Source organism: Spermophilus citellus (genome assembly GCF_964194105.1).
Source record: "Spermophilus citellus genome assembly, chromosome: X".
Lineage (NCBI taxonomy): Eukaryota > Metazoa > Chordata > Mammalia > Rodentia > Sciuridae > Spermophilus > Spermophilus citellus.
In genome coordinates, this window is record NC_138190.1 from 92,321,557 (window position 1) to 92,465,735 (window position 144,179).

Consider the following 144,179-nt stretch of genomic DNA (forward strand, 5'->3'; position numbering starts at 1 on the left):
GCTCTGGAACCTCGCCGCCGATCATCCAGGGCGCGTCCCAGACTTCATCTGCGGGGCGGCCGCCGACAGGCACTGCTTCTCTCCGTGCGGGGGAAATCGCCTGTGACCAAGCCCCTCGGAAAATATTTTTTTAGTAGGTAAGATTTTTAAGAGCCTCTCAAACTACAAAAAAGTATATAATACATACTTCTACTGCCATTATGGACAGCCTAGTTTTATGGCACTATCAGTACTTACTTACCAGATGCAAAGATCAGAAGAAATTGAATAGTTTTCGTGTTGCTTCAGACATGCTCACTTCTTCTATTCACTCTGTATTCATTACTACTATCTGAATTTCTGTAGAAAGGACATATTCCCACCATTTGTGGCACAACATGGACTAATTCTTGGCTCACTGGGTTGCCAGGTTTAGCACATATAATGTGACTCTAATGTAAATTTGAATTTTATATAATGAGTTTTGTTTTTTGAAATTCAAATTTGACTGAACATCTTATATTTTATAAGGTAACCACACTCAGGGTAGATTCTAATTGTTTCTAGACTAGAAATATTTCTAATTATGGGTGTATATAATAATCTAAGTATGAGATGGTAAGAATATGAAGGGAAGTGGTGGCTAAAGAGAAAGGATAAATCCATACAGGTGACAGAAGAATTGAAATATGGTGGTTCCCTGTGAAGGAGGTGATGGAGAGTGTCATTGAAAGAGATCTTAGGTGTCTTGCATAAAATTATAAGGAACAAAGAAAAAGTCATTATAAAAGACTAAGGGCAGGGCTGGGTTTTTGGTTTAGTGGTAGAGTGCTTGCTTCACATGTGTGAGGCTCAGGGTTTGATCCTCAGCACAACATAAAAATAAACAAATAAAATAAAGAAAGTTATTGTGCCCATCTATAACTAAAAATATTTTAAAAGACTAAGGATAGAAGCTCAGGGATATTTGATTCAGTTTGGGGACACCAACAGGTTGCGTAAGTTAATCAGTTGAGTCCAGAAAGTTAATCAGGTTAAGGGGATTGAGCAAAATTTAAACATTATTTTAGGCCATTGGCCCAGAAATCATAAGGTCAATCAGTTTGCTATTCAATGCCTAGTAATCACAAATACAATACTAAAAAGAAAGTGTTAACCTTCTGAAATCATATAATCATATTTACATGAATAAAGAATATTCCTTGCATTTAACGGTTTAGTTAAGATGATAGGAAAATCAATCCTGATAGTTTACAATCAAAACTAAAATCATGGGGCTGGGATTGTGGCTCAGCAGTAGATTGCTCTCTTAGCACATGTGAGGCACTGGGTTCGTTCCTCAGTACCACATGAAAATAAATAAATAAAATTAAGTTATTGTGTCTGACGACAACTAAAAAAATATTAAAAAAAACTGAAATTGCAAAATGCTATATCTATATTCGGCTCTGAAAAATGTTCTGATGTCACAAAATACTTTAAGCATACAAGATAATCCAGTTTTATTTCCTGTTGGGTTATGAGTTTGCTCCCCCCTCAGGAAATGATTCCTTAAAGATTAGATGACAACTAGTGGCTAAATTAGGAAATACAAGGGTTATAGAAATGGTTGTAGTGTGAATCTTATTTTCTGTTCTAGGAAGGATGCCCATTAGCTATTTCAATTTATATAATTTTAGTTGGATTTCAAAAATTAATAAATCATTCTTCATATTGTAAGGTGAATACTTAATCAGGCAGCTCTTGCAAGATGCTGATGCTGATAGTTAGAATACAATGTAAGAACAGCATTTTAAATGTAAAGACAGTATTGTAGGGCATATGCAGTAGGGAAAGAGCAGGGTTACCTTGGGAACCGTAATCCTGAATTTCATGACTTGTCTTGTATGATTACAAATTTAATGCTGTAGGAGGATTGTGTGACTTTTCCCTTTATTTTGAGGATGATTTATTTGTGAATAATCAGGAAAGGATCAGGCTTAGCTGTGACCTGAATCTGACCAAACAGGGAGTATCCTGCATCCTTTAGGAAGGTAGAAGGGAAAAAAAAGAACATACAGGAGGACAGTATCTTCAAAAGTACATGAGTTCAGCATACTTTTTCACTGTAGAAAAAGATAGAAAACAATTTTGCGCTTTGACTTCATTTGCAGCTGAGTGTTTCCAAAATGCTTTGAAATGGGCACAGGAGTTTTACTTTTCTTGAAGCTCCACAGGGGTTTGAATTCATCACAGTGAATGGATTCCAGGGAAAAGCACAGAACTGGCATGAGAAAGTAAGAGAAGCTAGAGAAACACACTATTATTGCATGGATTTAGTGAAGTACAACTTGCAACAATGAGGTATTGGTATAATTGTCTGAGAAATAACAGCATCAGATAGACAAAGTGTGTTAGCAGTCAATATATGAGTTGTGTTGTTTTTAGGAAATATCTGGTTGTACATTCTTTGTTGAAGGAACCGCCGAGTTAGAGCAAAATAAAAAAAATAATAAGAGAGCTCATGTATAATGGCATAATTTGGAGTTAACATACTTTATATACAGAGTTACGAAAAATGGTGTTGTGAATGGATAATTATGATTGTAATGCATTCCACTGTTGTCATGTATGTAAGAAATTTTTAAAAAAGGCTTTTTTAAAAAGGAAATATCTGGAGTCAAATATGAGTATGAGATTACTTGCATGCACAAACCTGTGTCATGCTGACCATGTCAGCTCAATACTTGTATCTATACAACATGCATTTTAATGAAAGGGAAAGTATATGATCTATTGATAGGGTGTATTTTTACTACAGTTCTGAACATATTAATATCTGTAAGAAGTTAGATATTTGTAATATTTTTAAAAGTATTAATTAGATTATTTTTCTTTGGATATTGCCAGAGAAAATAAATTTTGAGGTTATGCCGATTCTGGTAAGAGATATTCCAAATGCTAATCTTTTCTGTATTGAGTTGCTAAGGCACAAAGACCCATTACATACACTCACACAAAAATGGAGATCATATAAAAGTCAGAATCCCTTTGGGTCCTTTTGGAGAAGGATTTAATATAGAGGTCAAAGCCTAAACAAACAGCTGAAATTAATATGTTGATGATTAGAATTTATGCTAATATCAATTCTTTTTTTAATTTTTTTAAAAAAATTTTATTAGTTGCCCAAAACATTACAATGATCTTGACATATCATACATTTGATTCAAATGGGGTACGTAATCTTATTTTTCCACATGTACAGATTGCAGGATCACATTGGTTATACAGCCACATTTATACATAGGGCCATACTAGTGTCTATTGTATTCTGCTACCCTTCCCCTCTCCCCTCCCCTCCCCTCCCATCACCTCTTTCTACCCAATCTACTGTGACACTTTTCTCTCTCTCTCTCTCTTTTCTTCCCCCTCACACCATCTTATATGTAATTTTGCATAACAATGAGGGTCTCCTACCATCTTCCATGCAATTCCCCTTCTCTCTCCCATTCCCATGCACCTCTAGTCCCTATTTAATGCTAATCTTCTTCTCATGCTCTTCCTCCCTGCTCTGTTTTGAGTCGCCCCCCTTATATCAAAGAAGACATTCTGCATTTGGTTTTTAGGGATTGGCTAGCTTCACTTAGCACAATCTGCTCTAATGCCATCCATTTCCCTGCAAATGCCATGATTTTGTTATTTTTTTTTAGTGCTGAGTAGTAATGTCAATTCTAATACCCGTTGGTTGGTTCCAGTCTCTTTTTAGCTCAAGATGTAACATTACTAAAGTCAATCAATGTAAGCACCAGAGGCGTGGAGATGCAGTATGTGCTGTACCGAAAAAAAAATATTTAAATTGTTGCTATGGGTGATAAATAGGGGAGGAAATGGTGACTAGAATTTAGTTTTAAATAACAATGATAAAAAGAAGAATGAATGAATGAATGAATGAATGAATGAAATATATATTTCAAGACATTGAATATTAAGTATATCATCGGGAAAATTTTGGTTAATGGAGGGGAAAACTATTAAAAGTTTGAGAGAGTGCTTAGCATCAGTACAAAGAACTCAAGTATGATAAATGAGTCAAAATGTAGAATATCAGTCAAAAACAGGTACTGGTAAGAAAAACAATCTTCCTGGTTTTGATCAAATTATGATAAAAGTAAGTTATTTTAGAATGGACAGGCAAGCAAAAAGGAGCCTAGTTTGATGTTTTCACTGACTACCTATAGATTGAAATGAATAAGAAATGAAAGAAACAATTAAAGGAAGTAAGGCCTATGTATAATAAAATCAAAAACATTTTGAATGTAATCTTTTGCCTGAGTAGACTGTACTATCAATGAAATGCTAAAAGCATTTGCATGCAAAAAGAAATATTAGAGCCTCAGAATTTGACAAGCATTTGGAATAATACAGTATCTACTTTGAGCTCACATTGCTTTTTATCACCATTTTTCTCATGAAATGTCTTACCTTGTAATGGAGAAAGTGTTTTAATAAGATAGCTGTGAGTATTTTTATAATTGAAATCTTTTTTAAGATTGAATTCTGTTTCATCAGATTGATATAAACCTGCAGCTCTACTAAAAGAAAGAGGAAAAGGAAAATGATTTCTCAGAATAAGAATGATTTAGAAATAAGTACAGTATCAAAATTGATCAAAGGGGAAGAATTGGTTAAGTATAAGTTTGCATGAAAATGGTACAAACAGACGAAGGTAAAGGGAAGAGCACAATGAAACTGGAGGCATCTATAGATGTAGCAAATGAAAGGTATTCATAATAACAATGTACATCGATATCCAGATAATTCAAGTTATATTTATGTAGTTCCCTGAATCTCCTGATTTGCAGTAGGCTTTATAACTTATAAGTTCTAAATGCATGAACTATTTCTATCTACACAAAGGGAATTTTTATAACTTATCCATAATTAGAAGAAACCAATTTGACCCCTTTGGTTCCTTAAACTACACTTTCTATAGGAGCTCTATTATTTCACATCATTATTCACATTTGTAAGTAACAACAAAAACAATAGTAACAATAACAAACCTTTCACAATATATTTCTGAATTTTAATATATTTCTGAATTTTGAAAAGTCCTTTAGTTTTCTAAAAAATAGAACATCAGAGAATGTGAATGGCAGAATAATGTACACATGCTTATATTTATTTAAAAAGTAAAAATGAGATTTTATAAATAATTTTTGAATGATGTTAGAAGAAATCCCAAAAGTGAAGTCTAGCAAGGTTTCTTGTACTTTTCCACTCATTTTGTCTACTTGATGATTTTTCTTGGCTGTTAATATTGACATTATATTAGAAAACTAAAGCCTTTCATAATAAAGTATACTTAAATGACCATTTTCAAATAAATTATTTGACTCAATTTGAATAAACAGTTCATGCAACAGGGTCAGATTTGCTACCTGAAGAAATCTCTGCCTTTATAGACCTAGATCATTTCCTAAAATAGACTTATATCACAATCCCCTTCTGTGGTTGAGACGTAAGATGTCTCTTTAAAGCCTAGAGAATTCCAAACTTGTTTTGACATCACTTTTGCCCCTAAAGTGCCCTCTTTTCTTCTTCTAAGTTCCACATTTCAAGTGTTTCTGAGTATCCTTTTTATTACCTGAACAGCTCATTACCAAGCCTGTGCATTATCTAGTTGTTTGTCTTTTATTCCTCTGCCCTGATGACATTTTGTATTTTACCTCTTTAAAATTTGTTACATTTTATCTTTAACAATTGTTTAATTCTCAAAAGGATACAAGAATGAATATATATGCAAATAGGAATATTATAAATATTTATCTATTAACCTTATCTCTTTTTATATCTTTATTTATTTATTTATTTATTTATTTATTGTTATATGTTTCTGAGATCGAACCCAGTTCCTCACACATGTAAGGCAAGCACTCTCCCGCGGAGCTACAGCACCAGACCTAACCTTATCTCTTAACCCTCAAGTTAAGACACCCCTATACAGGCCAGGGATATTTCCTTCTGTTGGCAATGGAAAATGATAAATAAAGTCAATATACAGAATTTTAAATAAAGCTTAAAATTATATAATTTAAAATCATTCACACTTACCTTTTTTTATCCAATAGATATTTACGGGGCTTGGGGCTGTAGCATGCGTGAGGCACTGGGTTTGATCCTCAGCACCGCATAAAAATAAATGAAGTATTGTGTCCATCTACAACTAAAAAAATATTTTAAAATATAGATATTTACTGATATCTACTCTATGCCAAGCATTATTGTTTTATTATTTAATTTTTTAAACTACTGGAGAATGATATACATATTAAAAGTTGTAGATATTTAATGCATAAAACTTACTGAGTTTGCAGTTAAGTGTATACCCATGAAATTTCACAATCATTGAGACAATGAACAAATCCATTAACTCCTAAAGTTTCCTCCCACCCCATTTATTATTAATATTTTTGGAGTATGTGGTAAGAATACACCAAATACCTAGTAAATTTAAAGTATATAGCCCCATACTGTTGGATATAGGCACTATGCCGTATTGTAAATCTCTGTTAACTTATCTGTCTTGCATTACTAAAATTTTGTATACTTTAACCCTCATTCTCCTCTGAACAGCCCCTGACAGCCACCATTCTACTCTCTGTTTCTATGATTTTAACTATTTTAGATTCCACACATCAGTGAGATCAAGCAATATTTGTCTGCCTCTACCTGACATATTTCATTTAGCATAATGCCCTCCAGGTTTATCCAAGTTTTCCCAAATGGATAACAACTACAGTATAATACTCAAATAACAAATTATCTACAAGTATTTTGAAGTACGTGAAACACACACACACACATACACACACACAAATATGTGGCCCAAAGAAGCAATTAGTAGATACACTCTCTAAGGTATTAGATATTCTAGACTAACACTGTAAGTCACTGTTTTTGTCAGCTTTTTTACTGCTGTGACCAAAAGGCCTGACAAAACAATTAAAGGAGGAGTTTATTTGGGGGCTCATGGTTTCAGAGGTCTCCATCCATTGAAAGCCTGCTCCATTCCTCAGGGTTTTAGGTGTGGCAGGACATCATGGTGGAATAATGTGACAGAAGAAAGCAACTTGGGATATGGTACCAGGAAGGAGAGAGAGAGAGAGAGAGAGAGAGAGAGAGAGAGAGAGAGAGAGAGATAGTTCTTGCTGAACAAGGACAAAATATATACCCCAAAGCACACCCCCAAAGACCTATATCATTCAGCCACACCCTATCTACCTATAGTTACCACTCAGTTAGTCCCTATCAGCAGATTAATGCACTGATTAGGTTAAAGCTTTCATAAGCAAATCATTTCAGTGCTAAACTTTCTTGCATTGTCTCATGCATGAGCTTTTCGGGATACCTAATCTAACCCCTAACAGTCACCTATCTAAAATATGCTCAAAGAGCTAACATAAATTAAGAGAATGAACAAATGGGTGATATCAATAAAGAAAATGATAAAAGGAACCAAACAGAGATTCTATAGCTGAAATGTACAATAACTGAAATGAGAACTAACTACACAGTTTTAATAAGAGATTTGAGCACAAAGAGCAAAGAATAAACAAACCTGAAGATCAATTCTTTAAAATTACCCTGTCTGAGGAACAGAAAGAAAAAGAATGAAGAAAAATAAAAGAATCCAAGAGATTTGTGACACACCATTAGTGTACCAATGTATGAACAATAAGAATTTCAGAATGAGAGGAGAGAGGTTAGGGGCAGGAAAATATTTGAAGAAATAATGACCAAAAATCTCACAAATTTCATTGAAGACATGAATCTACATAGTGCACAATTTCAACAAACTCCAAGAAGGATGAACACTGAGATACATTATAATCAAAATTGTTGAAAGACCAAGAAAAAGAGACATTCTTGAAAGTAGCAAGAGAGAAGTGTAGCACCATGTATAAAATGTTCTTCTATAAGATCAAGAGCAGATTCCTCAGAAAAACCATGGAGGGAGTTAGTTAGATGATATATTCAAAATTCTGGAAGAAAAAATCAGTCAAGAGTTCAGTAATTTGGATATATACTGGCCCTTCAAAAGCTCAAGTGTGAGCACAACAATGTTCAGAAGTGCAATGATTAGATCATGAAAGCTCTAACATAATCAGTGGATTAATCCAATGATATGGATTAACTGAGTGGTAACTGTAGGCAGGTAGGGTGTCAGGGAGGAAGTAGGTGCCTGGGAGTGTGCCTTTGGGGTTTATATTTTGTCTTCGTTTGTGGAGCCCTCTCCCTACTTCTGACTGTCATGAATTGAGCTGCTTTTCCTGTACCACACCCTTCCACCAAGATGTTTGGTCTCATCTGAGACCTAGAGCTATGGAATTGACCAGTCATGGACTGAACCTCTGTTACTGTGAGGCAAAATAAACTTTTCTTCCTTTAAGTTGTTTTGTCAGGTCTTTTGGTCACAGTTATGACAAAGCTGATTAAGACATCTGGAAATACTATATTTAGAAAGTGAATGAATACTTAGGACAGTTCCAGGTTAAAAAAAAAAGCGCAATACTATGGGATTTCATAATTAGTAGACATTCCCTATAAGAATGCTGAAAGGAATGCTTCAGACGAAAGATACTAGATTAGAACTCTAATCTATACAAAGAAATAAAGGATTCTGGTAATTGCACAGGTAAATAAAAAAGCTTTAAATATTATATTTATCTTGACTTAGGGCACCTCTTTGATTTCTTATGTGACATAAAATATATTGAATATTAATTATAATCTATATTAATTGGCACAGGTATATAATGATGGATTTTTTGACAATTATTAGTACAAATAGGTTATATGACAAAATTCTATTGGAGCAAAGTTTTTCTATGTTATAGAAGCTAAATTGTTACCAATTCAAACTAGATTGTTATAAATTTAGGATGTTAATTGTAATCCCCATAGCAACCACTTAGAGAATGTCTAAGTACACAAAAGTAAATAAGAATGAATTTGAAATGATGTAATACAAATATCTATTAAACACACACATAAAAGACAATAACGGAGGAGAAGGATGAAAACATATATAGTCCTTACCTAGCATACATGAGGCCCTGGGCCTTATCTCTAGTGCTGGAAATTGATAGGTTGGTGAGTAAAGAAAAAAAGAAAAAGAAAAAGGCAGAGATTAACAGAATTATATAAATCTTTATCCAATTAGGTATCATCTAAAAGAAACTTAGTTTAGCTCTAAAGACACATAGATTTAAAGTGAAAGAATGGAAACAGATATTTCATATATCAAATGAAATGAAAAAGAAATATTTATAAACCATGAAACTGATAAAGATCTAGTATCCAGATATACAAAGAAAACTTAAAATCCAACAACAACAAAACCCACACAATTTTAAAATAGGAAAAGAACTGAATAGACTAAAAAAAGCAATGAATTGTACATTTTATTTTATTTATTTTTTATTTTTTATTGATTATTTAAAGCATTACATAGTTCATGATATATCATCTTTCATACATTTGACTCAAATTGTGTTTTGAACTCCCATTTTCACCCCAAATACAGATTGCAGAATCACATCTGTTACATATTCACATTTTTACATAATGCCATATTAGTGACTGTTGTATTCTGCTACCTTTCCTATCCCCTACTATCCCCCCTCCCCTCCCCTCCCCTCCCAACTTCCCTCTCTACCTCCCCTGCTGTTGTTCAATTCTCTCCCTCTTTTTCCTTCCCCCTTGCCCCTCATAACCTCTTATAATTTTATGTATCATTGAAGGTCTCCTACCATTTCCATGTGCTTTCCCTTCTCTCCCCGTTTCTCTCCCCCCATTCGTCTTTGTTTACTGTAGTCTTTTCCTCATGCTCTTCCTTCCTGTTCTGTTCTTAGTTGTTCTCATTATATCAAAGCAGACATTTGGCATTTGTTTTTTAGGGCTTGGCTAGCTTCACTTAGCATAATCTGTTCTAATGCCATCCATTTCCCTGCAAATTCTATGATTTTGTCATTTCTTAGTGCTGCATAATACTCCATTGTGTATATATGCCACATTTTTTTTATCCATTCATCTATTGAGGGGCATCTAGGTTGGTTCCACAGTCTAGCTATTGTGAATTGTGCCGCTATAATCATTGATGCAGCCGTATCCCTATAGAGCGCTCTTTTAAGGTCCTCAGGGAATAGTCCGAGAAGTGCGATAGCTGGGTCAAATGGTGGATCCATTCCCAGCTTTCCCAGGAATCTCCATACTGCTTTCCAAATTGGCCTCACCATTTTGCAGCCCCATCAGCAGTGTACAAGTGTGCCCTTTTCCCCACATCCCCGCCAACACTTATTGTTGTTTGACTTCATAATGGCTGCCAATCTTACTGGAGTGAGATGGTATCTTAGGGTGGTTTTGATTTGCATTTCTCTGATTGCTAGAGATGGTGAGCCAATCAAAATTCCAATGGCATATCTTGAAGAAATAGACAAAGCAATCATGAAATTCATATGGAAAAACAAAAGACCCAGAATAGCAAAAGCAATTCTAAGCAGGAAGTGTGAATCTGGAGGTATAGCGATACCGGAGGTCAAACTGTACTACAAAGCAATAGTAACAAAAACAACATGGTACTGGTACCAAAACAGGCAGGTGGACCAATGGTTCAGAATAGAAGACACAGAGACTAATCCACAAAGTTACAACTATCTTATATTTGATAAAGGGGCTAAAAGCATACAATGGAGGAAGGATAGCATCTTCAACAAATGGTGCTGGGAAAATTGGAAATCCATATGCAACAAAATGAAATTGAATCCCTTTCTCTCGCCATCCACAAAAATTAACTCAAAATGGATCAGGGAGCTAGATATCAAATCAGAGACACTGCGTCTGATAGAAGAAAAAGTTGGATACGATTTACATATTGTGGGGTCGGGCTCCAAATTCCTTAATAGGACACCCATAGCCCAAGAGTTAACAACAAGAATAAACAAATGGGACTTACTTAAACTAAAAAGTTTTTTCTCAGCAAGAGAAACAATAAAAGAGGTAAATAGAGAGCCTACATCCTGGGAACAAATTTTTACCCCCCACACCTCCGATAGAGCCCTAATATCCAGAATGTACAAAGAACTCAAAAAATTAAACAATAAGATAACAAATAACCCAATTAACAAATGGGCCAAGGACCTGAACAGACACTTCTCAGAGGAGGACATACAATCAATCAACAAGTACATGAATTGTACATTTTAAATTGTTATTTGTATGGTATGTGAATTATATCAACAAAGCTGTGATATTTCTGAAAAGCAAATTAATTAGGTGAAATGAGAGAGTGCTGTGACATTGAGTTAGGCAGTGGTTTCTTAGGTATGACACTTAAGCAGAGACAACAGAATCAAAAAATAGATAAATTAGACTTCATCAAAAGTAAAAACTCTGACACACACACACACACACACAAAACCATCAAGAGAGTAAAAAGACAACTCCCAGAATGGGAGAAAATATTTGTAAATTATATATCTGAAAGTGGTCTAGTATTTAGAATAGATAAAGACACTTTATAAGTAAGTGATACAACACATATATCCCAATTAAAAAATGGGCACAGTAACTGAGTGAAAATTTCTCTAAAGAAGATAAACAAATGGCAAAAAAAAACACCCCACAAAAAAGATGCTCAACATCAGGAGTCATCAAGAAAATGCAGTCAATTGCAAATCAAAATCACAATGTGATATCACTTTACACCCATTAGGATGGTCACAATTTAAGAAGGAAAAGAACAACAAATGTTGAAATGGATGTGAAAGGATTAGATCCCTCATAACACTGGTGGTGGGAATGTAAAAAGTTTCAGTCATTTTGGAAATCAGTTTGGTGGTTCTTCAAAGAGTTGAGATCAAATTATATGACCCAGCAATTCCCTATCTAGATATACACCTAATACAAATGAAAATTTATGACCACTCAACAATGTGCACACAGATGTTCATTGCTAATGGCTGCAAAGTAGAAAAACCCCAAATATCCATAAACTGATAAATGGATTAAAAATGTGATGTAGCCCTATAATGGAATGTTATTGAGTAGTAAAACAGAAATTAAATGGTGGTACATGAAACAACATAGAAAATCTTTGAAAACATATGCTATGTGAAAAAAAGAAGTAAAAAGGGGACACATATTGTATGATTTCATTTATATGAAATGCCCATATTAGCAAAGCTATACTGATAGTTATTAGATTGTTAGTTGCCTGGGGTTGGGTTCTGGGGTGCTATGAGGCAATGGAGATCATCTGCGTTTAATGGACATGGAGTTTTTTTGGGGGGGTGATGAAAATGTTCTAAAATTAGAATGTCATGATGATGTACAACTCCATGAATATAATCAAAATAACTGAATAGTATCATTTATAGTACATGTACTATATCTCAATGAATATTTTTAAAGTACATATATTTTATCTTGACAAACTTTTTTAAAACATGGGACTGTAAACTGTACACCGTGGTGCACACGTGTAATACCAGCAGCTTGGGAGACTGAGGCAGGAAGAGTGCAAGTTCAAAGCCAGCCTCAGCAACCTAGTGAGGCCCTAAGCAACTCAGCAAGATCCTGTCTCTAAATAAAATATAAAAAGGGTGGGAGATGTTGCTCAGTAGTTAAGCACCCCTGAGTTCAATTCCCAGTACCAAAAATAAACAAACCAAAATAGAAAACAAGGAAGTGTAATGATTACAGGGGTGTTTATCAGTAATAAAGTCAAATTTTGTGAATCCATGATTTTAATTTAAGGCTAATACTTATTGACAAAACTATACTTACTCAATAAAATTTAAAAAAATGAATAAAATCCCCAGCACCACACACAAACACCCACACAACACCCACCCCCCACACACAGACACACATACACACACACAAATAGAACTAATTATATCTGAAAAATGTATTGAGCTAAGAGTAGAAGCTCATTTTATGTCATTTCTAGCACACATTCCTAAGATATTCCTAAGATATTTCTAGCACATATTCCTAAGATATTCCTAAGATACCACTTAAGATATAATGGGAATTCTATAGCAACACCAGGGTTTCAGTCTTAATAAATACACAGGCCCATATAGACCAGTGCATTTTTCATGCATACAGTTGGATATATGAAAACACATCTGAATAACTTCTCTGCAAGATATACTTGGTTTATGTTATTTTTAATACAAACAGGATAGAGAGCTACAAAGTCATGTTGTATTCATATGACTATGTTCTTTTAAAATCTGTGGTGTTGGACAGAAATTGTTAGACCTGATGAATTACCTTGTGTCCTCATGTGTAGAATAATGTGAGTAGTGTCTTCAGCCTCTTTGTCCTACTGGTTATAATTCAGAGCTTTGAGTTCTCACCCCGAACAGGAGTTAGAGTAGTTCCCCTTATCTATGGGACACATGTTTCAAGATCCCAATGGATGCCTGAAACTACAGACACTACTGAATACTCTCTCCCTCCCTCCCTTTCTTTCTCTCTGTGTGAGTGTGTGTATGTGTGTGTGTGTGAGTGTATACATGTATATATACATATATATATATATATATATATATATATATATATATATATATATACATACATACACACACACAATATGTTTAGTCCTACACAAAATACATACAATGAAGTTTAATTTATAAATCATGTACAGTAAGTGATTAGTGACAATCACCACTAATAAAGTAGAATAATGATAAAAATACTCTGAATTAAAAGTTATTTAAAAACTTATGAATTACTTATTTCCAGAATTTTTAGTTGATACTTTGGACAATAGTTGACTGCAGATAATTGAAGTCATGGAAAGTGAAACCTTAGCTAAGGGGACTGCTATACTCTTTCAGGCTTTGGGGGAATCCCTATCTTTGTATAATATATTACCATTTTTGAAGTACTTTTACATATACTTTCTCACTGAATTCTCATAATGTTGGGTTATTACACAACTTTCATAGCCAGAGAAAACAAATGCTCATCTAAGATTATATTATTCATGACATTGATGGTTGGATATTAAATGTACTTTCTCTAGTTTACAAGCTTTGTCAAAGTGGTTTGTACCCAGAAGCATCTGTTGAAATGAGATTCCTATATGGAGAACAAAGAGGAGGTGAGGAATAAACATGGTATCCTAGTGCTACCAGAAAATTGTAAAATGAATTACTTTCTCAGACTCACTAGTTGTCATCCAGGATAGAGCAAAGACCTGAGTTCTGGAAGCTTTTGTAAATGAGGAAACCGAATTTAAGGAGTAGATTGAAATAACAGAAAAAGTATTGACTCAGAGTAGCATATAGTAAAGAAATACATGTTGATTAAATATAGTTAGTATCCTAGGATATTTTGCTAACATACAAAATAACTTTTTGGGTTATGGATGTAGTTCAGTGGTAAAACACTTGCCTGGCGTGTGTGAGGGCCTCAGTTAGATCCCTAGAACTGCAAACCAAACTTTTATTAGAAATATATATTTTATTTTGATCTGTTTCAGTCATTTGAATGAGCTCCTGCTGTTGCATAAACATGTTAGAAAGATGTATTCCATAGGCATGTGTGGGTCTTGGATTTATATGTTTCCTTTTTTGTAGTGCTAGGGATCAAACCTAGGGACTTCAAATACTGGCAAGTGCCCTACCACTGAGCCAAACCCCCAGCCCATCTGTTTCATTTTTGGAATTACATTTAGAACATCAGAGAGGTTAGAGGATTTACATGTGCTCTCTTGTTGGTTAGAACTCTAAATTTCTCTGTACTATTCTTACCATAAAGAATTTAGGCATTTGAATTCTTTGCTTTTGATTTTCTTTTGATAAAACATTGCTTTTCATTGTGTTTCCTTTGTTCCCTTCTAAATAAGCCTGTAATGGTTCTCTATGTCATCTTTATCCATTTCTGCAAATGAAATTAGTTTGCCTTAGGTCCCACATAAATAAGTCAAATGTAATTATTTAATTATGAATTGTAACTCTTCCTTGTCTCAGATACTTACTTAGCCTGTTGCTTGGAATATCTTTCTTTTTCTTTTTTGATGTATTGTTCAGGCGTTTTTCTTTGTTCTTCTTTTTTAATGTATTGTTCAATGTTCAAAGTCTAATACTCAACCTACAACTGAAGAACTACAGTGCCCTCCTGCTTATCTGGTCTTATTTTCTTTTCTTTGGAGATGATATATGTTAGCAAATAACCTGCTGTATTTTTCACAGTTGCAGATAAACTAACCCTGATTTTCAATGTATCGCATGTTGTCATTTATTTTCTTCCAGAAAGAGATGAAGTTTGGTGCTGTTGTTAAAAGGACCAAAGATCAGTCTGTGACTGAATTCTGATTCTACTTCTATTTCCAATTTCAAGTGGTCATTTCTATCAAATACTCCAGGGTGAGTCACTAGATTTTTTTTTAAAAAAACCTCCTTTATTTCTCCACTTGGAAAGTAGATAGAATAATGTTACTATATATGTACCTCAGGGAGAATATGAAAAATGGTGGGGATTAACATTATTTAGCATAACTAAATTTTCATAAGTGCTAGAGGAGGTCCATATTGTTTATACAATTATACATCATTTAATGACAGGAATATCTTCTGAGAAATCACCTCAATTTCATTGTTATGTGAAGAAAGTTACTTGCACAAACCTATATAGTATCACCTGCTACACACCATGGCATATATATGGTCTAGCCTATTGATCCTTGTGTCATGATGAACAAAACAACATGGGGGGAGATTAAGTCAAACATGAGAAAATGATGTAATCAAGAGACATGGTAAACAAAATGTCTGAGGCTGCTGCTGGCATACACTAAGCTTTTTTAAAATAAATAGGAGAATACTCTAAGATAACAATAAAAAGTAGTAATAGCATATATAAAAACCAGGAACATAGTCATTTATCATTATAATCATGTATTATGTACTGTACCCCATTGTATGTGCTATACTTCAATAAGGCTGGCAGTGATTAATGCATTTTGCTATGACATTCTGATGGCTATGATGTCACTAAACAATAGATTCATTATAATTTTATTGGAATGCTATCACATGGGCAGTATGACATTGACCAAAATGTCATCATATGACTTGTGACTATTTTATTTATAATTAGAATTAAGAGTTTATATATCTCTGCAAAAATCAAGTTAATAAATAAGTTCATTTAAATACTTTGTAAAGTTAAATATAACATTTTTAAATTAAGAAATTACTTTCATATGTCTTCTTTCTCCCCCATTTTGTATAGGTGCTTAATAGTTGTACATAATGATGGGATTTGTTGTTACATATTCATACATGCACACAATACTTTTCATTTATGTTAGGTTTTTCTCAAATGGAGCCTATATAAGCTTAGATGACTCTGGTGCCTTATAGTAGTTTACCTTCCACTTTTAACTTTAATTTTTTTTTTATGGAAACTTCCAGCCACTGAGATACCCAGTATTCCATAGTGAGTTCCTTCCCAAGACTTCAGTTAGTAGTGTAATTATTGGTCATGATGCCTTCAGTTCATCAAGTAACAGAAAACTTTATGTAATAGAAAACAACAATGAAGAAATATATTTATCTCATTAGAAGAAACTCAGAGTGGGCATATCCTTGGTAGGGCATTTTAGTTGGCTCAGTAATATAATTCAAGGACCTAGGTTCTTTTCATTTTTCCGCTATGATATTGTTACTATGACAACTTTGGGCTTGGTCTGTTTTCACTCAGAGTTACAAAATGGCTACCCAGAAAGAAAGAAGGGCATAATAGCTATTAGGTAAAAAATCGACAGTGTCTCCTCTATTTCTGGCAGCCTCTTCATTTAATCTTAGCCAATGGAATGTCTTTTGAGAATTTCCTACATTGCTTTTGAAGGTAAGCCTCAAGTTTTGTCTTTATTTCACTCATATTACTTCACTTTCAATAGCTCATATGCATTTAATTTGAAAAAGTTATTGAGGCACATATAACTTTTATACAAGAAGGTGTGCCCATTTTATAACAATTCATTGAATTTTCACATATGTATGCCTGAGTAACTGTCACAATAATAAAAGTATACAATAATTCTATAACTCAAAATGTTCTCTCATGCTCTTTTTCTAGTCAGTTCTCTCCAACTCTGGTTGCAGGAGACCAAACTCTTTTCCAAAGTTAACCCAGTTTGCATTCACAGCAATAGACAAGAGTTTGCAATTGTCCATATCTTCCCCAGCACTTGGAATTGCCAATCTTTTAAAAATTTTATCCACAAAAATTTGATTGTCATACATTTATTTTTCATATCCTAAATAATATCTGTGTTAGCATTTTGTTGGAGTAAGCAAATACCTGACAAGAACAGCTTAAAGGAGGAGTTTGTTTGGGGCTCATTGTTTCAGAGGTTTTAGAACATGGTTGACCAACTCATTGCTCTGGAACAAAGATGAAGCAGAACATCATGGTGAAAGGGTGTGGTGGAGGAAAGCTGTTCAGCTCTTGGCAGCCAGAAAGCAGAACTTTTCTGTAAAGGCCGGATGGCAAATATTTTAGGCTGTGAGGGTTATGGTTTCTATTGCATATTTTCCTCTATCCTTTAAACATGTTAAAAAATATCCTTAGACATTGTGCTGTGCCAAAATAGACTGTAGGACACAGATGATCCATAGACCATATTTATTTTGTCTGTTTCTATTCTCAAAAAATTATAGCTTTAGCTGTTATATTTAGGCTTACGAGCTATTTCAGTTAATTTTTGTATATGGTTTGTAGTGAATTCACGTTCATGTTGTTTTTTTATCTGTATGTCTAATTGTTTCAGCACCTGTACTGAAAAAACTCAGGGTTTCTTAGGGAATTATCTTGTGGCTGTTAAACAAACAAACAAACAAAACACCAAATTGATCTTATTAGTGTAGATCTATTTTTTTTTTGGTCTAAGAGCTATTTAATTGATTTATATGTTCAGTCTTAGATGTACACACAAAGTGCTGACTGACATCTTAAAAATATTGAATCTTTCAATCCATACACTTATCACATCTTTTAATGTAGGTTTTCTTTATTTTCTTTCGACAATGTTTTGTGATAATAGTTGATATTCTTACCCTATTTCTCATCTTAGAGGAAAGGAATTCATATATTAGCTATAGATTTTTCATATGTATACTTCATCAGGTTGAGAAAATTCCCTTCTTATTTTACAGAAAATTTTAAAAATCATAAATAGATATTGGGATTTTTTATTGCATTTGTTTTGTTTTGGTTTTGCCTGCTCTCAATCTGCAAATTTGGTCTTACCCACAGTATACAATGACTGATATCTCTGTTCTATTCTTTTATTTTTTAAATAAGAGGTCTTATTTGTTTTAACCAATAGTTAAAAACATAAAAATTGTACATATTAATGGGGTACCATTCTGTTCCATTCTTAAGGACTTCCATGATTGTTCCTTTTTTAGCTTGTCCTGTCCAAATTATTTCCTCTGCATGGATAATTTTGCAGTCATTTCATGGCTTGGGCAGAGTTTTAACTCAGTCTTCGTGATTTCCTTGCTTTTAGGGATTAATCTTAATTTCTAGTTACTCTTCTGGCCTCCAGCTCTGTCCTTTGACACTTGAAGCTCATAAAGGTTTAAATTTCAGCTGCTGGAGCTATGCATGACTATGAATATATTTCTGTTATTGATCTAAATTTTAATTCTTCTGTGGTTAGAGAACATTGTCTTTATGATTTTACTACTTTGTTATTAATTGAAATTTTTATTACTCAATTTATGGCTCTTTCATGCAAACTTGAAACAAATGTATGTTTGCCTATTGGACAGCTATTCTATAAAATTTTAATTTAGTAAAGTTGAATTGTTTTGTTGTCCAAGAATTCTATATCCTTCCTAATTTTCTGTCTACTTGTTCAAATGATTATAAAGAAAGGAATTTTGAAATTTCCAACTGCAATTGGGAATTGGCCTATTTATTTATGCAGTTCTATTAGTCCTTCTTTGTATATTTTAAAGCTCTATAACATAATTAAGTGCTTGCACATTTAGGATTGCTATATCCTCTGGTCACTTGGCTTATTATTATGAGGAAATATTCTTTTTGCTCCTGGCAATCTTTTTTGTCCTGAAGCTACTTTGATATTAATATGACTATTGCATTTATTTTATGAATAGTGTTTGCATGGTATTATCTTTCTTCCTCTTTTACAAAGAGACTGTATTTTTATCTTTAAAATCCATGTACTGGTCATTTTATTTTTGGTTGGCTCTTTAAAAAAATCTATTTTGACTGCCTTTTAATTGGAGTATTTAGACTATTTATCTTTAATATGATTATACTCATATAGTTGAGTTTAGAACTACCATGATGTTTGTCTCCAACATGCTCCACATATTTTGGTATAGAGTCTATGATATGTACATTTACATTTTCACTGTCTACCTTTAAATACTGTCATAATATGACAAATCATGTTATGATATAATTATGAGATTTCTTTCCATTTCAACATATGTTATAAACTGAACAATAGTTTGATATAATTTTTACCTTTGTTGTGTGTAGTGCTAGGGATTGAACCCAGGGCCTTATACATGCAAGGCAAGCACTCTACCTACTGAGCTATATCCCCAGCCCCTAATTTTTACTTCAGACAATCAGTTATAAGGAAATTAAAAATGGGAAAATAGTCTTCTAAATTTGCCCACACATTTACCATTTCTACAGCTCTATATTACTAACTGTAGAAGTTTCTTCTGGTATCACTTCCTTCTGGTCAAAGACGTACTTTTAACATTTTTGTAGTGGAGATTTGACAACTACAAATTCTCTCAGCATATTTTTTTTTTTTTGCCTGGAAAAGTATTTTTGCTTTCATTTTTAAGGGTTATTTTCACTTAATATAGAATTCTTTTTGGATAGTTTTCCATCTTTCAGCCCTGTATTGATGTTATTAACTCTCTTCTGGATTGCAAATATTCTGATCAAAAGTCTGACATTGTTCTTATCTTTGTCCCTCTGTACTGGTCTTCACACAAAAATGTCAAAGTAAGTTTCAATTACACATATATTAATTTGCTGGATATTTTTTCATGTGCCATGAGGATTCAATTAAGATTTTTTGTCAGATTTTTTTTCTTATGCTTCAATTTGGATAATTTCTATTGGTATGTCTCCAGATTCACTGAGTTTTTCTTTTGTGGTGTCCTTCCTGATTTAAGCTCAGATAGCTTATCTTCATTTCAAATATTGTATCAATAAACATCCATCTTGGGCCTGGCACTTTGGAGCACACATGTAACTCCAGCAACTAGAAAGGCTGAGGCAGGAGCATGGCAAGTTCAAAAGCCAGCCTCAGCAACTTAGTGAGGCCCTGAGCAACTTAGCAAGACCTTGTTTCTAAATAAAATATAAAAAAGGGCTGATGTGGCAAAGTGGTTATCTATGCCTGAGTTCAATCCCTGGAACCAATAAATAAATAAATAAATAAAAAAGTCCCTCTTGGTTCTTTATTTTTTCTTTCATTTCTCTCATAATTGTGTGTATGTTTTTCTTTAATCTTTGAAGATATTTATAATAACTATTTTAAAATTCCTGTTTATTATTCAATCATGTCTGTTTCCAGTTTCTATTATAAATCAATCTTTCTGTGCTTATGGGTCACATTTTCTTCTTCATAGGTTTTTTAATTTTGATGGAATGTTGGACATTGCAATTTCACTTTGTTGAATGCTTGTTTTATCTTCAAAACATTTCCTTTTTTATGAGAAGCAGTTCAGTTACTTGTGCAACAGCTTGATCCTTTTTCTAGAAATGGTTCTAGTATAGTCTTCACTGCTAATTTAGGCCCTCATTCTAGAATATGATATTCCCTTGGTCTTTACTGAATGTCCTGTCTCTATTCACCTAGCGCTCTCATCTCTGTTTGACTTCCTTTAATCTCTTTTGTTTCCTTTGTCTCTTGGATCCTAGTCTTATGCTACCCTTTTCTAGTTTCTAAAAATCATAGTTTCACATATTTTATTCAGCTTGTTAAGTGCTTATTTTAGGAGATCAAGTGTGGTTCTGATTACTTCATCATGACTCAAAGCAGATTTTTCTTACATGTTGGTTTGTGTGGGAACTACTTGCTATAGAGAAAAATACCATTTTTTCTTTTTTTAAAATTAATTAATTTTATTGGTACTTTTAGTTATATAGGACAGTAGAACCCATTTTGACATCATTATAAAAGCATGGAATATATCTTATTCTAATTCATTCCCAAGTACTTCTTCTTCCCCTTCCCTCCCTGTTCCCTTCCTTCTATTCTACTGATCTTTCTGCCATTTACCCATAGTTATTTTTTAATTAATTCATTATAAAATGACTATACAACATTTGCTGGTAAATGGATGGATGTCGAGACTATCATGGTAAGTGAAATAAACCCAATCCTCAAAAACCAAAGGTCAAATGTTTTCTCTGATATGTGGAATCTACAACACCATTTTCAAAGCAGAAGCTCAAGCCTGCTTTTTTTCAAAACTATTATAAGACCACCTGGAAATGAAAATTGCCTTTAAGAAATATTAACTTTATAACTGAAAGCAAATTAAAGAGAAAGAAAAAGAAATGGAGATAGACCTCAATGGACCAATGATGTTTTATTAAGCATTGGAGGGGCACATTTTAAAGAGGAAAATGGCAACTGGTTACAATAGGGGTCTGAGTTTCATAGGGCTCAGTGAGATTGAGTCATAGCAGAATGTGTCAGTTGGGCAGTCAGGAGAACAGTTATAGATGAAGGAAATTGTAAAAGTCTAGAGCCCATTGTTTTCCTTTTCTCTCTGGAGTTGTTATTTTCTATATCCTTCAATAATTATAGTCAACAATGAAAGTAAAAAAAAGAAAGTATTTTTGAAATTTGAATTAAAAAGTAGAGAGACCAAAGTGTACACACGTTTTCAAACAAAATACCATAATTTCCAACAGTGGGTGAAAACTGATTCTGTGATATGAGGTAGAATTCAATTTATTAGTGTTTCTGTGTTCATGAGTATATTTGTAAAGCTGGTTTTATTCTTATCTTTCATAGAATCATAATTGTGTTCCTTGAATTATTATTATGGAATTTAAAATAATAACTTTAATAACTTAATATTTAGTAATTTGATTAATATTTAATATAAATGTTTAATTAATACCTAAGGATTTGATAATGTTAATAATTTTTATTATAATGGCATTTTCTATTTCTAATATTTTAGAATTATATGAAATATCCTAATTATCCATCATATCTAGATGACACTGGCTAGATGATTTGTAGGATAGAAAAAAATGATCATTCTGTGCCTTTCACATCTATAGAAAGAGAAAATTATAATGAACCAATTAAAAAAATAAATAGAATGGATACTAATAGAGGAAGTGTTTCCAAAGGAGGGGAGGGAAACAGGGATGCTAGGGAATGAAAGAGAACAAATTATGTTATATGCATGTATGAATATGTCACAGTGAACCCCACTATTATGTATAATTATAATGCACTAATAAGACATGATAAAGAAAAAGAGGCATATATTATAAGTGAGTAAAATATGGGAAATAGAAGGGCCATGAGAATTTACAGAGATGACATTTATGTGAAAGAATCTGGAAAGGTTTTAATGAGAAATTGACTTTTGATTTGGAACTTGAAGATTATGTGAACTTTTTTTAGGATAGGCATAAACAGGCATTCCTGATAGAACAACTTTGTCAAAGCTTTTGATGCTATAGTGTTTTGTGAATATATGGCAAAGTTTATGGTTATATCTGATATCTTTATTTATACATTTTTAATAAAGGGATATTAAAAATCACATGCCTTTATAGGTGAAATTGAACCATTAAAATGTGTTCTAAGGAATATATTAATAATATATTAGAATAGGGCAAATGGCAGTGCTCTTGTTCTTGTTTGATATTGTTTTTTGTTCATTCTCTTTCTACTTATTAAACTTTATCTGGAAGACTTTCCATAGAAATTATTCTCTATAAGTTACACACTTTAAAAAGAAATGTTAACAGTTTGATTGATTTATCACAATGAGTGGTTTTTTTTTTTTTTTTTTGTTTTTTTTTTTTTTTTTTTGGTTCTGGGATTGAACCCAGGGCATTTAAATACTGAGCCACATTCCCCCAGTGCTTTCTTTCTTTCTTTTACTTTTTATTTTGATACAGGATCTCACTAAGTTGCTTAGGGCCTTACTAAGTTGCTGAGGCTGGCTTTGAACTTGTGATTCTCCTGCCTCAGCCTCCTGAGTTGCTGGAATTATAGAAGAACGCCACCATGCCCAGCACAATGAGTGTTTTTCCATGTTATTTGGCTATGCAGGGTTTGAAAGATACTCAGAATTTTAAGAAGTATAGAATAAGAAATTAATGTGTGTTTACCATGTCCTGCCACTATGCTAAACAGTTTACATGATTTATTTCATTTGAATCTTCTCAGCAATACTATGTAAGAATCAATGTTATTAATTCTATTTTATACATGAAGAAGCTAAAGCACAGGGCTGGGGATGAGAGGTTAAACAATTTAGCCAAGTTCACAGCATTCACAGAGTCAGGTAGTGCTAGAACAAGATTAAAAATCAGATTAGTCTCATTTGAAGACTAGTGTTCTTAAGCACTTTTATTCATTGCTTCATGTACAATTATTTTGATTGATTTAAATGTAATTTATAATGGTGTGTAAATCTTTCCTGTGTGTATGAAAATATAAATAAACCAGCGTAGGGCAGAAGAAAAATTTTCCCTTTGCCCTCTGAAATTTTTCTCGAATAAACTGACAAAGATTAAATAGGAGAAAAGGCATACAAATTTATTAACAGACAGAAGGGGGGTAAAAAACAAGCAGGGGAAAATCACAGGTAAGTGATTATTCATTAGTCCCAAATTATTCAGAAGTGTATATACCCTTCTTTGTCTACAGGGTAAGGGGAGAATAGGGAATGTCAGGGAAATAGCAAATTATTTTTAGGGAAAACACAATGCTTTTGGAGAACACTCAGTAGCTTTGGACAAAGTCTTTGTTTCTTTCTTTCTTTTTTTTTTTTGTACCTGGGATTGAACTCAAGGGTACTTAAGTACTGAGCATATCTCCACCCCTTTTTATTTTTTATTTTGAGACAGTATATAATTAAGTTGCTTAGGGCCTCACTAAGTTGCTGAAGCTGGCGCTGAATTTGCAGTCCTACTGCCTCAGACCCCCAAGTTACTGTGATTACAGGTTGGACCACCATACCCAGTGGGACAAAGTCTTTAAGCCATAGAATGAACAATGATTTAAAATGATTCTCTATGGGACTGAAATAGAAGACATTGGTGTGTGATAAGTCTGTCCAAGTGTGCTTATCAATAGATTTCAGTGTTTCTTCCTTCAATAATGGTTTTGTTAATGAAAGTTCATGGAAGAAACCAGAGATAATTGTTTGCTTCCTTGGAGGTTAATATCAGAGGAAAGTCTGTTCTAGTCTATACTTTCTAAATTTCTTTAATTTAAAGTAATCAGGATACCAGGGTGCTGGATTTTGGAGTGACTGTCCCTGGACTACTTTACCAGTATCTGTGGAATATGGATACAAGGAATAGCTTTTGATATTTCCATTATTACATTCTACCTTGTAGGAAGTCTGGGCATGTCAGACTCCTGCTGATTGAGTTAGGATATAATTATTGTAAGAATAACTCTGAAAACCTTCAAGTCCAGCCTTGGTGAACAAATAAGGGTCACTCATAGAAGTCATTTTAGCCTTTTGCATTCTTGTACCAGAAATAGTACTAAAATTAATTGCATTTACCAAAGTTAATAAATTGATTAACCTTATTTTTACACCAATGTTTTCAAGACTAGGCTTCTGAGTATAAATAATATTTCTTGCAAAAATTCCATAACAAAAAATAAACAAAGACACAATTGAATTAGTAATCACTAGGAATCAAAGGCCCTAATTTTAAAGATGTGCTAGAACACAATATTCTTCAACTGTCTCATCAATTATGTAGGACTTTGGTGCTTAAATTTCATTCAGATGTAAATTGATCTAGTATTTGCAGAACATTATGAGAATTTCGTGTAAAATGAAAATACCCGGATGCAAATATACTGAGGAGAATCTCACAGATTTCAAAAGGTTTTGAACAAACATAGCTTTATGTATAAGTTTTGTTATATTATATGAAAGAATTTTTATTTTTGAATATTTATTTTATCTTTTAGGCTAATTATTACAAAAATTAAAAGGACTTTTACAGGTTTAAATGTAACCACAGCAAGGATGAATTTTAGCATTAAGCACAGCTCTTTCTTGAATATGCACATCTTTTCTATTTGAAAAATGTGAATTTAATGTATATCAGACGAGATATAATTATGAATAAAAATTTTAGTGTGCCTTATATGGATGATATTTAACCCATAAGTAAGATAAATACTTATTGCACTTTTAATAAGTTCTTTTGATATGCCAACTGTTTGAGACCTAAAACAAATAATTTATTTACATTGAAAAATTAATATGCCAGTCCAATTTTAATGCAACCATTTTAATAATAATATAAAATTCAAAATATAACCAGATAAATATATGTCAGAATTCTAGCACATGTGAAGAAGTTTTCTCCAAATAAGTTTTAAAAAAGAAAAGTTGAATTTTACAGTTCCCTTCTTATTTCTCTGTGCTTTTTATATGGTGAAAAATGTGGTTATTTAAAATGATAATCACAAAGTTATATAAAAGCTTTGCATCCCCAGATACTTTCCTTTGAGTAGATATCTTTATGAAGGAACACATTGACTCTCTTTTCAGCATCATAACTTATGTAAAGATCATCAATGAAAATATAGGAAAGGATCAGAATCCTTACTTTATGGTTTTAAAATACATAAGATTCCTTATTTGCTCCTTATACAATGTCAATAGTTCCAGAGCTAAAGAATTAGCACTAAAGGGGGGGTGGGCAGGAAGGGGAGGGTGCAATGAATTTGTATTAAATTTGCATTTAGGCTGAGAATATTTTAAAGCCTGAGACAGTTAGTGTTATGAAATGGTAATGTATGATCAGTCGGTTATCTTTACACATTCTAGCAAGACACCTTAAGTCTGATTGATGAGAACATGCTTAAGAAAACCTTTGAAAAATTAAGGGATAGAAGCAATAGTAATAATGATATATTTGACTGCTTGGAATAAACTTTGTGATGACCTAGAGTACACCATTTGGTGTATAGGGTATTATTACTGTGACTGGCAGATAGCCAGTTTCACAGAGGAAGTTGACAGTGCATCATTTTAAAACTCATTAATGTCCTTATATTAATATATTTTTTTTCAGATTCTTTACTTCTCTCCATCATTTAATCTGGCATTTTTTTTTTTGTAAATGAATATTGCTTTATTCAGCAAAGTTTGTATGTTTATTTTGATTAAGAGATATACAGATTGAATATTAGCTTCATGATAAATCACTAAATACAATATTAGCATCTTTTGGATTGGCATATGTTGAGTTGCAACCTGGTATATAAAAGGTGGTGCATAAAGCCTGACCAGTGACTTCCAGACAGTGGAAAAAGTCATTTGAGTAGTGTTTTTTCAGTTCCTCGATTCCTACAACTATCTGTGGAAATTGAACCATGTTTATTCCTACAAAAGACTGTGTTTTCTATCTCAGGAAACTATTTGCTTTCTTCATATATAGCTTGTTTTGTTCGTATAAATTAATGGAATTTAGCATTCTTTAGTGACTTTTCTTACAGGTTTTTTGTGTATCTCAACCATGGACTATAAATTTCATAAGAACAGAGATCTCTCTTGTTCACTTTTATATTCTTAGCACCTAACCCAATGCTGACACATGATAAGCCTTGCAGAGATTGTATATTGAATGAATGAATCATGGATAGAAGCCACACTAGTAAAAAAGACAATGTGGTTTCCAAAAGTAGCTAGTCTGTAAATATGGCTAAATGGTTACATGGGATTCTGCCTTAATAAAATTTATGGTCCAAATGTAGAGAGACTTATCTTTGTTTCTTTTCAGGAGTATGAAATTAGACCTACATACACAAGATAACATAACACATCTGTCAACTTGGTTACCTTTCCCTTTATCTTGAGATGTCAGTCAGTTTTCAATGAACTAACTAGTAGTCATAATCAGTACTTGGCAGGCCCTACAATAACATAGTTCTCCTATGAGTAGATAACTAGGAATTGATTTTTTTTGAAAAATCTTTATTGGTTTTTGCTGAACATATTTTTTTCTCCCCTTCTTCCAAATACTTCATTGAAAATGTCAGTAAAGGAAGACAGATTGGAGTAAATTTATAACACCACCAAAGATGAGAAGAATAGGCCTTAACACATTTGAAATGTATGTACCTTTATGCCTGATTGAAGTTTATATTAACATGTATTTTCTTTTAAAGGTACATCAAAGTCTTCTTGTGCTTTGAAACACCACAAAGTATTTAAGTGCTATTCTTGGAGGTCAACTAATCCATTATGTCCCATCATCCCATTTCTGGTACACCTAGAATACTTAAATTGAGGAACAAATGTACTACTTATGGTAACTTTGAAATAAACATTCACGTTTGCAAAGTTCTATTCTTTCGAGAAAAGTAATTGGTGAAGGATTTGTGATAATATCCATTAATATTATTAATAGTATTCTTAATATTGTTAATGACATTATTAATATTATTAATTATAATAAATTATAAATTCTAGATTATGATTTCCAACCTATTTTAATGCAACTTTGTCAATATCATTGCAATATTTGCATATTTGAAAATTTGGGACTTAATGGATTCAACAATGAAATCACCAAGAAAAAGCATAAAAATACGAAAACGTGGCTTTCATAGCACTCAAAGGACACTTGTTTACAGTATGAAAGCTGAAACAAGAAGGGAGGGCACCCTGGGGGTGTGCATGTCCAGTGATGTAAATTTTTCACTGTTCTGCACATATCTATCAGTTACATCAAATGTTCTCTAAATATTGATTTGGGTATTATAAGCTTTAGTGAATAGGAAAATGTGCAAAAATATAATCTCAGAATAATTAGGTTCTACGGTACTCCTTTTAGATATTTACATCTATACTCAGAAGTGATATTGTCTCTTTCACTGGTTTTGTTAAAAGGGTTGCACTAGATTCACAAAATGAATTGAACCAATATTTCTTCTTTTTCTATTTTCTAAAAAATTTTATATAATATTATTATTATGTGATTCTAGAATTTTGATATAATTGACTTGTAAAAATGTCTGCCTAAGAAAAACATTTTTGTGTAGGGGAAAAGGGGAAGAAGAGGTTAATATAAGCTTTATTTATTTATTTATGTTTTTAGGTAGTAGGGTACTCTATTAACTGGATGCTCTACCACCTATGTGACCTATATATCTAGCCCTTTATTTTTTAAAAATTAAATGCTTGTATTTTTTTTGATGGACACCATACGTTTAGTTAATTAATTGATTAATTAATTAAATTTTGTATGGTGCTGAGAATTGAACCCATTGTCTCACCTGTGCTAGGCAAGTGCTCTACCCCTGAGCTACAACCCCAGCTTAAGCCCTTTTCTTTTTTATTTTGAGGCAAGGTCTTCCTAAATTGCCCAGGCTGAGCTTGAACTTGGAATTCTCCTGCCTCAGCCTCTGAAGTAGCTGGGACTACAGGAATGTGCCACTGTGACTAACTATAAATTTTAAAATCAATAGATTTTCTTTTTCATCAGTTTTGGAAATTACATTTTTCTAAAAATTATTCATCTGTTTATTAAAAGTTTTACAAAAAGTTGTTTGTACATTTACACTTAGATTTCATTTTTCTCATTTTTATTAAATTTGATTTTTCCTTTTCATTTCTTTTTTTGGCCAATTTTGACGTTTGCCTGTTTTATTCATTTTGTTTTTTTCAAACAACCAACTTTTGGCTTTTAAAAAAAACTGTATTACATATTTAGCTTCTATATCACTGTTTTCTGCTCTTATATTTACATTTTTCTTTTTTTAAATGTTAAGCTGGAAATTGGTTTCTTACTTTTAGCCCTTTTCTAATGCAAACATTTAATGCTACAGATGTTCCTTTAAATACATCTTTCATTACATAAGACAAATTTTGACATTTATTTTTATGTATCTTTAAGTTTTACTTTTTATTATTATCTTGTTTTATATTCTTTTCTTTGACCTATGATTTATCTGAAAGTATGTGCTCTACTTTTTAAACATATATAGCACATATGGTTACCTTTTTGATTTTGTTTCCTAATTTAAATGAATTTATCGTCAGAGAATGGTCTTTTGTGTCACTGTCTCTTCAATAATTGATGATACTAACTTTATTCTATGTGTCAACTTTTTTAAATGTTCTATGTGTTCCTGAGAATGTATATTCTTTATTTAATGGGTGTTTAGTTGGATTATTATTTATTAGGTTATTATTTATTAGGTTATTAGTTATTTATTAGGTTATTAGTTTGTTGTTAATTCTTCACATACTTAATTTGTATCTGTGAATTCTAGGAGTTATTGAGTTATTAAGTTATCTCTTATATCATCAGTTTTGGGCCTTTATTTTCTAATAGAAGCATCTAATGCCATACACTTCCTTTTTTAAAAAAATTCTACATGTATTTCTTCCAATAGTTACAGTCTTTGGATGTGCGATTCTATTTATTTGTTCTAGAATTTTTTTTTCTTGGTAGTTAGTTTGTTCCCTTATATATTTTTTTAAAATAGGGTTCCAATCCTATTACAGGTTTAGGTCTTTCCTTCTAATGGAACTAAAAAAAAAACATAAACAATTCTGGATTTGAACAGCATATTATTTCCTTATTTTCCTGTTTCTCTAGTGCATATAATCTCATTTTTGGCTGTATAGAAGCTCTTCTACTTCTCTTATAATTTTTAGGATTTAAATTGACTCAATGTTTAGTATAAATGTATTAAATTTAAGCCTGTCAGAAATAATAAATAAGGCTATAGTACATTCACAAATTTCCAATATACATTTTTCTGGATTGTAACACTATAAAACACTGCATAAAATTTGTTTTCTCTGCTTGAAAATGTACACAGCACCTATAGCAAAAGGACTATGAACTACTTAAAAATTATGTATTTTAAAAACTATTTTCTCTTTATGGTCACATGTCACAAACATAAAAGAAGTTATCCTTTAATCTAGAAAGTGGTTTAAGTAAATACAAAATAATTCAAGTTTTTTTTATACTCAAGTAGGCATTTATAAGTTACATATGGCCTATGATGTTTCTCATTGTTTTGTAGATCAAGAAAAAGTGAGTTTATCATTTCCAGGATGCAGAGGGAAGGTAAAGGAAGATTTGTCTCCTTATTTCACACATTTAGAATGAATTTTGAAAAACACTTTAGTAAATGCACAAAAAATATAAGGCAGTATTTTGTAGTGTTTGAGAATATAAAATCAAACCAGACAACCTGTGTTATATTCTTGGCTAGGCTACTCCTTAGCTATTTTTCTAGCATAAGTTACTTAATTGGATATTCATTCTGCATAAGTAGGGATAATAGTAACTTGCTAGGGTTATTGTGGTCATCCAATTATATAATCCACATACGGTGTTCAAAAGAGTCCCTGACACAAAGTAAACATTATATAAAAGTGATTTTATTTTTTAATGGGAAATTTTGTCAAGGTTAAATATTATTCCTATTTAAGATCAAATCACACTATAAAAATTAATCATTAAGAAAATCATTTTTATTTTATCATAAAATTACTATCTAGGAATCAGTGTACTATGGTGATGCTGCGTTCTTATTTTTCTGGTGTGTTTGTAGGTATTCTTGATGGATGTGTGGGTTAAGTATGTTGAATGTGTATGGAGGGTTTTATGGAGATAAGAGCTGCTGCTTTATATTTTATTACTGATCTTTTTAATTTTCTTTCGTTATATTTATGATTCACATTCATCAGATTGTTTCTTTATGGAAATATATCCTTGCATATGTATTTGTTATTTTAATAAAATAATTGATACATTTATAATCTGTGATTTCATACCTAATATTTTTTAATATGACACTTTTTAGAAATAATGTTTTCTTGTTTAATTTTGAATCAGGTATTAAGCTGTATATAGTTAAGAAACCATAAATTTTGTAATTAGCTGTATTGAAATCTACACTATTTATTTCATTTGCAAATTATATTTATTTTTCAAATATCATACAGAATCCTTTGACTACCAAATGTAATCTATGAAAGCACCAAGAGAAGGTAATTAATATTCCAGGCAAAACTACAATATTAAACTTTCTATGAATTTTAATAATTGATTCTAATTCATTCTTTCTGTAAAGAAAAAAATTTATATAAATTTGGTTGCAAATATTACACTAATTTTTTTTTCCTATTGATTCCCTGAAAAGTGCTGTTGTTGAAAGAGGACTGGGAATGGACAACTTGCTATTTAAGTAAATCAATTTAATGTCAAGTGTATGAATGCCTTTAAATGTTTCCATCATATATATTTCTATTCTGCATGTAGAAGAAGTAAACTATTAGTGAGGATTACCAGTTTATACTTTCTTTTAAGAGGAGATACAGATGGCAGATAGGAGAAAGACACTGAAGAAATCAAATCAAACAGTGAGATAATGCCAAAATATCAAATGAATCTGTTACATTCTAAAGGGGTTTTATTTTGTAATGGGAAAATTGTGTCAATATGTTTTAACTACATTTGGTCAATTTAGTAACAAAAGTTTAAAAATGACCTAGTTGTAAAGAAACCACTTATTGAATTGGAAGAGCTGGGTAATAAACTGCAAGCTTATACTGTTGGGCAGAATTCCAAAGCAGGATCTAAGTAGACCTAAGATATAAGGCCATCATGTCATTCAAAAATCCAGATTAAAAAGTCTGTAATAGAAAAGTTAAAAAGTATTTTGCACTTTTTCTTAACCATTGAGTAAGCCCTTTTTATTTTGAGGCAGTCTCACTAAATTGTTGAGAGCCTCTCTAACTTGCTGAGGCTGGCTTTGGACTTTGGATCCACTGGGATTACAGGTGTGCACCAACTTGCCCAGTGCATTTCTTATTCTTCACAAAGGGTCGGTATAATTTTTAATCTTGTGAACTTCAGTAAAATAAGCTTAAAAATTGGTGTCTAATGTTTCTTGGAACCTGGCACATTTATTTCAATAGCATATTACCTGGGCATCAGTTAAATATCCAATCAATACAGAAGAGTATTAAGAAGAAAATGTAAACATTTTGTGCAAAACCCCATCATCTACAAGTGATTGTCATTAGTAATTGGTGAGAAATATCCCAGACACACACTTCATCTATGTAAACATACAGATTGAAAAATAAATAAGAAGATAGAAATCTACACAGAGGGCTAGATGTTGAAGGATCAACAAGTGGATGAATCCATCTCTATATAGGGAAATGGAGAGATGTAACAGTTTTCGAAAAAGGTATCTCATAGATATAGCTTTAATGTAAAAGGTTTTAAGCTCCTTTTGCTTGTGTTTAACAAAGAACAGAAATGCAACTGAAGAAATTAATTTTTTTTAGATAAATACTTCTTTATCACATGCGGGAATAGTACTTAAAACATCTACTAAAGTATAATAAAAATTATTTTGAAAGTCTTTTAGTTGGAGTTTTGTCTTTAAAAAACTTGGATTAGTTTCAATCTCAGGACACTTTTATTGATCTCTAAACTTGCCTCCTTGTATGTGTTAATTTGTTATGTTATTTAAATGATTATTATTTGTTAAAGTTTATGCCATTTACATTCTGTTCTGGGACTATAATTGCAACAAGTCTTAGATGTACTTTAAAATAGCTTTAATGACCATTCCATACAGATAGTCTCCTAAGCAAAGACTTTCCTTTTCCACAGCTGCTGATTCCAAAGTGGACAGAAGGATATGGGAGTAATGAAGAAAAGAGAGATGAGAAAGAACAGGCCACATGTCCTCAAAAAAATCCTTCATCCTTAAGCTGAGACTAATGCAGTTTTAGAGAGGTATGAGCATATAAAAGAAGGAGAAATTGAAGTAGATAGGAATAGATGAGAATACCTAAATTTACTGAACCTAAAAGTAGACTTGTTTAATAATCAAAAGGGTTGGGGAGTTATTAAACTAGAATAAGTCACATTGCTCAAGAGGAAAGTATGTTGCCACAGGCAAAACTAGGTAGTAGTTGTTGGAAATAAAAGTTTCACAAGTTTTTCCATATTTATTTCTGAATTTTGTTAATTATAGGCTTTTGTAACTTTTTATTTTTGAAAGTTTTAAATATAGACAAAGTAGAGAGCAACAAAATGATCCACATGAAGCAATCAGCCATTGTCAACTAATATAAGTATTGCAGTATTTTAATTTCATATCTTCTCCCATTTTCTATTACTACTACTACTACTACTACTACTACTACTACTACTACCACTACCACTACTAGGGGTTGAACCCAGAGGTGCTCAACCACTGAGCCACATCCCTACCTCTTTTTTTCATGTTTTATTTTGAGACAGGGTCCTGGTAAATTGCTGAATGCCTCACTGAATTGCTGAGGCTGGCCTTGAAATTCTAATCCTTGTGCCTCAGCTTCTAGAGTTGCTAGGATTATAGGTGTATGCCACCACACCCAGCTATTCTCCCATTTTCAATAAAATGTTTTTCCTTTTTCACTTTTAATTTTGAAATCATTTCATATTTATAGAGAATCTGCAGAATTGTAACAAAGATTGCCTGAATATTATTCACCCAAATTTCCAAATGTTTACATATTACCAACCTTCTTTGTCATTATCTATATTGATAGATATTATATTTTCTGAATTTTTGAAGAATATATTATTGACAGGCATCCCCTGATGATTGAATACTATTTGTTCTTGTGTGCTGTTTTTTTTTTTTTTTAAGACAGGGACATATACTTACAATGTTATGGTGAGATTGAAATAAATCACCAAGTCGATCTTATAGCAGGAGATGGAAACTTTATTTACCAGTTGGTGGTCCAGATCCACCAGCTGGTGGGCCAAGGGGCAGGCTGCAAGTCTACACCCTTCAACCCCCTCCTGGGGTTTGAATACAACTTTTATAGTCCCAAACCATATTAATCATAAATAGCTGTTGCTGTGATTCAAAGCCATAAACTAACATCATGAGATCTAAAATCCTAAGCAGAAGGGGGAGTGGGTCAAAATGTCCCTACTTGAGTACAAGTTAAAAAATGGTTACTGATGTCCAGACAGTCAATCTCTGACAGGGTCCATTGTCCAAGACAAATAGGAACCAAAAAGAGCACAACTTTACATGGTATATGAATTGCCATTTTGCGTTGCCAGACATGCTATGCTAAGCAACTATTGATGAGTACAGAGGTGGGGTGTCCCATTGAGAAGCATTTCTTACATGATATGGAGTCTCAGGGTAAAATGGAGTCTGTTTGGTCATTGCTTATATAGCTTGACCCATAACAACAAAACCACAATAGAATTTTCCAAACCAGGAGATTAATAATGATAAAATTATGGTATATAATCTATAGATTGGTTTTACATTTGCCTAATAATGCTTTTTACAGTAGGAAAAAACAAAAGCCCTCCTACTATAGCATCTTTTTTTCCAGCATCACATCCTGCATTCAGTTTTTTTTTAATTATCTTTTATTATAAAACTGTTTTTCAATCATGTTGAAGATCTTTTATCTTTAGATTTTCATGGTCCCTCCCTTTCTTTTTTTGTGATACTGGGGATTGAACCCAGGGGCCCTTAACCACTGAGTCACATCCCCAGCACTTTTTAAAAAATTTTATTTTTTACTTTGAGACAGGGTCTCACTAAGTTGCTTAGGGCCTCACTAAATTGCTGAAGCTGGCCTTGAACTTGCTATCCTCCTGTTTCAACGTACTAAATTGATGGGATTATAGGTGTGTGCCACCATGCTCATCTTGTCATTTTTTTGATATTCAAATCATCCTAGATTTGTCCACTGGCAACCCAATCAACTGCTTTCTTTGTCCCTGTAGCAATATCTCATCATTATTTCTGATACAATAATGTCCAGGGTCATTTTTTCCTTTCCATCAATCAATGGCAGAATTAGTTTTATCTCTGAAGAGACCTGGTTACTTTTAGTGGAAATTAATATGTAGGTTCTCATTGCTTTTAGAATATCATTGTGTTAGATTCTCATGGTAAACAGAGCTGGAAAGTGTGTGTGTATGCGTGTGTGTGTGTGTGTGTGTGTGTGTGTGTGTGTATGAAATCAATCAATCAATGTATTTACCTACCTACATATTTATCTGGAAAACTATGAGCTCATAGTTTTAACTCCAATTTGAAATTTAACTAGAAAAATTATGCTAACATCTACTCTTTCCAGATTTTTGTCTTCTCCAAGATTAAGAAATCTCTCTCCCTTTCTCTAAAATATATTTTAATCATTGCTCATTACTAGAAGACACACACACATAGTTTCATAATTGAGAATACACACACACACACAAACACACACAGACAGACACATTTTTGGTATCAGGGATTGAATGGAGGGATGCTTAACCACCGAGTCACATCCACAGACCTTTTTATTTTTTATTTAGAGACAGGGTCTCACTTAGTTGCTTAGGGCCTTGCTAAGTTGCTGAGGCTGCCCTGAGCTTATGATCCTCCTCCCGAGTTGGTGGGATTATAGACATGTACCATTGTGCTCAGCTCATCTCCAGATGTTTATCTTTTGTATTTCAAGAGAGGGTCTCTCTAAGTTGCTTAGGTCCTTGCTGAGTTGCTGAGGGTGTCTTCAAAACTACAATCATCTTGCTTCAGCCTCAGTCACTGGGATCACAAGTGTGCACCACCAAGCCTGGCTGAGAAAACAAATCTTTGAACTGGAGTTTAGTGTTTAGTATGTTCTTATTTTTTTTCTCTGAGGCCCAAGTCTTCATAGTCAAAATACTATGTAAATAAGTTAGTTGGATTTGTTATTTTCCGTCCTCTCCTTCAGTGTGAGAATGTTATTTATTTGTAATACCTTAAAGTTATTTGTGGTTTTATTTTTTCTCTTTATATTCCACTGAAGTTTTTCTTTTCCCTCTCTGGATTGGTTCTACTTTTTAAATATGTGAAATATTGACATGGCTACAGAATTATAAACAGAACTGTGTAATAAGAAAAGTGTCACCTCAAACCTTTTGTACAAATTTCAACCCTTATCTTTTCATGTTATACCCATGCACCATCTGGAGACAAAAAATCTTGGTTGTTTCTGATTTATCCTTCCTGTTTCCTTTTTGTGTAACTGAGTGTGTGTGTGTGTAGTCTTGTTTCCTTTTTATGTAGATATATATTCATGTAAATATATATTCATGTAAATATATATAGTAATATATATATATATATATATATATATACATAGAGAGAGAGAGAGAGAGAGAGAGAGAGAGAGAGAGAGAGAGAAAGTCCTATTTCCCTTTTTACCTTAAATGGAACTTAGCATACTATAGATACCCTTTGTAATTTACATAGCACTCAGGCTTGGATGTTGTTTGTCTCCCCTAAGGATTCATGTATTGAAAGCTTGTTCCTCAGGTTGACTGAGTTGGGAGATAATATGGAACCTTTAAGAGATGGGTCCTAGTTAGTTGTTCTTAGGTCACTGGGGAATGCTATGGTTTAGATATTAGGTGTCCCCCAAAAGCTTATGTGTCAGACAGTGCAAGAAGGTTTAGAGGTGATGTGATTGAGTTATGAGAGCCTTAACCTAATCAGTATGTTAATCCCCTGATAGGGATTAACTGAGTGGTGATTATAGACTGGTAGGGTAGGTTGTATCTGCAGGAGGTAGGTCTTTAGGGTTTTGCTTTGGGGTATTTATTTTGTTCTTGATGAGGAGACTCGCTCTCTCTCTCTGTCTGTCTGTCTATCTATCTATCTATCTCTGCTTCCTGGAGTGATGTCTTGAGCCACTTTCCTCCATCACACCCTTCTGCCATGATGTTGTGCCTCACCTTGAGCCCTGAATTATGGAATCAGCCATCTATGGACTGAGACCTCTGAAACTGTGAGCCCCAAAATAAACTTTTCCAATGAAAATTGTTCTTGTCAAGTCTTTGATTTCCTGTTTTGCAATGTCATTTCTCTCTTCTGCATGAACTTGTGCCATGGTGCCATTAAGTTTGAACCAATGACCCTAAATCTCTGATTTTAAATCTCCATATCTGTGAGCTAAATAATCCTCTTTACTTCATAAAGTTAGCTTGCTTCAGGTATTTTGTTATAGTAACAGAATATGGGTTTATATATATAGTATTCTAAGTGTGGCAAAACCACAGTTTTCTATGTATAGGTGTATAGATTGCTTATTGCTCCCAATATTATTATATATTCTATAGGCATTTAGATAGCTTCTAGTGTTTTGCAATTACATACAACAATTCAATGAATAACCTTGTGCACATGTATTATCTTATTGTTGGAATTGTACCTTTAGGATAGAGTCCTAAGAGATGGAGTTGTTAGGATCAAAAGATAAATGCTTAATAGTGTGTGTTTGATATTATCAAATTTCCTTTTGTAAGTGTTGCACACATATGCATTATTGCCCATGATATATGAGATCTCTGGTTTTCCTGTTGTTTCGCCAACAGAATTAACTATCATAATTTGTGGTTTTTGCAATTCAGATAGGTAAAATATATCAATGTACTTTTAATTTGCATTTATACTATGATGTATGAGGTTGAATATATTTTCACGTTTAAAGGATATATATGTGTGTTGTGTATCTTGTATATACATATATAATGAATTGTGTGTTCAGGATTTTTGCCCATTTTCTATTGGGGTTTTGCTCTTTTCAACTTTTACGAGTTATAAAAATAAAATTGTTAGCCCTTTAATTGTGATATATGTAAAAAAAATTCCCCTAGTTTCTGAGATGTCTTTTGAGTTTGCTTTTGGAGTTTTTATGGTGCCATTTAAATTTTTTATATAGACAAATTTATCAATCTTTTATTGAATCTGGATTTTGGATCATGTAGAAGTTGAAGTTTTTTTTTGTTTGTTTTTTGTTTTGTTTGGTTTTGCTACATCCTACATTCTAGCACTTGTATGGTATATGTTAGTGTTTGCATGGTTTCAGTTGTTTTTTTACATTTAGACTCCTGATCCATTTGAAGTCTATCCTTGTGTATGGTAATTCATAGTCTCACTTTTATCTTTTTTAAAACGTCTAATTGGTTGTTCTAGAATCATTTAAAATATTAGTCTGTCTTTGTCACAGAGTTTTGAGATGATACCATTGCATACTAAATTTTCATATGTACCGAAATTTCAATTTGGACTCTATTCCATTCATCTGTAAGTACTGTACTATTTTAATAATAAAAGTCCATAGCATTTTTAATGTATGATAAGTTAATCCTACCTTGTAAGTTAAGTTTTTCTTTTCACTGTTTACTATTTTCAAATTTTGTTTTTCCGTATGAATATTAATATTAATTTGTTTGGCTGATTTTTTTACTTGGGTTGTTCAGAATTTATAAAGTACCTTAGAGAGAATTGACACCTTCATGTTATAGCAACAGGGATCTTTCTCCATTTGCTTCAGTATACTTTATTGTAACTTTCAGGAGTGTTTTTCAATTTTCCTTGTATCAGCTTTGTATGTTTCTTTTTTTTTTTCTCTTTCTTTTTCCTTTTTTCCATTTAGGCAGTAGTGGAGATTGAGCCCAGGAGTACTCTACCACTGAACTACAACCCCAGATTATTTATTTATTTATTTGTTTGTTTGTTTTGAGGTAGGGTCTTGCTAAATTGCCTAGGATAGTCTCAAACTTGCAATCTTATTCCCTCTCTTGAGTAGCTGAGATTATGGGTATGCTCGACTGAGCAGTGGTTGGCTTTGCACATTTCTTTTTAATTTTGTTAAGTATTTCACCTTTTGGTTTTGCTTGTGAGCAGAGATTTCTATTCCATTGTAATTTTTTAGCTATTGTTTGTTTGAAAAGGCTATTGATTTCTTTATGACGATTTTATGTCTTTATACTTTACTGAATTATTTTGAGTTAGTTTTAAATTTGAACCTTTGGTATTTCCAGGTATACTATATCATTTATAAATTCAGATACTTTCCCTTCTTACATTTTTTATTATCTTTAATTATTCCTTTCTAATCACATTGAATAATACCTCTGTAAGAGGCTGAATAGAAGAGGAAATTGTAGGTATCTTTGCATTATTCTTGATTTTAGTCAAAAGGATTTACGGTTTTCCTGTTATATAAGATGCTGGTTTTCAGACTGAGAAGACAATGGTGAAAGCAAGGAAACTAGTTATAAGGATATGGCAGGAGACCAGATAGAGATCACCTGATCAGAGTGATATTAGTGGCAGTATATAGAAGGAGAAAGATTTGAGATATATTTTCTAGGTATCAGCAACTGTGCTTGGAGGTGAATATGCCATAGGAAAGAAAAAGAAAACCTTAACTTTAAGGCTTTTAGTTTAGGTGATGAATTGTGTAAATATATTGCTATCCTATCTATATGTTAGAGTCCATGATAGTAATTGATGGTAAAAAATATTATACTTTAAAATCAGATATCCTTGATTTAAATGCAGGCTTCAGCAATTATTATATGGCCATGAACAATTTGCTTGATTATTTAAGTCCTTCCATATGTCTATAAGAGGCAATAATAATAATACCTACATTATAAGGTGTTTGTGAAGGTTAAATAATACGAAACAAGAATAAAAGCAACAACAACAACAACCCCCTTATCACAGGGCTATTATGTAGACTCAATATTACTACTACTAATTATAATATCCAATACTACTATAATAATTATGATGGTTTTGATGATGATAGTTCTGTGCCATTAATACTGCCTGGTATCTATTAAGTACTCCAGAAATACTTTTCAATTAATGATCATGTCTTCAAGTACCACTTGACATAAGACATCCATTTAAATTTCTTTTCTCCCATCACAACTTCTTCAGAGTGTTCTGCTTTATGCAGTATAAAAGGTCAGTTTTTAAGACAATGGAAATTTTAAAGACATAGTAAACTAAAGGTATTCCCCAAAATTGCAGACAATTTTTCTTGTGCTCTAAGATATTTGATGAATATACCTGGCAAAGCTGTACTGGTAGAACATAGGCTGGTTCATTAATTCAAAAGCTTTATTTGTGTTAATGAATAGCATTTTGCCTGAAGCAGACATCATTTGTACATGAAAAATGGCAGAATTTTCTCTGGCACCAAATCAACAAGGTGACCACCTTCTAATGGATTCTTATTTATGTGAGTGACTGAGGTAAGGGTAGAAATTATCATTATGTACTTTTTGTGAACTTGAATAACAATCCCATTTTGAGCAATGCAGCATATTTTGTCATTATTTACTTGGTTAAATTCCCATTAAGTAAAGAAAAATATACTGAATATTACTCAGGATGTTTTGGTAGGAAGAATTTTAATTAAAGAATACCATGGAAGTATCTTTATTGCTAGAAATAGCTCATTACTTATCAAGAAAAAAAGATGATGTAAGTTGATGATATTTGTGTTATTTTGAATTCTCTTAAAGGCTAGTTCTACTGAAGGCTTGTAGCTATAGAAAATAAATTCATTCACAGTTTTATTTACTGTGAGTTTAAAAGTATCTGCATATTCTAATGCAGACATTATAAGAAAAGATATGAATTCATTTTAAAATCAGCATATCTTTATAAATTGTTTGTATTAAACAGCTACATAAAAGTGTGATTATTTATTGCCTTTGAGTTGACAGTCATTAAATTTAGTATCAAGAGGGGGAAAAAAAGAATGAGGATAATCCCGTTATGGTTTATTCTGTGATGATTCTGATTAAAGTCAGTTCATTTTGGGTGCATGAAGTGATGACAGTCTCTAAACTTTCATAATTTGCTTCAATTCAACTAGGACACTTAATTTTGTCTTTTGAAGTACGTACCACGAGTGATATGTGAGGAAATTTTTGAGTAAAGAACTGCATTTTAGAAAATATATTTTACCTTGTACATGCTTGTAAAAAGATTATTACTTAATCATTTTCCTTTGATCAATCAGAAGTCTATTAGTAATGAACATTGTTTTACTTTTGCTTCTCATATCATGCATAGATATTGCATTTCATTCTGCTTGTAATATAAATATTCTTGTATTCACCATTTAAAGTATTATATATCTGAGTTCAGAGTGGTTATCGCTAGCAAACAGCAGCTATTTCCCTAGCTATGATTATGCTTAATGGTTCATAAATGTCTGCATAATAATGCTCTTGTTTACGTATCCTTCTTGTTTATTTTCATCCCTACTAGTTATTCTTTAAGGCCCCTTGTATGATGCAAATTAATTATCCTATATCCCTAAACCAGAGTGTTGAATTTATATTTGGTTATCTTGCTGCCTATACTGTATTCACTTTTCAGATACTTTAGAAAAAATTGATCAGTTTTCAAATTAGTTCTAATATTTCAGTTAAAAGGAGCAGTATAGATGCATGTTATCCATTTACATAATTTTGATCCTAAAAAATGTATCTGTTGTTAAAATTGAATTAAAACCAACAAATGTTATTTTTTAAAAATAGAAAGGGCAATAGATTTATAAAGCACTTTCAGAAAGCTATGTTCCATGCCATTTTTAAAATACCCATTAAAAAATGTAGCTACCTTGCAGTCACAAACTTTATTTATTTATTTAGGTGATTACTATGGCAGAAAATCATTTTTAGAACAAAAATTGAACTTTTGATTTTGGTTTCTCTTTTGGGTGTAGGAGAATTTTTGGTTCTTAAGACAGGTCATTACAACAGAAGATATATCTTAGTACAGAACAAAATAGGTCAAGACTTGGATAGAAATGAAATCATGAAGAGAATCTTACATGAAACAAGAATCTTAGTTCAGAATGACTTTAATCCCATATAGTTTGAAATGAGTGTGTGTGTGTGTGTGTGTGTGTGTGTGTGTGTATATATGAATGAAATACAGACACTTAAATTGAATTAGTAAAACAAGATTTAGAATCCAGATTTCGGGGCCCAAACTTCTCCTTGCTTTCACTAAAGCAGATCTCATCTCCAGTTTAAGCCACTCAAAATTTGTGTAAATTCTATTCCCTGAAGACCTTAAAAGAGCATGCTACAGGGATACTGCCACATCGATGTTCATAGCAGCACAATTCACAATAGCTAGACTGTGGAACCAACCCAGATGCCCGTCAATAGATGAATGGATAAAAAAAAATGTGGCATCTATACACAATGGAGTACTATGCAGCAATAAAAAAATGACAAAATCATAGAATTTGCAGGGAAATGGATGGCACTAGAGCAGATTATGCTTAGTGAAGCTAGCCAATCCCTAAAAAACAAATACCAAATGTCTTCTTTGATATAATGAGAGCAACTATGAACAGAGCAGGGAGGAAGAGCAGGAAGAAAAGATTAACATTAAACAGAGACATGAGATGGGAGGGAAAGGGAGAGAAAAGGGAAATTGCATGGAAATGAAGGGAGACCCTCATTGCTATACAATAATACATATAAGAGGTTGTAAGGGGAATGGGAAAATAAACAAGGAGAGAAATGAATTACAGTAGATGGGGTAGAGAGATAAGAAGGGAGGGGAGGGGAGGGGGGATAGTAGGGGATAGGAAAGGTAGCAGAATACAACAATTACTAATAGGGCATTATGTAAAATTGTGGATGTGTAACCGACGTGATTCTGCAATCTGCATTTGGGGTAAAATTGGGGGTTCATAACCCACTTCAATCTAATGTATGAAATATGATATGTCAAGAGCTTTGTAATGTTGTGAACAACCAATAAAAAAAAATTCTGTTGAACATTCTTGGTTCAGGGCACATAATCTAAACTAGCTCAATCAGGGTAAAATGCAGTTAACAGGAGAGTTTTGTTGTGTTTTGTTTATTTGTTTTGATGTGGAAAACATGGTATGTCTCATGAAGCCTGGACTTAAAGTAGCTTTTTTACTATCACTAAGAAAGCCAATCCAAGGATATAGGCAGCACATAAAAAGGCACAGCTGAGAGATTTGCTGACAAAATTACACCTGAGGTTCATTCTACCTTTGGGCATGGAAATACATGCACCAATAAAATCTTTTTGTGTAAAGAGTTTGAATTTTATGTTCTCTGAACAGAATGTCCTAACTGATTCAGAAGGTATATCCATCATGAAGTTGGTGAATGACAGTTTTCCTGATGATTGGAATCAGGAAAAACTAAATATAACAAAGTCTATTTTTGCCAGACATGGTGGCATATGTCTATAATCCTAGCAATTTAGGAGGCTGAGACAGGAGGATCACAATTTCAAGGCCAGCCTCAGCAACTTATTGATACCTTGTCTCAATGGAAAAAAAGCAACAAAATACTAGAAATGCTTCTGAATCTTGGAATCAAGTTTTAAAGTGAGAATCCCTCCCTGTACCCCAGTACAAAGTGTTCACACTTCCTGAAACCTGCTATGGTTGCCACAGATACTGCAAAATACTTTGCCTGGATCTCTCTTCCAGTCCTTTGATTTTTACCCTTTATGAGATTGAATAGCAATAAATGATTATAAGCTTGGTCAACAAACATATGAAAAAATGTCCATCATCTCTAGTGATTAGAGAAATGCAAATCAAAACTACTCTAAGATTTCATCTCATGCCAGTCAGAATGTCAATTATCAAGACAAGCAACAATAAACTTTGGCAAAGATGTGGGGGGAAAGGTACACTCATACATAGCTAGTGGCACTGCAAATTGGTTCAACCACTATGAAAAACAGTATGAAGATTCCTCAGAAAACGTGGAATGGAACTACCATTTTACCCAGTTATGCTACGCCTCAGTTTATATCTAAAGGACTTAAAATCAAATCCACATACTACAGTGACACAGCCACACCAATGTGAAGCTCAATTCACAATAGCTTAACTATGGAACCAACATAGATGTCCTTCAACAGATGAATGGATAAAGAAAATGTGGTACCTATACACAATAGAATATTATTCAGCCTTAAAGAAGAATGAAAGTATGATATTTGCAGGTAAATGGATGGAGCTGGAGAATATCATGCTAAGTGAAATAAGCCAAACCCAAAAAACCAAAGGCTAAATGTTTTCTCTGGTAAGGGGGATGGGGAAGAATGAATGAATTTTGGATTCTGCAGAGGGGAATGATGGGAGGGGTGGAGGCAATGGGATGGGAAGGACGGTGGAATGAGAGGGACATTATTACCCTATATTCCTGTATAATTACACTGGTGTGACTCTGCATTATGTTCAGCTAGAGGAAGGAGAAGTTGTGTTCTATTTGTATACAGTGTGTCAAAATGTATTCTTCTGCCATGTATAACTAATTAGAACAAATTTAAAAATTAAATGATTAAAATCTATTTTAACAAAAAATTTAAGGCACTTTGAAATAGTATTTAAGCAGCTGAATATAGAAGTTCTGAGCAAAGATTTTCAAATTTTAGTATGAATGAGAATGACCTATGGAGCTTTTAAAATTCAAGGCCTCACATTCAGACTTAACTGATGCAAGTGGTCATTCCACATTTGGTAAAACTGATTTTAGTCAGATAATATTATTACCTAATTTCATGGATGTAGATCCCTAAAACCCAAAAGTCACTGTAATGATCTAGTTTTTAAAATTATATTATAATAAGAAATTGTCACTTACAGTTTCTTTTAAATCAGTTGTACAGCTGACTATAGTATGTCTAGTGTCCATCAGTATGGCTTATGCTACTATAAACAGACAACAGTTTAATATAGTAACATGTATTGAAAAGGACAAATTTAATTTAATATAGACATAGATTCTAATTCCAATTACTTAAGTAACCATTTAAAATGAGTTTATCTTAATTTCCTTACATATATAGTATAAATAATTATGCCATCTTCAGAGTATTGTTTGAGAAATTAATAACATAATGAAGTCATATGAAACATTTAGCACTGAATTTTGAATAAAGTAGAAACTAGTAAATTATAGCTATTACTATTTGAATGCCCTGATTATTCAGTTCATATATATATATATATATATATATATATATATATATATATATATATATATATATATTTTTTTTTTTAAGCTTAGTATTGATTTGCATTGGGGTGGTTGTGGAAAATGATCAGTTTGCGTGACTTGGTATAGCAATGACACACCAATCAGTTTAGTTCTTTGAGCCCCACACAGGTTGCATATTGGAAGAAAACTAAAAGTTCAGTGTCTCAACTTCCTAAGAGCAACAGAGTCATCTTTAAAAATCCATGGTCTGCTATGATTTGTATTTATTCTGAAATAGAAATATAAAGAAGAAAGTAAGGGAAAAAGTCAGAACTGTATATTATGTGTAGTTTTGATAATGTACAACATTACTTTTAATGAAGTGATAAAACTAGATAGTGAAATAATCAATTAAATAACAGTGTTATTTTAGCATCAGCACAAGAGTCTAAAGATTTCAGATAAAGTTATACATTCAGATTTGTTCTCACCTATCGCATAGTATAACTATCATTCACCATAAATTATACCTCTGAGAACCTTAATTACAAAATTAAATGATTAAATAGAAATGTGGTGTTAGAGAAAATAAATATTATGCTACAATAACTTTTTATCTCTACCTGGTAATTTGAAAACTCCTTTAATGAGAATTAAAGAATATTATGCTTAATTAAATGCTTCTGAATTATTTTTAACTTTTTTCAATGCCACTACTAACTGTCCAGTATCCTTCAAGCACCCCGAAGGTTGATGAGCTTTCTTAACATTGAGAAATAAAGAACTTGGGACCCAAGAGGACTATGTACAGGTTCATAATATGAATTCAAATGCAGCAATGGAAGGAAGAAACTCATATATTAAAGACATTGGTTGTACATGGTCATTATATGGCTCTGAGAAATCCACAGTGGATAAAGTAGATTTTCTTGGTACTGACTCTTTTTCACTTATGAGGTTATTATGGAACCAAAAAGTTCTATCATAATTTAATTGACTATTTTCACCAAAAATATGTTTTAATCTCTGCTACTTTCATCATTCACTTTTCATTAGGTTAGTGACATTGATAGTGTCAGACTGGCTGTTATTTTGTGCCTTCTTGTTGATAAATCCATAAACAATCTATTAAGATGTTACATTATATTTTCTTAAAATGTGTTTTCAACATCTATTTGTAATGTGTTATTTTGTTTAACTCTTACTTGTTCCAAAAATAGGGGGGCTTGAAATTATAATTAGTCTGGATTCAGTCTGGAAAACAGAAAATCATACTACTTATTTCAAGCAGAAAGATTTAATAAAGGTAATTTAAGTACTTACAAACTTATTGGAAGGGTGGAGTAGTGAGTATGAGTATCAGGGATGGCTCCACTGACTTTCAGGCCTATTCCTCCAGAGAATAAGAGTTGCTACTAAGAAGAATTGGGAAATGGAAGGAATCTTCTGCTGATTTCACAGCTCCTCTTCAGTCCCACAGATGGGTGAATAGCAGGAGAACATAGAAATGTCTTCCCAAAATTCAGACCTGGGAAGCCCAATTATCTGCCTGCACAACTTTCAGATAAAAGAGATAGCTTTTGCTTCTCTTTTTCCAAAATTTAAGTGAAAACCTCTCACTTATAAAATACGTACATAAAATGGTAGAGATTTGGTAATCTGAGGAATGTAGTTCCAGCGTTTCTATGGTTTACAGTGGAGTGGAGGCCATAGAAGGTAAGGCAGGAGTTGGCAAAAGTCAGCATGCCATATTCATCAATCTTCTCCATTGGCAAGAAGAATTCATATACTCACTTCAAGTACTCACTTCAGAGGAGATGCCAAGATCACATGCATACTTCTGCAACAATAGTGAAAATCTATTGTGGCTATCTGTTATCAAAATAAATGGAGACTCCAAATCCTATCAGTCACTATCTATCTCTGGAGGATGTTAATTCCTCTTCTAGTTTAACCATGTGCCACTTTTTATACCCTGTAGCCTAAAGACTAAACTCTAAGATTAACAACCACTAACACTTCCTCATATAAGAGGAAAAGGAAAGAGCTCCCCGGCAAAAGTTATTTGCCTGTTATATAAATATATACAAAGAAAGCAAGGATGAGAATATATCTACTGCATTCCTCATTTCTGCAATTCCTAGTTGTAATTTAGAACTCCCTTTCTTTACAATTTCGTGTTCATTTGCCATGGTTATTTTGCTGGTGTGGTAAGCAACAACTTTATTCCTGAAGAGTCTCAGTTCTGAGTAGTGGTGTTAATAACTGGGTTTTATTCATCTTCTATGAACTTCAATCACTGGGCATGGAGGTACAAAGAGGAACGATAAAAAAAATCTCCTGGTTTCCAGGTACTTTCTCTGATTTGAGGAATAGTAGATCTATTTCTGATTGATGCTCAGGATCAACCACCTAGCCAGCACAGTATTTCAATGTGGTGATTCTAATTTTCAACAATGGTTTTTATAGTTCTTTTATTTTCTTTTCATTGTAGTTTGAATGATGTCAATATATTTGTTTTGGGTGTTGAGGTTTTCTGTTTTAATATCGGTACAAATCATATTTTAGGTTGCTTTTATTTAAAAATAGCTTTGTAGAAATTTTCTACTTGAACAGATGGGCTAGCAAAATCAACTCCCCCAAATTTCAAACTGTCTGAGATAGATGTCTAACCTTCACTGAGCCCATGAAGGGGAAAAAAAATCACTTGTTAATATGGTATTATTTTTCCACCCCCCCCCCAAAAAAAAAAAGTTTGTGATAAAAAAAATACCCTAGAGGTGGATATTTACTTTTTGGGTAGAACTTTGTATTATTCTCTACATTATTATTTTGTAGATGCACTAACATGAAATATTCTGTAATTCAGTTTTTCACATTGAGGTTTTTTTTTTGGGGGGGGAGGGGTACTGTGAATTGACTCAGGGCACTTAATCACTGAGCCACATCTCCAGCCCTTTTTTATGTTTTATTTAGAGACAGGATCTCACTGAGTTGCTTAGTGACTAAGTTGCTGAGGCTGCCTTTGAACTCATAATCCTCCTGCTTCAGCCTCAGCTGCTGGGATTACACTCATGGTCCACTGTATACAAGATGACAGGTTATTTAGGTTGATATTTTTTTTCTTTGACTTTAGTACTATGAGAACCTGTCCTTTGAGTGGAGTTTGGGACATGAGTAAATGAGCATTAGCAATGAGTGCATGTTTTTGAATAGTCTCCATTTTCTCTGAAATTTTTACTTATCAATCCCTCATGCACATAAAATGATTACAAATTTTGGCTTTTCCTCTAGTAGTTTTAAAATATAAAATATGTAGCTATTAACACATATGTAAAAACTTAACATGAAGAATAAGTACATTCACCATAAAAATAGGGATGGGGATGCAGGACGGCATTAACAAGGCTTGCTCCCCTATCCAAAGGGCACATATTGCCCAGGAAACTCTAGCAGTGGTTTCCAAATGGGCTGAATCAGAATAATTTTTTATGGTGCCATCTATTGAAAAATACAGATTTTTTGATACTGTATTTTGAATTGACATCACTTGTGTGAGGCCCAGGTACCTGTATTTTAAACAAGTAGCCCAGATATTCATGATAGATTTGTGACCCATGGCAGTGAATTCTATATTGACCCTGGACTTCTATTAATCCATTTACTATGTGCCTGAAAAAGGGAGGCAGGAAAATGTACTAGCTGGTGAACTTGCAAAGGGTGCTGACTCAATTTCAATGATTTTCTTCTCCAATCAAGAGTGGAGAGATGGGATAAAGTGGTTTCTTTTCCTTATGGCTTTGCTTTGTATGGCTGAGGGGAGAATCTAGCAAAACCAAAAAAAGAGGATAGATCTAAAGTTGTGGCCTGATTTATAATTTTCCCTTATAGCATCTCAACTCTTCTTATTTTCCATAACTTATTCTCAATACTACTAGCTGACTCACCATGAAATACTTTATGTTTGGTAATAATTGTATAATTAAATAATGTATAATTGCTTATGGTAAGTAAAGTAAAAGAGGGAACCTTTTGAAGAAGTTTGGAACCTGACTATTTTGTTCATAGGGATTATGTTTATCAGCTACTTTAGTTATGTGTGTTATTTATTATGATCAGTGCTCATATTTAATTAATTATCAATGCAGCTCATTCTTTGTTTTAGTTATTAATTAAAGTCACCTAAGGTGATAATAAAGTATATTTAATGCATAACATTTCTTTTTCAATGTGTAAAATTTGCTAATTGTTGAAATAATTCTTACAACATTATTATCACCCTGTGCTGAACATTATCATTTCATTAGTTACAGAAATTGGTCTTCTTTGCAGTCTCTTCTACCAATTTCCTCCACTCCTTGAAATTATAAATGATATTTGCTGATTGTAGGATGGGCGTGAATTACAGCTGAGAATAAAGTGAGAAATAAGCTTGGGGAAGTAAATGTATATTGAATGAAATGCAGCAGGAGTAAGGCTTTTATCAGTGAGGTGTTTGTCTTGACTTTTGAAGATTATCGTCTATACACTAGCATATACCAATCTGTTATAAGTGTGAAACTAAAACTGTGTTCTTGTCATTCTTGTCATAATATAATTTTAAATACTAGGATTTTCCTTTGACTATCTAAAATAATATAGAACACTTCAAGTTGGAAAACACAAGTAAATTTTGGCTATTATCAATGTGTCCTAATAGTGTGAAAAAATTTATATTTATGTGTTAGCATGAATCTCTTCCTTATCCAGTTGTCATACAATCTGTTATTCTCTTAAAATTTAGCTTTTCATATTTATATCTACCGTCTATCTGTAATTAATGTTCACGCATTTTGCAGTCTTAGTTTTCTGCTAGTATAACAGAATACTGGGAAGTTTGTGAGCAATAGACGTTTATTTGGTTTATAATTTTGGAAGTTAGAAGTCCAAAGCGTGGCTCAGGTGTGTGATGATGGCCATGGTGCTGTATCCTGACATGTTAGGAGGACAATGTAGCTGTGCAAGAGAGAGAAGGTACTAGGAGCCAGGCTTGCTTTATAACAGTTTCTTCTAATAACTAAACCATTCCCAATGTAACGACATTTGTGCATTTCCAAGGCCTCCACCCTCACAACCCCATCACCTGTCATTAGAGTAGGACTTGCAATACAGCTTCATTGAGGATCAAGCTTGTAATATATGAATTTAAGGGACCATCCAAACCATAGCAAATGGAGTAGCAGTGTCATACTAGAATTAGCTTGCTAGAGATGATTGGGTACCTATCTTCCCAACTCTGCATTCTGTGACATCGTATATGTAGCTCAATTCCCTGTGGTGGAATTGAGTCTTTACACCACAGAAATGGGCAAGTGCTACAAATAAGGCTTTCATTCCCCCTACTCCAGAGAGGTGGTTATTAAACACTTCTACTACCCCACTTGAAGTAGGAATCTAATTTTGAATTATTTCCCATATGGAGAACCAATCATCAGAGCATTATTTGGTGAATAATTCATTCTTTATTCACAGAGTTGTAATACCACTTGGTTACACAGCAAAATATGTGTTATATATGGACCTAGTCTTGTCAGGACTTCTGCTGGAACCGAAGCTGAGCTGGAGAGAACTAAGTTGCTAGGTGTTGAAGTAGCCAATTAAAACACCAAACCAAAATGAAATATAACAATCAAGACTTATAATAAATTACTTGATAAGTATTAAAGAGAGGTTAAACCAGAGGCATCTGTTCTGTTTTTCCTCTTGGGTTGGCATGCTGGTCAAAGATCAGTCCGATGGTTAAGACATAGGGCTCCTCTCACTCTCAAGGAAGTCCTGAACAAAAGGCACCTGCAGTTTTCTAGGGCAAGAGGAAAGGGGCTAAGGAGTGGAAAATACTGAAGATTAAGTCAGAGTGAAGAAAAGCCATGACCACCACCATAAGGAAGTGTTGGTAAAGGCTCCTGTAGAATGTCTCAGCTGAAAATCTTAATAAAGAGGTTTCCAAATGCATGTATCCAGGCTAAGAATATAGTATATATAAGATTGTGGCCAGCCGGTGGGGTCCTGAATCCTTGATTGCAACTTCCTTCAGAGACTGCAATGCTTGGCTGTGCATCAAGTCTGGTTTAGAGAGGGCAGCTTTTGCGTGTGAGGCTATCAGGTTAATCCTTTAGAACCCCTGATGGCCAGGCCTGAAAAATCACACATAGGAATTTTGGCCAAGAACCAGAATTCTTAGATCTGTTTCTTGGCTTATTCGGATGCCACTTTGTTCTAGTTTTCCTGTCCCAGGGCCAATGCTAAAAAATACAAATTTTTATACAAATACCTTTATAAGTTTGGATATTCAATGAAGCAATTCTCTTATTCTTCATCATTTAATTATGAATGCATTGTTATTTGGGCTCATTTTCTTCTGTAGAAACACCATGGGAAAAGTCCCTCAGAGAGCTATATGCATTTATAACTACCATGTATCATTATCTGCCACATATTACTCCAGACCAAGGTTATGTTGATTTCTCAGCTGATATGTCCCTGGGCCATACAGGAAATATAAATTGAGACTGTACATTCTTGTTAGGTAAAGTCCTAGTGGGGTTTGATTTATCAGTAGAGACTTTTTTTGTGTGTGTGTAATTATACCCAAAGTCCAGGATTCCTATTACCTCTCTCTGTTTATGGGTAGGGTTTTTTCTAGCATACCTGTTCTTTGAGGATGCAGCCTTTAAAGCATCCTGACTTTGTATAGCTATTTCACTTTTGCCTCCCTGTCTGGCATGAAGCCCAAGCCCTATCCCGTGCTTCTAAAGGGATCCCATAACATGAATCTTTCTCTGTATAATATTATGTCCCATGTTCTATTTTAGTTTTCTGATTTTATATGTGTTTTAGATTATGTAATCTAAAAGTAGATTCCCAAAAAGGGATTTGTTGTGATTTATTGAGCAAAAATTATTGAGGAATAACCCAAATAAAGAAGGAGAAGCTGGTTAGGGAAGTGGGGTAGATGGAGCAAAGATATGGCCTTGGATAAAGTGTATCTTTTACTTGATCCTCCTCAGTAGGAGATCTTGGGGGTTGGGTTGGGTGGAAGAGTAAAGTTCCAGAGCATAAATAACATAATAGAATTATCTTTCTTTGAAACAAGGAGGCTAGCCTTTTATATTTCTGTATCAGTGACTGGAATATTTGAATAAGACACATAACCTCCCAGATGAAACAGTTCCTGGCACTTAAGGGCAGTTCTCCCAAGAACAGAACAGACACAGCTATGAGTTGTTAGAGTCAACACTCACAGCATGTAGGGGGATGGGTCCACTGGCCAGGTATCTGAATGGGGCTGTAACAACATATGCAATGATGTATACCTCACTAGCATGTAGTAGCAACTACAGTATCTCTCATATCTTTCCTTTTTATAATTATTTGTTCACCTGTCTTCATTTGTAAAAAGTTTATTATTTACTTCCAGAGGTCTCATTTTCAGGTTGAATCATCTAAAGATAACACACACACACATATATATATATATATAATAACTTTTGGAAAACACTATATATATGTTATATCTCTTGGAATATGACTATATATATGTGTGTGTGTATGTGTGTGTGTGTGTGTGTGTGTGTGTGTGTGTGTATATATATATATATATATATATATATATATGATGGAATTCCAATGTAGCAGCATGGAATATTCAGCCTACTGAACTACCTACTACCTTTATATGTATATGACTAAAGGAGGCAGCTCAATTGAATTTTCACTTAAGAAGAATATGATCCTGGGGCTGGGGTTGTAGCTCAGTGGTAAAGCACTTGCCTAGCACATGTGAGACACTGGGTAACTAAATGAAATAAAAGTATTATGTCCATCTACAACTAAAACAAAATTTTTTAAAAAAGAATATGATCCTAATGTAATTTTCTGTGTAGATGCAGGTTTTCAGCTTTAGCACTATTGACACTGTGAGATGGATAGGTCTTCGATGGAGAAAGAGGGGAGGCTGTCCTGTGCATTATAGAGTATTCAACAGCATCCCTAGTGTTTACACACTGCTTTCTAGCAGCACTGCCCACCAATTGTGACAACCAAAAATGTACCCATATATTGTCAAATGTGTCCCTACCCTACCTGCCAGGATCAAAACTGACTCTGGTTGAGAATCAGTGCTCCAGACATGGAGGAGGCTGCATACATGTAAAACTCCTTCATCAGCTTCCATCCCACTATACATTAGTTACTTTTCAATTAATTATGTAGCCACTTGGAGGTAAGTAGCTATGTGTCCCTCATGGTACTCAGCATAGTACCTTCTAGATACTGGTTGATTACGTCTTTGCATATATTAATCAGCTTTCTATTATTGCTTATTCTTAACATAAAATCAATTCACTTGATTTTAAAATTCATAAAACATGTGCTTCTTAATGAATTGAATGCCAAGTTCAATCCAAAGAGAATCTTTTATTCAAATATTCCAATCCAAACTTCTAAAATGTAATATGGTGTATATTTCTTAATTTCCTGGCACATGGGTAAATTTAACATGATTAACTATTTTTAACCCCAAAGCTTATTTAATTTCTATATTGTTTTCCTTTTATGTGATGAAAATATGGTTGGGGGGGGTTCGTCTATATAAAGTAACAATAAGGCATTTATTCTTTATTGGTTTTGTTCAGCTGATCAGTGTGTAATAAGGGAATATTTGAAGTTATGGTCTTTGTCGATAATTATTCTGGCATCACTTTCTTGGCAATATAAGGGAAAGGCCAACTTCTTGTTGATCATAAATTAGGTGAGGGGAGTGTTTATTGAAAGTGGTGAAATCAAGAGGAATGAATTTAAAAGTGGGAAATGAGTAAATGAAAGGAGAATAGGTAAGGTGTATGCGGTGTATGTTCCATTTATAAAATGACATAATTTGCTCTGAATCAAAATCTAAATTATTGGGGCATCATCTTCTTCAGGTAAAGAATGCTTATATCAGAATAGCTAGTATCACTAATGAATGTTTTGGATAGGAAATAGAACATGATTGCAAAAGTATCAGGGCAATTAGAAATAATGAATAGAGAAATGAAAATTCCCTATTCACAATTCCTTTAAAAAATGGTAGTACTCAGAATGAAGGAAAGGCTTGACATACAAAATATGGGTGTTTTCTCAGATATTTTAAAATTTTATCAATTCTATATTAAATATTGGAGCATTTTCTATAATTATAATTTATATAATTATAAATTATAATTATAATTTTCTGTATGTAGTCCTCTGTAACAAGTTCAGGATGAATCTATGATAGATTTTAATCATTAAACTTTTCCAAGGGGAACTCTCATAAAATTATAACAAAAGATGTTTAATAGATGGCCAAGTTAAGGTAATTTACAGACTATTCTATCCAAACGCACCAACATTTGATTGTGCCTGATAAGTGATAGAATTTTTAGCAATACTCATGAATTAATGAAATATTTGGACAGTGTGCATTGGAATTCTGACATTGCCACTAGGACTTTTAAAGTGTGGTAATAAGAGTGTTCCATTAGGACGGTAGTTTCTAGTTTTATATTTGACTCAGCTCACTAATAATATGGCAGTAGAAAAAATATTTCACTCTTCCATGTCTTGGTTTTCCCATCTATAAGGTGAAATATGCACCCATTCTATCAAACCATGTTTGCTAAGAATAAAATGTTTATAGACTGTACTCTGCTTTTCATGATTTGAGTAATCAACATTTATTTAGAGCCTCCTATGTGATGATTCATTCCATAACCTGTTAGAAATCATGATAGTGCTCCCAAGCCTGGTTGCATATCAGAGTCATTAGTGGACTGTTTTTAAAATGCAGATTTTTGAGCATCCCTGTAAAACTTCTGAATCACAAAACATGGGTGTTATTCTGTGAGATCTATGGTTTAAACAAGCATACATCACCCTCTGTGCTTCTTTCTGATCTGTAGCTGGTGGAAGACAACTTCTGTAAGGTATGAATAAATTATGTAAAAAAATCTAACCTCCTTGATGATATGACATCAATACTTCATATAAAGAAAATACTCAAATACATGCAAATATAAATGTAAAGTGGAGATTAACATCATCAAGTGGAGTAAAATGAGATGGCAGTTGGATTGGGGTCAAAGCTGGAAAAGGTAGAGATGGCAAAATTTGGAAGGATAGGGAATTGATGATTTCTAGGCAAGGAAAAACATAAGAATAGTGATATCATAAAGGTGAAATGAGCACTGGGCTTTTATTGCAGTGAAGTCTGACCAGATTAGAATAGAGAATGAGATTGAAAAAAAAAAAAACTTGGAAATCTACTTCCTGGATCCTTACTTCTTTGATTGTTTTAACTTTTTTTTTTACAAACAATATTTAATTCATTAACTTGCTTATGCATAATTGTCTAAATGACATATTTTTTAAATAACATATTGATGTGCTTCTTTTTCTATATCATGAAATAATGTTATTGCAATTTTTCATGTTCATCTTTGATTTTGGTCTTTACTATCATTATGCCACTTTTTAATTCATTTAACAAAATTCCCCAGAGCACTTCTATTTTGGTAGTTTGAGTTACTGTTTTCTGAACCTATGTATATTGCTGTTAGTTTTTTCATAACACAATTACCATTTGTATAACATTAACTCAATTAAAAATAGTCTTGCAGATATATATTTATAATCTAAATAGTTTTTCTACTTACTGAATTGCCTTGTACTTTTTAAAGCAACTTACCATGAAATGTGATATACTTATTAAAAGGGCATAAAACATACATGCACAGTTAGATGAATAACATTAGGGTGGATTTCAATGTAACTACCACCAAATTCAGGAAATAAAATATTGTCAGACCCCCAGAAAATTCCTGTGTGTCCCGCTCTGATTATAACTTCCTCCCCTTCCAAGAAATAATTGTAATTATGTTTTTTTCTGACAGTTATTTATTTGCTATTTTTAGAGCTTTTTTCCACTAATATGCACCTTTAAATTTATAGTTTAGATTTACCTATATTAAACTTTGTATGCATGCTTTCATATTGTATGTTCTCATTTACTCAAAAAAATTTTTTTTGCTCAACATTATGTTTATGAGACTCATCCATGTCATTGAAAATAGCTTTAGTTAGTTCATTTTCAACACTAAGTAGCATTGAATTGGAAGAATATTCCCCAGATTATCCATTTTATGGTTCATAGATGTTTGGATTATTTTCAATCTTCAGTTCTTTCAAACAATGCTGTTCTTAACTTTATTTACACGCTCCTGGTCCATGAGTGGAATCGATGGGTCACAGGGTACATGTATCTTCAACTTTAATAGATTATGCAAATATAGATTCTAAAATGGTTTTTACACTCCTACCAGCAGTGTGTAAAAATTCTGCAGTAACACCTGGAGTCATTTTGGAGTCTTTACATGTTTTGCCAGTCAAGTGTGTTAGTTACGGCTTGAATTTGTGGTTTCAATATGCAATTCCCTGATGATGGATAAGGTTCAGCACATTTTCTAATGTTGATTGGCCATGTGAATATCCTCTTTTGAAAAGCACCTATTTAGGAGTCTTACCTGTTTTGCAGTTGTTTCTTTTTCTTATTTGTTGGTGTTCTAATACATCTTGGATATGTATTGCCAATATCTTTTCCCACTCTTGGTTTACCATTTTTCTTTCTTAATGGTGTGTTTTGTTGAGGGCATTTCTGAATTGTAGAATAGTTTAGTTTATCCTTCTTACCATGTATGCTTAATGCTTTATGATTCTTGCTTAAGTGATTTTCTCCTACCCTAGGGTCCTGTAGATAAGCTCATATGTTTATCTTTGACAAGCTGTATGATTTTACTTCTTATATTTAGTGTATAGTTACTTCCTCAATTCTTGTTGTTATTCTTCTTTATCTAGCTATAGTTTCTCCTCTAATTTTTCTGAATACTTAGTATTCTAGGAATTCTTCTGGTTTTCTTGTATTATCTCCTTGCCTTCTCAATTTTCACCATTTTCCCATCATTATAAAGAATTCAATATAAAAATCACTTTTCTTACTTCCTTGGATTGGCCACCCAATTCAAGTGAAAGTTGTTTGATTTGGTATTAGCCATTCATGCAAGACTTGGATAGAATTTTATATACTGGCTAAAAATTTGTAAAATAAGGAACTTCCATTTCCTGATCATTAGGTACTTTCTTTAATTTAATGAAAGGAATAGTATTACCAAGTGAAAATGATATATTTTAAATTCTACACAAGAGGAAATTTTCCTCTGGTGCCAGAGGAGAATGACTAATAGTATTTCAGATTGTTAGTAAGTCTAAACTATCACACGACTACATATGTGAATTTAAACAAAATTATTCTCTCAGCATTGTTATGGAGCTACCATCCTGAAGGCTTGTGAATTTTTTGAATGCTTTTAATGGATAAATTACAGTGTAGAGACCCTTTCTACTTGCCTAGTCATTTAACCAGTGCTTATTATAATACTAGAGACTTTACCTTTGGCATGGTCTTAGACAGAATTTATGAGTATATGGTAATATTGGAACTTTTATGAATTAGGTGCAAATATGCGTTTTCAATTGCATATTTGGAGAGTATTGGCTTGATTATGTTTTTTGCTTTGGCTGTTTTGTTTTGATTCTGTAAAACTACCATCATCCAAATATCTATTCCATTCCATGAAGGGGCAGAGATTCCCTGTAGCATCCTCCATGCCATTTGTGCATCCAATTGATTGCAGCTGTATCCAGAAGAAAGGAAACAAATGTTTTGCTGATTCTACTGCCAAGAAGTAGATTAAATTTGGAAACATATCGTTGATGGCCAATTAAAACTCAGAAACATGAGATATGCTAACTTAAAGCCAGGAAGCAAAGATAAGAGACTTTACTGTTTTCAGCCATAGTTCTTGTTGAGGTGGCTGGGGTCTGAGCATTTAGATTTAACATTTAATGAAAAGGATTTATTTTTATATCATTTTTGTTTATGTTCTAAAGATTCAGTTCCTTCCTGTAGTAGTATTTTAAATGCCCTGCTTTGTCAAAGCCATAATTTATACACTTTAAAAGCAAGAACCATCTGTTTGAAAAAGACTTACATCTGAAACTTACATTCACATACACAATGTTGAGTTGTATGTTCAAGCTTGCTTTGTGAAATGACAGCTGAAAAGGAGATTTTCAGAATCCAGTTTTGTGAATAAGGATGAAAATCCATTTTATTTGAAATCCATTTATCAGAATATTTCCCAAAAGTAAACAGAAAACATTGTTTTGTTTACTTATTTTCTGTCTAACTTGAAAACTTTGAGTATCGTTCATTTTAGGATAACTAGGTCTCAGACACAGGAAGGGTCCCCATGGCCTCTTTGCACATTATGCTCTTACCTTGATTCTCTTGCTTTATTTTTACTTTTGCCTAGTTCAACAAAATGCCTTGATTATCTCTATTTGAGGAGTTTCTTTTCCAGTCAGAACAAATCTGCAATGGATCATTGTGCTGTCAGAAGTCCATGACCCTTCAAGTTGATGAAGGCACTAGCAACATGGCTACCTTGGATGTCAATTGAGGCTAGATGGATATCCTGTAGGTTTCTCACAGAAATCTGACAAATACTTGGCAGAGTAGTCACCATTTCTAACAGATTTCATCAGTACCACTCTGTCAGATGGAGGAGAGTATAAACACCAACCGGGTATATTGAACACCAGAGCTGCAAAGCTGGCAGCGTCACACACATTTGTGAGAGAACATTGAGATGAACTTGTAACAATCATCAAACAGCTGCAATCAACACTGGTGTCATGGGAACACATTTTTCTACAGACTGCAACATGTCAAAATAAAAACCCATTGCTAGAGGCCAATGGGAAAACTATATGAATGCCAGAATTCATATAATTGGGTAAAGTTTTAAGAGTCCATATGAAAAAGAAAAAAAAGTAAAAAAAAAAAGTATTGAGTGTTGCACACGTGCATGCCTACAGTGATTCTCCTCTTCCACATTAGAGTTAGTGAATAGCTTTTCAGTAAATGCCTGCTTTTGTTCTCTTAACAGCTTACTTCTGACCTTTGCCTTCTTTCCCAGTACTCCAGCTATTTTTCAAGGCCAGGTTGGCATAACAGAAAATAATTATATCCTTTCCCTGAAATCTGTGTTGTAATTCGACTTTTGTGGATTGACCCCGGTGTCAGGGTCAAAGAATAGTACTATAGGCCTCTGAAGACAACAGGGCTGGCTTCAGATAATAGTTCAATTCTGGAGTGAGCTTCTTATACCTGATCTATCATCCTTTAAAAATGTTATATAAAAATAAGGTGGGTAATTTAAGTGAATATTAAGATAATTAGATAATAATTCTAAACAACCTTCTTCTGCCTGAACTACTTGAACAGGTAAATCAAGGAAAACTTATTTTTATCTCAATTGTGTAAGTGCTTCAAATCTATATCTACTTTATTTTTACCTCCAACAAAGATTACTGTGCTCTCTTTTCCCTTCCTTTTCACTCCTACTTATTTCCTTGTTGTTGTACACTTTTACTTTCCCAGTAACTCAGACAAAAAACACAGATTGCAAATATTTAATTGTTAAAAGCTTGGTTTTTCTTCATTTACATTGAGGTAGTAGTTTTTAAAAATTAACTTCTCTATTAACTCAATTTTTATTTCTGAGGAAGCTTGTATAACTTTGGATAAATATTAGATCTCATGTGTGGTGCTTTTACTCTTACATATTAAAGATGTTTATTTGAAATATAATGCAATGTGTTCTAGTATGTTATAGCTCCATTTAAACACTGAAACAGTAGTAACCAAGCATAAGAATGTAGATTCACTAAACTTTCCTACTTTTAAATAATCATGAAGTTTTGTTACCAAAGGGAATTATATCATATATCAATGATCATATTTTCCAAATTTCATGGCAGTAACATAGAAGGCAATTAGGATAAACACTCTAGAAAATTTGAAGCACTGTAAGAATGAGAAACATACACTTGTTTGAACACACAAACCTCAAAGAAAATGAGTATATTCACACACTAAACAGCTCAGGAAAACTTATTCAAGAAATTATGACACTGCCTTTTAGAATAGGTAGAAAATAGATACTGAATATATTAATCAGAATAGATAATTTGCATTTGTGATGATGAGAATTCACATAAAATATTAAAATGATATATGGTAATGAAATCCACTGAAAGTCTTATCTGGATGTGTACACAACTGTATACACTACAAAGAAAGTAGGACTTAGGTAAGACTTAGGTGAAAGTCCTGTAACATTTAGAGAGCATTGCACTATCAAACTTAGTTAATAATAATCAATTAGTGGTAATGACTTTTACAGAATTTGTTTTAATAGAAATTCCTATGGTATTTACAATTGGAAATAATTTCCAGATATAGACCATGACAATGAGATCTACTGTTGAGTTAGATGAAGATCTGCTGTAGACTTCTTCATTTTAAAGGAGCCACTTAGTGCTTCTTTATTTAGAATTTAATAAACTGAAATTATTCAAATAATTGTATCTTTTGTATATAAAAACAGATTTATTAAATATTTAGTGAAATAATTAAAACAAGCCTAAACTTTGTAGTCAATGACCTTAGAGTGCTGGTTAATGATCTAAAATAATAGCATGGCCAATGGCAAGTAATAAGCAATAAAATCTAGGAATGATGCCCCCTCAAAATTAGCACTTAAAAATAGATCATCAACTGAAATAAAAGCTCTTTCTGAGAAGTGAGCTATTCTACATTATTTCCAAATATGTAGAAGAAAGTATTTGCTTGCAGATAATCTCAAGATGAGACAAAATTTAGAACTTGCTAAATCAGTGGATAAAATGATTGGATTTCTTCATGCCATCTTTCCAATGTTTTCTGAAGGTCATAATATGTACTTCAAGAATTTAAATATATATATATATATATATATATATATATATATATATATATATATATATATATAAAGGATACATGGGAGTTGTTAGAAAATTTCATGTGCACATGTATAGTCAAATAATGTCATAGAATTTCAGAAATGGAGGAGATCTTAGTGGTTATTTCAACAATTAGTTTTATAGACAAGAAAACGGAGGGCCAGATAAGTTAAGTAGCATTTGAGTCAGTTTGCCCCATGCTCAGCAGAATGTACATTGGTAATAGTGACTCTTTTATTTATCACACATACTACATACAGCAACAACAAAAAATATCACTCTGTGTAAGAGCTATGAAACAGTTCCAAAGTGCATTTGAACAGAAGTTTCATGCATAGAGTATTGTACCCAGTGGTGATGCTTGTCCTAATTCTCACATAGTGCACTGAGAATAGAGAGTAGTTTTCACTCCCAACTCCTGGGCATGTTCATATGCAAGCACTATTACTCACCTTGGCTAATTTGTGTGTATAGATTTTCAATTAAGCATGAGGTCTTAGGGATCTAGATTTAAGAAATGAAGAGTATAGGGTAAATAAACATCTGTGCATTTAGGATATCATAGTAGTTAAATTGTATGTATAGAGAGAAAATATAAAATGATGTTTTATGCGAGTAGAAACTGGGAAGTCATTAGTTTGGGAACTCTGAGGATATCCAATAAACAATTAATTGAGCTGGTAATCAACTATCTAGGTCAGAGTCATAGTGGAAAGTGCCGATTCCACTAGACAAACAAATAAGAAAACTCTGCCCACTTTTCTAGGTGCTCCCAATCAGTTAAGTCAAGCTTTAAGTTTTTTCCAATATTTGGTTGGGACTTACTTACAATAAATAAAATGCTATTCCTTCCTAATTTCACTCATTTGTTAACTTCGACAACTAAAGCTACTCTGGAGTTGCTATATATCCACCCCATGTATGTGTTCATAAATATTTTTATTGTGGTAAAAAACAAAATAAAACTTATCATATTTATATACATATTTCAATAGTGCTAAATATATTCACATTAGTGTCAAACAAGTCATGACTTTTTCATATTGCAAATCTGAAATTTTGTACTCATTAAGCAAACACTCCACCCTTTCCTCGTTGCCCGGCTCCTGGTAACTACCATTCTACTTTCTATGAATTTGGCTTTTCTTCCTATAAGTGGAATAGCACAGTATTTGTGACTGGCTTATTTTTGTGTGACTGGCTTATTTCACTTCTAATATCTTTAATGTTCATTCAAGTGGTATAATGTGACAGAATTTCTTTCCTTTTAAGAATGAATAATATTCAATTATACATATATATCACATTTTGTTTATCTACTCATCCCTGTATGGAAATTGTGTTGTTTTCACTTCTTGGCTACTATGCATAATGCTGGTTATGTATATATCTCTTTGAGACCCCTTTTCACTTCTTTTGGGTATATACATAGAAATAGGATTTGGGGGTCATATGTTATTTCTATTTATAATTTTCTGAGGAACTGCCACACTATTTCCCATTGCAGTTGCACCATTTTTCAATCCTGCCATCAATGCAAAAGGGTATCAATTTCTCCACAGCCTCATTGACACCTAGTAACCATTCTAACAGGTGTGAGGTGATAGCTCAGTGTGCTTTTTTGTTTTGTTTTTGTATTTGGCTCTGACAAGAATCAAACCTAGCTCACATATGGTAAGCAGGTGCTCTACTTCTGAGCTACATTCCCAGGCTTCATTCTGGTTTCGATTTGCATTTCTCTGATGGTTAGTGATCTTAAACATATTTTCATATACTTGTTGGCCAGTTGTATATCTTGTTTGGAGAAATAGGCATTCAGGTCCTTTGATTATCTTTTAATTAGGTTGTATTTATGTTGTTGAGTTGTAGGAATTCTTTGTGTATTCTGAATATTAACCCTGCAAATATCTTCATGCACTCTGAAGGTTACTTTCTCATATTGTAGATTATGTCCTTACAAAAGTCTGATATAGTACTATTAATTGATTTTTTTGCTTTATTGCCTGTGCTTTCAGTATCTATGAAATCATTGCCAAATCTGATACTATGAGATTTCCCCCCCCCCATGCTTTCTTTCAGGAATTTTATAGTTTTAGGCATTAAATTTATGCCTTTAATACATTTTGAGTTAATTTTTTTGTACATGATATAAAATAAGGGTTCAACTTCATTCTTTTGATGTGGGTATCAGCAACATTTGTTGAGGAGCCTGTTCTTTTCATATTTAGTGGTTTTGCTGTCCTTGTAAAAGATCATTTGACCATACATGCAAAGGTTTATTTCTGGGATGGCTGTTCTATTCCATTGGTCTATTTGTCTGTTTTTATACCGGTACCACACTATTTTAGTTATTGTATCATTTTATTATGTTTTGAAATCAGAAAGTGTGAGCCCTCCAATTTTGTTAATCTTTTAAAAAATATTTAGTTTTTAGTTTTAGGTGGACACAATATCTTTATTTTTATTTTTATGTGGTACTGAGGATAGAGCACAGTGCCTCATTCATGCTAGGCAAGCACTCTACCACTGAGCCACAACCCCAGCCCCTTGTTCTTTGTTTTAAAAATGGTTTTGGTTACTTGATGTCCCTTGAGATATTATATGAATTTGAGGGAGAATTTCTCTGTTTCAAATGGACAAACAAAAATGCTGGTGGGATTTTTGATAGAGATTGTGCTGAATCTGTATACTACTTATTCACATCTTAACAATAGTAAGTCCTTCAATCAGTGAACATGGGTTTGTTCATGTGTTTTCATTTCATTTATTTGTGTTTTTTTTTATACCAGGGATTGAACTTCACAACTGAGCCATAATCCATATATATATATATATATAGATAGATAGATAGATAGATAGATATAGATATAGATATAGATATAGATATATATTTTGAGACAGGGTCTCTGTAGTTTACTTAGGGCCTCTCTAAATTACTGAGGCTTGCTTTGAACTTTTGAACCTCTTACAGCCTCCTAAGCCACTAGGATTACAGGTGTTCATTATCGTGCCAATCAATTCGTGTTTTCTTTAGTTTCTTTCAACAATGTTTTATATTTGCAGTATATAAGTCTTTCATCCCCTTCTGGTTAATTTTGTTCCTCAGTTATTTTATTCTTTTTGATGCTACTGTAAATGGAATTGTTTTATGAGCTTTCTTCTCATTTTATTTATTGTGATTATATAGATATATACAACTACCAGCAGAACAGGTCCAGCGGCCTGCTGAGGGGCAGGCCCGCCCCCTCCCCCTGTGCCTGCAAGGTAGGTGGAACAGTGACCACCAGCAGATCAGGCCCAGTGGCCTGCTGAGGGGCGGAGCCGCCCCCTCCCTCCGCACCTGCAAGGTAGGCGGACCTGCGACCCACCGGCAGGTCAGGCACAGCAACCTGCGGAGTGGCAGAGCTGACCCACGTTCCTGCAGGGTAGGCGGACCTGCGACCCACCAGCAGAACAGGCCCAGGGGCCTGCTGAGGAGCAGGCCCGCCCCCTCCCCCATGCCTGCAAGGTAGGCTGAACTGTGACCACCTGCAGATCAGGCCCAGTGGCCTGCTGAGGGGCGGAGCTGCCCCCTCCCCCCGCACCTGCAAGGTAGGTGCAGTTGCGACCCACCGGCAGGTCAGGCACAGCAACCTGCGGAGTGGCAGAGCTGACCCACGCGCCTGCAGGGTAGGCGGACCTGAGACCCACCAGCAGAACAGGTCCAGTGGGGGAACCAGAGGAGACTGCTTCTTGGAGCCTGCTCCTAGCAGAGCGTGCACCGAGCTCGAACCGGCCGGGGTCAGGCTCCCAGAGCTGCTTTGGCCCAGGGCTGGGGATCCGCGGAAACTGCTTCTCGGTCCGGTCCTGCTGGGTGCTGTGGGGGCCAGTGGGGCTGAGTGGAGCTGCCGCCTACGCCCAGAACAGGCCAAGCGACCCGCCGGCTTGGTATCACGTCACCCCAACTGCAGCTGGGGCCGAAGAGAGCAGCCGCCCACGCTTGAAACAGGACCAGTGACCCGACGGCGTGGTAGTCAAGTCACCCCATTTTGAGTAGGGGCCGAGCAGAGCCACCGCCCGAGCCTGCAAGGTAGGCAGACCTGCGACCCACCCACGGGACACGCCTGGTGGCCTGCCAGCGTGGTGGACACGTCGCACCGATTGGAGTGGGGGCTGAGCGGGGCCGCTGGGCCCAGCGGCTGGCTGGCGAAGATGGGAATTCTGGCAATGATACTAAAGAGACATTATTTGTATGAGCTCAAAAATAAAATAGAACTTTATGATGTGGGGAAAAATGCAATAATAAAATAGATATTGAAAAAAACACCTTGGTTAATCACTGTCACAGATGTAAGAATAGCCAAGCTGGAGCTCTGGGTATCAGCTGTTATGGATTTGAGTCAAATCATCTTCTTTTTCTGTAGAAATTGCTTTAGTTAATCTCTCTGGAATCCAAATCAGCTGCTGTTCTCCCTGTGGAAAAACACAGACAGAGCTCTGACTCCAGACAATAACTGGATCAGGACCTTTCCATTGTTCTGTTAGAATATCTTTCCAAAGTACCTTAGGCTTATGTACATTTTTCGGATATATATGTCTTTCCGCAGCACTAAGTCCTGATGAATCCAAATTTAGAAAGTTTAGAGTAAAAAGGGTTATTTTAAGTTTATCTTTGGGAGTTGCTTATTTTCCTCCTAGTTTTCTTTTGTTTCCTATTTTGTGGGTTTAAAATTCTTGTCTTCCTACATCTTTTTTATCTTTGTACATCTTCTCTCTTTTTTTTTCACCTTTCTGTACTTATGTCTTAAAGTTTTCCACTTCAAATTTTTAATCTTCTTTATCTAAATAACTTTTATCCTATTATCTTCCCATTTTCATGTTTTTTTTTTCTCCATCATGAAGGCATCTTAACCACCTTCAATTCAACCTTTTAAAGCCTTTTGCAACTTATTTAGACATTTTACAGCTTTTTACATTACCACACAAAGATTATCTCATCTCCCTCTTTTTGGTTTAATAAGTACATTTTAATAGTTTGATGAGTAAAGCAATCTTTTTTCCGCCATGAAGGTATCTCGACCACCTTCAATTTAACCTTTTAAAGCCTTCGATTATCATCTATACTGTACTTTTAAATGTACTTTTTCACCACCTACAGCTTCACTCTTTTAAACGAGGCTTCGATTCTGTTTAAATTGCTTAAATGTTAGTTTACATGGCTGCCCTTCAACCAAAGGCTTTTTTTTCTCTTCATTAAGAAGCTTTGTCTCAATCTGCCATGTACACATACCTTTTTCTTATTTCTTCCCTTCTCAAGCTTTTAAATTAAGTCTAGTTTTCTCAAAATCTTTTTAAATGGCATTTTACAACTTTTTACTTTACCACACAGAGATTATCTCATCTAGAAACATTTCTCTTTCCTTTAACCTTTTATATTAAAATATATTTCCACATCTTGAATACTTTTATATCTTTTTTAACCATTAACCCTTTTTATAAATTCACATTCTGAAACAACCCTTATAAAATTTTTGAATTTAGACAAATTACTCCACTTTAATAAGATGAAATACTTTCGTGTTTGTAAGGTACTATAATATTGTAATTGAAACCCAACTGAAACTTCTTATACTCTTTGTATATAAATTACACATGATAGAATCTTAAGACTTAGTAACCTTGTTTCAGCAAAGACACAGACCAAAGCAATATTAAACTTTTTTCCATTTACCAATTTATGAAAGCACACATAATGTTTAAATATATTACCTTATGGAACTTAATAAGTAAAGAGTACTTGATTTCATATTTAGTGGTTGATATTTTAACATGTTAGCTTTGTAAATTAATCAGATGTCTGTAAAAACCAAGATCTTAGACAAGTATAGTAAACAGAACTAGGCATCTCTTTCTTGTTGAAGAAAAATCCTTCTACAGGATACCATGATGGTGCCATTGATAGACTTAATAACTCGTCTTTTAAAAGTCATGGGCTACATTTTTGTATTGTATCAACATATGCCCTAACTGTTCTTGATCTTACTGGGGTGCCTCCTTCCTCTAACAATTTCTCTTCCTCGGAGGCGAACAACTTCAAACCTCGAGTCAACCATTTTCCCCAGTTTGCCTGAGAAAGTTCTAGGAACAGGCAACTTGAAATAAAAACAAAATAAATCAAAACAAGAACACATTGTTTTTTGAAATGGTCACCCATTTTTTTTGCTCTCCTTCAGGAGGGAGCAAATTCACTTACCCCCAAGCTTCAGACATCCCGCGTACGGACCACCAAATGCCAATGTCTTGGCTGGGCACAGAATCACCAGCCACTCACACCTTGTAGATTCAAACAGCAATCTTTATTCCCGAACTCACACCGGCCTCTACACACACGTTCTGGGGAAATCCCAGTTCTGTTGCCGCCCAATTCACCTACTCCACGAGGCTTTTTTTCCAATATCCTTTCTGAATCTCTGGAGAACTCAACGGGAGCTCAGGCAGCAGGAACACCCTAATCCCAGCAGCAATAATCCTCAACCTCCAACTTCCCTAAAACCCCTATTGTCTTAAACCGGGAACACCTTAAACTCAAGGAGCGGGATACTTCCTCAAACCTGATCAGCTCTAAACCTGGATCCGCCCTGGTCCTTGAGCAAGGTCACCTTACATGCAATGTCAACAGTGAAATTCTAAGGCAAGTCCATATAACATGGGGTACGCTGGCAAGGAAATTTGGCAATGGCCCTCATCATCTCACTCCAGTAAGATTGGCAGCCATTATGAAGTCAAACAACAACAAGTGCTGGCGAGGATGTGGGGAAAAGGGTACACTTGTACATTGTTGGTGGGACTGCAAATTGGTGCAGCCAATTTGGAAAGCAGTATGGAGATTTCTTGGAAAGCTGGGAATGGAACCACCATTTGACCCAGCTATTTCCCTTCTCAGTCTATTCCCTAAAGACCTAAAAAGAGCATGCTACAGGGACACTGCTAAATCGATGTTCATAGCAGCACAATTCACAATAGCAAGACTGTGGAACCAACCTAAATGCCCTTCAATAGACGAATGGATAAAAAAAAAATGTGGCACTTATACACAATGGAGTATTACTCTGCATTAAAAAATGACAAAATCATAGAATTTGGAGGGAAATGGATGGCATTAGAGCAGATTATGCTAAGCCCTAAAAAACAAATGCCAAATGTCTTCTTTGATATAAGGAGAGTAACTAAGAACAGACTAGGGAAGAAGAGCACAAGAAGAAGACCAACATTAAACAAGGATGAGAGGTGGGAGGGAAAGGGAGAGAGAAGGGAAATTGCATGGAAATGTAAGGAGACCCTCAGGGTTATACAAAATTACATACAAGAGGAAGTGAGGGGAAAGGGAAAAATAATACAAGGGGGAGGAATGAATTACAGTAGAGGGGGTAGAGAGAGAAGAGGGGAGGGGAGGGGAAGGGAGGGGGGATAGTAGAGGATAGGAAAGGCAGCAGAATACAACAGACATGAGTATGTCAATATGTAAATCAATGGAAGTGTAACTGATGTGATTCTGTAATCTGTATATGGGGTAAAAATGGGAGTTCATAACCCACTTGAATCAAAGTGTGAAATATGATATATCAAGAACTATGTAATGTTTTGAACAACCAACAATAAAAAATTTAAAAAAAATAGATATATACAACTGATTCTTTTCATGTTGATTTTGTATCCTGACATTTTGCTGAATTCATTTATTGGCTTTAACATTTTTTTTGTTTGTAATCTTTAGAATTTTGTACATATAACATGATGGTATCTGTGAAAAGAGATACTTTCATGTCTTCCTTTCTGACTTGGATGTCTTTTATTTCTTATTGTTGGCTAATTGATCTGGCTAGAATGTCCATACTGTGTTACATGGAACTGGCTTTAGCAATAATCTTGCTTTGGGATCTTAGAGGAGAAACTTTCAGCCTTCACCACTGAGTATGATTCAGAATACTCCAAAAAGCTGTAGGCTTTTTTTTTTTTTATAAATGACCTTTATTATGTTGAAGTCGTTTCCTTCTAGTTTTAGTTTGTTAAGTATTTTCATCATGAAGGGTGTTGAAATTTGTTAAACACATTCTCTACATCAACTGAGATGATAATGTGGGTTTTGTCTTGCATTCCATTAATTTCATATGCTGCATAGATTCATTTTTTATTTTACATCCTTGATTTTAGGAATATATCTTACTTGGTTATGGTGGATAAGGCTTTTAATGTACTATTGAATTTATTTTTACAGTATTTTTTGAGGATTTTTAAGAGGCATGTGAAACTTCATTTTTCTTTTTTAGTGTTTTTGTCTGACTTTGGTACTGAATAATGCTGGACTTATAGAATGAGTTTGTAAGTGTTCCCTTTTCTTCCATTTTTTTTCTATTTTGGAAAAGTTTCAGGAGGATTGGTGTTAATTCTTCTTTAAATATTTGGCAGATATCTCCAGTGAAACTATATTGTCCTGGGCTTTTCTTTGTTGGGTGGTATGTTTGTGTGTGTGTGCATGCTAAACATTATAAGAGCACTTACCATGGAATCTAGCCTCAACAAAATTTTAAATGCACAACAAATTCATAGCTATATGCACATCATAATATAGCATATTTCTAGAAATTATTCTTCTTGTATAATTGAATCTTTATGCTCATTTAATAGCAACTTTGCATTACCCCCTTTTCCCAGCCAGCAACCACCATACTACTATTTACATATATTGTTGTGGAAAACTCAGTCCTTGTCCCTAATAACAATCCCATAATGAGAACACATTTGTTTAATATTTATTGTTTAGTTGTAGTTAGACACAGTATTTTTATTGCAAGTGCTCTATCACTGAGCCACAACCCCAGCCCATGAGAATACAATTTTAAGAAAAAAGAAAAAGGTGTTTTATTGCTTTGCTAGCAAAGGAGAAACACTGGGAACTCCTGTCCCAAAGACTGATTCTGCCAATCAGCAGGAGCAGGGGCTTTTAAACAGGTGATTCAAAGGCTACATTTCACCTGTTCTCTCTCCAGAGTTGTAATTCACTTGTTAATTTAAGAGATAATCATTTTTGAGATCTTCTGGTGCCATCCCCAAAGTCTGAATTATTTCATTCCCGTGGTGGAGGTGTGCTCAAAGATAGATAACTCTGCCTAGGATGGGGAAGAAAGGTAATCTTGTTTGTACTGGGATTAGTGAGAAGGAGAGATTTGGGATGAGCAGGGAGAGAGGAAGAGAAAGAAACATGTACATTTTAAAAATAAGTTGCAGTGGCAGAGCAGCAAGGGCTAATTCAAAGCATAAAGTAGACCACTGTTACATTCTTAGGTTGACTATTTCAAATATCTTAGTTAAGTGGGATTTTGCAGTGGTAACTTTTTTTTATGATTTGCTATTTCACTTAGCATAATGTACTCTAGGTTCATCCATATATTATTGCACAGAGCAGGATTTCCTTCTTTTTTATTTTTTTAAGGCTAAGTAGTATTTTTCATTTGAATGCACTTGAGTGCATGTGCCACATTTATTTTCTTTCTTTATTTCTTTTTTAATTTTTTGGTACTAGGGATTGAACCCAGGAGAGCTTAACCACTTAGCCACATCCCTAGTCCTTTTGATTTTTCATTTTGAGATGACAGAGTCTTGCGAAGTCACTGAGGCTGGTCTCAAATTTGTGATCCTTCTGCCTCAGCCTTTTGAGCTACTGGGATTACAGGCTCATGCTACCATACCAGTCCACATTTTCTTTATTCATTAGTCTGTTTATGGATATTTAAGTTATTTCCTTATCTTGGCTACTGTGCAAAAATCCTCCAGTCAATATGTGAATGCAGATATCTCTTTGAGATCTTGATTTCAATCTCTTTGTGTGCATACCCAGAAGTGAAATTTCTGGATTATAAGGTACTTCTATTTATAATTTTGTGAGGAATACTATTTTCCATAGTAACTGAACCATTTAAAAAGTTTCCATCAACAGCACCCATGGGTACCAGTGAATAAGAATAGTCAATGGTCAGCAATCAGAATGATGAGCCCAATTGAGGTCTTGTTCAAATGCAAAGGCTACACTCAGATTCTAACTTGTTGGAAATATTAATGAGCACCATTGTTGAGAGTCACAGCCAGTAGGGATGGCGCCTGGCACTTTGCCAGAAGGAGTGGTTGAGAGGTGACACCAGGGAGCCATTAAGATGATGATAATTAAGTTAAGCTGTGTATAACTGCTGTGACTGGATGATGCTGGATTGAAAAAGGCTGTGTATTCAGTTGTATATAGACCCCTGCTGTCTGGCAATAGGGCCGCTCCTACTGCCTTGGGTGCTACTTTTGAGTTCCCTTTGAGGAGCCCCATTGAGACTCCTCAATGAGAGAGTTCCCAGGAGTGCCCGTGGAGTGCTGGTGGAGTTCCAGCAATAAAGGAGTTCCTGTTTGAACCTACAAGTGGCTTGTGACCTCCTGATTTGGTGCCCAGCCAGACTGCAGCACACCATCAAGGCTCACCTGTGGGAACAACTCCTTTGTTCCAGAAGTAAGAAGGATTAAGATTCAAAGGCCTTGGTGCTGGTTTCAATGTGTATTTAACATAGATTTTGCTCCTCTCTCTGCCCAGAATCATATTAGCCCCTAAGCATGCACACCAAAATGGGGTTTTCTGCTATCTGGCTTCCTCCTGCATGTCAGGAGTTCTATCTCTTCTTGCTTAAATAAATCCTACTTCATTTACTCTTACCTTCCATTATTGTCCATGGATTTTATTTTTCAAATTTGCGAGACAAGAACCCAGAAAGAAATTTGACAAAGCGGAAGCGGGGATTCTAGTTTCACTCAAAACTCTGGTTTCACAGGATCTCTGCATTCTTGCCGATACTTGTCTTTTTTCTTTCTTTTTTTTTTTAATAGTATCCATCCTATCAGATATGGGATGACATCTACTGTGGTTTTCATTATAGCATCTTTTCATTTACCTCCTGATCATTTGTATGTTTTCTTTGTAGAAATATAATACAAATTCTTTGTCATTTTTTTTAAAAAGTTGGGCTATGTGTGTATGTGTGCTTGCACATGTTTTGGCTACTAATTTGTAGGAATTCTTTATATATTTTGGATAATAGCCCCTCATATATTCTCCCTTTGTGTATGTGTGCTGAAATAGAACCCAGTAATTTGCATATGCTAGGCAAGTACTCTACCACTGACCCCCACCCCATTTTTTCCCATTCTTGTAGGTTGTTTTTTCACTCTTATAGAAAATTTGTCTCATAGAAAATTTTAAGTGTGGTATAATCACTCTTGTCTATTTTTGCTTTATTTTTTTGTGGTCCCAGGGAGGGAACCCAGGGGTGCTTAACCACTGAGCAACATTCCCACCCCAATTTTATATTTTATTTAGAAACAGGGTCTCGCTGAGTTGCCTAAGGCCTTCCTAAGTTGCTGAGGCTGGCTTTGAACTTGCAATCCTCCTGCCTCAGCCTCCTGAGAGGCAGGGATTACAGGTGTGGTCCACCATGCCCAACTTCTATTTTTGCTTTTGTTTAACAGTGCTTTGGTAGCATATCAAAGAGTCATTGCCAGAAAATTTTCTTTATGTTTTCCTCTTTAAAAAATTTATTATTTCAGTAATTTTTAAAAATCTTTAATTCATTTTGAGTTTTTTTTTCATGTTGATATCCAGTTTTTCCAACATTGTTTAAGAGACTATCATTTCCCTATTGTGTAGTCTAGATATCCTTATTTATCTTTTTTTCCATCCTTTGTTTTTAGCTGATGTGTAGTCATTTAAGTCTCTTAGAGGCAGCTGATAGTTTTCATTTTTCCTTTTAAAAATCCATTCATTCATTCATTATACATCTTTTGATTAACGAGTTTAACTCATATATATTTAAAGTGATTATTGATAGGGAAGGACTTACTATTTCAAATGAGTTGTTTTCTGACTATCATGTAATTCTTGTCCCTCTTTTACTCACTTGCTGTCTTCCTTTGTGTTTTGACTATGTTTTGGTATTGATATGGTTTGATTCATTTCTCTTTTTCTCTTGTGTGTCTTTTATACGTATTTTCTCTTTTGTTACTATGGCACTTAAATACAATACTTCATTCTTATTATTATCTATTTGAAACTGATAAAAACTTAAATTGCTTATGAAAACTCTATATATTTTTACTTTTCCTTCTTTGTTCTTTGTTATTGATGTCACAGTTTACATATTTTTATCTTTTAATTTGTATTGATTAACATATTTTTATATTCATAGTCATTTTCAGTGCCTTAACATTTATGCTAGAATTAAAAAGTGATTTACCTACCAACATTAAAATTTATGTTATTATGTACTTCTCTATTCACTTTTACTAGTAAGTTTTATACATTCATATGCTTCTTGTTTTGTTTTGTAGTACGGGTGATTGGAACATAAGGCCTTGCACATGCTAGGCAAATACTCTACTGAGCTACAATCCCCAGCCGTTTTTAAAATTTTATTGAGACAGGATGTTGCTAAGTTGCTCATGCTGGCCTTAAACTTGTGATCTTCCTGTCTTAGCCACCCAAGTAGCTGAGTTTCATTTGCTTTGTAATAATTTTCTGCCATTCACGTTGAAGATCTTTAACAGTTTTTTTGTAAGGCAGGTCTCTGGTGTCTTGGATTTTGTTTGAGAAAATTTTACATTTTTATTTTTTATTTTTCAAGTCTGAGGGATGGTTTTGCCCAGCATAATATTATTGATTTGCAGGGGGTTTGTTTGTTTGTTTTTTTAAGGACTTTGAATATAACATATTATTCAATTCTGGCCTGTAATGTTTGTTCTAAGAAATGTGCTGACCATTTTATGGAGGCTCCCTTGCATGTGATAAATTATTTTCTTTTGCTTCTTCCATAATTTTCGTTTTGTCTTTGACATTAGACCATTTGAGTATAATGTGTCTTGCTGTGGTTCTTTTTGGTTTTATTCTAGTTGGAGTTTTTTGAGCTTGTTGAATCTGTATGTACATTTCTTTCCTCAAATTTGGGAGTTTGGGGGCTATTATTCCTTGTAGTAATCTCTAGGTTTCTTTTTCTTTCTCTTTTATATTTCTGTTACCATAATAATATACATATGGGTGTGTTAAATAGTTTCCATATGTCCTTTAAAGCTCTCTTCATTTTTATTCATTCTATTTGCTTTTTGTTGCTGGTGAATTCTGTTGTGAAACCCTTGTAATTAATTTTTCAGCTCACTTATATATTTCAACTCCAAAGTTTCTGTTTGGTTCTTTTTTTATAGTTTATATCTCTTTGTTGATGTTCTCATTTTGCTCATAATACTCCTGATTTCATTTCTCTGTTGTCTTTCACCTCATCAAACACATTGACAATTTTTAAAAATTCTTTCTGAGATAACTCATATATCTGCATGTCTTTATGGTCCATTTCTAGAGTTTTATTTCTTTAGATTGGGTCATGTTTCTCTGTATGATTTCTTATTTTATGGTGGGATTTGAGCATGTGAAAAACAACCACTCTCTCAGTCATTGTCTACTGGCTTTATGCAGGAAAAGACTTCACCAATTGGCATGACTAGAGGTTCAAGGGTTTCTTATACTTTTTCTGATTTTTTAGATTCTCTGATGTTTAACTACAGAACTACAGCTCTAATGCGATATTTACCTCATTAAACATTATTAGCACATATCAATTGAACAAAATATTGGGATTTATTGTGATAATTTCATACATGCCTATAATTTACTTTGATCTTAACAACCCTTCATGTGTCCTTCATTCTTGACTCCCCTTGGTTCCCTTCCTCATCCCTTTATACTCCCTGTCCTATTTTTCACCCCCCCTAGATTCTTGTCTTTCCGAGTCTGGTTTATTTTTCTAAACATGATAACATCTATTTACTGGCAAATGCCATAATATCAATCTTCTTCATGTCTGAGTAATATGCCATTGTGTATATATACCACATTTTCTTGATCCATTCATCATTATATAGGCAACTTAGGCTGATTCCATAACTTGGCTATTGTGAATAGTGCTTCTGTAAACATGGGAATGCAGGTATCTCTATTGTATACTGACTTTGAATCCTTTTATACACCCAAGATTGATATAGCTAGATTATGTGGTAGATCTACTTTTAGTTTATTAAGGGACCTCCATGTTGTTTTCCATAGTAGCTGGGCTAATTTACATTCCCACTAATAGTATATAAGGTGAAAAGATAAAAAAAATTGAAGTTAAAATGTAAAGGACCGGGTATTGTAAAGTTTCTAACCTGCAAAGCCTGAGTTAAAATGTAAAGGACCAGGTATTGTTAAGTTTCTATGCTACACTCAAAGCCTGAAATTCCTGTAGCTGTTAGGACAATTCCCGGGACTGCCCATTAAATAATCCCCCCTGACCCCTCAGTTGTTTAACAACTTGGACCCTGTACAGCTAGGCACGTAGGCACCTCAGGGCTCAAACCAATCAGTTTGAATGTATCCCCCTCCTTAGGAATGACCTATCACTCCAGCCCAACCTGTTCCCGCCAATGAATGTACTAATCATGTTTGAGAGTTGTTGTTTGATTTTCCCGTGGTGTATGGTGATTTGTTAAAGGGGACTGTGATGTATGTAAAGTCCCTGCCCTCCCTAAAGAAGTGCACTTAAGCACTGCTCAACTCCTGCTCGGGGCTCTTGGCCGCTCTCCCTTCTTGAGTGAGCCTGGAGCCCCAGTGCACTGGATCCTCAATAAACCCCCTTTTGCTGTTGCATGAGTCGGTCTCTTGGTGGTCTCTTCCTCCGTTTTTCGCCGGTCCCTTACAAAGGTTCCTTTTCCCCTGCACCTTTGCCAGCATTTCTTATTTTTTTTCTTTTTTTTTTTTTTTTGGTGATAATCATTTTCACTGGGATGAGATGGAATCTCAATGTAGTTTTGGTTTTCATGTCTCTGATGTTGAACATTTTTTCATATATTTATCAGCCATTTTTACCTCTTATTTTGAAAAGTATCTGCTTAACTCTTTTGCTCAATTGTTAATTGGATTATTTGGCTTTTTGCTGTTACAATTTTGACTTATTTATATATTGTGGATATTAATTCTTGTTCAGATGTCTTGGTCAAATGAATAGCTGGTAAAGATTTTATCACATTTTGTGGGCTGTCTCTTCACTCTATTGATTATTTCCTTTGCTATGCAGAAGCCTTTTAATTTTATGTAATCCCATTTGTCAATTATTTCTATTATTTCATACACTGTTGGAGTCCTGTTCAGGAAATTACTGCCTATCCTTATTTCTTGAAGTGTTTTAGTAGGTTTGAAGTTTCGGGTCTTATGTTAAGGTCTTTGATCCATTTTGAGTTAATTACTAGGAACTATATCCATTCTACAAAAATCAATCTCAGAAAAAATCTGTTGACCAAAAGAATTTAAATATATTGAGTGTATTAAAGTTGCATTCTTTTTAACTGAAAATATATTTTCATTCTACTGAATAAGAATCTCTGGGATGGGACTTGCCAATATATAGTTTTATAGCCTTTTCAGCATCATCTGGAGTTAGTTGGAAATGGAGACTTTTAGATCTCACACTCCTAACCCACTGAATCAGAGGCTATATTTAAATAATATCCCCAGGTGAGTAGTATGCATTTTAAAATTTGGGCAATTCTAGTTCATGCAATTCTGATGTTCTTCCAGATGTAAAACCAGTGCTTTTAAACATAGTATTCATCCGAATTTGGATCATAGGTCCATCTGCAGCAGAATCATTTATTGAATTGATAGAAGTTGAGGCCCTAGAATCTACATTTTATTAAGCCCTCTCCCAAAGTGATTGTTATGCCAACCAAGGTTTGAGAAGGACTTTTCTAAGCAGCAGGAATTATTGCATCACTCTTAACCATTGTTCTCAGTGTGAATGTCATAGCATCAACATTAGTATCACCTGATGTTATGGTTTGGCCCGTATGTGAAAGGCTTGATTGCTAGCCAGTGGTGTTACACTGGTTGGTGGTTGACCCTTTAGGAGGCAGGACATAGTTGGAGGAAGTTAGGTCACTGGGGGTGTGCCCTTGAAGGGGCTATCGGGACTGTAGCCCCTTCCTCCTGTTCTCTTTGTTTACTGACATGAAGTGAGCAGTGTTGCCCCACCAAATACTCCCACCCTGATATTCTGTCTTGCCAAAGGTGCAAAAACAATGGGACCAACTGATCATGGACTGAAACCTCTGGAATTGGGGGCCAAATGAATTTTTCCTACTTTTAAGTTGTTTATTTCAGGCATTTTGTCACAGCTACATAAAGTTAACATGCCTTGGAACTTAAAAATGCACATTCTCAGGTGTTACTTTAGACCTACTGAATCAGAAACCCTAGGTATAGGGCCTGGCAATCTATGTATTAGCAAGTCTTTCTTATTGTGATGCACATTAATGTTGGAGAATGACAGTGTTAAGGTTTAGGCAGTGGACCTAGAAATAGCCAATACAAGATTATTAGCTTACCAGATGCATTGGTTCTGTTAGTGACATGAATGGATGTCACTTGGTTTTCCAAATGTTCTTCATTAGTTGAGCTAATTATTATATTTTAAAATATTTTTCAACTTATCAGTGTTTTTATAGGAAAATACACTTATTGCCATGTTTATATTTCTGCAGAATAATTATATTTAAATTTCAAGTAAACATCCTCATTTATCTAATCAATGCTCCAATATTAAATAATATAGCATATTGCACTTAACTAATTTCTATTCTACTGTTTTACCATCATGGATGAGTGACAAGTGTAGCTCTTTCAAATCATATGCAAGTGACTGGTAGCCCACCTGTACCTGTTGTCTACCAACTGTTTAGTTGTCACAGGCATAACTGCCTGACAGCCTGAATTGATGTGGTGTTAATGAAAAGGATCACCTGGGCAGAACAGAGTATCAGACTCTTGCCCCATCAGTTGAAACAGCTGTGGTCTACAGCCTGCCAAGAAAAGGTCAAGAAGGGCAAGCAAGCTTTGCAGAGAGAAAAAAGTAAAAACAGCACAAAACTTATGTTTCTCTAAGTAAGCTGACCCCACTTGATGTAAGAGAATTGTCTGTAAAAGGGCCCAAGAGATGTCTCTGGAGATCTGGTTTAGAAAGAAATGCAGTGCTTTAAAGAAATGAAATATGTTTCTGAGGAGAATAGGTCTTTATCTATGTTCCCTCTATGTAGGCAGCTATGACATCATAATGATACATATGCTGTACCACTTCAAAAGTTTTATAGAATTCTTGCTCTTAAGCATTGGTGCATAGATGAAGAGCTGAGAGTTTGCTTTGTTGAATTATGTGGCTGATAGTTAGGATTGTATTCATTATTCTGAATGATGGATATACCTGTGAGGAAATACATTATTTGGAAATTTGATAGAAAACTGAATATGCAGCAGTGTGAAGTGGGCTAAATATGGCTGTTAAATGAAAATGGAATGTATGGTAAGATATTCTGTGTTGTAAAACTTGATGTATGTGCACTGAGAAAAAAATTAAAAGGAAATAAGGGTAGATGATAATAATAGTTTTGTTTGGGTGGGGTGATTGTTTATTTAGTATTTCTCCCATTACAGTTTTCCAAGTTTCCTTTATTGACATGTATGACTGAGTATTACTTTCATAATTTAAAAGATGACTTAGTTTTGTTTGAAAAAGAGGAACAAAAATATAGACATTTCACTATTGCTAAACGAAGTCCAATGCCTTTGCTAATATAGTCTGATCTTGGAACAGTAGAATTGGCATCACCCGGGATCTTAGAAATGCATCCAAGAGCTACTAAATCAGAATCTTCAGCATTACTAGATTCCTGGGTGATGTCAAAGCACAAAACTTTGGAGAAACACTCAGGGCATTAGTCACACATGCTAATATGTTAAATTCCTATATCAGACTTTACATTCAACAGATTTCAGCATGTTCAAGATTGGTCCTATTTGAAAATTCTATTTTCATTCCAATCTATTTAATTTAAATGTCACCTACACATTGTGATGCAAAAGTAAAGGAAATTAAGAATCCATGCTAGATAAAAATTTATTGAGGGAAAATGAGAACAAATGCAGATTCTTATTTCAGTTTTCTTTCTCATTAACATCACATTGGATTGCAGAGGTGTAGCACCTGGAAATAGTTTTCTGGCAACCAAAAATGATGGTGAATGTACATAAATGGCAGGAATTCCCACGGTGCCATCCTTTCCGCAGTTGCAAGGAAAATAGCTCCATGAAAGCTTAGATTGTAATTATTACAGCTGGCGGGTTTTCTAAAGACACAGCCATTCAAAAGCCATTTGTAATTGCTAGTATACTTATTATCAAAGTGTGAACCACAGCAAGCTCAGACTCCTGTTTTTTTTTATATAATCCATGCTTCTATTCTTTCCCATTTTTTTGCTTTTCTATAAACTGCTATAAAATAGAATGTTTCATTTTTATCCAAAATTATTTTATTCAGTAATAACTTCAGACTAATAAATGATTTACCATAATAAATGGTATACCATATATTACTGGGGATTGAACCCAGGGGCACTTTGCCACTGAGCTACATCCCCAGCCCTTTTTATTTTATTTTCTTATTTTGAGATAGGGTCTTGCTAAGTTGCTGAGGACCTCACTAAATTGCTGAGGCTAGCCTTGAATTTGTGATCCATCTGCTTCAGCCTCCCAAATCACTGGGATTACAGACGTGCACCATGGTGCTGGGTTTATGTGCTGTTTTAAAGATCCCAATTAACAGATGAATTAAAAATTCCCATAGGTTGTTCCCAAAGAAGGTGCATTGATATTTCTTTTTTCCTAAATGATTTACACCACATCCTCTCCCCCATCCCCCTAGTCTGTGTGTGTGAGAGAGAGATGAGAGAAACAGAAGGAAAGCAGCATGATGTATAGTTTCTCCAATTTGCATGTGAACCACCTGGAATCTTGTTAAAATGCAGATTCTGAATATTTAGCAAGATTGAAGTAAAAAGAACCCAGCTTAGGAGGCAAAAATACACCTAGCTCAGTCAATTGATTTTGACTAAATTATTTTAATTCTATAGATACTTCAATTTGTTAATTTCTTCATCTATATAATGGGGCTAAATATTGTGTGGATTCAAAAAACAAAATGTTTGCAAAGCACTTGGCACCAGGAGAAACTCAATAAACAGTACTCATTGTATTATTGCCATGGAGTAGATGGGCTTTCGTATACAGTACATTGAAGGAAAAGAAGTGTCAAATAAAAAGGCTGACATATGTCACAATGTGAAATCTCAAGCTTGCTTATGTCTGCCCCTTTTCAACTCCTTTGATGCAGGGATTGCCCCCCTGGGTCAAGAACTGACAGAGAACAATGGGATGCTAATATCATTTGAGCATTCCCAACTTCAGGCCAGAATAACTTGCCTGGATTGCATCACTGTCAGTTTTTATCATTTTTTCTGTTTCCTCATAGCAATGGATAGTAGTACCTACCTTTTTGGACTTCACTGTTTCTCACATTCTTTTTTAAGATTTTTTTTAAATATTTTTTTTAAGGAGAGAGAGAGAGACAGAGAGACAGAGAATTTTTTTAATATTTATTATTTTTTAGTTCTTGGCGGACACAACATCTTTGTTGGTATGTGGTGCTGAGGATCGAACCCGGGCCGCACGCATGCCAGGCCAGCCCGCTACCGCTTGAGCCACATCCCCAGCCCCCTTTTTTAAGATTTTTATAAGAATTGAAATTCTCCCTCCAGCTATGTGACCCAAATCTGCCTTGTAGTTCCAACAGTGCCCCAAGAACCTTTGAAGGTTCTTGGGTTTATCCTAGTCACTGGAGAAATCCTTGGTGTTTCAGACCTACCAATAAAAATACTGGCATAATTTTAACAGATTTCTTAGTTAAATATTTCCAGTCACTGATTGCACATACAGGTCCCCATGGAAAATCCTCTGCACATATACAAAATAATTCATTCATGAACCCTCTGTTTATATTATTATACTGGAATGATACATGAATGATATTATTATACTAGAATGATCCTAGACAGGAAAGGTTGGAAAGCGAATTTCAGCCTTGAGTATAGATGGTTTGTCTCATTTTCCATAGTCACTTGTACCTAACCCTAACCCTAACTGTAACTCACTCAGTTTCTTGTAATTTCTGATTGATTTACTTGTGTGACATTTTTAATCCAGTGTGTGATTATTATAGTATATTCATTCAAAATTTATAAAGACTTAATAGTCAATATAAACATCACTAATAATATTAATAATAATAATTTTAATAGTAATAGATTGTTATTGTTTTCTAACTGATCATGAATATTATTAATAATAATTGCATGATACCTCATCTATGAAATATTCAAAGTTAGTATATTTTTTAATGATATTGTTGATGTAGTTATTGTTTTCCAAAAAATATTCTCAATTGTTAATAATTTTCCTATAATATTTTATTATTATATGGTCTGAATTGATCAAAAAATATTCAATAAGCATCTGCTACATTTAAGATCCAGACTAGATACTATATACTAAGGATTCAAAGTGTTATGAAAGTTTGCTTCTTTGAGGAATTTATGATCATGGTTTTAATTTTTTAACATCTTGCATGCTGGCCTTTCAACACAGATAACATGTTAAATAACAACCTGATATTGTTTTTATTCAGTGTCTAACAAGTAATACAGGTAAAGAGAATTATTGGAGTTCAGAGAGGGAAATATTAATTGAGTTCCAAGTGATTGGGCAGGGCTTGGTGGATGAATCCATAATTGTACTGGTCTTAGATACTTGAAGAAGATTAAAAAAAAGTGTAAAAAAGTTGTATTACCTGTGGATATTCAGGTCAGTTTATTTCAATCACAAATAAACTATAGGCATTCAGCTACTCCACTGAATTCTATTTAAAAATACTGGTACCATGTGTGAGACCATGGGTTTGATCTCCAATGCCTAAATAAATAAATAAAAATACATATAGCAAATACTGATTAACTTTCACCCCATATTCTCCCAGGTTTAGCCAAGATTGATCTCACAGGCTTGTAATCCCAGCAACTCAAGAGATTGAGTCAGGATGGTTACAAGTTTAAGACCAGCCTCAGCAACTTTGCCAGAACTTGTCTCAAAATAAAAAGGGCTGGGGATGTGGTTCAGTGGCAAAGAGCCCTTGGGTTCAATCCCCAGTACCAAAATAATAATAAGCCAGTTTTTATGCATTTGCATGTAAAGCAAGTGGCATATGTATGAATAAGAATACACCGTGAAAGTTTTAGATATATTATTTTGAATGAGTTGATTTCATTTTTTTATGATTTTCTAGGGACAGACCTCTCTTGCCATAGATTGGAAGGTTCTGGAGCAGGCGTTTTTCCTTACTGAAAACCCCAAATTAAAGTTGGATTTCATTGGGGTCTAGTCAATCCAAGACCCAAGGAAACATAACATTTCCTTGAAGCCTTCCCTGACCCTTTCAGGCTGGGAGAGCAAGGGGGTGAAAAAGAAAGGAGGACATGAGGACACGGTAAGGTCATGTTCATGTACTTATGAGGCATAAGTAGACACAGCTGTGGGACAAGTACTTGGATTGTACTGGGATAGGTGATACTCAAAAGATAGTTGTGTTGCTTGTAGGGATAGAGTGTACTGTGCTCATGATAAATGTGTCATGAGATTTTGGGTGTGGTGGTATGTCAGTTTTATCTGCTTAGGTCAGAGAATGGCTGTCTATGTTAAGATGAGTGAAGTATTTAAAAGAAAACTCAAGAGGAAGCTTCTCAAAGGGCCAAGTGATAGATACTGATACTGTAGTGAAGGTTCCTATAATCAGTCTCTCCCCATAGCTTAAAAGTGTTTATTTCTTTATTCATTATTCACCAAAGAATAACTGACCATCTATTGTATGCCAAGCACTATAATAATCTCAGGGGATGTGAACAAAACCAGACAAGTCCCTTTCTTTGAGATCTTCATAGTCTTATCAGGGAAATAGACATTAATGAAATAGTCACAAGCATAACTGTCTGTTGACATAAGTGTTCCAAAGGAAAAGGTCAAGGTACTATGAGAGAATAGCATGGTCTATTATGTCCTTTATGTGTTTTGTATATTTTCCACTATACCCAGAGACACCAGCCAGTCACTGCTATTAGGCCTCAGTGGCATAACCTTTAAGAGTTTGCTTTTTCCTGTGGGCCCTAACAGTGCTCAAGTCATACATAATTCATGACACTTAATGAATGTCAGTGTGATTAGCCATTTATACATCTCTCTCCCTAAGTAGCCTGTGCGGTCCTGGTGAGCAGAAACCCATTTAATTCATCTCTGTACCTCTAGTCCAGGGCTTGGTATTCAGTGAAGTTTCAATAAATGTTAGCTGAATGACTGAATAAATCCTATTGCAACATAATACAGGTTAAAATTATATCCTGATTCAATATTTTTTTAACAACAGTGTGGGACAAGAACTTTTTAAATACATTCTAACTTTCCTGCATATCAGATGACAGTAGTTTATTACAGAATGAGAATTTGTATGTTCTATTCTTTTTAACTATATGCTCATTTTCAAAGTATTCATTTCAAATTCAACTAGAGATCTATAAATCAAAGTTTTTTTTTTTTTTTATAAAGACACTATTTAGAAAATTAGCAAATTCTGCATTAGAGTCAAGTCCAACTAGTTATTGGTTGGGGAGAAAAGTTTAAAAATGCCAAACAAATTCCAAAGTGCATTCAATGACTCTATTAAGCAGATTGTGATGTTGCTCAATATAAACTTGATTGAGACCATGGTGAGGGGTTTGGAAATTGTCTGTCGTTATTATCTATAATTTGGGGGGTGGAGTTAACTGTTTTTAATATGTACTCACTTTACTGCTTCATCAGCCCTTTTGTTTCTCAGTTTTACCACTAACTCTTTCTGCTAAAACTCTTTACAGAGGCTAAAGTATGTCTGCATACATTCAGCATATTTAACTTATACCCCAGAATGAGATAGAGATATTATAGAATCAGGACTGTGAATAGAATTTAGAAAGGTAATTTTTTTCTGGTTGGCCTACCATAATAAATATGGATAATTCTGTAGATGATTATAGAGCAATAAGTATGCTAAAAGAAAACTCTGAGTCAGACAGTGAGTACAGCCTTTGAGATGCTCCTGACCCTGGTAGTGGAAACCTCAATTCATTAGCCAGCTTAAATCTGTCAAGGAAAGGACAGTCTCCCACAAAAGTGAAATTCTCCTTAATGAGCTGTTAATTGTTTACTTGCAGACTGAAGTTACCTGATAATATTTCTTCTAATTTTACTAATGTATTCCTGGCCCTGCCACTACGATGGCCTCAGGCAAACTATCATAAAAATGCAGGTGTGCTTAGCAGGTATAATAAAAGTATAATAAAAGTGCAGATGTGCATAGCAGGTTTGTCAGTTGATCTGCTCGTATCAGCTTAAAAGAACTTCATTTCTATAAATTAAGAAATGAATCACTAGTGTACTGATTCTCTGATTGCCCTGTCTTCCTCATTTTCTCCCCAGGCCCAGACTGACTAGGCTATTTTACAAAAGTTGGAGATGACTCATTACCCCATATTACTTTGTCTCACATGGCATCATTTTATCTTATGCACAAAGAGAATGACAAGTGACACTGTTGCATTGATTTTATTGTATTAGGTTATACAGAACACTGGCTGTGATGAATATATAATCTGGAACAAGAGACTGTCTTTGGGACTTAGGGCTTTGGAAGGATAGACAGGGAGATAGAAAGGGGGATTTTGAAAAGGCATATAAAGGATGGAGAGAAAGAAATATTAAGAGAGATTATACTTGCTATATAAGCAAGATTTTATTTTCTATACATCAGAGAGTATTGAAAACCCATAGATGGTTCTTAGGCTAATCTAGTAAATTGGCATTGAAAAGTAGTTTTTAAACTGTGCTAAAACTGTTGACCCAAGGCTTTTCAATTCCTGCCCATAGTTACAGACTTGCTGGTAATTATCATTTACCAAGGAACCTAGGGATGTTGTAGGACTGAGCAAGTGATTGGTTTCTTGCCAATGCTAAAATGGCAGGGCAGCAATTTCCCCCATTAAGTTAAGTATGGAAGATAAGATTCCTCTGACATACACGTGCATGTATGTTTGTGCATGTGCATGTCTGTGTGCTTTCCATTAATAGTGGCCACTGAATGCAAATGTGATGGAAATAGGAATATGAGGAAATTCACTACAGACACAGGTTTCATCTCAACATGCAGGTTGAGTCAAGGATAATTTTTTAGTTTATTTTAACATATTCAAGAAGAAAAGAACCCTGTCAACTGGGTAGAATTCTATTTCTTCTGTCAGAAAGCTACATGTTTTGTTATAGGTATCTGCCATTGTGAGAATGGAATTATTAAAGCTTGTTGTCATACAAAAAAGGCTCATTACACTCAGCAAAGCATGCAAATACCAGTATAGTTCTCTATCATAGTTAAATAATACTATTCCTTCTTAAGGTGCTTGATAGTGTTACAGGGCTGGTGCCTTCTGGGAAACTGAGACATTGCTTAGAACTCCCCACCCCCTGTCTTCTTTCAAACACTGAATCTTGTAATCAAGTCAGAAAGATTACAGACCTATCACTCAGAGTAACAGGAATGAGTCTATTGAAGGGATAGAAAAAGGAAAGGGGACACTCTCAAGGGAGAGTGGATCCTCTCCGAGAAGAAAGGGACCCAGTTTCATTGGGGATCCCAGAGAAGTTTCCAGAAAGTTCCACCCAAGTCCACTTCTTGACTTTTTACTGATAACAAGATGACATCACGCTTTCAAGTCCCCAATGCCATAACAACTCTAAGTCACTTTGACCCATGCTGACTGGTTCTAATTGGTTTTCTCTTCATAAATTCTGACAGATTCTATGGTTAGGAGGGATTATCCTTATCTCTCTGAGTTTTGGGATCTGGTCTATGAAAAGGGTTACAACAGTCTCCCACTTCAGCATAACTTGGGTTCCTCTCATTCCTGCATTTCTCCCGCAGATAACAGGTAGTTTATTGAGAAATGTAACATCCTGTCCACTTAAGCCAGGCAGGTATGCTGGTAAATTCTTCTTGGAAAAGAAAGCATGTGGGGGTTCAGCACAGTGGGCCCAATTTATAGAATTATTCCCTATCCTCATGTTTTGACAACTCATATCTGTCTGATAAGAATAACATCTGGTTTCCTAGATCAAAGCCAGAAACACATTTTTGCTAGTGTATACCATATTAATTTTACCCCATCATAAACTCCAAATATGAGAAATATCCCATTATGTTCTAAACCAAGTTAAATCAGGTCTCCCCTTATGGGAGACATGTGGACAATCTAATATCAGTCATTATTGGGTTTCCTTTTGTCCTTCTCCAGAGTTGTAAGAAGGCTTTGTGGATTTATGTAATCCAGAATTTCAAATGTCCCTGCCAATGTGTTTATTAGCCATGCCTTTAATTTCCATGGAGGTGGATGGTACTACTGCTTCTTTGCTGGGTTGTGACTTACTCATGTATTCTCTAGACAGGACTCATCTGAAGCTCCATCTCTTTCCCCATCTACTCACAGAGCTTAAAAGTCTGTTTCTCAGCTATTTGGTGACCACACACACACACACACACACACACAAAAGTCACCTTTCCAGTCCTAGGAACTTTCTCAAAGGTCTAGTCTTAGCTATTTCCCCCACCTCCCCCTTCAAATTCTTCTTTCCATCCTGTCTCTATCTTGGATGATTTTGCATTATCCCTTCTCGGTGGAACTTTAAAGACACATGTTTGCACTCTGCTGTAGGATAGTGAAGCAGAAATTACTGAAATAATGTTTTATTCAAAATAGCTCATCCTGTTATCAGTAGCCTTCATTAACTAAAGAACAAGTTCTCATGTCATTCAAAAGTGAACCAATGGTCCATACAGTTACAGTCTGTCATTAACACATCTTGAGGACAGTGAGACAGACTATTTTAGGCTAAAAACTATTCTAGGTATCTTTCCCAAGTATGGGTCCATTGCATCACATCCTTCCTTAAAATTAGTGGTTGCTGATTAAGTAGCAAATCAAATCCACTGCTTTTGACTTCAAAGGCATAGCCTTGATTTACCTTTTCAGTTTTCTCTCTTGTAAATACTCTATGCTCAGGCAGAACTTCCCTGTGTTATGTGAACATTTTATTACTGAACATTATCACCTGCATGTTTTCGCTCTTGGTACTCGACTGGGGCACTTTCCTTTGAATCTGCCTCTTGAGATCCTACTCTACTCAGAGCTTGAACTTGGATGCTCTTTCCTCTAGGAATTCTTTCTGGATTCCTTTCATTTCATTTTCCTTTTTTTCTCTTTTGAGCCCCAGAACATTTCATGTGGGCTTCTCTTTTTGAAATTCTCATATTCTGTTGTACATCGTAGTTATTTGTATGCTTACTTTAGCATTTCAAGTAGATTATGCATTTCCTGAAGGCAGGGATTTTGACCAAAGGCTGAGAAATCTAGCAGAATGCCAGAATGACTACACATACAACAATTAATGTTGAAATTAGTAGATCATATCCCAAGTAATTTTTAGATCAGACACTATTTCCTCTTTCCTCTGACAGTGAGTGCCTGCAGTTATTATTGGGTTTCTGTTTTTATACATGTGAATTTCTCTCTCCAACAGTTCTTATCTTACACCTTGCCCTCCTGCTGAGTAAACACACATCTAACTATTTGTTCCTGGTAGTTTCTTTTCTGATTTATTACTGACAAACCATTTCTTTGTTCCCCTGTTCTTTGTCCCCATGTTTCTCCTGGAGTTACATTAAACAGATGAATGAAATCTAGACTTAGCATTTTTCTTCACTTACTGAAAAGTTGATAATAACCTCTAGGCCCCATAAGAATAATTCTTTTTCTTTTTTATTTAATACATTATAGTTGTATATAATTGTGGAGTTGATTTTGACATATTCATAAATGCATATGACAATTTTCTCCATTTCAATCCCCAGTATGCCACAAGAATAATTCTAACAGACATATAATACACTTTTTTATTTAAACAGTGGGTAGGCGGGACTATTCTAATTGGAAGGTGATTATTTTTAATCTTTGCAAATGCTGCTGTCTCTATCTTTCCTGTTCTTCTTTGTGGTTCAGCTCAAGCAACCTTTTTATTGAAGTTGATTCCACTTAATTTGTGCCACTACTCTACTTTATAATAATATCAACTATAACATATATTGTATTGTACTGTAACCCTCCTATTATAGTTATTTTATAAATATTACTTAAATGCTGTGTGATTTCATAGGGTGGGTAACATTTCTAAATTTTTCATACTAAAAAGCACAAGTGCTTACCAGCTAGCAACTTGTTATAACAGTTATGTTGATGTTATATGCATATATTTGGGGTTTTTTTTGTTTGTTTCTGTATTTACTTCTCCAGCTATGTGATGATTATATACTTATTTTTTAGATACCCAGCACCTAGTACAGCACCTAAAACATAGAAAGCACTCAGTAAATGTTTGATAAAAGAATTTATTAATGGATTATAAAATGTGCATCAGGTGCGAAATTCACTATATTCTCTGATCTTTGAAAGTAGTGGTTTAATCTTCCTGTCTTGTTTTCCTTTGGAACTTAATATAGCACCAAATGAATTAAAGGTGATGAAGATCAAGAAGCCCAAATTCTAATTCCAACACTGACTTGCTCTGTGCTATAGTAAATCATTTGCTTAGTCAACATGTATCAATGGAGTGTTTTCTGTGTGGAAAACACTTAACTACTTATTTTAAAATTTCTCATGAGTAAGAAAGGGGGTAAGGTTCCTGGATTTTGTGTAATCTGGGATATTGGGGATATGGAGGAAAATATTACCAATATTTTGAAAGATAAGGAGAGTATATAGTAGTTAATACATGTATAGCAGCTTGTGCCTTCTGGTGAATTTTATATTCTTGTTAAATTTGCCATATAAAGATACATGGCTTCCATTTCACAAAGCATTAAAATACAGGAGAACCAACGCCTCATACTCTAGTGAATGCATTTTTAGATTTGCTGATTTCAAAGGTTGTTTTTTTTTTTTTTTTTTTGGTAGCTGAAGTAGCTCTAAGTCACACTGGAATTGAATAATAATCTTGTGTTTGATTTTCTGTCTATAGATGTAGCATATACAAACTTGGAAAGACAAATCCATACTTTCTCTTGGAGCCAGAGCAATAAGACTTTGACCCCATTATGGTGTAAAACTCTCATATAGCAACTTTGCCTAGGCATGTTATCTAGAGGAAGCCAGTCCATACTCTTGGTCAATGCATATACTCTGACTGATGGGTATGGCTAAATATCTTATTAGCCCCTATATAATGGAAAGGGAGTAAAAGGGCAGGTATATAATCATGGGAGCACTTCTATATAAAGGGGACTATTAATGTTTAAAAGTCACAATGCAACAATCTGAAAAAGAACCAAAAATGTATACCAAACAAAAAAAAAAAAAGAAAGAAAGGAAAAAGTAAGCTCATACACCAAAAGATTTCTGTTTAGACGCTATAAAACTTTCAATGTTGTGCCACTAACCATTCGAACATTTGCTTTATACAAAACTGAAAGTTACATGTCACAATCCTAATAGACTGAGAACAGAGGATGGAAGGGGAGGGAATGCTAAATGGAATCATTATGCAAAACTCACTTCATAGAACGGGATAATGAACATTTATGATCATCTAGAGACAGGACCCCTGGTGAAAACAAGACAGTGCTAAATGCATAGTGAACAAATAATAGGTACAGAATATTGATTTAATATCATTTTAAAATATACCTCTGTGATGCTGAGAATCTAAATATAAAATATTGTTTACATGTCACACAGTAAGAGGCTTCCTTTAAACCACATTTATATTGCAAACCCTGAGGCCCAATATTTCAGTAATAAAAACCCAATTTAATCTGGATAATATACCCATTTTAATTATATTTCAGAAAATTATTAATATCTATGTGAAAAAATGTTGGGGATTAGAAAATATTTAAAATCATTGAGTCAAAGGAAACCCATTAACTTTTATTGATCTCTTTCTAATCCAATAGCAGATTTTATTTTTTGTTCAAATTCCTTAGAAATTTCAGTAATGAAGTATACAATATGTACTGTTTCAATAAATGGATCATACTTCTTTTGACCTTATGATAGAACTAGATATGGATGTGGACATTCTCACTGAGCAGACTAAATATGCTTTCATTATAAGACTATAGGGAAATTAATCAGAGTTTGAATCGTATTCTGACCTTGATATAATGTTAGTATCCAAACAAAATATAAGCTATCAACATTTTTTCATCTTTTATGATTTGTTTTTTATTATTGAAAGAAAAAAATGACATTTGAATTTAAAGCAGTGCTTTAGTAAAGCTTATTCATCCTGGTATGTGCTCCAAAATATCTCTCTCTTGGTTCTGCTATTACTTAGATGTGGTTATGAATAAGTCTCTTCTGGTCCTTGGTTTCTTCATTTATTTTTTATTTATTTCTCTGGTATTGGATATTGAACCCAGGGGCTAAGCAAGCACTCTACCTCTGAGCTACATCCCTGGCTCTTTTTAATTTTAAATTTTGAGATAGGGTTTCACTAAGTTGCTCGCCATTCTCTTGCCTGAGACTGCCCAATAGCTGGGATTACAGGTGTTCACCAGCACACTGATCTGGTTTCCTCATTTATACATTTACTTTTGAAATACTAATATTTTAACTCTAAATAAATGAGAAGATTAGGACTTTGTTTTCCTGTTGTTTTTTAAAGGGGGAGAGGAATATCTTATACAGAAAGGAAGACTGATACTTTTTCTGACTTTGAGTTTTTCTCCATGAAACACATGCAGTAGTTGTATGGCTGTTATTCAGTTTCTGTCCTGCACAGTTTCCAATATGATATTTCCCCAGTTCCAATATGAACACCAGATTCATAACCTATAACAAATGAAATCTAATGCTTGTATTCCTTGCTTAACTGTTTCTATGAACTAGGTTGTTGGAAGTCAATGGTTCTCCTTATAGGGTCTGGGAATACCTTTATGTCATTTTGGGGTCAATGACTAATATACAAGGCCAGTTTTCTGCTTTGGTGGTCAAAGACACATTTCTTAAATATAACACTAGGGGTTTCTCACTATACCAAAATTGAAACTTTATATACACACTTTTTTAAAAGCATACTACTTGTCAGAAACTGTTTGGAAGACCTATAAACTATGTAAAAAGATGCAAAATAAAAATGTGCAAAGGTAAGTCTGATTCTTACTATCTAAATGTTTCATCTTTTTAATAAATCATGAATATTCTAGGGAATATTTCATTAAAGTCTCTAAGTGACTTTTAGTAATAAAACAAACATTGCTAATCCCTTTTGTTTTGTTTCTTGAGTAAGGAAAAAAATGAACTCCAACATAGGAAACACATTTTTTTAGCCACTGAAAGGTATTTTCAAGTCTCTCTGCTTATTAAGTATTATCAGTTGACATTCTGCATAACCCAAATGTAACATTAATTTCTTCAGAGACTAGACAATAGGCTCAATTTAGTGGGTGGATTTTAACAGTGGCATAACTAAGGTGCAACAAGGCAGGAGTGCTTACTAATTAGGACATATTCCTGACCATCATTTCACTTGTGTGACTCCCACTGAAATCAACAGGAATCTTGCAGCAATTTCATTTTCTCATATAGCTCTCAGATCTTAAAAGAATTGAAAACCTTAATCAGTATGCAAATGATGTGTTTTCATAGAAAGTGAAAAAATTTGTGCATTCCAAAAACTAATGTTATGTGGGCTTTTGCCTGAGGGACCATCTGTGCTATTTAATCAGATTGAAGAATGCATCCTAGACAAAGAGAAATTCGAGTTTCATCTCTGCATTGGTCTTAGACCAGGACTTTGTTGCAAAAATGAGAGAGGGTTGGAGTTTTTGGTGTGTATACAAAATCTGAAGCAGAAATAAAAATGATCTTTGTTATTTAAATAAATGTCAGATCTTTTAGAACAAAAATACTATTTGATGGTAGTAATAATGCTGTCCTAGTGAATTGGAGCATAAATAACAAAATTGAGCATGTATTTTTTGAATTGTTGTTTCTTTTTGCATGCATACATAATGAGTGTATGTGTATATCACACACACACACACACACACACACACATATATATATATCAAATTATATACGTAATTTTAAAGTTCAAATTTCAGCTGCATTTTTTTTTCATAAAGAGAGAAAGCTTTCTCAAAAAATTTTTGAAGTGCATACCTATAATCTCAGTGATTTGGGAGGCTGAGGCAGGAGGATTATAAATTCAAAGCCAGCCTCAGCAAGTGAAGCCCTAAGCAACTTAGTGAGACCCTTTCTCAAAATAAATAAAGAACTGGGGATTTGGCTCAGTTGTGAAACACCCATGGGTTCAATACCTGATTCCCCCTCACCCCCCCAAAAACTGTTTATGAGAACCCAGTGTGGTGGCACACATCTATAATCCCAGCAACTCCAGAGTCCAAGGCAGGAAGATTGCAAGTTTGGAAGGCCAGCCTCAGCAATTTATTGAGAACCTATCTTAAAATAAAAAGATCTGAGGATATACCTCAGTAGTAAAGTGACTCTGTATTCTATCCCTAGTACTACCAAAACTTATATACATACATACATACATAAAATCTTATGAGAAATTATTTTTGAATCATTTGAAGAAGTAGCTGGTTACAAAGCCTTTCCAAGGCATTGTTAAGTCAAATTGTTTCTATATAGAACATTATCCCTAAATTAGCTAGATGACTGATAGAAAAAGTTTTTTTTTCCAAGATAGAAATATTGTATAGCTTTTGTTACATTTCTGCTGGGAGGTGAGGGGATGGTGTATTCCTTTCCTAGAGTTGTCCTAACAGAAGTATTGAAAACTGGGTAGCTTAGCACTTGCCTAGCATGTGTGAGGCACCAGGTTCAATTATCAGCACTGTATATAAAAAATAAGCATCCATCAACAACAAAAAAAATGTTTAATAAATAAATAATAGAGGGGCTGGGGCTGTGCCTGGCATGTGTGAGGAATTGGGTTCGATTCTCAGCACTGCATATAAATATATTAAAATAAAAGTCTATCAACAACTAAAAAAATAATAGAAAGTTATTATCTCAAAGTTCTGGAGTCTAGAATTCTAAAACTTAGATGTCAACAATGTTGGTTGCTTATGAGCTCTGTTGGGGAGAATCTGTTTCATGCCTCTCCCTAACTTTTGGTAGTTTTCTGATGTAATTCTAATCTCTGCCTTGAAGATCTCTACTTGTCATATAACATTATCACTGTGTCTCTTCCTCTTTACATCTTCTTTGCACTGTGCACATCAGCCTCTGTGTCCAAGTCTTCCTTCCCCATTTTTTGTACTGGAGATTGAACTCAGGAGTACTTAACCACTGAGGTATATCCCAAGAGCCTTGTTAAGTTGCTGAGACTGGTATCAAACTTGCTATTCTCCTGCCTCAGCCTCCTGAGTTGCTGGGATTACAGGCTTGCACCACTACACCCTGCACAACCTACTCTTTTTAAAATAAAGATTTAGTCATATGGGACTAAATCAACTGAAATATTTCAATCTCTTTATGTAGTCAAAGTTAAAATTTTTGACTATGTGTAATCAGCATGACATTTTGCAACTTTAATAATAAGTTCAAGTTCAAAGTTAGGAACTAAAATTAAAAAGGGAGCACAGACATCCTGGTTACAGATCTATATTAGTGGAAAAGAAAAAAAAATTTCCAGGTTGGGTGCTGAACTACTCTGCTACTACTTGTCAAAAACATTTTGGTAACATTGGTAAGAGTAAGTAACTACTGAAGGTTTGGCTAGATGGATCTTTTTTTCATTTTTTTTTCATTTTTTTTAAAGAGAGAGTGAGAGAGGGAGAGAGAGAATTTTAATATTTATTTATTTTTTTATTTTATCAGCGGACACAACATCTTTGTTGGTATGTGGTGCTAAGGATCGAACCCGGGCCGCCCGCACGCCAGGCGAGCACGCTACCGCTTGAGCCACATCCCCAGCCCCTGGATCTTTTTTTTCAAACCTCATCTTAATTTGATCACCTGGAAGGACCATATTTCTAAGTAAGGCCACATTGACAGGAACTGATGGATCTGGACTTTAACATCATTGGATGGAGGTATCATAATTCCTAACAGATGAAGAGTTAGGAGATAAAATTAAAAAGGGAGGAAGACATCCTGGTTACAGATCTGTATTAGTGGAACAGAAAAAAAATGTTTCCAGATCAGGTGCTGAACTATTCTGCTACTACTTGTCAAAAACATTTTGGTAACATTGGTAGGAGTAAATAACTACTGACGGTTTGGCTAGTTGGATGGTTCATATTCCATAAGGTTATTGGGCCAACACATGGACATGGTGTTCACAGAGTACAGATTGTCCCCTATACTATTTTATTTTGCCTGTTTTTGAAGACTGATGTCCATTGTGAACAAAAGGGGCTCAAATTCCTATAATGGATTCTGCTATTTATTGTGACTAGTATATAAATAATAGAGAAAATGCCAATTTTCTCCATGTAGACTGTTAAGAACATCTATTGGTATAAATTATGCAGATAACAGAGTCCAGCCAAGTCCCTTCTTCCTTTGAATTGGCCTGATACAGTAGAGCAATGTAATAGACAGATTCAGAATATAGTAGAAAAAAGTCCTCTAATTAAAATTTGGCAATATAGTATTAGATTTAATTGTGATTGTCACACAATTTTTAAAGGTCCTAGTGATTGAATTAATAACTAGATTGGTTACTTTAAAATTTGCTCAATAATATTTAATTTGTTATAAATATATAATTATTTTAAATTTTATTTTTTATTTTAGTTTAGTAAACAATCTTTAGGTTCAATTTTTAAAGTAGTAATTTATTAGTTTAAAAATGACAAGGCACAGGACATTTTTATTTCAAATTTAAATTTCTTTTAAATTTCATGCTTTGTAACAAAGCTCAATAGAGTTATAAACCACTATTTGGCATTATCTCTAAATGCTGGGGAGAGCAATCTAATTGGAAAAGAAAGACCTCATAAGAATTGAAAATAAACTCCAAAGTTATCAAGTGACAGCAACATCACAGCATGCATAAAAATGAATGCGTGTTTCACAAGCTTTGCTGAAGTAAATATAACCATGTCACATACTTTACTAAAATATATCGGTGGCCTTTGAGGGTAATAATAAGCATTAGCAATCAACTGAAATATTCCATCTCTTTATGTAGTCAAAGTTAAAATTTTTGACTATGTGTAATCAGCATGACATTTTGCAACTTTAATAATTAGTTCAAGTTCAAAGCAATATTCCTCCAAATTGTTGCCTGTCTTCAACTCCTTATAGAGTTCCCCTGTGGAAGAACACAGTCTTTGAAGTCACAGAAGCTCTGCAGAAATTATGATAAAAATTTAGTCATTTATATTTAACAAAACAGACATTACCAATGACACTCTTTACAAGCTTTAGTATTTAAATCCTTAAACGTCTTTCCCCCAAGTATCAAAATGAACAGCGTGCTACCAGTTTAACAATAGAGGATGTTGTCATGAATTGTCAAGTAGCTGAAGAACATTTTAGTGGCAGTCAATTGCAATTTTATTGCCTGGGCCAGTTAAAGAGCACACACAGTACAGGGAGTCAGAAAGCATAGTCCCCAAGTTGCCACCAATTCACTGTGTGAGTTTAAAAAATCTATCTTTGCTAGTTCTCAGTGTTCTCATTTGTAACATGAAGAGGCTGGACAAGTTAATCACCATAGTTCTGTCCAATTCTAACTTTCTATAACCATATGTTCCAATGCTGCACTTTGGTATGTGGCCTTTAAGTAATGATAATCCACTTTAATTCAGTTTTCCACATTTGGATTATAAAATAAAACACAGATATAGAAAAATCATATAAAACAAAAGGATAGTTTAATGAGGTACTCTGAAGGGAAGATGCTTATAACCACCACTCAGATCAAGAAATAAAACAGTGCCAACCAGCCCACAAGCCCCATCTCATGCCCTGTCCCAATATAAACATTTCTCCTTCTCCTCCTCAAAGTAGCCACTATCTTCACTTTTAAAACAATCAGTTCTTTCCTTGCATTTCTTTAGTTATTCTTTTATTTTGTAAATCAACTATATCAAAATATAATTTACATATAATAAAGTACAATAATCATAGTTGTACTGTTGTTTGAGTTTTAACAAATGTATATACCCAGGTAACCAGGAGCCAAATCAAGATATAGAATATTTTGTTTAATTCCAAATGTTTCTTTATGCACATTTCTCAACAGTTCCTATTCCCTTCCTCTATCCTCACTCAGTCCTAGGCATGCACTCTTTTCTTTAAGCACATACTATGTGGAAGTCATTGTGTTTCAGAGAATGAAATAATGAAGAAATCTCAGTTTTGTATCAACAAATTTACAAGATAGTTACTACTTTATCATTTTTGGTTTGTTCACCATCATATCATCTGGCATCAAGTACAGGATGTGGCAATAGCAAATACTTGGTAAATATCTATAAAATGAAAGTTAAATGAAAATACAGGGCTGGGGATGTAGCTCAAGCGGTAGCACGCTCGCCTGGCATGCGTGCGGCCCGGGTTCGATCCTCAGCACCACATACCAACAAAGATGTTGTGTCCGCCGAGAACTAAAAAATAAATATTAAAAAAAATTCTCTTTCTCTCTCTCTCTCCTCTCTCTCTCTCTCTCTCTCTTAAAAAAAAATACAAACAATGTGAACTAAAATGCTGCAAGAAAGATACAAAAATTCTTTGTTGGATAGGATATAAAATACAGGAGAGATTTCCAGTAAAGTTGGAAAAGTATTTGAGACTATGTTGTGAAGGCTTTAAATATCATACTGATATTTCCTTATTCCTAAGTAGTGGTTCATGGGGCTAGAGTTGTGACTCAGTGGAAGAATGCTTGCCTAAGTAGTGGTACATGATTGAAGGTCTTTGTACGGGATCTTCAATGTTATGGTTACAATTATACTTTAGGGTGACTCACTAGTGATTTTGTATTGGCTATCTTAGAAAGACATTAGAGACAGTTGGCAAAGACCAGCAAGAAGATAATTATAGTAGAACAAAGGTGATAAGAGACTGAACTAGGTGGCTGTAATAGGTGGGAACATTGTGAAGACAAGACTTTACCAATCATTGTTCCTACTATAAATGAATCTTCTCCATTGTGTAGTCAAATATTTTTCACTAACTAGAGTAATAATAAAGCTATGATTTTTAAAAATTCAGTCATTTTCAGGTATAGTATCTAATTTCTCAACCACAATATTGGCATCATCTTCTATCCTGACTGCATATGCCATAGAGGTATCTATCATTACACGCTTCCAAATCCCTAGGGATTAGTAAACGTAGTGATAAATCCTGAAAATGTTCATGCATTTACCAGAAATTTAGGGTGTAGCATTTCACAAATTTGTCTATCTTTATCCTGACTTTATTCCAGTCCTGTAAAATCTGGGTAAGATACTTAACATATGGAGCTCAAAATTTTCCTCCCATTTAAAAAATATAGATGATACTTTCTACCTTATAGAGCTATTGTGGAGATTGAGTAAAATTATGTTTTCTAAAGATAATTAGGAGTTATGTTAGCAACACAGCCAACAGATGTTTCTAACCCTTGTCTCTTTGAATAAAACAACCAAAATAATAAGTACTATATTCTGGTAACAATAAAGGAGAAGGCGGAAGTATAATAAACAAGTAGCAGAAATCCTATAGTACACAGGAACTCAGGATGGCTACATAACAAAGGAAAGCAAACATCTTGACTGTGCCACCCTATCCCCAAGTCAAGATCAGCTCAGAACCAAGAAGGATGTCCTCCTGTGGGGGGAAAAAAAGGATAGGCAGGATGTATCCTGAAGCCCTCGTCACTACAACATACACCTCTATTTTTTGCCACTTGGGATTTCTACAGTCCTTGCAAGGACTGAGCCTGACTGAAGAAGCTGCATGGAACCTATACAGATGTACTCTTCCCTTTTCCCACCTTGAAGGAGTTGACATGATGCTCTAACCTGTGTGGCCCAAGATGGTGGCATGTACCATCTTGTAACTGGAGCCACACTGCTCATGTGTGTTTTGTTCTTGTGGCCAAATCTGTACCTTCTTATCCCTGAGGCCTTCTCATCCCTTTCTATATTATGATGCACCATCCAGAAGCTAACCTACTCTTGTGCTCTGTCCACTGGGACCATGCTGCTCTGGAGCTATTCCATTCCTCCATCAGTCACTGTTGCACTCTATCCCTTAAGGACACAGCCACACCTTCAGAAACTAAGGAGAAATAAAACATTCCCCAAATAAGTGAAAGGTGAGGGAATTCATGACAACTAGATCTGCATTAGAAGAAAAGCATAAGTTAATTCCTTAAGTGGAAACAAAAAGACACTGCTTACTAACGTGAAAACATAAGAAAGTAAAAACTCACCAATAAAGGTAAATACATAGTCAAATTCAGAATACTCTAATATTGTAATGGTGATTTGTAAGTCTTTCATATATCAAGGTAAAGGTTAAAAGAAAAATGTTAAAAATAACTATAGCTACAATAATTTGTTAGTGAGATAAATTATAAAAGCATGCAAATTAAGATATAAAAAACAAATTGTGGGTTGGAGGATAAATGTCTATAGTTTTTGTATGTGATCAAAATTAACTTGTTATCAGTTTAAATTAGATTACTATGAGATGTTGGATGTAAGCTTCATAAAGTAAGAAACTGCAAAACAAAACACTGTAACAGATACCCAAGTGACAAAGAGAGAAAATCAAAGCTTTGCACTATAGAAAACCATCAAATTACAAAAGGAGAAAATAAGAACGGAATAAAAGAACAAAGGATCTACAAAATAACTAGAAAGAAATTTTAAAATGGCAGTAATAAGTTCTCATTTATTAATAAAAATCTTGAATAAAAATCACTAAATTTTTCAATTAAAAGATATATTGACTAGGTGCCGTGGCAAATGCCTATAAATCCTAGTGACTCAAGAGGCTGGAACAAGAGGATTGTAAATTTGAGGCCAGCTTCAGCAATTTAGTGAGACCCTGTCTCTAAATAAAATATAAAGAGGACTAGAGATGTAGCTCAATGGTAAAACTCCACTTGGTTCAATCCCCAGGACAGAAAGAAAGAAAGAAAGAAAGAAAGAAAGAAAGAAAGAAAGAAAGAAAGAAAGAAAGGAAGGAAGGAAGGAAGGAAGGAGGGAGGGAGGGAGGGAGGGAGGGAGGGAGGGAGGGAGGGAAGAAAAATGACATAGAGCAACTGATGGATTCAAAAACAAAATCCAATTTTGTACTGCTTATAAGGTACTAACTTTGACTTTAAGGACATTCATATACTGAAAGTGATGGAGTAGAAAACGATATTCTGTGTGAATGGTAACCAAAAGACAACAGGGTAGCTATATTTACATCAGCCAAAATGGACTTTGCATCAGTCTGTCACAAGAAACAAAGGTCATTATATAAAGATAAAGGGGTCAATCCATCATGGGGAAATAACCATTATAAATATACAGAACCAAAATTGGAACACTTACATATATAAAGCAAATGTCAGTGGACATGAGGAAAAAAAGATAGTAATATAATAATATAATATACTACTTTCATCAATGGACAGATCTACCAGATAAAAAATTAATAAGAACATTTTGGATATCAGCTATAGTATAGTTCTGAACTATCTGAACTTTAGTATAATTTCTGACATATACAGAACATTTTTTTCAGTAGCAGCAAAATGCACATTCTTCAATGCACATGGAAAATTTTCCAGAATAGACATATTGGCCACAAATATTAAAATATTTAAGAAGTTCAAACCTACTGTCAAGTATCATTTCCAACCACAATGGTATGAAGCTAATTATCAATAATAGGAGGAATTTTGGAAAATTCACAAATATATGAACATTAAACAACATGTTCCTGAACAGCCATTGGGTCAAAGAAGAAATCAAATGAGAAATTTAAAAATATCTTTAGACAAATGACAAAGGAAACACAACATAAACCTATATCCAGCACAAGCCATTCTGAGATGGCAGTTTATAGCAGTAAATATCTATATTTAAGTAAAAGGAAAATCTCAAATACCTAAGATTATTTTTAAGGAACTAGAAGAAGAAGAATAAACTAAATCCAAATTTAGCATAAGAGAAAAAATAAGAATGTATAGAGGTGGCATACAGTAAGTGCTTAATAAACATTTACTATTCTTTATCTGTAAAAAAAGAAAGAACAGAAAAACAATAGAAAAAAATTAACAAAATAATAAGTTTTTTCTTTGGAAAAAAATATTGACAAAACCTTAGATAGACCAAGAAAAAAAAAATACAGAGAACTCAAATAATAAATGAAAATGGAGATATTGCTATATATATCTCAGAAAGAAAAAGGATCATAAGATACTATTATGAAAAATTACATGACAATGAGTTTAATGTCCTATAGGAAATGCACAAAATTCTAGAGAAATTTAATCCAGAAAGATTGAATCAGGGATAAATAGAAAGCTGTAACTGAAAAATAGCAAATGAAGAGACTGAAGTACCAATTAAAATCCTCCCAAAAAAGAAAATCTCAGGACCACATGGATTTATGGCAATATTTTATTAAATTCAAAGAATTAAAAACTTTCCTTAAACTCTTCTAAAAGTGAAACTACAGAATATGTCCCAATACACTTTATGAATCTGGCATCATTTTGATACCAAATCCAGACAAAGACATTGTAAGAAAACTATGGGCCAGTATCTCTGATGAACATAAATGTGAAAATCATCAAATCCTAACAAATTGTTCAATAGCACACCATAAATATTATCATGACCAAGTGATGTTTATCCTTGGCACTCAAGGCTGGTTTAACATACACAAATCAACTAATATAATAGATCATATTAACAGAATGAAAAATTAAAATCACACGATCGTCTCAATTGATACAAAAAAAAAAGCATTCAACATAGTTCATCGTTTTTCTTGATAAAGAATTCCAACAGTGTGGGTATACTAAAAATATCTGCAACATAATAAAGGCTATCTATTAAAAAATAAAAACCCACAGGCAAAACCATAATCAATAGGGAATAATTGATAGCTTTTTCTCTAAGATCCAGTGTAAGATAAGGAAGTCCATTTTTCCATTTCTTTTCACTATAACACTGGAAGTACTAGCAAGAGCAATCAGAAAAGAAAAATAAGTCACACAAACCAAAAAGGAAGAAGTTGGGCTGGGGATATAGCTCAGTTGGTAGAGTGCTTGCCTTGCATGCACAAAGCCCTGGGTTCAATCTCCAGCAACACACACACACACACACACCAAAAGAGAGAGAGAGAGAGAGAGAGAGAGAGAGAGAGAGAGGAAAAAAGGAATAAAATCATCTCTTATTTGCAGATTACGTGATCCTATATGTAAAATACCCCCCAAAGACTCCACTAAAAATGTGTTAGGACTAATAAATTAATTCAGTAAAGTTCCAGAATACAAAATCAGCATACAAAAATAACTTGTATTTTGTATTTCTGAATGCAAAGAACAACCTGTTTAAAAAAGAAATCAAGACAACAATCTCATTACAATGGCATAAAAAATAACTCAATAAATTTAGCCAAGTAGGTGAAAGATCTGTACAATGAAAATTATAAAACATTGATGAAAGACATTGAAGAAGATAAATGAATGAAAAGATACCCATTTTCGGGACTGAAAGAATTAATGTTAAATAGTAGTACCCAATAGCCAAGCAATATAGAAATGTCTAACATGAAGACTAAATAATATTGTATTGTACTGAATTTTTGTCAGAAGAGTAGATTTTATGTGCTTTTGCTACATGAAATGGATAATTATGTGAAATGATGGATATATCAATTTGCTTGAGTAACTATTAAATTACCTACATGTGTATCAAAAGATTATTTTACACTTTAAATACATACAATTAAATTTAAAAAATAAAGTATAATGCAAACTATGGTATTTTGTAAAGCACTATATAATTAATTGTGAAGAATATTTAGTAATAATGTACCTTGGCTAGGTATTTATTAAATTATACTTGTAATTTTTGAATTGCCTTAAAATGAAAGTAGCTCACGGGTTCTTTTTTTAATGTCCCAATGTTTTGTACTTTATACTATACCTACATGAATAGGGCTTATTGTATATTTTAAAATAAGAGAATATTATTTTTAGAATAGTGATTAGATGAAAAATAAATAAGATATGTGTGTGTATATATATATATATATATATATATATATATATATATATATATTCTAATAAATGTAGGGGCCAAAATAAGCATTCCCCAAATGGAGAAGAGATGTGAATAGTATCTTACAATTGTGTATTTTTGTTTATGTATAGCTCCTGCCCTAAAACTTTTATTTCTTTTACTACATAATTTCAAAATGAGTAGTTAAAGGTACCTTTATGATTTGAATTTGTTCTGTATGTCCTCACTGGGGCACTTTTATATACTATCATTAAGTTATTTTAATGAGAGAAGAATTTTCAAAATATATTTGTTCTTGAATATAATTATAGAGAATGTTGCTTGTGGATAATGGAGAACACAATTGAGTGGACTAATTTTAGTAACTTATGCTGTCAATTTCAATCTCTTGTTATTAACATTAAATGAACCTTGATTTCTACAAGTTGTTTATTAGAATTTCTTATGATTTATCTGGTCAATGAATGATGATTATTTCACTAAGGAAAATAGAAAAATTAAAAATTTTAAATTTACATATTTTATATTCAAATTTAATATTAATTCTAATTTCCCTTTAAGGCTACATAGTAAGGACAAAAAGCCACAGTAAAAGTTTGAGGAACTAAATCATATTAGAGTTTATTTATAGGACAGTGAGCTCATTTTATAAGAATTTAATAAAATATCCCAGTGGCAAGAAATGTTTCTTCTTTCGCATTGATGTCAATTGTTAGATTAGTTCTAGATTTTAAACCCAAATTTGTTCTTTCTGGGTTTGAAATTTTGTTTAAAGTTATGAGTCTTTATCTTTTCTTGACCTATGCTGTCATGGATGTGATGCTTTTGATTTCCCTTACAGCTTATATAACAGAACTTTTCTTTCTGGAACCTGGTAATTTTAAGATTAGAATTCTTAGTTTGAAAGGAACAAACCATTGACTGACCTCAACCCTTTTCATTTTCTGTCTCAGATTTATATAAGCCCCATGATAGCACCAAGGTCTAAAGTTTTAAAGATACAAATTTCTTTTTTTTTTTCTCCACTCCTTTTTAGAGAAAATAACATCAACTAAAAACTCCTTCTGCCTGAAATACTTTTTCTTTTTGTTTGAGGAAAGTTAAAGTGGCTCTTGAATCTCTATGCAAAGGTGTTATTTCAGTGTCTTGACCCCTGAATCTTCAGCTTCTCTTAGAGCTACTGCATTACTGTTAAAATGTGACTCATCTTCAATATTAGTTAATGTGAAAGTTAAACTTAATTAATATACATTGTATTGTTTTCAGGCTTTGGAATCAGAAGGTTTTTTAAAAAAAATTATTCTGGGGCTGGGGTTGTGGCTCAGTGGTAGAGCACTCGCCCAGCATGTGCAAGGCCCTGGGTTTGATCCTCGGCACCACATAAAAATAAATAAATAAAATATTGTGTCCAACTACAACTAAAAAATAAATATTTAAAATAAAAAATTGTTCTAATAAGTTATACATGATAATAGCATGTATTTTGACTTATATATATATATATATATATATATATATATATATATATATATATATATATGAGAGAGAGAGTGTGTATAACTTCTCATTCTTCTGGTTGTACATTACATAGAATTACCTTGGTCATGTAATCATATATGTACATAGGATGTAAATGTCTAAACCATTCTACTATCTTTCCTATTCCTATTCCCCCTCCCTTCCCTTCAGTCCACTTTGTCTAATCCAAAGTACTTCTAGTCTTTCCTAACCTCCCCCCAGTCATGTTATTGTGAATTAGCATCCACATGTCAGAGAAAATACTTGGCTTCTGGTTTTGGGGATTGGCTTTTTGTTTTCATTTAGTAGGATATTCTCCAGTTCCATCCATTTACTGACAAATGCTATAATTTCATTTTTCTTTTAAAGCTGAATAATATTCCATTGTGTATGTGTGTTTGTGTGTGTGTGTGTGTGTGTGTGTGTGTGTGTGTATATATATATATATATATATATATATATATATATATATACATACATATATATCACATTTTCTTTATCTATTTGTCTGCTGAAGGTAGGTACCTAGGTTGGTTCCATAGTTTAGCTATTGTGAATTGAGTTGCTATAAATATTGATGTGGCTGTGTCACTATAGTATGTTGATTTTAAGTCCTTTGGGTACAAACCAAAGAGTGGGATAACTGGGTCAAGTGGTGCTATCTTTCCATGTTTCCTGAGGAATCTCCATACTGTTTTCCATAGTAGTTGCACTAATTTTCATTCCCAACAGAAATGTATGAATGTACTTTTTCCCCGACATCCTTGCCAATATTTTTTGTTGCTTGTATTCTTGACAATTGCCATTTGGAATGAAGTGAGATGAAATCGCAATGTAGTTTTAATTTGCATTTCTCTAACATTTCTTGAACATTTTTTTCATATATTTATTGACCTATCATATGTCTTCTTCTGTGAAGGATCTGTTCAGTTTCTTAGCCCATTTATTAATTTTTTTTGGTATTAAGTTTTTTGAGTTCTTTATATAACCTGGAGATTAATGCTCTATCTGAGGTGCAGGTGACAAAGATTTTCTCACATTTTGTAGTCTCTATCTTCATGTTCTTGATTGTTTCCTTTGCTGTGAAGAAGCTTTTTAGTTTGATTGCATCCCATTTATTGATGATTCTTGATTTTACTTCTTGCACTTTAACAGTTCTTATTAAGGAAATCAGTTCCTAACTGACATGTGTAGATTTGGTCCTACTTTGTCTTCTATTAAGTGCAGAGTCTCTGCTCTAATGCCTAAGTCCTTGATCCACTTTGAGTTGAGTTTTGTGCAGAGTGAGAGAAAGGGATTTAATTTCATTTTGCTATATATGGATTTCCAGTTTTCCCAGCACCATTTGGTGAAGAGGCTATCTTTTCTCCAATGTATATTAATTCCACCTTTGTCTAGTATGAAATAACTATATTTATGTGAATTTCTCACTGTGTCTTCTATTCTGTAACATAGGTCTACGTGTCTGTTTTGGTGCCAATACCATGCCTTTTTTGTTACTATAGCTCTGTAGTATAGTTTAACATCTGGTATTGTGATGCCATCTGCTTCACTTTTCTTGCTAAGTATTGCTTTGGCTAGTCTGGGTCTCTTATCTTCCAAATGAATTTTATGATCGCTTCTTCTATTTCTATGAAAGAATGTCATTGGGATTTTAATAGGAATTACATTAAATATGTGTAACACTTTTGGCAGTATGGCCATTTTGACAATGTTAATCCTGCCTATGTAAGACTATGGAAGATCTTTCCATCTTCTAAGGTCTTCCTCTATTTATTTCTTTAGAGTTCTGTAGTTTTCAGTATAGAAGTCTTTTACCTCTTTTGTTAGATTGATTCCCAAATATTTTTTGAGGCTATTGTGAATGGGGTAGTTTTCCTAATTTCTCTTTCAGTGGATTCATCACTAATGTATAGGAACATATTTGATTTATGGGTGTTGATTTTATATTCTGCTACTTTGATTAATTCATTTATGAGTTCTCGAAGGTTCCTGGTGTAATTTTTTGGGTCTAATATATAAATATAGAATCATGTCATCAGCAAATAGGTATAGTTTGAGTTCTTCTTTTCCTATTCATATTCCTTTAAATTCTTTCTTCTGTCTAATTGCTCTGGCTAGTGTTTCCAGGATGATGTTGAATAAAAGTGGTGAATGAGGGCTTCCTTGTCTTCTTCCCATTTTTAGAGGGAATGCTCTTGACTTTTATCCATTTAGAATGATGTTGGCCTTGGGTTTAACATATATAGCTTTTACAATATTGAGGGATGCTTCTACTAACCCTACTTTTCTAGGGTTTAGATCATGAAGGGGGTGCTGTATTCTGTCAAATGTCTTTTCTGCATCAATCGAGGTGATCATGTGATTCTTGTTTTTAAGTCTATTGATGTGATGGATTATGTTTATTGATTTCTGTATGTTGAACCAACCTTGCATCCCTAGGATGACTCCTACTTGAACATGGTGCACTATTTTTTCATATATTTTTGTATTCAATTTGCCAGAATTTTATTGAGAATTTTTGCATCTATGTTCATCAGGGATATTGGCCTGAAGTTTTATTTCCTTGATGTGTCTTTTTCTGGTTTTTACTAGCCTCATATAATGAATTTGTAAGAGTTCCCTTGTATTCTATTTCATGGAATAATTTAAGGCATATTGGTGTAAATTCTTCTTTGTAGGTCTTATAGAACTTGGCTGTGAATGAGTCTGGTCCTAGGCTTTTCTTGGTTGATATGCTTTTGATTACATCTTCTATTTCATCACTTGAAAGTGCTCTTTTCAAATTGTATATGTTCTCTTAATTCAGTATGGGTAGGTCATATGTCTATAAATTTGTTGATGAATTCAAGATTTTCTATTTTATTGGAGTATAAATTTTCAAAATAGTTTCTGATTATCTTCTGTATTTTAGAGTGTCCATGTGATATTTACATTTTCATCACAAATATAAGTAATTTGAGTTTTCTCTTGTTTTTTAAGTCTATTGATGTGATATATTATGTTTATTGATTTCCATATGTTGAACCAACCTTGCATTGCTGGGATGAACCCCACTTGATCGTGGTGCACTATCCTTTTCATCACAAATTTTAATAATTTGAGTTTTCTCTGTCTTTCTCTTCATTAGCATAGCTATGAATTTATCAATTTTGTTTATTTTCTTAAAGAACCACCTTTTTGTTTTGTCAATTTTTTGAATGGTTTCTTCTGTTTCAATTTCATTGATTTCAGATCTGATTTTAATAATTTCCTACTTCTACTGCTTTTGGCATTGATTTGTTCTTCTTTTTCTAGGGCTTTGAGATGTAATATTAGGGTATTTATTTGGCTATTTTCTTTTTTTAAATATATGTCTTTATTTGTTAATGGACCTTAATTATTTTCCTTTATTTATTTATGGGGCTGAGAATCAAACCCAGTACCTCACACATGCTAGGCAAGTGCTCTTACCACTGAGCCACAACCACAGCCCCTATTTTCTATTATTTTGATAAATTAACTCAATGCAATGGAGTTTCCTCTTATAATTTCCTTCATAGTGTCTCAGAGATTTTGATAATGTTATTCACTATTCTCATTTACTTCTACATATTTTTTAGATTTCATTCCTAATTTCTCCTGTTATCCATTTGCCATTCAATAGTGTATTATTTAGTCTCTAATTATTAGAGTAACTTCTATTTTATCATTGATTTCTAATTTCATTCCATTCCATTATGATCTGATAGAACACAAAGTATTATCTCTATTTTTTTTGTATTTGCCAAGAGCTGCTTTGTGGCATAAGATATGGTCTGCTTTACAGAAGGATCCATTTGCTGTTGAGATGAAAGTGTATTCAATCATTGATGGATGAAATACTCTCTATATATCTGTTAAGTTTAAATTATTGACTGTATTATTTCTATAGTCTCTTTGTTTAGTTTTTGTGTGGAGGATCTATCCAGTAGTGAGAGAGGTGTGTTAAAGTCACTCAATATTATTGTTTTATGGTCTATTTGATTCTTGAAATTGAGAAGGGTTTGTTTGATGTACCTAGATGCTCCATTGTTTGGGGCATATATATGTTTACAATTGTTATGTCTTTTTGATATATAATTCCCTTAAGCTCTATGAAATTTCTTCCTTTATCCTTTCTGATTAACCTTGGCTTGAAGTACAGTTTATCTGGTATGAGGATGTAAACCCATGCTTCTTCTTGTTTTTTTTTTTTTTTTGTAATTTTTTTAAGAGTAGAAAGTAGAAGCTTTATTAAGGACAGAAGAAAAGACTTCTCCCAAGAAGAAGAAGGGGACCCAAGTGGTGGAATCCGTGGAAGGGCAAGATCTTCCCTCTTTTATAGCTCAGGTCTACTTTCAGCTTTCCCCCATTCCTGTCTCATTCCTGTCCTTTCTTCTGTTATCTTGTAGTGATGGAATGTAGGTGGGAAGGCCCAAAGGATGGGGGACAGGTGGGCTGAAGGAATAATCTGGGCAGGGACAGTTGCTTCATTAACATTTCCTTGGGATGAACTCTGGGCCTTGGGGACATTTTCAATTCCCCTTTTCCTGGACTCCATTCTCAATATGGCCTTCATTCTTGATTTTACTCAATATTAGACCCAATTTACCTAACTACACTAACTACCTATCTTTAAATCTGGCTTCATTCCCCCCTCTAATTTTGGGAACTCCTTACTACTGTAAGGAAAGGGGGGCAATGACCCTTCTGGCTTCTTCAAGCTGAAAGAGGGCGGTGTTGAGCAAGCAGTTTTGGAGTCCCCCTTTTTAAAAATCGGGTCTACCAATAGAAGTCCGATTGAGAACTAACAGGCTAGAGGGCCATTTGAGTGATGGGTGGTCTATAAGAGAAATAAGAAGTTATTAGTACTGGAACTAGATTAATGCAGCAATAAACACCACAGCATAGGAATATGCCAACAAGTATGATGAAAATGACAGATTAACAATGTTTTCCACCAGGAAGTACCAGAGAACCAAGAGCCAAGACATTGTTCCCATGTCAAGGTTGGCCAGGACATGGCTTCTATCTGAGCATGTAAATCTTTAAGGATATTTGTCACATTGCCAGAATTGTCAGGGATGTAAACACAACATTCAGTTTTAATAATGGCACAAGTACCTCCTTGAGCTGCAGTGAGGACATCTAAAGCCATCTGGTTTTGTAAGATGGCCTTCCTCATAAGTGTTATTTCAGTATTAAGGAGAGAGATACTCTCCTCAACATCATGGAGGGCAGTTTGAGTATAATTGTTTAAAGTCTCTACATGCCACATTACATCTTCTAAACCAATTTGTGGGATAAACAGTGAAGCTAGATGATCATACCAATGAAACACTGATCATCCCCATCTATGTTTGAGATTGGGGAGGTTTGCTGGCTGCTTTATATTTGGGGTCCATCTCCTCTGCATCCAGGGGTACCCAATAGTACATCTCCCTATCCAGCCTGGGGGAAGCCAGGGCTATAGGTTAGTTCTACATATCCATTGAGTCCCATTGGGTGCTGGCCACATAATTTTTGGCCAATCTGTTCCAAACCAATCATTGGCTTGTAAAATTATAATTTGTTGGCATGCAACTCCGGGGTCCATCCTAACTCTCGAGTAGCATTAGGCCATGTGTCATAGGTATGGTTTCATGTTTTTTTGGCGCTTCTTGGTTTAAATGCCCAATAGTGGGAGTGAGCCGTAAATCTCCGTCCCAAATTTGATAGTAATCATCTTTATATCTGTGACATGTTGATGGTGCGGATGGTGGAAGGAGAGAATTAGGGCCTATATGGGATTTAACAGTGGTAGAAGTCTGAAGGTTGGTGTGTTTTAAAGTGAAAATCTTTCCATGACCAGGTTGTGATAAAATTTCATTTATAGGCCATAAATTAACTTTGGCATGAGAGGCATTTTGTAAAGAGGGTCTTTCTTTCTTTTGTTCAACATTAAGGATTGGATAATTTATCCAATCATTTCCTTGTAAGGGGGATACCCACCAAGGCAATCCAGAAGTACTGGAAAGGGGTAATAGTCCACATATTCAGCAATTGTCTTTTTGTAACCTATTGGCATATTGTTGGGCCCACATTAGAAAAGAGTTAGTCTCAGTAGATCTGTTCTGGTTCCCATATCAGGGAAGTTGTTCCTTGGTGTAGTGTCTCTTTGAGGAGGCTATAAAGAGGGTTAAATATTTCCCCATATCCAGGGATCCAAACCCTACAGTATCCAGTTATCCCTAGGAAGCCTCTAAGCTGTCTTATGGTTTGAGGTAGAGGATATTGTCCTAAAGGGGTTATTCTTTCTGGTCCTAGCTTGAGAGTTCCTTGAGACAGCTGTAATCCTAAATATTGAACTTGTTTTTGGCACAATTGAGCTTTTTTCTTTGAGACTTTATAACCCTTGTCGGCTAAGAAGTTTAAAAGTTCTTTAGTAGCTTCCTGACATCCCTTTTGAGTAGAGGCACACAAAAGTATGTCATCCACATATTGTAGGACAGTCAGAGATGTTTTAATCTCTGAACTCTGTTAAATCTTTAACTAGGGTTTGGCCAAACAAATGAGGGCTATCTCTGAACCCTTGAGGCAATACTGTCCAAGTTAGTTGAGATCCGCTATCTGGTTCCTCAAAGGCAAACAGATATTGTGATTGGGAGTCCAAGGGTATACAGAAAAATGCATCCTTTAAATCTAAAGCAGCAGCTGCTGGAATCTCAGATAACAGAGTGTACAGATTAGGAACTACAGGGTGGAGAGGAACAACTGCTTTGTCAATTATTCTCAGGTCCTGAACTAATCCCCATTCCCCATTGGGTTTCTGAATTCCTAAAATGGCTAAGTTACATGGGCTGTTGCAGGGCACTAAAATTTTCTGTCTTTTGAGGTTCTGAATGATCTTCAATGAACCCTTTTTTTTGCCTCTGGGCATAGGGGATATTGTCTCTGATGTGGAAAGACAGAAGGATCTTTTAAGACTATTTTGATTGGAACTGCACATTTTGCCTGTCCAATCTTGCCTTCAGTAGCCCACACTTCAGGGTTTATATTACATTCTAATAAAGGCAAACATAATGGTCCTCGTGGTCCCAAATTCATAGTAATGGACTCTGAAGTTTTGAAAGTAAGTCTCTTCCCAATAAAGGGGTAGGACATTCTGGGACTATCAGAAATACATGAGAAAATATCATCCCGTCCCACTCACAACTCAGTGGGGGGAGTAAACTTTCTGGTAATAGGCCATCCAGACACTACTTGTAATGTTATAGTATTAGAGGAAATAGTTCCGGGGTAAGAAGTGAGCACAGAATAACTGGCCCCAGTGTCTAAGAGGAAGTTGATCTATTGGCTCCCTAAAGAGAAGCATACCCGGGGCTCACAGGGCTCACATGTGGTGATAGAAGTTACGGGAGCCAGAATTGAGCCCGGGCCCCATCAGGCCTGTGTGGAGGAGTCTGGCTTCAAGGACCTATGACCCTGAGGACAGTCACTCTTCCAGTGATTACCTTGACATTTAGGGCAGGGCTTTTTGGGTGGTAGCTTGGCTATTGGGCAATCCCCTTTGAAATGTCCTTCCTCTCCGCAATGGAAACAAGTCCCTTTTGTGAATTGGAGGAGCATTTCATCTTCCTCCTTTTTCACCCTGGGAGCTTTCTCCTCTAAGAACGAATACCAGTGCTTCAGTTCTTTTTCTGTCTCTGTGCTCTTTCTCCTTCTTTTCCTCTTGATCTCTATTATAAAAAAATGGAAGTAGCAAGTTGGAGGATGTTATCTAAAGATTGATCAGGGCCATATGCTAATTTTTGTAACTTCCTCCTAATGTCTGGGGCTGACTGAGTGATAAATTTGTCCTTTAAAAGTAGTTGGCCCACTGTGGATTCAGGATCCATGGTGGTGTGTTTTCTCATTGCCTCCCTGAGTTTCTTCATGAAAATAGCAGGGCTTTCCTGGGGTCCCTGAATACTTTCTGAAACCTTAGAATGGTTAATGGGCTTTTGCTTGATTCTCCTGAGGGCCTCAAGGACCAACATCTGGAAATGGCTAATTTTCCAAGCATCTTGCTCATCATTTGGGTCCCACTCAGGATCATTTCTGGGAACTGCCTGTGCTCCAGATGGGTAATTAGGTTTGCTCCTAGTCTGTTCTGCTGGGGCAAGAGCAAGGTGTAGGTCCATCCCCAAATTCCTCAGCTGCTCTTAGGGCTGCTTCCTTCTCATTGAAAGTCAAAGTCTGGTTGAGTAATAGCATAATATCTTTCCAGGTAAGGTCAAACACCTGGTATATGTTTTGAAATACCTTAATATATTTATCTGGGTCCTCTGAAAATCTCCCCAAGTCTGTTTTTATCTGCCTTAGGTCTTGAAGGGAGAAGCATGTATATACTTTGATTGGTCCAAATTCTCCTCCTGGCATCTTCTGGAGAGGCAATATATTTGATCTGTCTACTGGGGAAAATGCAGAGAGGACAGGGTATGGAGGACAGGAGGGCTGCTGTTACACACCAACAGCAGATGGCGATTTTGTGGGTCCTCCTGATTCTTTCTCCTCTGTAGGTGAGTGCCCAAGATTTTCTCTCTTCATGGCAGATATCATAGCTAAGTCTACTTTACATTGTTGGCATAATTTGGGGTTTTTACTTAGGGCAAAGAAAACCTGGACATATGGTACCTCACACCATTTTCCTTCCCTTTTGCAAAATTTATCAAGCTGTAAAATTGTATTAAAATTGATACTTCCCTCTGGTGGCCAGGTTTCTCCATCAGGGAGTTTGTATTGAGGCCAGGCCTGGCAGCAGAAGAAAATGAGGCGCTTTTTCTTGAGCGTCTCTGGGTCAATTTATCTCAATTTTTCAATACGCAGGTAAGCGGTGTACCAAGCATATTGGAGAGAGAAGCCCCCATGTGAGTGAGAAGAGAAAAAAAAAAAAAAAAACAGGACTCGGGCGCCTATGCCGGAGAAAACTTTCCCATCAGGGTCATCTCCTTAAGCTTGAGCTTCCTAAACGATCCAGAAAACCCATCTCTCACCTTGCTTTGCCAAGGGTGTTTCTGGTCCCCTTTGGCAAAGTGCTAGGGTCCCAGTTTTCCCTGTGCCAGAGACCCTGGGAGGATTCAGACTTAAGGGCATTACTGCTTTCCTCACTGCCACTATAAAACCCATAGCAAAAGAGAATCACGTACTCTTCTTGTTGCCTTCTTGCCTCATAGACTAAAGAAATCTCCTGAGGGTGAGGGATATCTACTGGTTGTAAGGCATATAGTGCTAGTGCTTTCTATCGGAGAGACTACTGGAAGAGTTGATTCTAAAAATGCCTCCCTCTAGCAGCTTTAAGAGAACACAGCACATTCTAAACATTGGAGCGGTAATGGGAAATTTTAAAACAGACTAGTGAAAGTTACCTATGTACATGAGGGAACCTGGGCACCTTTTTGACTATTTATCCCATGTCTTTCTCAGTCCTACAACCTGAATTGCTAGTGTTTCTGACCGGCAAAGGAAGGGGAGCATCCAGGAGAGAATGGATGTGGGGTTGGGAGTGCTGCGTAGCCCACATGGAGGCAAATGTAATTGGGGTTTTTCCTCAGTGCCATTCATCCACCGATTACCTTAGATACCCCTTAGGGCTGTCAGGAGGGGGTTCAAGAGAAAGGAACATTAGGAATATATCTGAGTATAGCCCAGACTGGAATTCTGCAGTTGTTCCAAACTCCTTTCTCCACCTCCTCGCATCCAAGGCAGATAGGGATTAGGAACACTGTGTACTCACGCCAATTGCTTTCCAGGCCCAGATAGAAAAGTGGCAAGTGGCTTTGGCAGAACCCAACATGCCTGCTCTGTATTGAACAGGTGATTGAGAGCTGCCTAGGCCAGGAAACCTCTCACCTGAGTCTTGAAGAGTGGCTGCCACACTTATTGAGTTTAAGTAGCCGTTGGGTACCCACATCATCCTCCAGAAAGAAAGAGAGAGAAAGATACACCTCAGACAGACGTGGTGTGCATGGAGAGGTGCTTACCTTGGTGTAGATCTCGGTGGGGAACCTCCAATCTGTTACCGCTGTTTACTGGTGACAAGACCTTGCTTCCCCAAATGCTGAAGTATAACACCAGAGAAACACACCAAGGCAAGTTTAGAGTAGAAAGTAGAAGCTTTATTAAGGACAGCAGAAAAGACTTCTCCCTGGAGGAAGAAGGGGACCCAAGAGGTGGAATCCCCCATGCTTCTTTACAAGATCCATGTAAGTGGTATTTTTTCCCCAATCCTTTCACCTTCAGTCTGTATATTTTTGCCTATGATGTGAGTCTCCTGGAGACAGAATATTGTTGAGTCTTGTTTTGTAATGCAATCTGCCAGTCTATTTTTTTTAACCAGGGATTGAACTCAAGGGCACTCAACCTCAACCACTGAGCCACATCCCAGCCCTATTTTGTATTTTATTTAGAGACAGGGTCTCACTGAGTTTCTTAGCACCTCACCATTGCTGAAATTGTCTTTGAATTCACAATTCCCCTGTCTCAGCCTCCTGATAGTCTATATCTTTTGATTGATGAATTTAGGTCATTTATGTTATTAGGCTATTATTGAGACATGATTGTATTTCCATCCATTTTGGTTTATTTCTGGTTTTTAAATTGAATTATTTTGTTCTTTGATTGACTATTCCTTTAGTGGGACTCATCCCTTTGCTGGTTTTCACTTTTTCATTTCATCTTTATGGAATGTTCTGCTAAAAATATTTTGTAGTGCAAGATTTCTAGTTGTAAATTCTTTTAACTTATGTTTATCATGGGATATTTTTATTTTATCTTCAAATCTCAAGCTTAATTTTTTATGGGTATAGTATTCTTGGTTGGCATCCATTTTCTTTCAGAGCTTGGTATATATTATTCCAATACCTCTTAGATTTGATGGTCTGGCTTGATAAATCCACTGAGATTCAAATTGTTTTCTCCCTAAACATAATCTGACATTTTCTCTGATAGTCTTTAAATTCTATCCTTATTCTGTATGTTAGGCATTTTCATAATAATGTGCCTTGGTGTGGGTTTGTTGTAATTTTGTACATTTGGGGTCCTGTAAGACTCCTGTATTTGATTTTCCATTTTATTGTTTAGGATTGTGAATATTTCTGATATTATTTCATTGAAAAGTTTTTGCATTCCTTTTGTGTGTATCTCAGTGTCTTCATTTATCTTGATAAATCTTAAATTTGGTCTTCTCATGTTATTCCACATTTCTTGGAAGTTCTGTTCATGCTCTCTTCACATCTTCTCTCCATGGTCAACTTTATTTTAAAGATTATATATTTTGTCTTCATTGCCTGAAACTCTGTCTTCCAAGTGGTCTACTGTTGGTAATGCTTTCCATTTGTATTTAAATTTAGTTTATTAATTTATTCATTTTAAATATTTCTGCTTGATTTCTTTTCAGGATCTCTTTTTATTGAATTTGTCTTTCACCTCCTAAATTTTATCTCTGAGTTCACTCCTCACATCATCCTTTACTTCATGAATCAGTTTAACTATGCACATTCTAAACTCCTTCTCTAACATTTCTTCAAATATTGTATTAATGGATTCTATTATTGGAACATGTTGGTTTGTTTGGGGTGATTTGTTCTTTTGTTTTTTCATGTTGTTTGGGTGTCTACTCATCTAGCAGTGTGGATCTGAGGCAGTACAGTTTCTACCCTATAGACCTATAGTGTCCATGAAGGTTTCTAGTACCTTGACTTTAAAGAGGAGACAAATAATACCAGCAACTAATGAAACCCAGATGTCTCCTACTAAGACATCTAGTTTTGTTGCAATAAATATACATGATATGTGGAGCTATTGCCTACAAGAAAAAACAATAAGTTAAAAAAGGGTTTATAAATTCAAATGGTGGACAAAGAGACCACAGAAGTGGTACAGGATGTAATGTTTATAAAGAAGGAGGAGATAAGATAGACATAAAAAATTATAGGAAGAGTGAAAGGGGGAATAGACGTTTGCTGTTAGCAAGAGAAAAGAAGGAAAGAGAATCAAGGGAAACAAATATATCAAATACATATATATATATATATATATATATATATATATATATATATACACACACACACACACACACACACACTATTTTTTAAAAAAATCAAAAATGGAAAGCAAAAAGTAAAAATAAAAGAATCTAAAAAAACTGAAATATACTACTTGGACATCTCAGACCTCAATAAACTGATGCATGAAAAATAATTTTTTTTCAAAGTGGTAGAAATGTGAGAGGAAAAAAAGAAAAAGAAAATTAAAGAAAGATCTTGATGAAAAATTGATCAATTGTGTCTGTTGGAGTTCAAAAGTTTCTCAGCATCCCTTCTTCTCAGCAATTAGGTGAGCTTTTGTAGAGTATAATGCTTGCTCCACTTTCAGAGTGGGTGGGGTTGCTAGGGTGAGATGGTTAATCTTATAGATAGATCTCCTGGAGGTAGGATGTAGGTTTAGGTACACTCCAGTCTGTTCACTGAATGTCAGTTGGTCTGGAGATTTTAAGTCTGTGCACCTCCAGGCTGCAGAGATTGCATGCTGGACAACTGCATCCCAGGAATCTCCTTTGGGTTCCACTTATGTGGTGTAAGAGCCTATTTTTAGCCCAATACATCACATGCAGACCCCACAATTTCTGGTCTCCAATTCAGTCTCCAAATTCAATCTCTCCTACCTCTAACTTTTTGAATTCCCAGTCAGGTGTTTCTCTCCCTTCAGATCCTCTAAGCAGCCAGATTAGAAGGGGGGAGGAGGCAGGTGGGATTCCATGACCAGTACTCCCCTGTGTAAACCTCTCTTCATACTTGACTTTTCTCTTGGTCACTTTGGCACACTCTTTTTTTGTGCAACATGGGTTTGTCTGGCTTGTTTCTTCGAGCCAAACTCAGGTCTGCCAATAATCAGCTCCCTCATCTGCTGGACCCCATGCTACAGCTGCAAAATGGTTCCTTTTGCTGCCTTTTGCATTTCTCAGAGAGACGGTGGCTTCTTTCCTGTATAAAGATATTGTGCAGCGCATCTTACTGTTTAGTTAGGCAGTGACTCTGATCTCTAAACTCTCTGTACCCCTCCACACCTCACTCCTCCTAAGAATGGAGGTTCCTTTAATTCTCTTATTGCTTTACTGCATTCATGGAGGGACCATTCTGGCTCATGCCTCCAGTTACTGCCATGGCTGTGGAGCTGAGGATTTCTTCCTTATTTTATTATATTTGATCTCCTTTTTTTATTTATCTATTTATCTATTTATTTTTATTTTTTTCTTTTTTTTTCTTTTTATTGTTGGTCGTTCAAAACATTACATAGTTCTTAATATATCATATTTCACAGTTTGATTCAAGTGGGTTATGAACTCCCATTCTTACCCCTGAGTCCCTGATCTGTTTTGAGTGTCAGTATTAAATTCTAGTAAATTCCCAAATAATTCTTGTTCATTCACCCACCTTGTTGAAAAGCTGCCTGTCTGCTCTTCCTGGTTTCATGCCACAGAGTTGCCAGGGAAGTGACCTCTCTATTCTGCCATCTTCCTTAGTATACATTGCTAATGTGTAATATTCTGTATTCAGAGGTAGATCACTTCTGAAGCAAAGGTTCTATGATGGTTTATCGTTTTAGAATAGGATAAGAGCAAATAACCTTACAAATTCAAGATTTGGTAAATTTATTTAAAATATGATTTGAAAAAGTTTTAATACCTTTATTTTATCTATTTATTTTTATGTGGTGCTGAGGATTGAACCCATCACTTCACATGTGCTAGGTGAGTGCTCTACCACTGGGCTATAACCCCAGCCTGATTATGAATTTTTTTTTAAAATTAAAGATTTTGCTTAATAGAAAAGCAAGAGTGAATTAGTTCACCCGTGAACTAGTAGTTTGAAGAATGCATTCCATTGGAAGAAAAGGAATTTTAAAAGTTAATAGGCATAGAATATAGATCTGCAAGTACCAACATCAATATAAATGGAATACTATAAAAAGAAACAATGAAATAAAGGGTTGGAAATAAAGTACAATAAAATTAGATAAATATTCATTCTTTTAATTAATAAGAGAGAGCGCACTATATCCCAGTTACTGTTCTAGGCTCAGGGAAACAACCAATAGAGTAAAAAAAAAAAATATCGGTCTCTGCATATATGGAACTTATATGCTATACTAAGCAGAATAAACAAATAAAACATGTTTTAGATAATGATAAAGGATTAGGAGAAAAAAAGCAAGGAACAAGGAATTGAAATAGTGAGAGTTCACCTTTTAGATTTAGTCGCTAACCTTACTGACGCTGGTACATATATGTTTATCAAAGTAATTTGAATGTGTGAACAATGCTTTGATTTGATGTAAGTGAATCTCAGATAGAAATAATTATAAATACAAACCTTTTGAGCCAGGAGCTTTCCAGATACATTCAAGGAAATGCAAGGATGTTCAATTTGAAGAGGACTTGGGAAGAGTAGTAGGAAATTATGTCTGAGGAAAGGAAGGAGAGATTGTGTATTTTTATTGATCATAGTAAGAACTTTGAGTTATCATGGAAAGCCATTGGAAGCTTTTGAGAAGAGGAGTGACAATATCTGACACACTTTAACAGAATCACTCTTTGTGCTATGTGGAATAAAGACTGCAGGAGAGCAAGAATGGAAGTAGGGTGGTCAATTAAAATTGATTCAGAAAAGAGATGATGGTTTGGATTGAGTTTGTGGCAGTGAAGTTGTAGAAATGTCCAGTTCTGGATTTGATGTTAATATTAACAAATGTCTTTCTAGAACTGAAAGAAAATGTGGAGAATCAAGGATGAAACCAAAATTTTTTAGAAGAGTAATTGAAATTAGCTCAGATGCAGAAGATTTGAGGTAGTAAAAGCTTTGTGTGAATAATGTTGGGAATTCACTTTACATGTGTTAAACTTTAGTGATTATTAGTCATCCAAGTGAAGAGATCTAATAAATACTTGTATATTCAAGTCTAGAGTTTGGAGGAGAATCTTTGCTGGGGAAGAAAATGTTGTAGTCATCAGCTAGATGAGAATTGAAGCCTTGAGACTGTCTGAGATCACTGAGGATGTAAGTATACATAGAAACAAAGAATGAGCTCTAGGGCAACAGATGTTTTAAAGCTGGAGATAAGAGAGACTAACAAAAGATATTAAGAAGGAATAGTAAGAAAGATAACTGGAAAACCAAGTTCGTACCCACCTGGAAATGAAGTGACAAAATGTTTTAAGGAGGAAAGAAAGAAATAGTCAGACAAATGGTCAAAGAACAAGAAGAGAAATGACCATTGTATATGTGATCATAAGCAACTACAAGAGGATCAGCTTCTGTGGACATATAGGTGTCAAAACACAATTGAGTTCAAGAGGGAATGGGAGAAGTTAAATGGGAGCATAGATAATTTTTCAATTTTGTTTTCTATAAAGAAAAAAGAGAATGTGGTAGCTGGAAAGGGAATAGATTAGAAATATTTTTGTACATAATGAGAAAAGTGATGGTTTATAGACTCATTGGAAATATTCAGTAAAGAAAGAAAATTTAAAGATTAAAATGGGGAGGATATCTGGAATAATGCCCTTGAATGGTGGAGAGCAAATAGCATCTTGTTCACAAGGTGTAAACCTTGGCTAGGATCATGGGAATCCTTTCATAGAAATGGAAGGGATGTAAAGTATATTTGCAAAGATTCAGGCAGGTAGGTCAATGTGGTGGTGGATATGTATGGGAGTTCTCATCTGGTTATTTAGTTTTCTCAATAGAATAAGAAGTGAGGTCATTATCTGATCTTGAACATGAGAGAATAAATGGGAGCTAGAGGTTTAAAGAAACAGGAGCAAGTGTACAATACTTGGCTAGACTTAAGTATGGAAGAGTGAATGCGCTAAGAAAATATGGCACAAAAGCTAGCCAACACTAAGAGTTTATTTGAGACTAATGGTCATGAACTAAATGTGATCATTCAGTAGGGCTATATGTTCCCTATAGCCATATTCAGCTGCAAGGGTGCAAGTGTAAGTAACTGGAGAACTGATAAAAATGAAATAAGAGACAGAAGTAAGGTATATGAAAAGAAGAGGGGCAAGGTATATGCACAAAATTCTTTATATGAATCTGGAGTTTACATAGCATCTCAAAGGAAGGGAGGATATTGAGGGAGGAGGACCAGTGAAAAGGTTTAGGATCAAGGATTATATGTCTTAGTCCAGTGGATGAAATTGGTGTCAAGGTATCAGGGTACATTAGCTGGAAAAATAAGTGGAGAACAAAAATTGGCATGTTTGAAATCAAAATGATAGAGTCATTGCAGTTATTGTAACAGTAATGTCAAAGATATGATGAATGTGGGATTAAATAATTGAGTTAGGATAGAGGACCTGATTATAAGAGATGAGGAAGTCCAGGAATAGAAAGACCTGCTGACTGGAAAGATCTAGTGAATATTCAAGTCTCCAAGAGTTGTGATAAAAAATGTATGAGAAAATGGTAGTCAGAAAGGTGCTAAAGAAATAGGGGTGGGGTGGATTAGGAGTGTTCAGACAAGGAAAACAAAAGTAGGTGTTTTATGGGGAGAAATGTGATCTCAGAGTCTAGAAATGGCAACGAGGAATAAAGAGCACAGTTGCATCATAGCTAGGTCCCAGGAAATGAGTGCTATGGGAACCAAATCTCCTACTACTTGCCCTGTTTTGTTTTTTTCTTCTCAATACATGTGTTTTAATTGATTTGCTGTTTTTGGCCATTCTATAACCTGCATGCAAAGGACACTAAAATTACTCATAAATTGAGAATGGGTTTCCAGAAATTTCACGTGATGATTGCATCATACAAGGCAGATTCATACATATAGTAGTATGATTGATTGGGGAGCTCCTAGGGTTATTGATGAGGTAGCTTGGGGGCTTCGTGGGAAAAACAGGTTTCTGCTTTTCTCACAGATAGTTGTTTTCAGTAAACTGATTGGCTAGTTTAGTGTCTGGTAAGAAATCTTGCCTTCGTGTGAACAAAAGAAGGGTTTTTTGTTTTGGTTTGGTTTGGTTTTTATTTTTTATTTTTTTGCATTATAAGTGAATTTGACAATGACCACTTGGATTAGCAACTGAACTTTTCTGACTATTTTCACTGAAATTCTTCCCATTCTTATATAAAATGTAGCTGCTAAAACCTCAGTCTTGTCTACAGCTAAAGCTGTAGGATTTTTTGTAGGACATGTTTTCCTGTTTTTAAATCTTGTTCTCCTACTTAGTCACAGGATTTCTTTCTTTCTTTTTTTTGTGGATAGTGGAACTTTGTGTTAGTACTTTATGGTTGTGGGGTTTTTGTTGCTTCATTTATTGAATATTTTAATGTATTCTTCCCTTACTCTTTTTTAAAATTTATTTTTAGTTTTTATTTGTTTCTTTTATATACAAATGACAGTAGAATGTATTTTGATATATTATATATACATATAGTATAACTTATTCCCTTACTCTTAATTATCATTCATGAAAAAGCAAAAATAGAAAATTGAGGCTAAAATGAAAATAATTAATTATCCAATCTGTAGAGACCATATGCCATTTATTTTTGCCTCTATTATCTCTTCAAAGAACATTTCTGAACCTTCAAATAGGCTTCCCTAGGTAAAGACCTTCTCTGTATAGTTTACATAGTTGCATAGGAATTACTTTATCTGGGCAAGTTAGAACTACAGGCCATAATTGCTGGAACAATGAGTTCTGTGTTTCAAGAGACATTTGGAACCTCTAGAAGAAGTAAAAACCACAGTGTTTGATATACACATCTAGCTGATTCAGACTATTTTTCTAAATAGCCCACAGCACAGATTGAGAAAGACGCAAAATTTAACCTAGCAGGATCCTCTAATGATAGCATGACAGGTTTTATGTAAAAGATGAGTCATGTTGTTAAAAACTATCCTTTGAGACAAAACAAGAGGAGATATAATTGCCTGACTATAACTAAGCTTTTGATGTTTCTTTTGTGCCAGCCTCTCTTTAATGTACACTGGTCTGAAAGAGAGAGAGAGAGAGAGAGAGAGAGAGAGAGAGAGAGAGAGAGAGAGAGAGAATATGAATGAATATGAACAGGGCCTCTATAGTTCCTACATGATTGTCTTCATCCCCCCTTCTCAAAACAAAAGGAAGCAGGGTATCTTAGAGGTCCACAGAAAAGGCTCAATCAATATGCTGATTAGAGGCTTATGCATTAATTCTCCCAATAAATTGGCTTTTAACCAAGTGAACTTGTGAAACCTCAACCCCACTTCTACTTCACTGCTTCATTAACAACTTTTTCACATGTTAATATGAAGTTAACAGCTGTAACATCCAAAAACATCTCTCTGATTTTTCTCCAATCTACATTTTTCTGAGAATCTTCTAGACCTCAAGGTTGTCTTCCTCTTTTATCCATTTTTCACTTTGAAAATTATTAAAATATCCATCTTTAGGCATCAAATACCTGTGAATTGAATAAAGAATTCCCCAAATATAGGTAGATGGTCTAGACCTATCCAAAAATAGTTTGTAGCAATAAAACACTCATGATAATATTCTTTTCCAAAGGCATGCATGTAAATAAATATATACATTTCTCATAAAATTGTTTGTTGAAAAATCCTTAGTTTCAATTCTTTTTTTTTAATCTTTATTTTTATTTATTTATTTTTATGTGGTGCTGAGGATCAAACCCAGGGCCTCACATCTTCGAGGTAAGTGCTCTACCACTGAGGTATAGCCTCAGTCCCCTTACTTTTAATTCTGAAGTCCTTTTTTTTTTTTTTTTTTTTTTTTTAAAGAGAGAGGAGAGAGAGAGAGAGAGAGAGAGAGAGAGAGAGAGAGAGAGAGAGAGAGAGAGAGAATTTTCAATATTTATTTCTAGTTCTCGGCAGACACAACATCTTTGTTGGTATATGGTGCTGAGGATCGAACCCGGGCCGCACGCATGCCAGGCGAGCGCGCTACCACTTGAGCCACATCCCCAGCCCCGAAGTCCTTTAATCTAACCATTTGACAGAGTAATATGTTAGACTGATACTATTGATTTTTATGATGTTAAGTGGGTAAGTTCTAAGTTATCTGGTATTTACAAGAAGGATTCATTCATTTCCATTTAGGCTCTACTGACTAATAGTAGACATGATAAAATCTTAATGCATTTTAATATCTATCTCTTAAGACAAGTATGGAGACACCAGTCATCTGCAGATATGTGACTGTTATGTCTCTTCTGAATTAGACATTTTTAGTGTCTACTCATGAGAATTAGGATGCTAAGCAGTTTATAGTCATGGTCTTGCATATCATTATATTACTTTTAGCTATGAGTTTTATATTTTTATTTTATAGAAGAGGCAACTGAGGCTCAGAAAAATCAAACATGTTATGGTAAGTCACAGGGCAAATAATCCGAAAAACCCAAATAGAGAATAAGTCCTAAAACTGTTTTGAGAAGATAGAAGATGCCTCATCAGAAGGTCATGCTTCTGGTGACACACATCTAAAACAAAGAAGGGAAATTTACTGAATGTAGTCTGTGTGAAGTGGAAATTACTGAATTAAATAGGGCTACAGATAAAGTAACAGACACCCAGGTAAATTTGAATTTCAGACACAATGAGAAACTTTTCTAGTGTAAGTATTACCTGTACAATATTTAGGGTATACTTATAAGAAATCATCCCTTGTGTATAAGAAATGAAAATTTAGCAACTGACCCCAAAATCCTTCAATTATACAGGGAATCCTGTATCTTTTTTTTTTCTCTCTCTCTCTTTCTTTTTTTTTTTTTTTTTTTTAATCTCTGTGGTACCAGAGATTGAATCCAGGGCCTTGCATACACTGGGCAGCTAGGCAAGTGCTCTTCCACTAAGCTACACCTCCAGCTCAATCCCGTATTTTTATTTATTATATCTGGCGTGCCTATGAATAAGGCAGTTATAGTTAGAGCATTTGATTTTAGAGTGCCATTTAGTCATGTTTTCCTTGAACCATTTAGAAAAACAGCCTAGAAATAATACATAGTGATTAGATAATGGTGTCTATGTTCTACATTTAAGAAAGGAAATGGTACATTTTTCCATCTTCTGAGATCTTCTTCTATCTCTCTCTTTATGGTTCTGTAGTTTTCATTGTATAAATCTTTCACCTCTTTTGTTAGGTTGATTCCCAAGTATCTTATTTTCTTTGAGGATATTGTGAATGGAGTGGTTTTCCTTATTTCCATTTCAGAAGTTTTGTTGCTGATATACAGGAATGCCTTTGATTTATGCGTGTTGATTTTATACCCTGCCACTTTGCTGAATTCATTTATTAACTCTAGCAGCTTCTTTGTAGACTCTTTTGGGTCTGTTAAGTATATTATCATGTCATCCGCAAATAGCGATAGTTTAATTTCTTCTTTTCCTATTTTTATGCCTTTAATTTCTTTTGTCTGTCTAATTGCTCTGGCTAGTACTTCGAGAACTAAATTGAATAGAAGTGGTGATAGAGGGCATCCCTGTCTTGTTCCAGATTTTAGAGGAAATGCCTTCAGTTTTTCTCCGTTTAGGATGATGCTAGCCTGAGGTTTAGCATATACAGCTTTTACAATGTTGAGGTAAGTTCCTGTTATCCCTAGTTTTTCTAGTGTTTTGAACATAAAGGGATGCTGTACTTTGTCAAATGCTTTTTCTGCATCCATCGAGATGATCATGTGGTTCTTGTCTTTAAGTCTATTGATGTGGTGAATAGCATTTATTGATTTCCGTATATTGAACCATCCTTGCATCCCAGGAATGAATCCTACTTGATCATGGTGCACAAGTTTTCTGATATGTTTTTGTATTCGATTCGCCAGAATTTTATTGATTTAATGCGATGCCAATCAAAATCCCAATGGCATTTCTTGTAGAAATAGACAAAGCAATCATGAAATTCATATGGAAAAACAAAAGACCCAGAATAGCAAAAGCAATTCTAAGCAGGAAGTGTGAATCTGGAGGCATAGCGATACCAGAGGTCAAACTGTACTACAAAGCAATAGTAACAAAAACAGCATGGTACTGGTACCAAAACAGGTGGGTAGACCAATGGTACAGAATAGAAGACACAGAGACTAATCCACAAAGTTACAACTATCTTATATTTGATAAAGGGGCTAAAAGCATGCAATGGAGGAAGGATAGCATTTTCAACAAATGGTGCTGGGAAAATTGGAAATCCATATGCAACAAAATGAAATTGAATCCCTTTCTCTCGCCATCCACAAAAATTAACTCAAAATGGATCAGGGAGCTAGGTATCAAATCAGAGACACTGCGTCTGATAGAAGAAAAAGTTGGCTACGATCTACAAATTGTGGGGTCAGGCTCCAAATTCCTCAATAGGACACCCATAGCCCAAGAGTTAACAACAAGAATAAACAAATGGGACTTAATTAAACTAAAAAGTTTTTTCTCAGCAAGAGAAACAATAAAAGAGGTAAATAGAGAGCCTACATCCTGGGAACAAATCTTTACCCCCCACACCTCCGATAGAGCCCTAATATCCAGAATGTACAAAGAACTCAAAAAATTAAACAATAAGATAACAAATAACCCAATTAACAAATGGGCCAAGGACCTCAACAGACACTTCTCAGAGGAGGACATACAATCAATCAACAAGTACATGAAAAAATGCTCACCATCTCTAGCAATCAGAGAAATGCAAATCAAAACCACCCTAAGATACCATCTCACTCCAGTAAGATTGGCAGCCATTATGAAGTCAAACAACAACAAGTGTTGGCGGGGATGTGGGGAAAAGGGCACACTTGTACACTGCTGGTGGGACTGCAAAATGGTGAGGCCAATTTGGAAAGCAGTATGGAGATTCCTGGGAAAGCTGGGAATGGAACCACCATTTGACCCAGCTATCGCACTTCTCGGACTATTCCCTGAGGACCTTAAAAGAGCGCACTATAGGGATACGGCTGCATCAATGATTATAGCGGCACAATTCACAATAGCTAGACTGTGGAACCAACCTAGATGCCCTTCAATTGATGAATGGATAAAAAAAATGTGGCATCTATACACAATGGAGTATTATGCAGCACTAAGAAATGACAAAATCATAGAATTTGCGGGGAAATGGATGGCATTAGAGCAGATTATGCTAAGCGAAGCTAGCCAAGCCCTAAAAAACAAATGCCAAATGTCTGCTTTGATATAAAGAGAAAAACTAAGAACAGAACAGGAAGAAAGAGCATGAGGAAAAGACTACAGTAAACAAAGACGAATGAGGGGAGAGAAACGGAGAGAGAAGGGAAAGCATATGGAAATGGTAGGAGACCTTCAAGGATACATAAAATTATAAGCGGTTATGAGGGGCAAAGGGGAGGGAAAAAAAAAAAAGGGAGAGAATTGAACAACAGCAGGGGAGGTAGAGAGGGAAGATGGGAGGGGAGGGGAGGGGAGGGGGGATAGTAGGGGATAGGAAAGGTAGCAGAATACAACAGTCACTAATATGGCATTATGTAAAAATGCGAATATGTAACAGATGTGATTCTGCAATCTGTATTTGGGGTGAAAATGGGAGTTCAAAGCACAATTTGAGTCTAATGTATGAAAGATGATATATCATGAACTATGTAATGCGATAAATAATCAATAAAAAAAAAAAAAGAAAGGAAATGGTTTGCTTTGGGATAAGGGGCAATGAATTTAACAATATCCTGAACTTTTCTGTCTTGCAAAATCATTTGACAGTTTGTACACACAGTTTCTGAACTTGGTTTTTTATGTATTATGGCACAATAACACTCATTGCACCTGAACTTTTAGAGTAAAGTTCACTGGTGGAACTCAACTATATGGAAGAAAAAAAACCACTTTTTTAAGGGACATAGTTTTTTCACTTCATGATTATACAGTGTAGTACAGAAAGTATTGACCTTGAGTTAGAAAATCTGAATTCTGCCTTCAGCTTTGTCATATATTAGGAAAGTCATCTTTTCTAATGGAGTATTTCTTCCACATTGGAATCTTGGTACCTTTACTTCATTTAATGTGAATACAACTTTTACTAAGTTTCAAGGGGCATTCCACCCTCAGTGTGTTACAAACATTAAGCTGTAGAAAAGTATATATTACTAATAAACTTTCCTTTATCTATCTTTTTTTTCTATTGTATTTGAAAGAGCCCCCACAGTACAGTTTCTCAGTTTCTGCCATTACATGTCAGTCAGGACCTCCAGGTTCTTTGATGTATAATCCATCTATTCTCTGAGTTGAATAAGCACTTCCCAGAAGGATCAGGCTGAGCTCTAAATGTTATTATTGTTATAAAGGCCAAGAGCAGTGGCAGGAGCAGGTGTGGAAGAGGGACAACATTGTCTTCTAGAACACTTACCATCATTTGAATCTTGTGTATAGTCTTCAAACAAGAGGCTTTCTGTCTTCTAACTAGGGGAAGTAGGGACATTTTTCAGATCCAGAGGGTTTAGGGGAATCTTCGGGGTTCAACCTGCTTAAGTGAATCTACTGAGGTATTTTAATTTGAAGTTCTAGGACCCCACTCCTTCTCTATCTGAGCCCTTCCTTTGGCAGAAATTTAAAAAGCCTCTGATGTTCAGTTCATGTAATGAATTTCTATGTCAGTCTGCACTCAAGCTATAGGAGATGAATGTCTTTTCAAAATGCTTCCAAGGAGACCTGTGATCCTCATATATTGGTTTACTTTGGTAATTAAGCAATTTGAGCCTTTTCTTTTCTTCCTGTAGAGCATCACTGGTGCTTAGCAACAGCCACCCAAAAACCACAGCCTGGATATTCACTAATATTCCTGTAGTTTGCAAACACCAGAGACATTTTAAAAGCTCATTCATCCCTATAGTTCAGGGACTGTCAAAACTTCATCTACCACTTCTAATGGTGTACTACTGGCCATTCAGCCAATGAGACTCTTCTATAATCCCTCATGGTACCAACTATATTAGTTCATAGTTCATAGAACCAAGGCTGTTATGGTTTAGATATGTGTTATCCCCCAAAAGATTATGTGTGAGACAATGCAAGACTGTTCAGAGGTGAAATTATTGGGTTATGAGAGTTGTAACCTAATCAGTGTATTAATCCATAGACATGGATTGACTGGGCTGTAACTGTAGGCAGGTAGGATGTGACTGGAGGAAGTATGTCACTGGGGACATAACTTTGTGTTTTATATTTTATCCCTTGTAACTCTGTCTCTTCTTCTTGGTTTCCATGTCCTGAGATGCTTCCTTCTACCATGCCCTTCTGCCATAATATTCTGACTTACCTCAAACACAAAGCAATGGAGTCCACCAGCCATGGACTGAACCCCTGAAACTGTGAACCAAAATAAACTTTTTCTCCTCTAAGTTGTTCTTGTCAGATCTTTTGGCTGCGGCAATGGAAAGCTGGCTGAAACAAAGGCTGACATGGGCTTTTTAAGACATTGATTTATTGAGGGAGCATCTTGAGACCAATCCTTTAAGAGAGTGAGGGAAGCAGGTTAGGGCAGAGGAAGACCCAAGGCAAAGATGTGGTTTTCACTAAAATCTAGCCTTTTCTAAATGGGAGGCTCTGGAACATGAATGACACCACAGAGAAATCCCACCTGGCATTTTATACCCCTGTATTAGTCATTGATGACTGCATGGCAAAGGTATAAATTCCCAGGCATTTCCAGGAAAGGTAAATCCTGGCAGCTAAGGTCAACTCTCAGGAGTATGGAAATGTTAACATCCAATACTCACAGAACCTAGGGGAATGGTTGAACCACTCTAAAAAAGGAAACTAAGCAGATCATCAGTAACTTCTACTTTATAGGATTGGGGCCAAATTTGAGCAGAAGCTTGAAAAAAACTATGCAGATATCTGAGGAAAGAACATTCCATGCAAACTACATGGCAAATGCAAGGGCCCTGAGGTGACAATTTCTAGTAACAAGAAGGTCTATTCTGTGGGAGTGCTGTGAGTGCAGGGGAGATTAGTACATTAAGTCAGAGAGAGAGAGAGAGAGAGAGAGAGAGAGAGAGAGAGAGAGAGAGAGAGAGAGAGAGCGCCATACTGTGAATAGTTGATCAGGCCACAGAACGAACCTTTTTTTTTTTTTTTTCTCTCAATGAGATGTTATGGAAGGCATTGGAGGATTCCAAGTAGGCAAGAGACATTATCTAACTTAACATTTGATAAGGCTCAATCTGGCTACTGCATTCAGAATAGATTGTAAGGTAAAGACAGAAACAATTTAGGAAGTTTTTGAAATAGTCTAGGCAACAGATTTTTGTGGTTTGGATTAATGTTGTAATGTTAGAGGTGGTAAGGACTGGTGGGATTCTGGATCTATTTTAAAGGTGGTCTTAAAAGTTTTTGCTGATAGATTTGATGCATTGTATGATAGAGAAAAGTAAGGAATTTTTGAATCTGAGTATGGGGAAGAATAACTGAGAATTGAACTGTGGGAGTGACATTTTTATTTGGAGAATAGAAATAAAAAATTTTGTTTTAGCTGTTCAATTTCACCTATAGTCATAAACACTGTATTGGGTACTTTGAAAATGTGCTCAGAGCATAGATCTCATGTTGAAAAGTATTTCCATTGCAATACATTTTTACTTAATTTTATTTTTTTTGGTTTTGGTTATGTTAATTTGTAGAGGCAACTTAGAATCATTTGGAAATTTAGAATAAACAGTTGTATATGTAAGTCTAGAGTTTAGAATTTATTTAGAAAATCCCCTGTTATTTAACATTTAGATTATTTCCATTATTTGTTGTTCTTATAGACAACATGACTACAACTATCTTTTAGTATATAGTGTTGTACATGCACCTAGTATTTCAATCTAATTTACATTTCTGGTTACTGAAAGATTAAGAATCTTTACCCATTTGTCTCTTTCTTTCCTTTCTTTTTTCTTTTTTTTTTTTTTTGTTGTTAAATTGTTTGACCATTTTATTAGTTTGCTAGGACTGCCATAACAAATACCAAAAAGACTAGCTGGCTTAAAAACCAGACATGTTATTTTTTCTCACAGTTCTGAAGACCAGAAGTCTAAAATCAAGGTGCTGGCAGGGTTGATTTTTTTTCCTGAGGCCTTTCTCTTTAGCTTAAGACTTTACAGGGTTTTTTTTTCCCTTTCTGCATGACTGTATCCCAATCTCTTTTAGTAAGAATACCATTTATACTTGATTAAGGCCTATCATATGGACTTATTTTACCTTAATTACTTCCTAAAAGCCCTATATTCAAATATAGTCACATTACTTCAACATGTGAATTTTGGTTTGGACACATTTTCTTCTTAAATATTTCATTTGTATTTTTCCTAGTGTTTAAATTGTCTATTGACTTTGCTTAAGGAGCTTTTTGTCATATGAGAGTTTAAATTTAGCTCAATTCATCTGAACTCAAATGTGTGACAAAGTTCTCATTTGACTATTTTCCTGTGTAGCCCATTATCTTCCAGCTATTATGGTAAATTTATAATTTCTACCTTAATTTGTGATTTTTATAGTGCATCAAAATCTGAGTCATTGCCATGTTTTAACTATTGTAATTTTTTAAAATATTTTAATATTTGGTTACACTTACTGTACTCTCATATGGCCTTTAAATTTTTATACTTTTCTGTTTTATTTGTTCATTTTTCCCATAATGATTATTGGAATCATTCTGTTAAGTTTTTCTAACAAAATCCATTGAAATTTCTATTGTATAATATTCCATATTTCATGTCACAATCCTTCCTAGACAGCTTATGGTTTCAGTTGCTTCAGAAATGCCACTTTTTCCTACTTTTTTTTCCTTAAGGATTACTTCTTATATAAAAAATACATTTGTTTTTGTACATTTTTATATTTCCCCCCTTATATACCATTTAATTGAAATCATGTTATTTCTAATGATTTATAAAATCATGCTCTTAAATTTTTAGGCATATGGCAATCTAAAAATATTTATAATGATATATCCTTATATTCCCATAGTTACCCTTCATATTTCTATTTCATATATTATTGGATTAGCCAGAATAGTCATACAAGTATTTATTTCTAATAGTGGTAGCAATCATCCATATCTTTAACATTTTTCCCCATTAATAGAATTTCTGCATCTTCTACCTACACCTGAAACTGGCTCTATTGAAATAATATGTCCTGATATATGAAATTTATGTTTGTTTGCCTGTGTTTCATCATGTAATGCCTTTATGTCTTTCTTCTGTGAAATGTTACAAATAAGTGACATGAGTGATATTTTTTATTTTGGGTACTAGATATTAAATCCAGGAGCATTCTACCACTAATCTCTATCCCTGCTCCCTTTTTTATTCTTTTGAGACAGGGTTTTGCTAAAGTGCTGAGGCTGATTTTGATCTTGCAATCCTCTTGTCTCAGCCTCCACAGTTACTGGAATTACAGGCATGTTCCACTACCTGACCTGAGTGACACTTTGTCTCCCATGCTTTTCAAATGCCTTCCATTGATATTTTTAATAGTGTAACTCATTATCTTATTAAAATGTTTAATTCAAATTAAAAGATATTATTAAGTACCTATAATATGCAAAGCTGTGTGCCAGGAGCTGAGAACATAGACAAATTATTTTTGACCTTAACCTCCATGTATTTTTTTTTTCTTGTGAGAGATGGACATACAAACCAATAAACAATAAATTGTGCTATGCTCCACAAAAAATGCTGTAGTCAGTTCTACCTTGGTTAGTGGAAGATTTTTATTCTTTTCTTTTCCGCTTTTTTTTTTGAGAGGTTATGGAGGAAATAACATTTCAGATAACACCTAAGATGAATCTTGAAAGTTGAGTGGGTGTTTGGCAGGCAAGCAAGAAAGAAAAGGCCCTTGCAGGCAGAAAGAACAACCTGAACATTTCTGTAGGTGTAAAATGTTCTAGTATCTGTGGGGTTTAATAGTAATTCAATATTGCTGGTCTCAATTGTTGAGGTATCAAAGAACTAGAATATTCAAATAAAAATAAAATATTATGTTTGTATTATCTGCTGCTGTTGATTATTTTTGATTCTCCTCTCCTCCCAGGTTTTTGTGTAGATCATTAAGAATTGACTAAAGTGAGGGTAAAGTAAGATAAATGAAAGAACTTAGGAAAAAAGTGCTATATAAATGAAAGGAATTATTGATTAACTATGAATTTTCATTGCCTTGCTTCATATAGTGGTGAAGATTGTTAGTGTTCCTCCAATAGTCATTCTCCCTTTCATGTGTAGGAATGGAATTTTGGTTGGGCATATGGCCACACTAGCAAACACTGCATTTCTCTGGGTTCCTTTCAGGTATTTAAGGCTAGGCTGGTGACTAAACTTTGGCCAACAGAATGTGAAGAGAAGTGATGGACCCAACCACTGGCCCATTCATTCAAAGAGAAATTTTCTTCCTTGTATCTTTGCTACTTTTCCTCAGATTGGAATATAAACAGAATGGCAAGAGCTATACAGAATTCTTGGACAAGGAAATGGTAGTTGGGTATGTATAACATTAGACCAATATGTTAGAAGGAACAGTATTCCTGTTGGTTTGGAAGTTGCCTACCCAGATTTTGATTTTAAAGAAAAATAAACTTCTCTTTAACTTAAAACAAATATTATTTAGGATCTCTTAGTGACACCAACCAAACTGGCATTAATGTAACAGAGGGACTATACCTATAAAAGAACTGGAAAAAATTTTTAGTAATTGTGAATTTGTTACCTTTTGAGCCAACTGATCAAAATTAAAACACTTCAATGGTAATCATAGTTAATATTGATGAAACAGACCTCTGCTATATTATCTCTCTACATTTTCTATGAGGATAATACTTAAAGCAAATTTTTCCTTCCATAGTTTACCTCAAAATACACAGGAAAAAAATGTTTGTTATGTTGACAGAATTAAACATTTAAAAGAACTGTAATTCACACTGGGAAAAATTTTCCCATGTGGCACACACAATAATTCATATAATTAAAATATGTATTTTATTTTATTTTATTTTTATTTATTTATTTCCATTCTTTTTTAATTTTTTTTTATTGGTTGTTCACAACATTACAAAGCTCTTGACATATCATATTTCATACATTAGATTGAAGTGGGTTATGAACTCCCAATTTTACCCCAAATGCAGATTGCAGAATCATGTCGGTTACACATCCACAATTTTACATAATGCCCTATTAGTAATTGTTGTATTCTGCTACCTTTCCTATCCCCTACTATCCCCCCTCCCCTCCCCTCCCATCTTCTCTCTCTACCCCATCTACTGTAATTCATTTCTCTCCTTGTTTATTTTCCCATTCCCCTCACAACCTCTTATATGTAATTTTGTATAGCAATGAGGGTCTCCCTTCATTTCCATGCAATTTCCCTTTTCTCTCTCTTTCCCTCCCATCTCATGTCTCTGTTTAAAGTTAATCTTTTCTTCCTGCTCTTCCTCCCTACTCTGTTCATAGTTACTCTCATTATAGAAAAGAAGACATTTGGTATTTGTTTTTTAGGGATTGGCTAGCTTCACTAAGCATAATCTGCTCTAGTGCCATCCATTTCCCTGCAAATTCCATGATTTTGTCATTTTTTAGTGCTGTGTAATATTCCATGGTGTATAAATGCCACATTATATTTATCCATTCATCTATTGAAGGGCATATGGGTTGGTTCCACAGTCTAGCTATTGTGAATTGTGCTGCTATGAACATCGATGTGGCAGTATCCCTGTAGCATGCTCTTTTAAGGTCTTCAGGGAATAGTCCGAGAAGGGCAATAAAATGGTGGTTCCATTCCCAGCTTTCCCATGAATCTCCAAACTGCTTTCCAAATTGGCCGCACCAATTTGCACTCCCACCAGCAATGTACAAGAGTACCCTTTTCCAATTTTTTGATTTCCTCTTTTATGTCTTCTGTAACCCATTGATCATTCAGTAACATATTGTTCATTTTCCATGTGATGTAGGATTTTTCCTTCCTTCTTTTATCATTGATTTCCAGTTTCATTCCATTATGATCAGATAAAATGCATGGTATTATCTCCACCCCTTTATATTTACTGAGAGTTGCCCTATGGCATAATATATGGTCTATTTTTGAGAATGATCCATGTGCTGCTGAGAAAAAAGTATATCCATTTGATGATGGTTGATATATTCTATATATGTCAGTTAAGTCTAGGTTATTGATTGTGGTATTGAGTTCTATAGTTTCTTTATTCAACTTTTGTTTGGAGGATCTGTCCAATGGTGAGAGAGGTGTGTTGAAATCACCCATAATTATTTTGTTGTGGTCTATTTGATTCTTGAACTTGAGGAGAATTTGTTTTATGAATGTCGCAGCACCATTATTTGGTGCATAAATATTGATAATTGTTATGTCTTGTTGGTGAATGGTTCCTTTTAACAGTATATAATGTCCTTCCTTATCCCTTTTTGTTAACTTAGTCTTGAAGTTGATTTTATTCGATATGAGGATGGCCACCCCTGCTTGCTTACGAGGACCGTGTGCATGGTATATTTTTTCCCATCCTTTCACCTTCAGCCTGTGTATGTCTTTTCCAATCAGATGTGTCTCCTGGAGGCACCATATTGTTGGATTTGTTTTTTTAATCCATGATACCAGCCTATGTCGCTTTATTGGAGAGTTTAAGCAATTAACATTCAGAGTTACTATGGATATATGGTTTGTACTTCCAGCCATGTTTGATTATTTATCCTTTTTTTAAAAAAAATTTAGTTTGTTTCTCCATGATTATCTTTCCCCTTGCCCTCTGTCTTTACTGAGGCACTTCCCACTGATGGTTTTGGTTATTGTTTTTCATTTCTTCCTCGTGTAGTGTTTTGCTCAAAATGGTTTGCAATGCTAGTTTTCTGGCTGCAAATTCTTTTAACTTTTGTTTATCATGAAAGATTTTTATTTCGTTGTCATACCTGAAGCTTAATTTTGCTGGATATAGAATTCTTGGTTGGCATCCATTTTCTTTCAGTGTTTGAAATACATTGTTCCGTGACCTTCTTGCTTTCAGCATCTGTGATGAAAAATCTGTTGTTAACCTTATTGGTTTACCCCTGAATGTAATCTGTCTCCTTTCTCCTGTAGCTTTTAATATTTTCTCTTTGTTCTGTATATTGGATATCTTCATAACAATGTGTCTTGGTGTTGGTCTACTGTGATTTTTGTGTGCTCGGTGTCCTGTATGCGTCTTAAATTTGTATATCTGTTTCCTTTTTTATTTCTGGAAAGTTTTCTGTAATTATTTCATTCAGCAGGTTACTCATTCCCTTGGTTTGAATCTCTGTACCTTCTTCTATCCCGATGACTCGTAAGTTTGGTTTTTTTATGTTATCCCATAACTCTTGGATGTTTTTCTTGTGATTTTTTACCAGACTTTCTGAGTTGGCTAGACTCTTTTCAAGATGATATATTTTGTGTTCATTATCTGACGTTCTGGCTTCTACTTGCTCCACTCTGTTAGTGATACTCTCAATTGAGTCTTTAATTTGGTTTATCGTTTCCTTCATTTCTAGAATTATTGTTTGATTATTTTTTATAATCTCTTTCTCCTGATAAAGATGCTTAACTTCTTTTATCTGTTTATGTAATTCATTCTCAATGTGTTCTTTCGCTGCTTGAATTTGCTGTCTCGTATCCTCTTTAAGGTTCCATTCCATCTGTCTAAGGTGTTTCTTGAGTTCTTTATATGACCATTTTTCTGATGACTCTAGGTCTTCCTGAATATTTAGGCTGTCCTGCATTTTTTGTACTCCTTTTCTTCCTTGCTTTTTCACGTTGCTCATGTTAGTTCTTGTTCTGTTTGACTGCTGAGTTACTGTTTACTCCTATAAATTTATTTGATGCTTGGGGGAAAGATATTAGAAGGGCAGGGAAGAAGTCACTAAAGAGAATGAGAGTAGGCAGGTAGAATTCAAGGAAAGGGGAATAAGAAAATTGAAAAGAAATGAAAAGACAAAAGAAGAAAAAAAATAGGAAATAAAAAAATAAGAAAAAAATTAAAAAATAATAATAAAAAGAAAATTAAAATTAAAATTAGAAGAAAAAAAATTTTAAAAAATTGTAAAAATATTTAAAAAACAACAAGAAAAAAAATGAAAATGAAAGAAAAAACCCAAATCAAAAAAAAGAGGAAAAAAAATGCAGTCTTAGAGTTTGATTAACTTCTCTTTTAGTAGGTGGCGCTGTGCCCACCAGGCCAAGTTTCTCCTGTCAATACGCGGGAACCAATCACTGTGTAGCAGCTCCTCCCAGATTGGGCGAGTCTCCTATCCTGAGTGCCTAGGGCCTCCTCTTGTGTCTAGTCACTTCCCCACTTTTCCTCTAGCTAGGCCCCTCTCACGGGTGCCGCTCACCACAATACTGGCTACACGCCAGGTCTGCTGCTCCCGGGAGCCCTGTTTTCATGAACAACTGGGCACACTCTCCCAGTTTGCCATTCCCTCAGACCCTAAGTTTGTAGAGCTTGGGGCTGAGAATCCTCAGCGAATTTTACTTGCCCTCCAGTAGCCACGCCCCTGGTAGCTGGTGCAAGAGACCTCAGCATCAGCACTGGTGGGAGCGGTAGCCGGGAGTTCCGCGCCGCGGGTCCCGCGCCACGTCTGATTCCCTCGGTCTGGCTATCGCGCTCACGGGAGAGCTGGGAGGGGCCCTTAAGGTTTCCCCGATGTGTGGAGACAGAAGGCTAGGGAATTACACACCTGTAGCTGCAGGTTTCAATGAAGTTATCTCCTCCACCGCAGTCTGGTGATGTCAGTTCTCTGCCATCGTGGTATCTCTTGCAAATGGCGACAGTTCATTTCCCTTTGCTGGGTGACCAATGCAACGGGTGGGTCCTTACTGTCTCTCCCAAGCCCCGTTTCAAACCTGTGGCCACTACCTATGAAGGCTCGGTTGGCATTTACCTCCGCAGGAACAGAAGGGCCGACCAGTTGTTTCAGCCGGATGGATTAGTGCTGAGTCACAGCTGTTTGTCTGTGGGAAACAGGTGAACGGGAGCTTAAATTCAGCCGATCCAGGCTCAGTGTGTGTTCTGAGAGGCCCAGACTGTTCGCCCCAGATCCACGTCAGCTCAGCATTGCCTAGTGATCCTGAGCAAACAGATTTAGGTTGTTTACGACTTCCTATGCCCGCACAGCTGAAGAGGTCAGAGACTTGATCTCTCTGCGCCTGCTGCCATGTTGGAATCCTCTTTTTTTTAAAATTATTGGTTGTTCAAAACATTACATAGTTCTTGACATATCATATTTCACACTTTGATTCAAGTGGGTTATGAACTCCCATTTTTACCCTGTATACAGATTGCAGAATCACATCAGTTACACATCCACTGTTTTACATATTGCCATACTAGTGTCTGTTATATTCTGCTGCCTTTCCTATCCTCTACTATCCCCCCTAAAATATGCATTAATGAAGCTCTTTCTGGCCTATTTTTCTTGATAATTTTTTAAAAATCAACTTAACTAATCTAGCGGCACAGGGCCATTCTTTGCTCTCAGAGGGAAGTCTGCTTACCCACAAAGAGCTAAGTGACTTTATGCCTGATAATGTTGCCCAGAATGATCAGTAGGAGAAAACTGAAGTTGGTAATTTAACAGATGGCTTGAAAATATCTTTTCTTTTGACAATGAAAGCAGAACAAGCTGAAAATATACTTAATGGAAAACTTGACAGACAAAGGTAGTATAGCTGGGGCACTATGATCAGATGAATTGATAATTAAAGCATGATCTCTATTATTTCTATAGTATACACAATAATAAATGGCTGCTGATATCAATTAGTAATTGAATTGAAGCTAAGGGCTTTAATCAATCTTGAAAGCTGCTTATTGTAAGCATAACCCAATGAAATCCACATATCAAAATGGAGAAAATTCTTTAATTTGCAGGTTTGGAAAACATCATATTTAGTTTCTGGGAAGTATCCTAGGGAGATGTTGATTAGTTAGAATGAAAGTGTGATAAAATGTATAGTGAAAAAGGAATGTTTCTTAAAATGTCAGCTCAAAAGATATTTATATATTTGATAAGGGATTTGGAGTGAGTGATTTTTTTAGAAATGATGTCATTTAGGTCTTTTTGTCTAATTGGTGATTTATAATACCTATTGCATCCAATTGAATCAAGTTAGATTTCTTTGAGACTTTGGTGCTTCAAATAAATCATTGGACATATAGAGAGGTGGTGTTAGGCAGTGCAGAAAACACCAAAAATGGTAATCAAGAGACCTGGGGGTCCCATACTAGCTCTGCTATTGACTAAGTGTTGGCAAAGCTCTCTTCTAGCTCTGAAATTCTGTGATTTCCAAAAGAAATTTTAACTTGCTAATTATGAAATTTTGTTATGTATGCCCCTGAATCTGAAATTTGGAAGGAAAGGGCTTTAGAAAATTTAATTTGCAACCCGTTATGATTCAGATCTTAAAACTCAGACCTCAACCTAATGAATGAAAGATGACTTTTTCTGATTAGGATTGATAAAGAGCCAATTATAGGTATATCTGCCTGATTGGGATCATTCATAAATGCAAACCCAATTCTAGGAGTGCAAAGGTGGTTACATGTGCTTATTATTGGCACAAAGACTTGTATTTTATTAAAAAAACAGCTTGCTTATAAGTGTTATAAATAGCATAAATGGATTTGCTTTTCTCGGAGATGTAAGAGTGAAATGATACTTATAAAACTGGAGTGGTGAAAAAGCATTTGATTTAGCAGAAAGGAATTTTTATGTTTCAGGTTTTACAGGCTTTTGGTTTTTAGGAGAACTTCATTAAATGGATTGTAACCATATATTCTCAACTCACAGCCCACATAATAAGCTATTCTATAAAGTCACCTTTCTTTATACAGTTGCAAGGAATTACACAGAGTGGCCCTAATGTCATTACTATTATCTATTTGTGGTCATTGAAGAATCTTTGTTATAAAGATCTCAATACACACTAGTCCACAATAGAACACTAAATGAGAAAGATAGGAGGGAACAATGAATCATATTTTATTCATGTGAAATGATCTAATGATTTTCCTAAAATAAGATCTAAAAAACATTGGCTAAGAATTAGTCTTGATAGTACAGTAATAACTTAGTATATTCCTTCTAGACTCTTTTTGTATGATGATACTAACTTTATTTCATTAGTAGAGGAGAATACCCTGAAGGTTGCCCCAGTTCTTGGCAACATTCGAAATGGCGCCAAGCAGCAGCAGATACTTCTGTCAATCTTTAGAGGCAATAATTTAATTAAAATGAATCTCTCCCCTTAAATCTCTATTCGGTTCAGTAATACTTGGTATTTGCCAAGATACTTTTTAACCAAGTTAGACAGATGGTTGTCTCTCTTTGAAAGACAAGGCAAAAAGCCAAAAGAAAAAAAAATGCCAAACTAGCATGCTTGTATTAGAAATAGGAATTTAAGGATTTCCTATATTTGACATTTATTATCTGGAGGCTTAACATATACTTTCTAAAGAATAAGAGTTTTTATTTCCAAATTTATAAAATACAGACTCATTCTTTGTTAAACCCAAAGCTCAGAGAAGTATTTGCATAATATCAATGTGAAATATAAGCTGCTATAACTGTAACAGATCTGAATCAAGATGTATGGGTTCAGTCATGACCTTTGCAATAGAAATACTGAAGTTGGGGCTGGGGATGTGGCTCAAGCAGTAACACGCTTGCCTGGCATGAACGGGACACTGGGTTCGATCCTCAGCACCATTAAAAAAAATAATAAAGATGTCCACCGACAACTGAAAAATTAATATTAAAAAATTCTCTCTCTCCTCTCTCTCTTTCTCTCTCTCTCTCTTTAAAAAAAAAAGAAATACTGAAGTTCTAACCCCCAGTACCTATAACATTATATTATTTGGAAATAGGGCCTATGCAGATGTATTCAAGTGAAAGTAAAATTGTACTAGATTTTGGTATAAATCCAATGTCTGGTATCCTTAAAAGGAGAGAGTGATTTGAAGGTGGACATATGTGCAAAGAGGAAGTCCATTTGAAGATGGAGGAAAAGACTGAAATGATGTAACTATAAGCTATGGCATGCCAAGAATTACCACCAACAATTAGAAGCTAGAAGAGAGGCATGGGACAGATTGTCTCTCAGAGCTTCCAGAAGGGCCTAATCCTACTAACATCATGATTTTGACTTTGTGGCATCTGGAAATGTGAGAGAACAAATTTCTGTTGTTCTAAGCTACCTAATTTCAGGTATTTTGTTACAGAAGTTCTAGGAAAATAATAAGCAAGGTATTTTGGAAAAGAATATTAAGGGAGAGAGAGGAAGAGGAATGAAAGACTACAAAAATCAAATGCCTCCATAATTTAATTTGTGTAACAATCTTGAGGATGTGTAATGCCCATTTTATCACATTGTAGTTATAAAAGGAGATGGTTTATTTTATGTTTTATTTTACTTTATTTGGCAAGGTTCTTTGACCTATAAATACCTACTTTACATTAATTAAGAACTTTGGCAAAATAAGTTCTTAGTCATCTACCAAACATTTTATACTTCCAAGAATATGAAATCACTTTGAAAGTAGAGAGGTTATCAGATTGGTCAGAAGAACAGAAGATGTAAAATGGCATAAACACCTATCCATTTATTTGTCTGGTTTTGGATTTTTGCAATGTAGTCTGCTCTATAATTGGGATTAGGTCCTTAATGGTATTTCCCATTTCACTTTTAGTAATGTCAAGTAACCACTCCCCCCAATTCACTAAATTTTGAATCTCTGATTGTAAATTCATAGTGAAATCTGTTAATGAATATTTATTGGGTGCCTATTGTGGTACAAATACATTCGGGTGCTAAGGATCTGAAATGTACAGAGTCCTGTCTTCAAGAAATTGTATTCCAATGGGGAACACAAAGATGCAAACAAATAATAATGTTTCTAGTACTGAGGAGTAAAGGGTGGTAAGCAGGTGACCATTATAGACTGTGTGGTTGGGGAACCTTTCTGGGGAAATGGCATTTGAATTGAGACTTTAAAGATGAGAAAAAGGCAATCATGCAAAGAGATGAGAGAAAAGTCCTTTAAGCAGAAGGACTTCATATCAAAGACCCTGAAATGAAATAAAGTTTGCTGACTAAGAACAGTCAGACTAGAGTATAATGAAGGAAGCAGTTAAGAGTAGAGAAAAAGAAAGAGGCTACATCATGTAAGACCTTGTAATCCTTAATCTTTGGCAAGTAGTTTGGCTTTTAAGGTTCATGGGAAGACACTGGAAGGCTTTAAACTAGAAAGTATCATGGTTGGATTGATGTTTTCAAGAGATCCTTTTGAAGAAGACAGTTTGTAGGTGGAAATGCCCTGAAGGTAGGTGGAAAGGAGTAGAAAAAGGAAGACAAATTAGAGGAATATTACTGTAGTCCAAGTGAAAAATTATAGTAACTTGGACTAGGGTTTTTGAATCCAATGGAAATGGATTCAAGATATTTTAACAGTGTAAACTGTTTCAGAAATAGGCTTTTGGACATATGATAGGACTTACTGATGATGAAAACAGAAATTTGAAGGTAAGAGAAAAACCAAGGATGATTTCTACCTGGTGGGCTTCAATGGCTCGGTGTTTACTCAAATAGAGAAGGATTGGCAGGGATGGATTTAGAAGTGAAATTATCTATCTTGGGGCTTGGATTGTGGCTCAGTGGTAGAGTACTCGCTGAGCATGTGCAGGACCCGGGTTCGATTCTCAGCACCACATAAAAATAAAGGCATTGTGTTAGTGTCCATCTACAAAAAAAAAAAATATTCTCTCTCTCTCTCTCTCTCTCTCTCTCTCTCTCTCTCTCTCTCTCTCTCTCTCTCTCAAAAAAAAAAAATAAGTGAAATTATATTATTTGGGCCCTGGTAAAGTTGAGAGGTCTATTAGATGTTCCAAGTGGCAATATGGAATAATGAGTCAGATACAGTGTATGATTTCTGAAGTTCAGAAAAGATGTATTCAAGTTAAAGTAAAATTGTACTAGATTTTGGTATAAATCCAATGCCTGGTATCCTTAAAAGGAGAGAGTGATTTGAAGGTGGAGCTATAGATTTGAACAGTATTTCAAATAGATGATATGTGTACAGATAGTATGTTAACTCATAGTACTATATGGGATAACTCAGAAAAAAAAGCATCCAGAGGAAAAAGAATAAAGAAAGAGTTCTGAAACACCCCAACTTCTAAAATTGTATAGAAGCAAAAGAGCCTGCAAGAAGAGACTGAGAAAGGGTACTAAGATAGAAGGAAAAGCAGACAATATTTCAAGTAGAGCATTGTCATCTATACCAAGTGTTTCTGATGAGTAAATAAAATTAGATCAGAGATTGCACCATTGGCTTGGGTAAAATTTAAGTGTCTTTGGTTAAAGCTTTTTCAAAACAACAAATTTGAGCTACTATTTGGAAGAGTATTTCAATACAATAGTTTAAATAATAAAATGAAGATTAGAAAGTTGAGTTAGTGGATATAGATAAGTGTTTGGAGGATTGTTATCATTGAAGGAAAATAGAGAATGGAGGATTTTTGGTTTTGAGTGATAATGAGGTATATTTGAATAGCAGTTTGGTTCAGCAGAAAGGAAGAAATTGATAAGTAGAGATAAGACAGAATTATAGGAGTAAAGTCTTTGTGAAGGTGAGATTCAAGGGACCTGTGAATGCACTGGTAGGAAACACACAAATGCTTTCATTTCTTCCTAAAATGGGGATTAGGGATTAAAAATTAAGCTCATAGGGTTGTCATGAAAATTAAATAAATTGAAATGGGTCTGCTGATTGAAGTAATATTTTTTAAGAATACAGTGAGATGATTGAAGGGGTCAGTGGGGCAAAAAGTTAAAAATTTTGAGGAGAGAGAAGATACAAAATGGTTATTTTTTTTTATCCCAATGAAATGCATTCTGTTATCAGTGAAAGGAGTCTAGGTCTAAAATCCCCATATCACCGAACTGTTATGAAGACAAATAAGATAATATCTAAAAAATAGTTAAAATAAGAAGCAGTATGTGAATGGAATTATTATTTTGTTGTCACAACTAGTTAAAATGTTCCTTCAACTATTAGGGTAGGGAAGGCTACAAGACATCATATAACATTTGATTTTTGTCCTTGAATCATAGGCTCATTTTTCAGTGTTTCATGCACAGTGACTATATTAGAAGATGTCTTTCCTTATTTTTGTACATTGCATTTTAATAAGTTTGAGGCAAAAAATTCTATAATTCAGTATGAATTTAGGTAGTGAAGGATTACAACTCTCAAAATATGGAATGTACCTCTTAGCCTTTGGGGTTCTCTCATACTCCAAATGTGATTATTTAACAGGCTAAGTTTATTTTAAAACAAGAGTTAGGTATTCATGTTTGTAGCAAATAAATGGCATGTAAAAATCCTGGCAATCTTACCATTTTGACAACATGAAATTTTCCCATCCAGCTGGTCATTAGGCCTTTCCAACTGTCAACGTCTCTTGCAATCTGCTTTAATAGTAGCATATAATTAGCTTTATACAGATCAGAGCCATTGGGGGGTAATATTCTAACGCAAATATCAAAATCCCAAGAAAGTTAACTCAAAGAGACATATGTCCCTACCATCCTTCATGGCAGTCTTTAGCTCTGAAGGCAGTAGCAGTTGATTTGTGTAAGGCACTTTGAATGATAATATGGAAATATTGTAATTAAATACCTACTGGAGTTCTGGAAAATAAATTCAGGAGAATGATATAAATAGCAATATGTCATTAATGTACATTGTTTGTCTTCACATCTGTAGCTTAGTAATCATTTCAAAGAATTGTGCCAAATAATTGGAGAAAAATGATTTCTAATGCTTGGGTGAGGTTTTTGAGGTTTGGTTATATGAAAAAGTTTAAATCAACAGTTTGATTTGTGAAGTAATACACTGTGTTATTGATCTAGGATTTGTCTTAATTTAATGTATCATACTGAATTATGTACATAGACTCACACCTATATGGAGACACATACAGATTTTCTAGGACAAAAGTATGTCACTGTTTTAGTAAAGAAGATTATGATACTTAAATGGAATTTGAGGCATATTTCATCTTTTGAGTCAAGAAATTTCATTAGGGACTTCAAGATTTTAACACCTAATGTTTTCAGTTTTTTAAAAAAGAGTCTCTTTAGCCTTGGTAGTTCCAC